The sequence below is a fragment of the Rhamphochromis sp. 'chilingali' genome (assembly GCF_963969265.1).
Source record: "Rhamphochromis sp. 'chilingali' genome assembly, chromosome: 7".
Taxonomy (NCBI): domain Eukaryota; kingdom Metazoa; phylum Chordata; class Actinopteri; order Cichliformes; family Cichlidae; genus Rhamphochromis; species Rhamphochromis sp. 'chilingali'.
In genome coordinates this window covers 36,373,983-36,518,161 of record NC_137934.1, presented here as the reverse complement: position 1 = coordinate 36,518,161, position 144,179 = coordinate 36,373,983, and the positions used below count along the sequence as shown (strand labels likewise).

General features: G+C 40.1%; 5 protein-coding genes and 3 long non-coding RNA genes across 12 annotated transcripts in view; 3 read left to right on the top strand and 5 right to left on the bottom strand.

Annotated features, from left to right (window-relative positions):
- The window catches only part of LOC308399611, an 8,241-nt gene extending 4,195 nt beyond the window's left edge, over positions 1-4,046 (bottom strand). Inside the window, exons 1-4 of one of the 3 annotated variants that reach the window (XR_013972215.1) lie at positions 3,677-4,046; positions 3,113-3,253; positions 2,810-2,891; positions 2,109-2,282 (exon numbers count right to left, since the gene is read on the bottom strand). This is a non-coding gene — a long non-coding RNA (uncharacterized lncRNA). Of the gene's footprint in view, positions 1-2,107; positions 2,283-2,809; positions 2,892-3,112; positions 3,292-3,676 lie in introns of those variants that run through there. The other 2 variants (XR_013972216.1, XR_013972217.1) reach the window with 2 other exon arrangements.
- LOC308399612 lies at positions 51-1,973 on the top strand. The gene is made up of 2 exons (XR_013972218.1): positions 51-583; positions 1,376-1,973. It is a non-coding gene; the product is annotated as an uncharacterized lncRNA (long non-coding RNA).
- A 2,335-nt stretch (positions 4,047-6,381) lies between the features above and the next one.
- Positions 6,382-10,170, bottom strand: LOC308399664 (amphoterin-induced protein 2-like). 2 transcript variants are annotated; one of them, XM_080887025.1, is made up of 2 exons: positions 10,031-10,170; positions 6,382-8,629 (listed from the first exon to the last, which is right to left on the bottom strand). In XM_080887025.1, the coding sequence occupies exon 2, from the start codon at positions 8,544-8,546 to the stop codon at positions 7,032-7,034; it is 1,515 nt and encodes a 504-aa protein (XP_080743151.1). In that variant the 5' UTR covers positions 8,547-8,629; positions 10,031-10,170; the 3' UTR covers positions 6,382-7,031. The 2 variants fall into 2 exon arrangements, with proteins under 2 accessions (XP_080743151.1, XP_080743152.1); XM_080887026.1 differs by having other exon boundaries at positions 6,382-8,623; positions 10,031-10,073.
- A 22,307-nt stretch (positions 10,171-32,477) lies between these two features.
- Positions 32,478-86,030, bottom strand: LOC308399519 (anoctamin-4-like; the record flags this gene model as incomplete). The annotated part of the gene is made up of 29 exons (XM_080886834.1): positions 32,478-32,950; positions 35,244-35,447; positions 37,704-37,809; positions 38,766-38,885; positions 38,971-39,118; positions 39,205-39,357; positions 40,516-40,658; positions 41,505-41,602; positions 42,252-42,309; positions 43,894-44,005; positions 44,099-44,135; positions 44,395-44,559; positions 44,758-44,898; positions 46,020-46,102; positions 53,747-53,807; positions 54,260-54,356; positions 55,408-55,542; positions 55,757-55,878; positions 56,014-56,069; positions 56,765-56,871; positions 57,092-57,223; positions 57,301-57,345; positions 57,984-58,084; positions 59,166-59,315; positions 59,479-59,627; positions 60,324-60,524; positions 72,532-72,756; positions 82,952-83,026; positions 85,805-86,030. 28 exons carry the CDS (start codon positions 86,028-86,030, stop codon positions 35,256-35,258), a joined length of 3,438 nt encoding a protein of 1,145 aa, XP_080742960.1. The 3' UTR covers positions 32,478-32,950; positions 35,244-35,255.
- Positions 48,703-53,571, top strand: LOC308399521. The gene is made up of 4 exons (XR_013972192.1): positions 48,703-48,956; positions 51,998-52,115; positions 52,507-52,650; positions 52,905-53,571. It is a non-coding gene; the product is annotated as an uncharacterized lncRNA (long non-coding RNA).
- A 5,649-nt stretch (positions 86,031-91,679) lies between the features above and the next one.
- Positions 91,680-100,288, top strand: LOC308400323 (NXPE family member 3-like; the record flags this gene model as incomplete). Its single annotated transcript, XM_080887963.1, has 6 exons — positions 91,680-91,836; positions 93,034-93,486; positions 97,227-97,519; positions 97,785-97,855; positions 99,438-99,644; positions 99,732-100,288. Exons 1-6 carry the CDS (start codon positions 91,723-91,725, stop codon positions 100,286-100,288), a joined length of 1,695 nt encoding a protein of 564 aa, XP_080744089.1. The 5' UTR covers positions 91,680-91,722.
- An 8,503-nt stretch (positions 100,289-108,791) lies between these two features.
- LOC308400258 (plexin-C1-like) lies at positions 108,792-121,659 on the bottom strand. Its single transcript, XM_080887843.1, has 16 exons — positions 117,994-121,659; positions 117,588-117,710; positions 116,228-116,362; positions 116,053-116,153; positions 115,868-115,973; positions 115,626-115,788; positions 115,376-115,478; positions 115,112-115,187; positions 114,683-114,724; positions 114,437-114,570; positions 113,743-113,922; positions 112,909-113,017; positions 110,578-110,757; positions 110,327-110,494; positions 109,618-109,714; positions 108,792-109,012 (listed from the first exon to the last, which is right to left on the bottom strand). The coding sequence occupies exons 1-16, from the start codon at positions 118,996-118,998 to the stop codon at positions 108,927-108,929; spliced, it is 2,808 nt and encodes a 935-aa protein (XP_080743969.1). The 5' UTR covers positions 118,999-121,659; the 3' UTR covers positions 108,792-108,926.
- A 702-nt stretch (positions 121,660-122,361) lies between these two features.
- LOC308400259 (plexin-C1-like) lies at positions 122,362-133,837 on the bottom strand. 2 transcript variants are annotated; one of them, XM_080887844.1, is made up of 15 exons: positions 132,690-133,837; positions 132,029-132,151; positions 131,006-131,140; positions 130,831-130,931; positions 130,651-130,756; positions 130,407-130,572; positions 130,069-130,171; positions 129,113-129,218; positions 128,725-128,766; positions 128,487-128,620; positions 127,790-127,969; positions 126,786-126,894; positions 123,554-123,733; positions 123,299-123,466; positions 122,362-122,902 (listed from the first exon to the last, which is right to left on the bottom strand). In XM_080887844.1, exons 1-15 carry the CDS (start codon positions 133,692-133,694, stop codon positions 122,792-122,794), a joined length of 2,769 nt encoding a protein of 922 aa, XP_080743970.1. In that variant the 5' UTR covers positions 133,695-133,837; the 3' UTR covers positions 122,362-122,791. The 2 variants fall into 2 exon arrangements, with proteins under 2 accessions (XP_080743970.1, XP_080743971.1); XM_080887845.1 differs by having other exon boundaries at positions 122,363-122,902; positions 129,143-129,218; positions 132,690-133,836.
- Between the last annotated feature and the right edge of the window lie 10,342 nt (positions 133,838-144,179).

The window sequence follows — 144,179 nt, the reverse complement described above, 5'->3', positions numbered from 1 at the left end:
GTCAGTCTTTATTTCAAAACCCCGTTTTTCCCGATGGTCTATTTATTTCATAATGCGACTTTTCAGCAGAATGACTTTGTCTGTCAATCAATGTAAGTGGGCTGGACCTTTGCACCTATTGGCTTATCGTTTACCATCGACTAGTTTTCCTGGATACCGGCTCCGCGGACGGCTACTGCAGCTAGCAACAGCGTGCTAGGTCAAAAGTCACGGAGGATGGCGGACTGGTGTGAACTTCAGCCAGTTCTGCTCATTTAAGCAAATCAGTTAGAGAGGGATCATTTACCTGTAGATACTGTTTTGAGTCGTTTAGATGTTTCTGAAATGCTTGGGATGATAATTGCTCTTCAAGATGTTCGCATCGATGACAGCATTGTCAAAGGTTTAAGATCAATTCAGCACCGTGTTCGTTTGGAATACGCCGAGGAAGAACAGTCTTCAAATGTTGGCCGTCCACGTCTAGAAATCCCGGTGCAGCACTCAGGACTTTAGTGCTGTCCGGGATAACCATCGGGGTAATTGCCGATACATTTTCTGTGTCTCCGAGCACAATTAGGAGGAAAATGACGGAGGAAGGTCTAAGGTAAGTTTATGCTGTAATTGAGCACCTGTGTGATTCTGTACACAGCATTGTTTAGGTGTTGACCTTAATTATGACGTTTGACAATGAATTATTATCGCTTACTTTTTTTTGTTACTGTCTAAACTAAGTGGGGCAGCTACGGCTAAAGCTATCGGCGCCATCTCGGCGTTGAGACACGTTTAGCAGTGTTAGCTGTTAGTGTGTTAACTCGGAGACTGGGGTCAGTGGAGCCTGTAGGAACCTTTTACACAGAGAGTAGACCCACCAGCTTTCCACAGTCTACTTACTTATCACATCTTGTTAGACAGCAGGGTCATTAGTGCTTTAAATAGTACATAGTTGAATGTTTCATTGCTGTTTGCAGTTGATTGTTCTCTGATAACGCATAACAAGGTTGATGTTAAATAGCGAGTTTATTGAAATGGTTTTGTCTATTTCAGCAGCATTATAGATATATTTTCTCTGGTGTCTTCGGTAAAGCTAAAACAAGAATACATTTACATCCTTGGTTCTTTCAGCATTAATTGGAAAACTTGAGATTTGCTGTGCGCCTCCCAAGCCATTCTCTTTTATCCCACCTGTCAGGTATAGATGGCAATACTTTAAACAAAGTTAAATTTGTTATACCTGAAGAGAACCAATCCTGACCTAGAATGGGTGAATGAATAATTAGTTGGTAGCCAATGCCTAAGCAACTCACATAGGCCCTGGCAGACTCAATAAGTCCATCTAGGAACAGCTGCAGGAAACACCTCTTCAGTTTAGATTTAAAACATGTGCATGCTCTTTCAGGTTGATGAGGATTATGGTGTGGACTGGACAGGACAACATAATCGCTGCCCATCAAATGAGATCACCATTCCTGAGATTCAGCTCCCAGATGCACTGAATGAACAAGACCCTGCTGTGCTACCAATACTTCAAAATCACTTGTAGAAAGACATTATTACATTTAATCAGTTTCTATGTCAGGAGGATTTTTTTTTTTAAATTTCTACAGCTTTGTAGCTAATACTGACTCAAAACAGCATAACCAATTTCATTTTCAACAAAACAGTGAGTGGCTATAAAACAGGATTTGTTTTATACAGCTGTCACTTTAATGATATTCATTTCTTGGTTGGATATACAGTACATGTCAACTCTGAGCAGATTTAATACAATGAACACAGTACAGTAGTGTAACATCTTAATTCAAATAATTTTTTCTAGAAATTTTTTTTGTATCAGTAGCAAGTATAAACAAAACATATTGTGTAATTTATAATGTACAGTGAACAACTGATTTTGATATCTGAACTCTTCATCAGTTTATATTAAAAAAGCCATAAATGCACACCTGTACTCTGTATTTTTCACTGTCAAGTGTATTAAAAAGAACTAGAACTCACTAGATTGTCCGTTTCTTTGAACACCGAGTACAGTAATGTGATGCAAGAAAGAAGAAATGGTCTAATTTTACCATGTGGTTATGGAATCAATCGTAAACCAGACCAAAACCTGAGTCAGTAGAGTTGAGACACACCTGAATATCCATTAGAAATGACTCATAGGTACAGTAGTGTGCAGGAAGACGTAGTACTTCAAAACCGGTGGAAGACTTTGGAAGACTGCTGTTGACCACTTCCACAGTCATTTCTCGGCAAGACTTCCCATCCTGTCCAAAACTTGATGAGGGCTTTTTGTTGTGCACAAGATGCTGCAACAGAAGATTGTTTTAAACTATAATGACATCCTATATTCATTATTTTGAATCTTTTATGGAGAAATACCATAAAGATGACCACTTACATACAGGGCACCAGACATTTTTGCCCCACTCAAATTGCTGTTGTAGCTTTTATAGATATTTTTATGTTAACAAAGCTAAAAGTAGTCTACATACAATTCTAGTGCAACTGATAATGCCACCACTCTTATGTATTGCATGGAGCAAATAACAAAACAAAATTATACTATAGCGTAGAGCTGGGCGATAGAACGATAACGATATGTATTGCGAAATAACTTTTTCTCAATAGAAAAATTAAACTATTGCGATAGACCTCACCGCTCTTGTCCTTTTTATAAAAATAAAAATAAATATCGTGATATGAAAAAATCTCATATCGCCCAGCTCTACTATAGTGTACTTTGTTAATGACCCAAGATCACTGGACTGTATGTAATTTTCCAAAGTATAATCAGAGAAAACCAATGGCAAAATACCTATCGCAGCAGACTTACCATTTTCAATGAAGGACCGAAGGTAACCTGCCACTCTGCATTTATCCTCGAGAGCATTCCTCTTCTTCCTCATCTTCATCTTCTGTGGCAGGCCACAGTCATTTTATAGCTTTACTTATCTTGTAGTCTTAAGAGCATCAGCAACATTAGGTGTATTTTTATTAAATGTAACCCAGCTGTTCAACTAACCCACGCATACAAAACAGTATATTGGTGTTTTGTGTCAACAATTAATGTTCATCCTTCATAAATTAACCAAATAGCTTTACTATTCAGATGTTAAAAGATGTGACCTGACCTTACCTCACAACAGGGAGCAGTCTCTGATTCCCTTGGTAAGAAAGGAGGAATGATGTCTGATCTTTCTGTCAGAAGCGGCCATACCATGGTTTCCTTAAGCCCTTTCCTCAGCTGCTTGACTTGACGACTTGTTTGTGTTATGACCTACAACGGTGAGACCAAACCAAAACTGAAGTTGGAGTCTGTAAAGTGACACACACTTTAAATGTTAAATATTTAAAGAACATCCACTGTACTAGTAAAAGCATTTTCAAATTATACCCACTTACAAAATCACTACGTTGAACTAAAATTGCTTTCTTTTCTTTCACATAGATTACTTGTCTTCCATATTAGCACAGAAGATAAGCCACTTTAAAACAGTCATGAATAACTATTACCTACAACAATGTAAATAGTAATACAGACATTAACCCAGAAGACAATTATTTTCTCTTACCTAATTTATAGAATTCTTTGCTATGATAAAAAACAGTATTAAAAAAAATCTGTGACTAAACTGATTAAAAAGCTCATTTTTGCCAGACAGACAGACTAACCAAGCAATAATAACATATCGTTACTTACCCTGAACAGCGTTTCGTGGAGTGGAGCTAGCTGTGATAGCGTTAGCATTTGCTAACGTTAACACTGTGCGGTTGTGATGAGAACTTGGACCAGGGACCACTTCATCTCCAGTACACTGCTGCAATACGCAGACTGAGGTGAAGACGTTCAATCTAAGCGGTTAGCAAGTTCTCTGAGTAACTCAGAAACGGACTTGTTTCCTGCAGCCATGCCCTTCACAAGAATTGATACACCTGTAACGTTATTCGCGCCCAGTGTTTTGCATTTGTCGGTGCCTTAAGTTTATTTTGAGCTGCATACTGCCGCCAGCTGCATAGGAGACGCATTGCACCATTAAACCTAAATCGACAATTCATGTGCTATTACTTATGTCTGAGTAAAGGAGCAACCAATCACACAACCGGCTCCGCCCTGTCTTTCTTGATTGACAGACAAAGTCATTCTGCTGAAAAGTCGCATTATGAAATAAATAGACCATCGGGAAAAACGGGATTTTGAAATAAAGACTGACTTTGAAAAAAGGTCATTTTGGAATATAAACGGCTGGAAATAAATAAAATGCCTCAGGAATAATCTCTGTTATTGTGAAAAATAATGACCATGAAATAATATTTCACAATAATAAGAAAATTTATATAGCAGAATGTAATATGTTTCACAATAATGAGCATTGTTTTCAAAATGTGTTCCATTATTTCACAATATCATTCTCACATTACATATCTGTGTCTTATTTATTCACATAGTTATTTATTTCATCTTGACCTATTTATTTATTTAATTTTGAACACTTTGGAGTTCCATAATTTTGTCCACATCATCCTCTTCATGCATGTTGTCTTACTCCAAGCTGTATAGGCTCGAAAGCCTACTACCAATTAAGCATATTAGGTGGTGTGCATAATTATTAGGCAACTTCCTTTCCTTTGGCAAAATGGGTCAAAAGAAGGACTTGACAGGCTCAGAAAAGTCAAAAATGCTGCAGAGGGATGCAGCAGTCTCAAAATTGCAAAGCTTCTGAAGCGTGATCATCGAACAATCAAGCGTTTCATTCAAAATAGTCAACAGGGTCGCAAGAAGCGTGTGGAAAAACCAAGGCGCAAAATAACTGCCCATGAACTGAGAAAAGTCAAGCGTGCAGCTGCCAAGATGCCACCTGCCACCAGTTTGGCCATATTTCAGAGCAGCAACATCACTGGAGTGCCCAAAAGCACAAGGTGTGCAATACTCAGAGACATGGCCAAGGTAAGAAAGGCTGAAAGACGACCACCACTGAACAAGACACACAAGCTGAAACGTCAAGACTGGGCCAAGAAATATCTCAAGACTGGTTTTTCTAAGGTTTTATGGACTGATGAAATGAGAGTGAGTCTTGATGGGCCAGATGGATGGGCCCGTGGCTGGATTGGTAAAGGGCAGAGAGCTCCAGTCCGACTCAGATGCCAGCAAGGTGGAGGTGGAGTACTGGTTTAGGCTGGTATCATCAAAGATGAGCTTGTGGGGCCTTTTCGGGTTGAGGATGGAGTCAAGCTCAACTCCCAGTCCTACTGCCAGTTTCTGGAAGACACCTTCTTCAAGCAGTGGTACAGGAAGAAGTCTGCATCCTTCAAGAAAAACATGATGTTCATGCAGGACAATGCTCCATCACACGCGTCCAAGTACTCCACAGCATGGCTGGCAAGAAAGGATATAAAAGAAGAAAAACTAATGACATGGCCACCTTGTTCACCTGATCTGAACCCCATTGAGAACCTGTGGTCCATCATCAAATGTGAGATTTACAAGGAGGGAAAACAGTACACCTCTCTGAACAGTGTCTGGGAGGCTGTGGTTGCTGCTGCACGCAATGTTGATGGTGAACAGATCAAAACACTGACAGAATCCATGGATGGCAGGCTTTTGAGTGTCCTTGCAAAGAAAGGTGGCTATATTGGTCACTGATTTGTTTTTGTTTTGTTTTTGAATGTCAGAAATGTATATTTGTGAATGTGGAGATGTTATATTGGTTTCACTGGTAAAAAAAAAAAATTGAAATGGGTATATATTTGCTTTTTGTTAAGTTGCCTAATAATTATGCACAGTAATAGTCACCTGCACACACAGATATCCCCCTAAAATAGCTAAAACTAAAAACAAACTAAAAACTACTTCCAAAAACATTCAGCTTTGATATTAATGAGTTTTTTGGGTTCATTGAGAACATGGTTGTTGTTCAATAATAAAATTATTCCTCAAAAATACAACTTGCCTAATAATTCTGCACTCCCTGTAATGCAGAGTCAGTTTGCTTTCAGTCTTCAATTGAATGGAGTCAAGTTGGAAATTATAGAATTATATGTTGGATGTTTTTTTGGTTGAACGGATTTATTGTAAGTTTGTTCGGCTAATTTTGTCTTGGGATGGTGGTGAAGGACACGAGCCCTCTTGTTGGTAGAGTAGTATTCCCAGAACATTTTAATATATTCATTATTTATTGATTTTCATTCGAAATGTCAATATTTGGTGTCCCTATATCAGTACATACACGTGATTCTGTGCCGTATAGATTTTTTTCCCCCACCCCAAAATGGCAGACCACAAATCTACGGATGACATACTTTTAGCTACATCCATCATTTATTTACAAAAGCCATGACAATAACAACAATATATCATCATGGTGTATTTTGGAAATGTGTTCTTCTTGAAGTAAACCACCCCTGTAACAGTTCATCAAGTGTTTTTTTTCTGCAACAATAGCAAAACAATGGGTTTTGTGTGTATTTTAGTCTAAGAAGAAATTTTTACAGATTCATATAGATTTTAAAGGTGAATGGCAGACATAGTTTCATCTGCACAACATTGTTAAACAACATTAAGATAAATTCACAAGTACGACTGGCATGTTTCAAAGACACTATGCCCCACGGTACAAGACAGATGCTAAAAGAATGGTCATGATGCATTGAAAATGCAAGCACAATACCCAACAGCCGCCACTGCCTCTAACAGCTCATCACATCAGGTGTGAATATTTCTCTCGGCCCAATATAAAAAACCCACCCACATTTCTATCTTTGTGATCTTTGCTGTAACAATTTCCTGCGGTAACACTGAAATTTCCATATGAACTCTTAATATTAAAAAAACAGACACCACTTACAGTCGAGACATAATTGAAATTCTGCCCACAAAAGGATTGCATTTTCTGCTTTAGACCAAACACCCAAACCCCACAGTGCATAACTACTTCACAAGAATCACTGTGCAGTACTCACATCAAATGGATTTTTTCATGATGTACTGAAAGAAGACAGTGAGAAAAAAAAACTTGGGTTCATGCTGTACAGAAATGTGCAAAAGGTTCTTTTTCTTGCTATGCCATGTGAGTGGGGTCTGTGAGGGGCTGTCCCACTGTCCTACTTCCATTTTTAAGAATGCCCTCGGAAGTGACATGACTCAAGTTAACTGCTGCAATTTTGGTGCAGCTAGTGTCAGAGTCTTCGGTCTGAGGCTCTAAGAAAACCACCTTCTTCCCATTTGACCGCTGCTGTGTTGTCTCCACATCTCTGGGGTCTGAACACAGGATGATGGCTCGTCCGCCGCAGCCTCTCGAGTCCCCGCCGCGGCCATCCCGACACCGACAGGGGGTGAGGTAGAGGTAGAGGAGCACCAATATGATGCTGACCACGCAAGAAGCCAGTGTGGTAAATGCAGTGTTGAAATTTTCTGCACTATTGCGATGTGCTGAACCGCTGGCGGAGGTAATGCTTAAATTTCCAACTACCACTGTGACCTCCAGAGAGTGACTGGGATTGTAGTTATGTCCGCGGGGTATGACACACCCATATGTTCCAGAATCTTCCGTCAGCGCTTCTCGAACTTCAAGGGTGCCATTGGGAAGAACTGCGAGGCGGGCACTTAGATCACTGTTTGAGGAATTCAGTACCGTTGTAGGGGTGACCCAAAACACCACAAGCCCCTCCTGAGCAGGCAAAGTCAACCCTGGGCATGGCACTCTTAACCACTGACCAAGCTCTACTTGGTAGATCTGTGTCTCAAGGGGCATAGCTGACATTTCATGCTCCTTACAATGAACTCCTGACTTTGCTCCTTTTTTACATGGGTAGTCACCTCTGAAATCCAGTAGAGGGGGATACTGTTTCCACATCCAATACTCCAGCAAGGCAAGCAACGCACAGTCACAGACTAAAGGGTTTTCCTGCAAATAAATTCCTCTTTGGCGAGTGAGGGACAGGAGGCTTTGGACAGGCACCTTAGTCAGTCTGTTATATGACAAGTCTAGAAATGTCAGATTTAGAGGTCCCTCGGGTTCTTCATAAATGACTAGGGGGAAGACTGACAGCCTGTTTGTAGAGAGGTAGAGCCTCTGTAGGTTGCAGAGGTCCTTGAAGGCGCCTGGATCGATTTGAATAATCTGGTTGTCAAACAGCAGCAACTCCTTCAGTTCTTTCAACCCACTGAAGATGGATGAGTTCAGCACTGTCAGCTGATTGGACGAGAGGTCCAGGTGGAGGAGATGTGGTGTCATATTGAAGGTGTTCACGTCAATGCTTCTTATGAAATTTTTGCCGAGAATCAGCGTAACGAGCCGTTGCAGCGGTTGGGAAATCCAGCCCACATGCAGGGCAGTGAGTCTGTTGTGGCTAAGGTCCAACCGTGTGGCATAACCTGGTAGATCAAAGGGCACCACAGACAGATTGCATCCGCTGCAGGAAATTATATCACTGGCACAAAGGCAGGAAGGTGGGCAAGCGGCCATAGAGGGAGGGAAGCCAAGACACAGCAGGAACAGCACTCCTGCAGCAGAGGGATTGCAGCAACCCCTGACATTGGTCTTGCCTAAAAGTTCCAAGGTAATGGAATGCATCCTGGTTTTTCCTCAGGATGGACCTCAGGTTACCGTCTCATTAGGTGTACACATGTCAGGTTTATATAATCCTCAGTCTACAGCTTGAAGAGACAAAACAAGAAAAGTGAAAGAGAAAGACAATGGAAATTAATGCATTATACTACCTGAGAATAAAAATACACATAGTAGATGACGATATCAGAATAAAAGTGTTTTCTATTTAAAGTTTTTTTTTAAAGGCACCGAGATGACAAGAGGAACACACAGTAAGACTGTTTAAGGAAATGGATAAAATAGGTAAAGGCATGACATGCATGCAACTCTAAAAATAATTTATAATCCACATTTGAATACAACAATGATTGCTGCTGGCATCACCCATACATGACAACTGGAAGTAAAGACTGGAACAAGTGTAACCTGATATGTGCACAGCAGTAACACTCCTCCCCTATTCCCCACCAATACAAATACAGTCTGCTTACTTCACTGCTCACAAGACCACATCTTTTGTAATAATGCATCTGTTTACAGGTTAGTATCACATTGTACACATAAAGAAAACAGATTAGCATATGTTTTTTTCCAATTGCTACTTTCTACTTGCCCCCTCAATTTTAACAAATGCATCAGTAAATCTATGTAGACCTTTTCATCCATTCAGAAAACAAGGTACCAGATAATATAAACACCAAGAATAAGTCAGAACTATTATTAATTATTATGTTAATCAAGAGTCATTGAATAATTCGGATACACAACTCTTCAAATCACCATAAGCAGCTGTTTTCCCTGATAAATTTCTCTCATAATGGTAATTTAAAGAAATGAGCAGTAACGCAAGAGCGGATTAATACCAGAGAGGCACGGGAGAAAAAAAAATGAAGTCAATTCAGAAAGGAGACAGCCAAGCAATCACTAAACAACTGACAGAAATTAATGTGATAATCAACAAACATTTAAATAATTTCTTACGCTGCAGTGCCAATCATTCTGTGTTTACAGGCTCTTGTGCCACCTTTTGCAAACCTAATTTCAATTTGAAAACCCAGACATGTTTTAACTCAGAAATAAACAAGTGAACAAAATAATCCCGTTCACTTGTATTTTTGTATTTATTATTTGTTACAGAAATGTATTTAGCTACTTTGGATATACGTTTAAATGCATATCCATAATCAAGCCTTACAAATATGTATTCTAAATAAGATTTTCTTTTACTTAAACAAAACCTGATTTTTAGTTACAAATCTTAAAGAATTACTGCAAAAACTATATTAAATGCACAGAAAACTTGAAAAAGATAGTTTAAAAATATAGAAACGTGACCGTGGGTCTACATTATTGCCATACTTATTCATCTACAATGCTCGCCTGAGTTAATCAGTTATTTGTCCTTCCTGCTCTTTCCCCCACACACGGCTCAGCAGAACAATATTAACCGGCTTTTTTGCGACTTTGAAGGAACCAAAACGCAGACGCACAGCATAAACCCAGCTCACCTTTACATCCACATCGCTGCCCGTTCAAATCGTCGTGCCGTTATCCAGACCCGCTCTTTTGGGGGGCGACCGGGTCATGTTTCACGAGTCTTTCAAAAGCAACTTGGAGCTTTTCGCAGCAAAGCGCATCGTTTTCAACCCTCTGAGCAATCCACGGAGAGGTGCCGGAGCAGAATTGTTCACCTGAAGCTCGGGTTACATGTCACCGTGGGAGGGGTCGTCCTGCGAGTAAACACGAAACACAAAACAGCAGCCAATACAGCGACGATGCGAGAGTGGATGATGCCAAGAGGAGGAGACAGGGCACCCTGCAAGGAGAAGGAGAGGGAGAAGGTGCGGCAGAGGCAGAGAGGACAGCATCAGCACCACACACTCTGCAAATCCACTGCTTTATAGCCTAATTTATCAGAAGGTGAGTGCAGCTCAATAAGTCAATCATAACAATAACAATAATAATAAAAGTAGACTAGTATTTTAGATTTTATTGTTTCAGTTAAAAGGCGATCAGACGATCATCAAAGTATTTCCAGGATTTTCCATTAATACTTCCCGTTATTTCCCGTTTTCCCGTTTATCCATTTGCAATAATATTTTAAACATGGCTCAAATTGCATGTGTATTGTGAAAAGTGACAAAATGTAGCTCAATATTTGGGTTTTACAGAATTTGGAAAGTAGTATTAGAAATGTAATAGGTAAGTTTTAAAGCCCTCTTCAGGACTATTTAGGGTTGGATCAGGTGACCCTGAACCCTCCCAGAGGTACGCTTCAATAGGCCCAGGCTGCTAGGGGCTTCCTTTAACGGACTGATCACTTCTTTTTCACTCACCTCTTTATGTGTTTATACATTATTTTGCATTTTATCATTAGTTGTAATTAATCTCTGCCTTTCTTTCACAGCATGTCTTTTGTCCTGTCTTCTTCCCGTGAGCAGATGGCTCCATGAGTTTGGTTCTGCTGGAGGTTTCTTCGTGATAAAAGGGAGTTTTTCCTTTCTACTGTTGCCAACTACTTGCTCATAGGAGGCCATCTGATTGTTGGGGTTTGTCTGTATTATTGTAGGAGCTTTACCTTACAATACAATACATTACCTTGAGATGACTGTTGTTGTGATTTGTCACCATATAAATACTACTCCGAATAGCTCCCTGTTGGTTAACCTCATAAGTTTTTCCATTCCCAAATGATATGTTGAACCCATCACATGTCAATTGTTTCTGTGAGCTGTTAAATGCAAGCAAGTGCCAAAACCTAAGAGAAATAATAATAGAAAAGCTGTGGACCTTCTGTACACCACCTGCCCAGCATTTAACAGCTGATACCCAGGTTAACAATGTAGGAGACATGGCACTCAAAGAATTCTGAGGGCTATGGGAGATTCCTGTAATAGCAGATATGGTGTCACCCTGCCCCTACTCCCAAAAAGTCATGTTGTTGGGCACATGTGCACAGAAGAGGTTCACAGGACTTTTCAGTGAGTTTTAACTGACTGGTGATAATCTATTTGTTATCACAGAAAATATGTCAATTTTAAAATAAATTGTTTACCATCTTCTGGGCTAAACTAAATCTGTTTACATAATTTTTAATTCAGCTGCATGTCCTAATGATCACTAAAATTAATATGAGTTGTTCTTCCCCATTCCCCCATAAAACAAATAAAAAAAATAAAAGAACCCAAAAGAACCTACTTCAAGAAAGACTTATGGAAATTGTAGTTAAAGCAATGCTGATTCGATATGGGAAACAATCTCCTTTATCTGCACTTGCCCAGTGTTTTGTCAACTCGTCCATCCACCCTGACCTCCTCTCTTTAAAAGTGGCTCCCATTTTTTTATCACAGCCAGTAGAAGGTAAAACTGGATAAGACATCCCTGTTGTGCTTTCAGCTTTGGCTGCTGCACATAAACAGTGATATTTGGTGATTTTTGTGAAATCAGTTGTTATAAAACTAGGGGTGGCACAGTTGCCTCACAGCAAGAATGCCTGGTTTCTAATCCACCAACCAGCTGGGACATTTGTGTGTGAAGTTTACATGTTCTCCCAGCAATTGAGTGGGTTTACTCCAGGTCCTCCAGCTTCCCTCCACATCCAAAGAAATGCATGTTAGGTTAATTAATGATTCTAAACTGGCTGTAGCTGTGAATGTGAGTGTGAATGGATTTATCGTTCAAGACTATTTTGAATTTTGACCTGTGTAACACTATACACTGTGAGAAGTATAGCTATTGTTTATTCAGTAATCGTTAACCAATTAATCAGTGTGTTTACTGGCATATGTTTATGTCACAGTTATACCAAAGTAAACCAGGATGGTTAAGAATATTCACATTTATGACAAGTTTATTAGTGGTTTTACTAATAAATACTGAAATATCATAACAGATTAGCACTACATGACACTTTATGTTAGTTCTTATATAATGCATTACCTATTTTGCAAGTAATGTATTCCTCTCACAACAAACAGGGTGATCATGGTAGAAGTGATCTATACAATACCTGAGTATTGACGTGAGTTGTGTCCATGTTTGATTGTGTTTCTACTCTACCGCACACAGACCAGGAGAGCTTTTCTTGTTGCGTATGCTCTTTTGAGTTTGTCTTTTTACTGTCACAGGGTGTAAACGGACTCATGTGCAGACCAGAGATCCTTGCAAGGAAGACAGTGAATTTATTTACAAAAAGACAACACCAGGTGATAATATGTACATGTGCAAGTGGGGGGAAGGGAGGAGGTCCAGGGTTCCAGGGTGCGTGAGGGAAAAGGAGGGGGATTGAACAGACTCCAAACGTTTCCAAATTTCTCTCCTCTCTTCCACCACAAGGTCGTACACGCCACACACTGGCTCGCAGGCGGGTCCAGGAAAGATCTGTACACAGAAACTCCAGTTAGAAACAGACTGACAGAAAGAAACTCACAGATTCTAATTTTCTGACTGCAGGGGGACTGACACTGATAGCTCAACGATCCAGCGACGAGTAGCACCGTGCTCAGGATTACGAAGATAGGCAGCAGGTGTGGAGATGGCAGGTGCGTGGGCCAGGGGCGGGAGCCCATAATGAGAACCGCCCCGGCAGGAGAGAGAGAGAGAGAAAGAGCAAAAACAACAAAAATACATGTTGCCTAATACGGGATCAGCTGATGAGGCACAGGGACCATGACATTTATATAAACCATCCTGCAACTGAAGTTGGATAGTAAGCGGTAACTTGCTGTCCAACTTTTTATAACTTTTGACTACAGATAGAAATCATTTGAAAGTATAGTTCAGAGAGTAAATCAGGCCTTCCTTGCATTGTTTGCCCACAACAGAAAACTTCAGTTTGCCTAAGAAGCAAAAGTAAAATCAGTATCTTCTAATAACTTCAAAGAGTGTGTTTTAGACCCAAATTCTATGCTTCAGTGGTGCCCAACACTCATTCTTCATCAGTTACCTGCAGTGTTGGGTAAGTTACTTTAAATTAGTAACTTAGTTACATTACTAGTTACTTCTATCAAAAGTAACTCAGTTACTTCAAGATACCCGTTACTTTCAAAGTAACTAGTTACTAGGGAAAGTAACTTTGGTTTTACTCAGAATTCTCTTGTTAATGTGTTGCTTCCGTAACTGGATACCCAGCGAGATTGCCAGTCTTCTAGCTTGCTTACTTGCCACAAGTGCACTGTGCCACCTACCAATAGAAAGGAAAAAATAATATGCATATTTCCACAAGAGAAATCCCACGCCTGGACCGTCGTTGATCGTCGACATGATTCTAGCCTACGTCACAGCATCATGTGCGCTTTTTACATCCAACACAAAAACTGCAGTCGTGGTGCTTTTCGATTGTACTCAGAACTCGGAAATTCTGCCTTCTGAATAGGAAGATGTAGGTAACACCAGACTGCAGACGAGCTGCTTACAGGGCTGGACTGGGACAAAAAATCAGCCCGGGCGTTTTGACTGACCGGCCCGCCATTATAGGAAAAATCCTAAAGCCTTTGAATAAAAACAAACGCTGTTGTGACAGTGATGTACACTGTCTTGATGGTATATATGTATCAATCTATCAATCGTTTGTTGTAAGATTCAGATAAATATTTATTAAAAGCTCGATATTTTAAATGAGAATAAGAAAGAAAAGTACTTCTTTGTGCCCCCCTTTCCCTGTCAATGCCCTACCTGGCCCCCCTGGCAACACTTTGCTAGACCCGCCCTTGCACAGCTGCCAGCTACGTAAAAAAAGGATCCTGGTGTTATTTCTCAGAAACAGTTCATAACTTCCTTTCAACTCATTCATGTCATCTAAAAGGTAAACCTGTTTCTCCATCACAGCTCTGATGATTCAGTAAGGACATCTCCTGGTTTCATCTTCATGTTTCCCTCTCACCACATATCCAAACCGACATCATGACCAGCAGCTTTTACAGCTGTGGCTCCAGCAAACGTCAGCTGATACCAGAAATTAATATTAAATAAATTCTAACAACAGCTGATCAAGCTTAAACGTGCTGCTGTTGTTTAACACAACCACAGCTGGTTTCTTCTTTCTGGCGCAAAGTGGGCGATAAACAAACAGAAGAGAGAGAGAAAAGCCGATCAGCTGATCATTGATCAGTTTCATGATTGAAGTAGCAACAGGAGACGGAGGGGGAGAATGAGAGAAGAAGAGGCAGCTGCAGAGTAAAGAAACGGAATAACTCCAGCTTTGTCTGTTTTTCATTCTAGCTGAAGTTCGGGACAAACTGCGTTCCTTTTCACCTCAATACCAAACGCGTGATATTTTCTCTGAATACCGAACGATTCCATTTTTTACGGGATGGTTGGCAACTCTAATAATTAACCTTATGAACAAAATAAAGTTCACTAACATCATAGCACCCACCCAGCTGTATAGAAACCCCATCATGCTAGCTAGTACGCGGTACGAAAAAGTCAGCACAACGAAAGTAAACTCCACCTAAACTTGGTTTATATCTGACCCAGATAGACTGCAGGTCATAAATTCTTACCTGAAGTTCAGTTCACCTGACACTCGGGTCTCTCCTCCTCCTGCCTCCCCTTTCCCTCATCCACCTGCTGGCCTCCACCACTTGCTAATGTTACTGAATCTGTGGAAGCTCCGCCACCACACGAAGTAACGAATAACGAGCCTATCTAAATCCCAGTAACAATTAACGCGTTCCTGATTTTGGTATAATAACTAGTTACCGTGCTCGTTACCACAATAATAACGTAGTTACTGTAACTAACGCCTTAGTCCCAACACTGGTCACCTATCATGGAAAGAAATGGAAATCTGCACCACAAAATGAATTCCTCAAATAACTCCTAGGTCACATTAACCCAAGAAATCTGAGATCTCTAACAGTGAGAGTGACTGATACCCTCAAATCTTTTAAGGCCCATGCCTGGTAAAGGTTCCCCTGCGTATACAGCAATTTGGAAACTTTGCTTTTGTTCTTGGAAGCTTAAGGATTATAACGCCTGCTGAGATTTCTGAGCTGGCCCCATGGCAGCAGAGCTGTCGTAGCATTATGCCGTTAATGGCAGCTTGCCAAGGACAATTTGGTTCATTAGCGATAACATCATTGTAATTAAACATCTGTGACCTTAAAGATGCCTGTGGCGTTTTCTCCAACGGAGCCTCTGCTTCATTGCTGCTCAGTCGCATTGCACAGCAAAAATGTGCGCCAGAGAAAGTGCACTGAGTTGTGGAAATATGTAAACAAGCAGCTGCAGCTCACAATAACTCCCCTAGGCTTCTTTTTTATTTTAAAAGAAGAGCAGCATTTTAGGATTTGCTTGTTGAGGCAGAATATTTCAGATGGCGTTAAGCTGAGCAAAGGGTTTACATAATCCCCTCTCTTTTAAAACTCCGTTTATCTGTAAAGTGTTGGAATAAAAAAATGAAAAAACCGTATGAATCCCCTGCCTTATTTATAAGTGAATAAATAATGCAGGGGATTCACATTTGGTCTGCTCCATTCTGATGGGGCTCAATCTTCTGAAATTTCTTTCTCTGCCTATGCAGTTTACCACAGCGTGTGTGTGTGTGTGTGTGTGTGTGTGTGTGTGTGTGTGTGTGTGTGTGTGTGTGTGTGTGTGCGTGTGTGTGTGTTTGTGGTTGTGTTGTGTGTGTGTGTGTGTGTGTGTGTGTGTGTGTGCGTGTGTGTGTGTTTGTGGTTGTGTTGTGTGTGCTTTAGTTTGACACTAGCAGATGGAGTCTTTCATGCCACACAGAAATATTCTTTACTGTATCCGTTTGTCAAGGTTGTAAACTCTAAGCTTGAAGCTCTGACAGCATTTGTGTTTTTTTCCCTCTTGAGTTCTTGTTCAGTTTCCTGAATGAAGATGTAGACGTCCAGCTCAATAACTGGCAACATGAAAGAGGAAAAGAAATCAATGGAAATCTCATTTCTGAAGATGAGTCAATTCGATTAGGTGAAAGAGAAGTGAGAGTGAGGGATCTTATAATCCCAACTTCAGTCTAATCACAATGCACTGGTAATTATGAGCTTTCCACCCAGGACTCAGTGGGAGATAAATCACTGTATGTTTCCATGGTGCCGATCATCAAAGGGGATGGCTTCTGGGGATTTTGCCAAAGTGTCCATCTTTGCTCTGCGATCACTTACGTAGGTTGTTGATATGCATGGGACGGATGGTCCAACAGTTTTCCAATTACTTATTCATGTCCAGATAACTTGCTGTTAAAGATGCACAGGATATGAAGCATATTCATCATAAATCTCTTTTGGTTTTTTGTCTAATCAGAAACAGGTGGTTTGTAGCTTTAACCATTCGATCCGTTTATTAAACAGTATTAAAGCGAGCCAGGAACTGCATCCTACTCCTTTTCGAACATGTAGATTGTGTGTGGTTTTTTTCTGTTTACAACAAATTTTGTTTGTTTTTACTTATATATAAATGTTTGAAATCAATCAAACACTCAGCCAATGCCTGCAGGTGTTTAATCTCGCCTGGCTGTTAAATATTTGTCATTGGATCCATTTTGCATCCTTGATGTAAATTAGCCTCTGATTACACGGTTAGAACCAACACCAGCTGGGTTCTGACTGCTGGCTGAAGCCAAGCTTTGAAGAGTACTGGTCTAGATGGGTTTTAGTTTAGCTAGAGTTCAACAGGCCATCTGTCCACTCAGGGCTCTAACCACTTATTACTCTCAAGGGTGATGAGAAGAACATGGCACACTTCCAGTGGGCACTGAGAATAAGTCAGTTTCTGATGTTCTGCAGGTTACAGGACGTGTCTTATAAAAGGGTTTTTAATCATTTTGGAAAATATGTAGAATGCAGAATCTATGTTTCAATCTAATCTAGCTAATCTATTAGCTAACACTGCTGAGAGGACCAGTCGCTGGCTATGGTTAAAAAGGGCTGACATCACTTGGGCAGCTACGGCTGTCAGCTAACCGCGAGAGAAAAGAAAATGTTCTGCTCTTCTCCCCTCTGCTCTTCTTCCCTTTTCTGGGAGGCAGTGGGGAGGTAGAGTGCACAGCCCGATCCGGCGGGGAGGTGTGGGAAGCCAGATCAGGCACCCCCCTTCTGGCTCTCCTCTCTGCTCTCTCCTATCTTGTCCCTTTAGTCTTACTTCTCTCTATCACCTTATCTATCCCTTTGAAGAAGTGAGGCTCCATAAATGCAAAAGAGCTAAGTATTATTTCTCAGTTGCAGTGAATAGATAGGAGAAAATAAACTGTAGCAAACTAAACAGAAGAAGAGAAATAACAATTTAACATAAACCAGTGACTCTGGGGCCTGATCAACCCTGGCAGGGCCTCCTTGGATGAGGGTGTCTAGTAATAATGGCCGAAACACCCGTTGAATCCAAGGTCCACTACTGATGATGTGTCCCAAATTTTAATATGATAATCTAGATCAGATCTCTAATCCCCAAAAATGGCAGATTAGCTTGGGTAAATAGATGAGGCACACAACGACGTGTGCTTCCTCATAATGGCCATCCCTCAAAATTTTCTCCATTTAAAGCAATGCAATATCAGGGACTATAACATCTAGTCCTTTTACTGAATTTACTGAATCAGGAAATATGGGAAGACTCTTGCTTAAGATAGGCTGGAGGCAGGCAGGTTTGTTTAGCATTGCATTTAGTTTTTTGTATGACTTAAAAGCAGTACCTTATCAGACCACTGTCGTAAGTCCAAGTAGGAATGCCAAAAAATGTATTTTTCTAAAAGGTTTACGGGATGTTACAGAGATTGTGCTGTTATCAGTAATGTGGTTATTTATGACAGTCGTGATTTTATGAGCTGTAATCACATGACCATGTGTTTCTTGTGTCTGCAGGTATGTAGTGTAGTGAGCATCAGCCAAAAAAAGGGAAGCAACTTCAGCAACTCCTGAATGTAATGCAAGTTGTTACTGAGAGACCAACTTATATACTTCAGTGCTGTTATACTGCATATTTAATATTTATATGATTAACCACCTTAGATGGTGGTGGTGAAGAGTTTGCATATCTGCAACTGTTAAACACTTGAAACAGTCTCTAGAAACAGTTACCTGGAGAGGGGCTGGACTTTTTTCCAATTTGGAATGGTGAGTATGATTGTATCCCACAGGCTCAGAGCCATACCTGTGAGTTTCCCCAAGTGGGCCAGATGATTGGGTCCCTGTGCATTTGGGTTGGGGACTGTGGTTTGCACACATTTTCCAGGCATCTGACTAAGATTCCTCCTAGTTACCTTGTAGGTAGGTGAGATGTTTCAGGCATGTGGACACTCAGGACACACTGAAGAAATCATGGGCCTTGTAATTACAGAGGATAAAGTTTTCAATACTGCAGCTTCGATTTATTATAAGCATTATACATGCTGTTCATTGTGAAGATCAGGACCAAAGTGTAATGAAATAAGGTGTCTTATCTATGACAGAAAAAAAGAGACTGTTGGGTGAGCTATGTTGACTTATATCAACAGAGAGAGAGTAGAGCTATTGTACAACCAATAGAGCTGACTCTACTGGTTGCACAACAGCAACTCAGCCATCAAGCCATGTCAAATCAAAGAAAGGTTGCCAACTTTCTGGAGTCAATCACAACAGATCTCCAAACTTGTGGACTTCAGATTAGCGGGACTCGGTTTCCATGCATCCAAGCCTTACATCATCAAGTGCAATGCAAAGCATCGGATGCAGTGGTGTGAAGCACACCGCCACTGGACTCTAGAGCAGTGGCAATGTGATTGCTGAAGTGACGAATCGTGTTTCTCCATTTAGCAATTCGATGGACGAGTCTGAGTTTGGTGATTTCCAGGGGAACGATACTTGTCTGACTGCACTGTGCCAAGTTTAAAGTCTGGTGAAGGGGAGATTATGATGTGGGGTTGTTTTTCAGGAGCTGGGCTTAGCCCCTTAGTTCTGGTGAACTGACTTTGTGGGAACAATTTGGGAATGGCCCCTTCCTGTTCCAACAAGACTATGCATGACTGCACAAAGCAAGATCCATAAATACACAAAGCAAATTAGGTGTGGAAGAACGAGACTGGGCTGCAGGTTCCTGACCGCAACCCAACAGAACACCTTTGGGATGAATTAGTGCAGAGACTGTGAGCCAGGCCTTTTCATCCAACATCAGTGTTTGACCTGACAAATGCTCTTCTCCTACACTCCTACTATCTTGTGGAAAGCCTTCCTAGAGGAGCTGAAGTGATTATGGCTGCAAAGTGTGGGTCAACATCATATTAAACCTATAGATTAAGAATGTGATGTCATCAAATTCATATGCTGGTGAAGACAGCATAGCGTTTGCTCAATGAAATACTTGTACTTAACATTATAGTCAAAAGGATTTTTGTATTTCCGTATAATGTTGGAGGATCATGCTTGCTATGAGCCAGTCATTTGTTGACCAGAGTTGACTGGTATTGCACACTCCTATGCTGCAAGCAACTCAATAAGCAAGTGTCTCCAGGTTGGACAGAAATGTCAAATGCGCAAATTTTGCATTTCAAGTAACTGTTGTAGATCGTAGCCGTCAGGTATCATTAATGGTCTCCATTTGCGGCACTCAAACTTCAAGGACTGAGTATCCAAACCTGAACTGTGGTTTTAAACACCAGGTGAGAATGAATAAATGCACAAATTAAAATTTATTCATCATGCAAAACCGGAGCTCCGGATTTAAAACCACTGAAAGGATCAGGTTGTGTCATTTCCCTGACATAAGACATCAAACAGAGGGATATAAATAGTGTCTTAATACCATGTATTAAAATTTCCCTGGCCTTCAGTGATTCATCTTAAACATCATCATCTACTCTAGCTGCTCTATGTACTGCTGTTAATGCCCCTCAGACACTGAAACCTGACTTTCAGAGTGTAGTTTAAATGAGGGACCTGTCATACTTGATTGAGTACACATGCACCCTAAATGATGGTGCAAACATCTACTATATCATATAGCAAATAGATTGTGTGAGAATGTGACTTTTATGTTCTGGATGTGTGTGTCCTTAGCACTTGCAAAAGCACTCTCCCACATAGAAATGCTAGGAAACGTTATCCTGTGTGTTAGGGTAAAATTCAAAGGCAGACTTGAAGACAACAGGCTGGTGGATGTAAAAAGGTGACTTTAACAAAACAGGTTGAGCTGGATAGTCAACAAGCCCAGAGTCTAACAGAAAGCCCAGCTAACAACTAGGACCAGAAAAGAAAGCATAAACTCAGAGGGATTAACATGGAGACAAGAGGGATACTGGGCCGTCACATGACAGGCGGACAGCAAACGCACACTGACAACTGACAAAGGACTATGAGGGCAAGGCACACAATCACAAGGAAGGAGGCAAAGCAGCTCCCCCCCCCACACACACACATTACTACTAAAATAAAACTGGACGTGACTATAAAGCAGCTAACACAGACAAATGGGATAGCAAATGGAAAGGCTAGAATTAAATGTCACAGAACAAAAAAGAGCCATCAATAATTCATGTGCATTACATGACAGTCACCAAAGTTTCCTTCAGAATTAATGACAATGGCAGTGCAACATATACATTAGCAAGAGTGGGGGTAAAGGGTGCATGGATGTCTTTTAATGCTTGCTTACAGGGGCAATAGATAACACAGTTATGTCAAATGTTTGCACCATTCTAATATAAAGAAATATAAACGTAAAATATTTGCTCACTTTAAAGTTAATGATAGTAACACGTCTCAAAAAAATTGGCCATGTAACATCCCTTCTTCAATACACAAATTGGGACTGATGACATCATTTGCTGGACTGTTTGGGAGAAGAATGTTGTCCCTTTCCTGTCTCATACAGGATTCCAGCTGCTTAACAGTCCAGCTGTGGGCTTCTGTGTTGTATTTTTAGTTTCACTATACTCCAAATGTTTTTGGTCTGGACTTCAGGCAGGCCTGTTGAGGTTTCTAATGTGCATGAAAATAAAGCAATGAGAGCACACTAAGCATTAAAATATTTCATTAAAATGAAAATGTAAATTTTACCGCTATGTGCGCTAAAGCCCAAGAATAACAGTTTTTGTGCAGCATCAATTTCATGTCTTATTTCAATGTTCTGGTAATATATATATATATATATATATTTTTATTTTTTTTATTTTTTTATTTATTAAGGGTTGCACCGATATTGAACCATTCGATAAAGTGCTTTCGGTTCGGTACGCATATGAACAATACAAATTTTTTAATTTATATTATCAACTTTTCTTCTGACAATGCTGTCTGTGTTGAGAGCTCAGTGGATCTGCGTTTGACTACTCCACCTAGGCTGCACTGTCGAGCGCAGATCCACTGAGCGCAGCGCAAGCTAGCAAGACAGAAGCTTAGCTCGTTGCAACATGGCAAATTGAACCTCCCCCACCCTCATTCAGATCTGGCCTGTGGAACTATTTTGGTCTTCATGTGACGTATGACCCTGAAGGTAAGCGTGTCATGGGCAAAAGTAAAACAGTATGTCGGATGTGCCACGCAATGCTCAATTACATGGGTGGGAACTACTGTGTAGTTTGCTCGTTAAGGTGTTGACACAGTCCAGCCCCACGCACGGGGCGATCCGCGGTAACTCGATAACGGAGATTTGCCTGTTGTGGCGTTAACGTCATTTCAGATTAACACTGACAGCACTAGTGGGAACAAAATGAATATGACTGCACATTTACTCCGATATCATTTGTTGTATAGGATGCTTTAAGTGCTCTATACACTCTCTGCTTTATGAATATGTTTCATATAAGCAGCCAATATTTAGTCATATAGTAATAAAACTACTAAGTGTCGCTCAACTGTGAAGTTACACCAATTCTAACTGTGCATTGTCACTGGAAATCACACACACTGAAAATGTGACACAGAAAATGTATAACACAAGTAAATGATTCTTGATCCTCATGAATATGAAGCAATAAATGTGAATAAAATACAAATGAAATATAGAAAATCAAGGGCTTATATATTCAAATAGTTAATCATTAAGAAAAATATGGCCAATATAAACTGAACATTTACTAATCAAGTAAATTTTATTTCCATTAAAATGTAACCAATTAATTTTACTGATACATTCTAATGGTTTTTTTAATAGATCTTGAACATGTTGCACTGTCAATGGTGCTGCTATGGAGAAGGTACGCAGCACCAAGTTCCTGGGTGTGCACATCTCAGAAGATCTCTCCTAGTCAAAAAACACATCATTGCTGGTCAGTAAAGCCCAACAGTGACTCTACTTTCTCCACAAACTGGGAAGAGCAAGAGCCTCAACCCCAACTATGAGCACCGTTGAGAGTATTTTGCCATAGTTACAATGGGTAGTAAGAGCAGCGGACAGGATCGTAGGTACCTCTCTTTCCTCTCTCCAGTACATCTACTGCACCCAACTCATCCAGAAAGCCCTCTGCATTACAGGTAACTCCACTCATCCGTCTAACAGCTTCTTCAGTTTGCTCAGGAAGGAGACTGAAGAGCCTCTTGGCCAGAACCAGCAGACTGAGAGACAGCTTCGACCATCAGGCTGTCAGGATGCTGAATTCACTCCCTGCTCTCACACACGAACTGCAGACCTGCGTTCACTTCTTCCCTGTGAAACATACAAAACTCTGACCTGCCACCATTGCCTTTTCACTGACTGCCCCACCCCACTCCCACACAAACTTGCCCACAATCACTATAATTGTGTTGGACACTGCTGTTTAAATAAGATTGTATAGTATTGTGTTGCACATAAGGCTCCCATTTTATTTTTATCTTTTTATCTTTATATTGTTTTAGTGTACACTGAGGGCCATGCGAGCATTGCAGTTTCAAATTCCTGTGTGTGATTGTAAATATGGTCTTTGACAATAAGGCTAACTTTGACTTTGACTTTGATAATGTCTCTGATTTGAGTAGGTGGTGTTCAGCTGAATCTCCCCAAACAAATCAAATGACGTACAAATGCTTTCTTTTATGTCAACATGCACAAAGCCTGAAGCAAAGCCTTCAAAACTGTTTTATATATTTTTATGCAGATGACACAGTTTTATATGCCAGTGGCTCTTCCTTTGATCTGGCTATTGCAAATGTACAACCTGCTTTTTTTTAACGTTGTTTTTCTTAATTTTTGATTGTGTGGAATACGTAATTTTATTTTATATGGTAATAGCTGTCTATCTTGAGAAAGAGATGTCAAACCCAGTGACAATACCTGTTTAAATAAAGTATTTAATAAGAATTTGTTTTTGTATCTGATGCCATTGAGACCTACTGTATGGGTTGTATTTTATGCTACAGAAAGTGCTCTCTGCCACCTCCATAAAGCCAAACACTTTGGGTGGTAGCTGCTCCTCTTTTGCTGTTGTCCGCTTAAATGTCTGTTATATTACATCTGTATGTGCAATCTGAGGTTTCAACTTGGCTCACATATTCTCCTGGGCTAGCGCATTGCCCTTCAAAAGGCAATTACTCGTTCTAAGACAGCCAGTTTGAGGTGCAGCATGCGATGAGACAGTAAGAGACTGTAGAGACTCAATCGAGGGGCCACTGATACAGCAGATGAAGCTGACCCAGATTCTGTGGGAAGAAGGCAAGAAGAGAGTCTCATCTACAAAGTAATTTCCTCTGTGAGAAAAACACTGGCTGCTTTGCCCTTAAAATTGTCTGATCAAATATTTCAGTCTGAATGTAGGGTCGGTGTCTGGAGAAGATGTGATCTGCTAAGGCATGTTATTAATCCTCATTATCTGTCCAGTGGTGCACACTGCAGATGTGCGAGTGTCTCTGTTACTAAAGACTATCACAGCCAAATGGCTTCACAAGAGTAAAATAAATGAGATGTTCTCAGCTTGAAGAACTTTTAAAGGATTTTTAAAAATTAACTACATTTTTTTTAGTATCAGAAACTTCTCTGGGATTCTTCCTAGGTCTGTATACTATAAGTTCTGCTGTACTTGTACTTGCTTTAGTTTTCTCAGTCTCTGTCCCTATTTGCCCATCTCTTCGGTTCTGGCTGCCAACCAATCACAATATAAAGAGACAGACCTGGGCTTAATCACAATATTTATATGTAAAAGTGTCTTATTTCACCTGACCAAAGTCAAAGTTAAAGCATTTTTTGTCACAGTCCTCTCCTCTTGTGACGTTCTCTCTCTCCAACTCATTTGTATGTAGATGTGTGTTTAGCAAAAGCAGGACTCTCCTTTTGCCTCCAAACACCTGGTTTAATCACAGACCTGTTCCTGATGTCCTGTTCAGTCCTCACTGGATCATTGTCTTGCATCAGTTAGTGCAGCCAGGCTCCAAGCCTTAAGTTAATGTTTCCACTTACCTGTGAAAGAGCTGTTTCCCTGTGCTCAGGTCTGCCTGGGGACGGGAGAGTGGTGAGCAGTCTTTGTTTGGATTTGAGAGAGTTTGGACACTGTGGAGTGTCCTAGTGGAGTCTGGGACCATCACAACTGTTGTACTTTGACTAGGAGCTCTACCTGTGCCCAGATCTCGACATTTAGCGGGAAAACGATAATAAATATTTTTATATCAAGGCAATTATCATGGTCTCCATGTCCTCCATTGCAGACCTGCTTTCAGTCTCCCTTTCCTCCTCTTTTGATCTCCTTTTCTCTCTCCCATCAGTTTGCATCCCAGGCAGGTGCACCTGTTTACCATTCAGTGGTACCATTTCAGTCAGGCTTTCACCAGAACGTTACTCATGCGTCGCTTTTGCTGTTTTCAGTTCTACTTTTTGATGGACTTGCCTGCTTGTCTCCACCTCCTCTTCCCATTAGCTGTGCCTGCTGGATGTTCTTACCTGACTCTGTCTCTCATGTGTTTTCTGGAAAAGAAACCCTGTCTTGGAAATCTGGATTGTAGGAGCTGACCCATGTTTAAGAAAGGAAGACAGAAAGCAGAGAAATAACAGGAAAGACTCTTCTAACAATCACAGACATGACTTACTGACCTGAGATTCTGCTTTTGACCTTTAGAGAACTCTTGGTATTGTGAAATAATCTAAAGTTTTTTCATTAAGCCACTCAGTTGTGTCATGTGTTTGAGCTCTCTTAACTGATTTTATTACTACAATGATGTTATTTTCCATCCAGATCATTTTAACACCTGCTGAGTCACAAACAGCTTCTCACATCAGTGATGTGATCTTACACTATTTTTGAAAAGGGTAGTCCTGTTTTTCTCTTTCTTTCACATGGCAGTGAAAGAGTAAGAGCGCTTTAATGTGGAAAATGGGAAACTGCTTGCTCACCTGAAAATGATCCAGTGCTTGTTGAATTGTTTCTAACAGGCACATTGGTAAGGCCATTTCACATTTGTCCCATTCCTACAGTCATGTGAAAGTTTTCACAGCACTCTGTTGAGGCCGGGGAAGCTCATTCACTCAGTATCTTATAGAACCACCTTCAGCAGCAATAACTTGAGGAATGTCAGCATACTGTTCTTTATGACTTTCAGTTAATTAAGGGTATGTACAGTTTTGTCAAGATCTTGCTAAAGAATTTCAATCAGGTTTAAGGTCTGGACTTTGACTTTGATAGCAACGCCTTCATTCTTTTCTTTTTCTGCTCATTCTTTAGTGAATTTTCTGTTTTATTTGGGAATTTTGTCTGTTGCGTGAGCCAGTTTCAGCCAAACTTTAGCTGTCACACCAAACTTGCCTGACTCTTATGAACTCCCATCCTCCTCACTGCCCTCTCTGCTCTCTAATCATTAGTACACCTAAAGGGCCCTGGGCTAACCCCAGAGACAACAATCCAAAAAGCCAGGAAGCATTCAGCCGTCTCAGTCAGGCGAGAAAACAAGCTGAGAAAACAAAGGTGTCTTCAGTTTACATCAGCATTTCACTTTGTCAGTTTTGAACTGCAGTCAATGTCAGTGGGCATGAACAGTTCATTTTTGATAGTTTTCATTTTTCAAGCGCTGCTATGTCTTTCCTGTAACGACCCACCTTTCAACTGATCGTGTTATAATAATTCCTTCACTGCTAACAATTTTTGTGAAGCCTTCAAAGCCTCTCTCCACCCATTTGAAGCCCTTTTGTGTAATATTTGACTCTGGCTTTAAGTTCGACGAGTAAATTGACTCAGTGGTTAAAAACTGTTTTTCTATTCAATCCATCCATCCATTCGCTACCGCTTATCCTTTTCAGGGTCACGGGGGGCGCTGGAGCCTATCCCAGCTGTCATAGGGCGAGAGGCGGGGTACACCCTGGACAGGTCGCCAGTCTGTCGCAGGGCTAACACATAGGGACAGACAACCATTCACACTCAGATTCACTCGCACATTCACACCTAGTGGCAATTTGAATTATCCAATTAACCTATCCCCACAAGCTGCATGTCTTTGGACGGTGGGAGGAAGCCGGAGTACCCAGAGAGAACCCACGCAAACACGGGGAGAACATGCAAACTCCACACAGAAAGACCCCGGCCTGATGGTGGAATTGAACTCAGGACCTTCTTGCTGTGCGGCAACAGTGCTAACCACCGTGCCACCGTGCTGCCCTATTCAATTCAATTCAATTTTATTTATATGGCACCAAATCACAACAATAGTCACCTCAAAGTGCTTTATATTGTAAGGTAGACCCTACAATAATACATACAGAGAAAAACCCAACAATATGACCCCCTAATGAGCAAGCACTTTGGTGACAGTGGGAAGGAAAAACTCCCTTTTAACAGGAAGAAGCCTCCAGCAGAATCAGGCTCAGGGAGGGGCGGGGCCATCTGCTGCGACCGGTTGGGGTCAGAGAAGGAAGACATGATAAAAGACATGCTGTGGAAGAGAGACAGAGATTAATAACAGGTATGATTCAGTGCAGAGAGGTCTACCAACATGTTTGAGTAAGAAAGGTGACTAAAGAATAAATACTCAATGCATCATCTCTACTTCATATCAAAAATTAAGCATTTCCTTTCTGTGAGAGATTGTGAAATTGTTATTCATGCTCTAATGTCCTCCTGCTTGAGATACTGCACTTCACTTTACAATAGTCTCAGTCAGTCTTCTATTTCCTGTCTCCAGCTTGCCTGAAATGCTGCTGTTAGTTGAAACTGAAGTGACATTCACACTGATTTTGCACTGTTACCAGCATGGCCCAAACCAAAAGGAAGATGGTTGACTGAAATGCCTCGGACATGTGCCCGTGTTTTCAAAGAGAAATAAAAGCTCTACTTTCAGTGTTTTACTATGTAGTCAGTAGTAGACTCCAAGAATATGAGAACGTGAGTTTGTGTGTGGAGGAGAAACAGCGTGAAGAATAGTAGATGGAGGAAAATAGAGATGGACATGTCAGCTGTGTCGCTGTGGCAACCACACCGCAAAGCAGCAGGAGTGAGGAGTGTTCAGTTACCTTTTCTTTTTTTTGGTTTCCTGGTATTTGCTGTGATGATCTGGGATGTCACTTCAGGGACTTGCTGTCTAAGGCTTGAGTGTGTGCAAACAGTCTGCCAGGCAGCTTCCAAGAGGTGCTCGTTAACTGTGTACAGAGTAAGCAGCTGGAGCCTTGACATTTAAAGAAGGCGGGTTTCTGGCACACGGCGAGATTTGTCTACATTATGAGGGGGAGAAAACATGTGCTGCCAGCCACCTGGCCTTCTGCTTAAGCCACTGATCGATGCAAATATTACACATGAGAAAGAATTTGTAAAGGAATCTGTACCTGAAGCCATGATGAAGCTGTGAGCTTTATTTTGTATGTGCATTTGATTTCATCCCGCAAGTTTCATAATAAGAAGAATAAGAAATATGTTATTTATCCCATATTTCAAAAATTATTTTGTAACAACAACAACAATTAGCTGTATAAATGAACTTTTATAAAGTTTTATAAAAGATTTAAAAAATATTTATTATTAATAATACTAATGTATTACATATTTTATATAATACTTTCTCATTATTAATTCATTAATTAGGTGTTCTCGCCTGTAAATGGTGCACAGGGTGGTCAGGACGATCCATGAGGGATAACAGTTCAGGGACCTCTCTACCAAGAATCAAAAATATTGAATTTCAGTCTTTAGTCTTTAGTGTCACTACGTCCAATGCTGCTCCCCCTGGCAGACCACAGCAAAGCACACTTTACTCACCAGCACTAGTGATAGAAAATCTCCATCACTGCAGACACTGAAGCATCTCAGTTTACTTAAGAAACAGAACCCAGACATGGACAGTGTAGACATCATCCTTTTCCTTCTGAAGTTGATTTCTTCCAGACCACTACACAAAATCCTCTACTAGTGCCCTGCACTCGTCCTCCTGTCCATCACTCAGTAATTCAACCAGGTGAACAGGAATGGAGTAAGCACAGTTCCCTGAAGAGCTTCTCTACAACACATAGCCAGCCTGTCTGTCTGGTAGTCAATGATCCATGGGATGGTGGGCATGTTCCTTGACATTTCCTGTTGCTTCTCTCTCTCTCCGCAGCAGCAGCTGAATTGTATTAAATGCACTTAAGAAATCAAAGAAGGCCATCCTCAACGTGCAGCTGTTCCTTCGGGATCTCTGCAGATAATCAAATGTTTGCATCATATGTGATGTGAAGGCAACCGCCTGATACTTATGGTGTCAACTTTGGTACAGGATCCAGGCAAGATATTTTCCACCACACAGCAATGGCTTCATGCTGACTCGGGTTGTAAATGTGACGACTTAGGATCACAGACTCCTGGCTAGCTGCAGGTCCTCAGAAGAGAGAGCGAGAGAATTCATTTTGGGGGGAAGAAGTCAAAATCACTGAAGCAGTGAGGATATGTGGAGAACAGGGTGTGTAGTGGAGGAGGTAGCAGGGGGGCTGTGAACTAGATGTAGCAATGTTTCAGCAGGCTGCCCACCGGTTGTGGTTACACACCACAGTGCTTAAATGGAACAGGGAACTGACTAGCCATTATAACAAATGACTGTCTTTTCCTCTTCCTCTAAATTTGTATGTAAATCACTGTGCAAGTCCACCAAATTAGAGCCAGCAGTAAAATAAAATTATCCACAAAAGTTTAGGTGCTGATGCAGCTACTCACAGAAGCTGGCATGATGCCACAATAATGAATGCATTAATTTCAAAGTCTGGCTTTCCTAATTGTTGATTTACTTTAATGCTAGGGGGAATACAACTCCTAGCATTTAATGTCTGAAGTCAGCTCTCTGTGAGATGCTTAAAGAAAGTTTGCAATGTTCTGTATTTTTTTTTTATCAGCCAAGCTACCTTGACTAATAATACAGCCCAGGGACTCTTGTTAAAGCAGCTATGAGGAGACTAAGACCTTCACGTTACCAACAATTAAATTCATCACACACAACAATCACAGTATTGACAAGCATTTATGTTTCTGTCTGCTTGCAAGTAAGTAGAATACTTTTTGGAGATGGGGTCCGGGAGCCACCGCCAGCCCCCTTCAAGGCCTTCGCCAATTCATGTTTAAGCCATGCACCTCTATCTACTAAAACGCTGTCAAACCTCAAATGAGGACGTGGGCCCAGTGAGTGAACTCTCCTTTTATCTTTGTTTTGGTCTCCTCCACCACCTTTGCAGACAAAAATCTGGCTGTTTTGCCACAGAGACCTCCTCTCAGGGGGTTTATTGGCTAAAAAAAACAGCAAAACAGCAGCATTCTGCATTTAAAAATGGCACTTAAATGAACAGGAGTGAATGGAACTTTAGGGTTTCAACCAACTTTCTGTGGTTTCACTAAACAATAAGCAGTACCTTTCATGTTAGACTTAGTCATTTGATCCATTTGAGATCCAGAGAATACAGAGCTTTATAACAACATAACCTGAAAACCACAGAGATTCTTTTAAATGTTGTCAGTAAGAGGAGAAAATGCTGAGGTTAGCTCTTTCTGCCCTGCGATGCATTCTAATTTCCACATATGCCTTGTTACTTTTTCACTGCATGCGTACCTTTCAACTATAGTGATTTCACAGAGTGCTGAACTGCCAAAATACAGGATATGAGGAAATGTCAGATGTTATCCTCTGACAGCCTTATGTAACTCCTGAGCGTGTGTCAGGGGTAATCCTCTTACAGGGGAGAAAAGTCCCCTTAATAGGAAACAAAACAGTTTGCCTCCTCTGTCCCCTGCTTTTAATAATCAAATTGCAGCTTGCGCAAAGGCCACCACACCAAAGTAATCCATGCTGGAGGACAATCCTCTGCTCTTTAATCTATGATTATTTGCATGTTCAAAATGACCAGATAGTGACAGACCATTGACAAACAGATGTGTTTGGGCTTAGGAAAACATCTTATTGATGATAGCAATGATTCCTTCATTTTTGTGTATGATCTACAAAAGAGTGCAAATCTAGAGGCTGTCGTGGAATTTATAGGAATTCATTAATTTGCTTTGAGCTATGGCTCTGTCTTCATCGGGGTATTATTAATATTGCAAGAGGTTGCACAGTTAACAAAATGTGAACTGCAAATTAAGGCTCTGACTCCCTCTGTTGGTGTGGGATGATAAATGCTGGCGTTACTCAGGATTAGAGTATTTCAAATGCACAACAATTCACACCTCTGAACTCAATACCTGGTGGTGTCACGAAAGATTTGAGCAGTGAAAGTGATGTTAAAAAACAGCAATACAACCCTACAAAACAGAGTCCATTACAGATAAAGTTGCTCTTCTTAATACAAGAAAGAATGAATAAAAAAGAAGACTCTGTGTTAAATTTACTTGGATCTGGCACCATTTTAACGATATCTGGTTGAGATGGCAGACTTTGGAAAAGTCAGTGACAGTTTTGTAAAGAGTAACCAATCAAAAAAGTTACAGCCATTGGTTTCACTTTTAGCAAAACATGTTAGAATGATTATTTTCTTCGTTCCCTGGTTACCAAGACTCAGGAGAACGATTCAAATAAAACCAAAAATTACATTTTCTGATTGTGTACTGTTAGTAGAAAAGTACTGGTTTTTACACTTGCCTGGAAAGTGAAATGTTACTTCATTTCTAGCCGGGGACAATAATCCCCTTTGGTGATGCATCAGGAAGTGTGAAACTGTCAAAACAAACATGTGGAGCTACCTGTGGTGGTGACCCCGTATGGCAGGGGAGCAGCCAGAAGTGGCTCTCAGTGATGACTTCGACCTCAGTTCGTTAATGTGACCCAGTGGTGAGTGCTTTTCCACATGGGAAGAGAGTCCTGGGTCAAAATCAGAGTTGTGAACCTCATGTTGTTTGTCTTGGCTCAGAGCACTCTCGAAAAGAGACTCTTAATTTCAAGAGTTCTACTTCCTGTTAAAATAAAAAAAGTAACTTGAAGTCTGATATCTTCCTCTCAAATGCGGGGTAATAAAAGTACTCTATGAAGTAGCAGAAAATAGTTACTTTACCATGTTCACTTTTATTTTAACCTTTTCATTGGGAAATATATTTTAAGAAAATAATGAACCAATTGTAGAAGAAGTATGAGAGTAAATACTCATTAATAAAGTTATTATCCATTTGATTATTGCTGACTGTTTTTATCCCATTGGTTCGTATTGGTTTGCACCTCTAAAGAAAGTTGACATTTTTGCCTCTGTGGTTTTACTGTGGAATTAATTAACTAGAAATATATATGAGTCTGTTTCCTTGAAGTAGGAACTCAATTAAATAAATACACCTTTTTCACTTTTTAGTGAGTGCTGACTCACCTGCTATGAAAAAAAAGTAAAAATACGTTAAAAAAAAAAAGCTGGATGCAGTGAAAGAATTTTCCATATTCAATTTTTACAGTTGTCTCCCTGTACTTTTAAACCATGCATTAAACTTACCATGACATTTTTTTTTCAGTGTTAATGACAATAATGTCTAAATAAAAAACATCTACTGACTCAAGATATAATCAAGAAAGGGAAAGTCAAATGTCTTTACAATAAATAATATTTATTACTGCAGTTATCAATCTAAATTCAAGTGGAAAGCATTTCCAATATAGGCAAACTGTGGACAGCGCCATAGCCTTGATAGAATAGGTCTTTACATTACTTAATTTTTCTTGCACTACACTATAGCAGAGCATATAAGCCTGACATTCATTTAAATACATTTATTTACAGTGAAGCAAAATGTGAACTCCCTTAGCAAGAAGAAATGTAAACAGGGTTTGTTACCTAGTAAGCTCAGGAGAGTAGGTCCTCTCATCTAAAACAGAAAATGTGGAAAAGTTTCATCTTGCTTAAAATCTACATTCAGGATCTGAAGATGTACCCTGCTGAGAGTCCAAACTGGAAGGGAAAAAGTAGCAAATCCCACTGCCAAATGTTCCAGAGCACTTCTCTTAGTTTTGCAGACATGGGCTCCAAAGTCACTGTTACGGTGAGCTAGATGCAGTTCAGAAACTGTCCAACAGGAGGGGCTGGTCTGACATAGCAGGAGGAAGGGATGAGAGTCCAGTACATGCAGGAAACCCGGCACTCTCCCTCTGCTGTGCTGTGAAAACCAAAGACCTGCTGACTACCTGGAAATAAGAGACACTCGTGTAAAGCTTGCAAACACCGAGAAACATTTCAAACAAACAGCTTTATTTACATTTTTTTGGATCGCAGTTTGAATACACTTTGTACTGAATATACACGGCATTCATCCATGGCAGCAGAAAACTGCTTTTAATGTCATCTTTTGAGCAATAACTTGAACTGTAGCTTAGTAACTTTACTCTGTAATGAATTTAAATGTCTGGGTTTTAGTCCAGTAACAGAAAATGCCAACTAAAAGTGACTATAACACTTATTAAACACAAGAACTTTCATTTCCTGGTCATACAACTGTACATTTATTAAGTCGATATTAGATGGGCTTTTGAATTTCTGTGGATAGACTGGATATAGATAAAAAACATAAACCAGGCTTTCAATCAGTTCACATTTTCAGTCAGAACTAAACGTTAGCACAATTTGCTAGTTAGCTAGAGTAAATACAAGACTGCAACAGCTGTTCTGGTGGACTGAAATTTGTAGTCCCCATAAGAAGATGCTAGTTGTGAGTAAATGGCAACTACCAGAGCTGAAAACGGAAGCTAATGCATTAATGCCAAATACTGCATTTCCTCAAGACTGTCTCCAAAGACCCCCTTGGTAAAACATCATAGCGGAAACAGGGACGCTTACAGCCTTATACAAAAAAGGCTTTTGGTCTCTATAGCTGAGTCACACCGCTAAGTATTTAATAACTCGGACTTTTTAAACTTTTAAAACTTAGCGGTAAAAATCTTTAAAAGGTAGTAAAGCCAGAACATTCTCATTCCCAACGCGCAACATACTGACAATTTCTCACAGCCCGAGGAGTCTCATAGTGACGCGAGAGGTACCCTTCTGCGTCCTTATGAGATGCTCCAGATTCTCAATTGAATCCAACAGAATGCCGCTCGTGGTGGGAACACACGCTTCGAGCAGAGGCTCCAGCCCTCGCTTCCAGCCTGAACCAGAACCTTAACCATAAGCTTAAACCTATCACGTAGTGTTTTCCAGAGTGATTCATGATCAGAACATAAAACACATTTACATGTATAGATTCATTCCTTTCGGCTCTCATGCCTCAGAATGCGTAACATACCGACGATCTGTCACATGCGCCGGTATGTTATGCGTTGGGATGAGAACGTGGTGAGTAAAGCGGTAAATGCCACTACAAATCAAACCTCTCTGTGTGACTTAGCAGACACTTATGTCTGCATATGTCGCCCATCCACTTTATGGTATTCTAATTTTAGGCACTAAATACCGGCTAAAAGAACAGCAGTGGTCAAATTAATAACTTTAAACCATCAACATGGGTCTTCACCAGTGTACTGGTGTAACGCATTACAAAGTAAACATTACACCAGTAACTAATACAACGCATGCAAAGTAATATGATTCATCACATTACATGTGTCCATAATACTGTAATGTAATATGTTAATATGATACTAAATTCAGCAATTATATTGCAGTTACAATTATCTCTTTACGTCTGTTACAAAGGTTCTTCAGTTATCAGCAGCAGAAATGAAAAAAAACCCACCCCACATCGAACACTTTTTTTTTGTCTTGTGTACTTGCACTACAATCAACTGAATTTGGGTGGAGTAAAATGGTGGAGCGGCATCAGCTTTGAGGAGTTATGTGCATCACTTTTATTTTAATTTCACAAAATTAACACAAGCCCACAAGCCACATTTTACTGATAAAGCAACTTTATTTTTTGCACATGTCTGCACAGACAGCATGCTAAGGCAAAGCTAGCCAAAAACCCAGAGTATATGCCGACCCCAACCCAGCAACCAAACGCTGATCTTTAATAGGCTTGATCTTCACTTAGTTAAATGATGAGTCATCAGACTTGAAGCCTCTGTTTCCACCTGTTCATGCCACTTAAGTAGAATCACTGCAGCAGCCCCTTTGAGGTTTCTTTGCTTTGTGTTCATATGCAACTACTAAAAGAAAGATTGTAGGCCTGTCCTCACTAGGATAGGGATTTGGGCTGATGTGTGGGACTGTAGCCTCAGGTTTGTTAAATAGTAATTACATGACACTGTGTTTCAGGTCATTTTACAGAGTAACTGGAAAGTAATGTAACGAGTAGTGTAAAAATTTTTTACTCTTTCTGGTGAGTAATTCAGTAACATACTTACATTTAATAAAAGTAATAAAGCAATACTTTTCCTAAATAACAACCCCAACGCTGGTCTTCACAAACAAATAAATGACATCGTGGTAGCCATTTTTGATATACAGCCTTAATAGAGCTGAAGAAAATCTCTCTACATGTACCTGTTGGTGTGTTCAGGGCCATTCCTTATGGTGGACCCTGTCTTTCTTCTTCTTCTCGTTTTTTTCCTTTTGCAGTCTCTCCAACTCAGCCTCATACATCATCTCCTGGATCAAGTATTTCTCCCTGCGCATTCTGTCTCGCAGGTCCTTGGGAAGGTCGGGGATCAGGTATGCGATCAGAGTCTTGATGGCAAAGACCATATGCTACAAAAACACAGAACTTTATCAGAAATCCCAGAGCTATACCTCCACTATGCTAAGAACTTTGAAGTGATAAGATGCAGTAATGCTTTTCTTCTTTGATTGTTATGTCCTAATAGGAAAGACTGGCTCTTTATCAGTTAAATGCTTCACAAAGCATAACAAATGATTTGAAAGATGGTAAAAAATTTCCGAGTGACACGTTTATTTGAGCCTCTTCTCTGATAAATACACTGTACCCGAGCAGCTCTAATCTGGATTTATAAAATGCTTTTTTTACACCTCCTAAATCTGGATTAGTTGCAATGTTACTTAGAGCGTGTGAGCTAAAATAGAAGAGTGCACTCCTCCAGCCGCTGAAAGCTGGAACAGGTCGCTCAGAATGCCAAACACAGGAAGCAGAACATGTTTTTTTTAAATTGCATGACTCTATTTTGGTCACAGCAACGTTAGAACATGACTGGGCTTCTGTGGCTGCACTTTTCTGCAATTCATCAAATCTTTAGTCTCTAAATGATTTGAGTTGATGGGTCATGGTTAAAAATATTCACTAGAGCCATGTCTCTATTAGGCTTTTTTAGATTTGAGAAAAATATTGAGAAAAATACAGTTCTATGAAAATATATTTAACCCCTTCATGATTTCTTACTTTTTTGCATATTTGTAACACTTGCATGTTTCAGATCATTGAACACCAGTAAATGCAAAATGCAATTTTAAATTATTTTTAAGGGGAAAACAATCCATCTAAACATAACTGGTTGTGCCGCCCAAGAACTGCAATCAAGTGTGCCAACTGGCAATGAGTCTTTCACTTCATTGTGGAGAAATTGAGGCATTCTCTTTGCAAAACTGTTTTAATTTAGCAACACTGGAGGGTTTTCAGACATGAACGGCCTTTTAAGGTCAAAGATTTAAGTTCAGACTTTGACTAGTCACTCCAAAACCTGAAGTTTCGTTATTTTTAGCCATTCAGAGGTGGACTATCTGGTGTATTTGGGATCATCGTCCTGCTGCAGAAGTGAGCTTGCGCTTCAGGGCATGAACTGATGGCCTGACATTCTCCTTCAGGATTTTCTGGTAGAGAGCATAATTCATGGCTCCACCAATTACAGCAAGTTGTCCAAATCCTGAAGCAGCAAGGTAGGCCCAGATCACCACACTGTTACAACCATGTCTGCCTGCTTGTATGATGTTGTGTTAGTTTTATGGCAGATGTTTTTCTTCTCTCGCCCCAACCGGTTGCAGCAGATGGCCCCGCCCCTCCCTGAGCCTGGTTCTGCCGGAGGTTTCTTCCTGTTAAAAGGGAGTTTTTCCTTCCCACTGTCGCCAAAGTGCTTGCTCATAGGGGGTCATATGATTGTTGGGTTTTTCTCTGTATCTATGAAGCGCCTTGAGGCAACTTTTGTTGTGATTTGGCGTTATATAAATAAAATTGAATTGAATTGAATAGAATAGATGTAAGATAGTTTCTGGCAATTGTGAAACGAGCCTTTATGTTCTTTTTGGTCAGCTGTGGCTGTCTCCACCAACTCTCCCCTGGTGCCATTGTTGCCCAGTGTCTTTCTTATTTTTGAGCCATGACCTTTGACCTTTAGGGACAATTTACGTCTGCAGTTCTCTTGTAACCTCCTTGATAAGTTGCTGATGCACTCATAGAGAAATTTTGGAAGGGTGGACTTTCCTGTGAATGCTCCAAGTTTTCTCCATTTGTGAATAACGACCTCCCTCAGCCTTAGAAATGCCTTTGTAACCCTTCCACCCCGGTGTCGATGACTTTGTCTCTCATCTGTTCTCTCAGATCTTCTTGAGTTTCTTTAGATCGTGTCATGATGTTCCTCCTTTATGAGATCTCTTAGACCTCTTCAGCTTCTCAGACAGGTTCTATTTAAGTGAATTCTTGATTCAACAGGTCTTCCTGGGTGTGGCTCGTAATCTAAAACAAATTTTTCTAAAAAAAAATATGGTTCACAACAACTAATTCACCTAGACTAAGGTCGAGGTAAGATAGCTTTTTTGATCAATGAAATCATAATTTAAAAACTGAAATTTGCATTTACTCTTTTTATCTTTCTATAAAATTAGAATTAGTTTGAAGGGGGAAAGAAGGGAGTCAAGTACTTTTTCACAGCACTGCTGGTTGGTCCTGATAAATAAGAGAGAAAGGTGAAAACCTGTTGACAAAATAATAAGAAGGAATCCAATTCCAAAGGCAGCCTGCAGCCTGCTGTCATTTGTCAGTGACTACAAAAGACTGACCTCAAAAACAATGATGAAGGCCAGCCGGGCTGCCAGGACGTGCCAGAACTGCAGAGTGTAAGAGTAAGGCTCTGCAGAATCTGGAGGCTCCCTGTAGTCACGATACCTAAAAGGGGAGGGGAAAAAAGAGAAAGGTCAAAGTTCATCCTACAGAAACACTGATGACTCATTTACCGTATTTCCCGGACTACAAAGCGCACCTGAATATTAGCCGCACAAGCTAAAATCCGGGGAAAATCATGTTTTGTACATACATTAGCCGCACCTGACTAAAAGCCGCAGGTGTTTCAATGTTGACTTATCATATGTAAGAGAATATGCACAAAGGGAATTGTCAGGAAAGAGATGGCTGTTTGGAGAGATCACTTTTATTAATATTTTGAAAAACAAGTTATGGGTACATATTTGCACATGTAGTACATAACAGTAGCCTACAGCACACCAGAAAAATAGATTCGGACTACCTTTTAGGCTCAGGTGCAGTAACACGGCTTTAACAAGAAGAAAAGTCAGTCATTCACCATCTTTCTCGTAGCGTACCGCTACTTTGAAGTTTGTTTTTCGCGTTACTTCGTACGGCACTACGTTGCCTGGCGGACGGACATGTGACTAACATACCACTCTTGAACCCCGATCCTTCCGCCAGGCAACGTAGTGCCGTACAACAGCGGAACACACAAAACAAATCGTCTTACGATATGACAAAAATCATGGACAATCCATAGAAAAGCCGCACCTGACTAAAAGCCGCAGGGTTCAAAGCTTGTGCAAAAAGTAGCGGCTTATAGCCCGACAATTACGGTACTCATATTAGTGAGCAGGAAAATTGGGATACTGGCAGAAAATGGGGCGTTTCCAAAATGATGTTCTGTAACTTCAGTTCAATGTGGATCTCAGTAAGATCACTCAGTTACCAGAATTGTGAATAAAGTAGTGGATTATCTTATAGTTGACCCTGTGCTTTTAGCTGAAGCCTTTTTAAAATAAACAAACTTCTCTTCCCACAGTGTTTCTGTTTTCTACAGCTGCCTCAAAATAACAGCTTTTCACTTCTCACACCACCTGCAGTACTTCACGGCTTCTCCAAACAGCTCCGAGCCATTCGTCCTGGGGTGCGACCTCCTCTCAAAATCTGACACCCGGAAAACTGAGAGACTGGCGTTGACATAACCCATCATGCACCTGCGGCACATACGGGAAATGATTTTACCAACTGCAGCATGCAGCAACACAGAATTAAAGCAAAAACTGTGAAATCATCCCTCACCCCTCCCCTGCTCGGCCCTGACCAGCGCAGGGTCCGTACTTGTAGGCGTAAACAAGGCGGGGGATGAAGTCCGAGGTAACGGCGATCACAAAGGCGTTGGTGATGACGGACAAGATGCCGATGCCCTCCAAAATGCCATACCAGATCCCTGCCAATAAAGAATGATTTCAAAGACACCCCACAAACAGGAAAGTGTTTCTGTAATAAAGGAACGTACTGCATTTTACTCTTTACCTATGTCTTTGGCTTGTGATGGCAGAGGGCGTCGCCACTGTGTGACAAACTTGTAAGCGTCTAAACGGATCTCGATGATGTTGTTGATCAGCGCCAAGAGAGGGGCCAGAGGGAAAGCTGCCACGAAGATGGTGGTAAAGCCAAACTGTAAAACTGAAACAAACAGTGCAAGACTTCAGAGGCCTGCACTACAGCCGGCCACGGCAGATGCCTGGTTCTGTTTGAGGTTTCTTCCTGTTAAAGGGGAGGTTTTCCTTCCCACTGTCGCCAAGTGCTTGCTCATAGAGGGCTGTCTGATTGACGGGGTTTTGCCTGCATTAATGTTGGGTCTTTATCTAACAATAAGAAGCACCTTGAGGCGACCGTTGTTGTGATTTCTACTCAATTTAATTACAAGCAGGATTTGTGGTTGCCATGGTAAATCCAGACATTTATGCTGCACAGTAGCCTGCTACCCTGAGCAAGCTACATTTATAAAATCTCTGTCTATTGACCACTCAAAGCTCGAGCAGGCCTCAGTGCACAGATATTAAAAAAGGCTCTGTTTGTTTACTACTCGCTGTAAGTTTTTGGCTGTTTGACATCACCATGGCTGGATCATAAAGATCATTAAGAATAGGGATACATTTAAGGGATTTACAATCATATCTACTCATGCACAAATATGAAGGAATGATACTGTTGACCCTAACCTTTATTTATCGAGTTGAAAACCAGTGTTGTGAGAAGGTTTCGCCTGATTGTGGTTATTAGGTTTAATGAAGCCAGACTGTATAAAGGTAAACTAGCTACCTTGAACATCAGGCATGTAACAAAAACATGCCTGATGTCCAACATCTCCTTTAGATGTTCATCATGCTTTCAAACAGTTTTTTTTTAGACTGGAATTTAAGAATTTAGAGTCATGTTATTGGCTGCTGCATGAATGTAAGGCAGTAGTTTCTGTCCTGTTCAGCTCTTTATGACTTGAAGAAAGCGTATAGTGGATTTATTTGAGCGATTTCAAATCTGGGAATGGGTGAACTTAAAAACTGTAGGATGAAAATCCAAAACAATGATCAAAAACATCAAATGCACCTTAAAGCTCCTTAAAGCACGTGGAAAAGCTTCTAGCTCTAATTCAATATAGTGCAGTGTCAGAATTACATAACATGGATTGAAGCTGCTGGGACCAAGATAAAAAAATTGTTTAGATAAATTCTGAAGATTAAACTGTAGAGTGCATTTTAGGATAGCCTTAAAATACAGAACTGATATCAAAGGTTACCAGCAAAGCGTATTTCATTCATATTGTGCTTGCATCCAACATACTCATCTCCAGGTATTCATCAAACAGTCCATAGGCATTCATTGGCTGTAGGTTAAAATCCCTCTCCCACTGTGGAAAGCCAGCCTTTGCATTTTGGCCGTGTTCTCTCCTCAGCCTCCGCCGCGTCCACCAGTTCTGCATCAGTCTGAGTAAAAAACAAAAAAAAACTGGGCATGATCTTCTTGTGCAACTACACTAAGTCCAGGTGTTTCGGAACACGAGAGACTGCTGTTTTCAAGTTTAAAAGCTCTCCGGATCTGTTCTTAAACACAGTACATGTAACCATATGGTAACTGGAGCTGCACACAAGCACAGTTGAGTAATATGGGAATGTTATTAGCTAGGTAAATGACCATAAGTAAGTACTGGTCAAATGATTGATTTAAAAATAAATAAATAAATAAATTTATAAAAAGCACGAAAGAGAAAAACACTTTATCAAACAACAAAAAACAAAATGGGAGTGAGACCAGTTTTGCAGTAGATGATGAATCACAAGGTTAGAAAAGCAGGATTCATTGCCTGGGGATCATGAATGTTTACCATGGCAATAGATTCAGATACGTTCAGCACCTTTTCAATCTGACACTACGTTTCTCGACCAACATAGACTGTATATAAACGACGGATGTATCCACTGTGATGTACCCAGCTGTGAACAACAGTTTGACAATTTTGCCATAACTGTGTTTTTTTTTGGTTTGTTTTTTTCAAATTTTCAGATGACGTAGAGTTACAGAGTTGCCAGCTAATGCTAGCACTGGCTAGCTAGCTTGGATAGCAAGATGCATTTGCAATTCAGCATTAAATAAAATGGGCTAGTAATGGGCTAGAATTATATATTTTTGTAGTTACTCCATATACATACACGTAAGAGGTTGCCATAGTAACTAGCTCCATATATTTTATTTTTTACACCAGATGCTGCTTTTTGTCTAAACACATAACAGGTTTATATTATTTTAAGGTTACAGCGGCAAATGGAACTCACGGGTAGCCGAGCTCCATAAAGTTGTTCCACGTCTGTTTTAGCACCATGATGATTCCCATCTGCATACAGAGGTCAATGAGACAGCCACTAGGATGGCACTGAGGAGACAAGAAAGAGATAGCATGAAATCAAACTTTAGCCTTTGCCAACATGGTGTTTTAAAGTGTAAACAAAAGAGTTTCATTTTCAAGAAGGAATCCAGGATCGCTAGAACTAGTCACTGTTATAAGCATGAGTCTAACAGGATTTGCAAGCATCACTTGCTGGAAAACACCCACTGCAGCAATGCAAGTGCAGTTTATTTTGGAAAGGCTATAGTCACAACCTGTAATTATTTTTCATACACTTACGATTATGATTTATGCCTGCAACCTTTAACAGCTTTTTAAATGTGCAGCCGAGGCAGTAATGTCTTTAAGGACAATAATGGTTCTGCATGGGAATGAAAGGCTGACTGAGGCTACACTTGTACTGTACATGTCACATTATAGAGACTTTTTCCATTTCTGCTGCTGAGGGAAAACATTAGCTCAGCACCTAAAAGCGTCGGCTCAGGCCTTTTGTCCCCTTAGACCACTCCACTGTATTATTTCCCTGCATGTTCCCAGAAGTACCACTTACTAATGATGGGGGTTAAATGCCTGGTGGTTAGCCATACAGTAATAGCTTAATGCCCAAGTTAGAAATATGTCAATCCATAATGCCTTGCGATTATTCCCCACTGGGAAAAGGAAAGTCATTACTCACTTCTTCCAGTTTCCAGCGATTTATGAGACGCAGATATGAACCAGGTCGACCTGTGAATCTGTAGGCCAAGGGTCGAAAAAAAACAACAGGAGTAAGGAGTTAATAAAAGAGCACACAATTAGAGCTACATGTTTAGCGTCACTATAAGCTACGTTAAGCCCAGAGACGGCTTTGCTCAAAGTCTGTAAAATGTATCAAAATGGACCCGATGGTTAAAATTATAGATGTCACTGAAAAATAAAAACTCTTCTAGATTTGAAAGCCTTGGTAATGCAAAATGCCAGTTTTCTGGTACTGAAAGACCTGAGACATCTTTGTATCCCTTTGGTTGTCCTTTTAAGAGAGATTAAACAATTTTCCTGTGACACTTTATTACTCTTGGATAATTACAAGATCCAGAAAACCTTAAACTTATTCCTAACTGTACTTAACAGGACAATTTTGATGGCTTTAAAGGCATTTTATTTCGTGTAACAAATAAAAGCTGGAAGATTAATCTAAATCAGGGGTGGGCAACTCCAGGCCTCGAGGGCCGGTCTCCCTGCAGGTTTTAGATGTGTCCTTGAACCAACACAGCTGATTTAAATGGCTAAATTAGCTCCTCAACATGTCCTGAAGTTCTCCAGAGGCCTGGTAACGAACTAATCATGTGATTCAGGTGTGTTGACCCAAGGTGAGATCTAAAACCTGCAGGACACCGGCCCTCGGGGCCTGGAATTGCCCACCCCTGATCTAAGTGCTCACAATAATGTGTGTAAAGAAACAGGCTTCGAGAACAGAAGTACACAAAATATACAATGCTGTTATAGATTCAATGAGATACACTGCGCTGCATTAGGTTACATTTTGTAAGCTACATTTTACATTTTTTACCTAACCAACAACCAACCAGCATTTGAACGTCAGCTGTATAATTTACACATACAGTACTATCATTGACCGTCAGGAAAATTCCAATTTGTCCCTAATTACACAAAAGGTGAACTCTTCAAAGGGTATCAGGATAACTATCCCCAAGCAGCAAGGCTGAAAGATGAAGCATATGATCATGCACCAAAAACTGCAGTTCCTCGAACGGCCACTTGAAGCTGGCTAAAAAAAAATGAGGCAATCTCCACAGACTTCTATTTTCAAAAGTTTACAAATGCTCTTCCTGTTTAAAGTAATATAAAACTTAATCTCTGTCAATGGGTTATTCACAACTATACAAGCAATTCAAGCAACCCCCCCCCCCCAAAAAAAAAACATCTCTTTAAAATGTATTAAGGCTATTCTGATTTAAATAATAATAATGGATTGCATTTATATAGCGCCTTTCTAGACACTCAAAGGGCTTTACAATTCCACTATTCATTCACTCTCACATTCACACACTGGTGGAGGCAAACCATGACAGGTGATTGCTTTCTTATAGGTCAGCTGTACTAAAGGATTCAGTATATTTTGTTTAAGACTTTTGGATATTCCCTAATGACTTTAATATCACAGTAAAATATACAGGCCCCTTTGCTAAACAAGGCAACTAGCCAGTGTAAGAATAAGTAATAGGAACTCAGCTACGTATATTTGTGTGAAACTGGTTACATGATTCAACTAATACTGGTCCTGTCCTGTATTTGTAAATTGCCTGTGACTTACTCACCTTCCCAAAAAGAAGGCGATGTAGAAAGTTGAACTGTTAAGATTGACAAACTGAAAAAGAAACATCTTGAAAGTAAAGCTGTTCTCCCACTCAGACTCTGTCCTCGGTTGCTCTGTGGTTAAACAGAAAGAAGGAGTTCATTTTAAGAATATCGTAACATTATTCATACAAAAAGAAATTGCAAAATTGTCTGTCACCAGCTTACCTAAATTGGTAAGAAGCAGAGCAACTTTTTCATAAAGCTGTAAAAAAGGGTGAAATTAAATGTATTTCTCAAGGTATTTCTCTAAATTTATTGTCTAAAAATGCTGTTAAAAGCGTTAGAAAGCTATCAAAATAATGATAATGATAATCTTATATGTATCCGTGTAACTATTCATACAATGCATGAATTAGCCGTTACATTTAAAACAGTATTTATCACACCTGAAATAAATGCATTAACTATTTCGTCATTGCTCTACTTCTGCACAGTGCAGTCGAAAAATAGCAGAAACTTACCACGTTAAGGAGCATGATGATGCAAAAGTTGATGCATACTGCCGTGCCCGTGGTCGCCACCTGAGAGTTGTTCCTGATGAGAGCCCAGCCGAAGGCAGCGAAGGTACTGACAGTGATAACTCGGTAAATGACGATGCCAAACACGGCAGCAATCACCACCAATATCTGTGACGTGACAAGAAAAAGAGAACATTTCAACTGTAAACACTTATGAATGTATATATGATAACTGAATTTTTCAGTCTATAAACTGAGAGGTCTAGTTTTAGATGGAACAATGGAAATTGTAATTGCAGACAAAAAGCAGTTGACACATTTAGTAACACATCTTTTACTTAATGCTCACTTGCTCCAGAAACTCACCATAAAGAATATTCCAGATGTGGAAACGATGAGGCGACTGTATTTGTCAGAGAAGGCCTGGTAAGGTTCAGGTTTTCCAGATATAGGGTTCATCCTCTCCTTCTTTGAGTATTTGGCCTCAAACTGCGGGCGTATTTCTTCCTGAAAGATAACAGACTACACATATGAGCATAAACTGCAGTAAGAAAGCACACATTTAGTTACTAGTTAGCAGCCATTTCTGCTGAGAAGTTTTTCACAGGATTGCATAATTGAGGGTGCAAGTCACAGGCAGTATGAGGTATGTATTAACACAATCTTCACAGAAGTGGAAAGCGTAAGGACTCAACAGACTTCAGTTAGTGGGATAAATGACATGACATGTCAATGCAATTAGAAAAAGACTGAACAAGTACTACTTTTTTTAAAAGGGTTACCACGGAGAAAGCTTCTTCTTCAGGGTATCAGCACAAATATTTAATACGAACTGTGTAAAGCACAGATCATGGGTATCATGGGATGTACCACCAACAGATAGAGGAAGTCTCTGACGTCAAGAAATCCTACCAGCGGCTAGAAAAGGCCACAGAGGTTCTGATTATGGCAGCACAAGAACCGGCCCTAAGCACCAGATCTATTTGGGCAAGAGTCTAGCACAGCCAACAGGACTCAAACTGCAGGCTGTGTCCAAAGGTGCCTGACACATAGCAACAGGATATAATAGCCAAGCTGGGACAGTGTAGAGGCACAACCAAGTGGCTGCAAACCACCCTTATATCCTCAAGCTCTGACCAAAAGCCTGTCTTCTCACGTTACGTACAAAGCAGATTGAAATTCTGAATCACATTTACATCGAAAGAAGAGCAGCCTTCAAAGAACACATTCACTATCTATTATGTGATTGACAGATGATGGTTGGAGGTTGATACACAAGACAGGAGAGAACATAAAAACCCACAGAAATTACATTATGACAGCTGTGTGGGTCTTTAGTTTGTTCGTGCTTTAATTGTAGAGCTGCAGATTTTCAGTGACTCATAAAATGAACTGAGACAGACTTGACACAGGCTCTTAGTACACCATCTCCACCTTTTTAAATATATGCTTTGAGATTGACATGGACTGAAAAGGGTATGAGTAGGCCAACATTTCTTCAGGGAAGAAGTGCTTGTTCAAGAAAAAAAGAAATAACTAGAAATATAATTGACTATCTTTTCCCTCCTAATTTCTTTTCATACTATTTATTTATGTTAAAGGGAGCAGATAAGCTACAGGACTTTTACCTCCTCTTCTTCCCAGTCAATGAGGTCCCAGTCATATGCGAGGACAGCTCTGCGTCTCTTCCAGAACTCCAGGAAGACCGTTGCTGGAAGACATGAACAAAAAAAGTTTGCATTGCGTCCTAAACAGTCCCCAGGATGGGATTATATGGCTCCTACCAAGCACTAATCAACTTTCTATTAAATTTCTTCTGTTAGATGATTCTTCTGTCATTGTGTAAACAATACATTATTGATGAGCCCGTCATGTTTTTGCAGATAACATGCTTCAAATTTAGACGTACAAGTCTTAATAATGAAGAAATCGTCACAATCTTTAAATATTTGGCCTGATATTAATCAACAAGACAGATACTTGTAATAAAAAGCAAAGTGCATGGGTCAGAAAGCTAAGTCAAGCTTAAAGTCTGAGTTTTCTGTTAAACACATAACCCAGGCTTTGTAGTATGAAGCAAGTTCAGTATACTGAGGGCAGTTTTCCTGTATCTGGATTCACTTACCCTAAAATTGATGATCAGAAAAACTTTAGACCCTCCTACCATCCGTGCTTAGAAGACCAACAGGATTAGTAGTGTTATTTTCCAGAGAACTGATTGTTCAGTTGGTGCTGATTTCATATCTGCACATATTATTCCAATAATATGCTCCATATGTGGTTATTGTCTGGACCCCAGTTTCTTGTATGCGTACACATACTTGGCCAGTAAAGCACCACTTTCAAGACACAGAGATGGCTCAACCCATTATTGTAGTACACCCCTCAGATTCATCTTGTAGTTTTGGACTGCAACAACTTCGCTTGCTTAAAGCATGCTAGCAAGAATTGTGTCATGTTTCTGACCTGGCGTTTTGAGTTTATTCTGTATTTTTGAGTTTCTTATGTAAAGTTTGTGATTATAAGTTATTGTGTTAGTCTTATTTGGGGTCTAGTGGAGTTTTAGTTTAGCCATTACTATCATCTGTCTCCTTGGCTTTTGTGTCTTGTTTCTTGTCTAGTCTGTCATGTCATTGTCAAGCTTGTGTTGTCCTGTCTCTCCATGTTTCCTGTTTTATTTTGAAAGTCTTGTGTTTCTATATTCAGTGAGGTTTAAGTTTACTTTTCCCTCTGATGTCATTATGTTCTTTCTAATCAGCTGTTTCCCCATGTGTTTCCACTTCCCCTGCGCACTTCCTGTGTGCATTTAGTCTGTGTGTTTTCATTCATTTCTTTGGGTCGTTTGCTATGTTCATGCTATGTCATGTTTCTAGGTTTGTTTTTATGTTTTAATCTTAGGTCACCAAGTTTAGGTTATTGTTTAGTTTCGCCTTTGCCTCTTGTAATGTTTTCCGGCCTTGAATAAACGGCTTGTTCTTAGATAGATTAAAGATTTGTTTTGCATGTTTGTACTCGGGTCCTCCTCCTCACTCCACACAGTCAGCTTCTCAGCTAGACTGTGACAAACTGTAGAAGGACGCAAGAGCAAAAGCTGTTCTTGCTGGCTGTTGCAAAGAACCAGGTTGATAAAAGTAAACCAAAACAACAAACCTGACCAATTAGCCTAAAGATGCTCAAACTCGTAATAGAAAAATAAGAAAGTGCAGGTAAGTCTGCATTAGGGTAGCTTCTACAAATTATGCCTTTTTACAATACAGTGGTCCCTCGTTTATCGCGGGGGTTATGTTCTAAAAATAACCCGCGATAGGTGAAATCCGCGAAGTAGCCAACTTAATTTTTTTACAACTATTATAGATGTTTTCAGGCTGTAAACCTCCTCATGGCACACTTTATACACTTTTCTCAGACATGCATAAACATTTTCACACCTTTCTCTCTCTTTTAAACACTCTCAGAGCTCAAGCCTTCAAATAAGTCCAGTACTATACTGTAGAATGACACCAAAGGCACCCGCGGTTGCAAAACGTTTCATCGACATTGTTGTGTTTGTTGGGGAGAAAACCTACAAACATACAGAGCAGCACTTCAGAGTCACACTGCTAGTGAAAGATTTATGTAAATTTAACAAGCTGAACACATTCTGTACTGTACAGGAGACACGGCATGAGATTGATTGACAATGGTCTACAGCCAATCAGGATCTAAAAAAACAAAACTAAAAAAACTAAACTAGCAAACAAAAAAAACATGGAATATTGCACAAAAAAATCCGCAAAACAGCAAGGCCACAAAAGGTGAACTGCGTTATAGCGAGGGACCACTGTATATATGTAATTTGACCAACTCTTTATATAAAATAGGCACAAAAGATGAAACATTTCAGCTTTTATTTGTTTAAATTTTAAAACATCACTAAATAAAAATAACGTGCATCACTCTCCGGGTAAGAGAATAGTGTTTTGGCCATTATTTTCTACACCACAGATCACAATGAAGTTTAAATTACTGACACAAACTGCCAACACTGGTTAATGAGTTAATCTTTACTATTGCTTCCGAGTTGATCTTGCACTGTGTAGGGAAATGCCTACTGGTCTTCTGGATCTTTATATATGCACTATTAAGTTAATCCTAACTGCAGAGTGGTAAATAGTGAGAGGTTGATATGATGCCCGTGTTATCCAACTGTGTTGAAAATGGCACGTGTCAAAGTGCTTTCTGATCCAGTGTTTACAATGCACGACAACTCAGAAAGAGTGCTGAGCCATGGAAGTTAGATCCTGCTGAACAAAGTCCTCCGGATGGCTTACTTATTGCAGACGCTGCTCAGATCAGAGGCCTTCATCCTCAGTGTTTCAAACACAAGCTTTTCATTTATTTTCTCTGTCATGCCGTCTGAAGCTGCATAAGAGAAAGGTATTTTCAGAGCGAACACTCAGCTGTATGAGCAAACAGCAGGGGAGAGAACTTCTGAGGAACCTTAATGAGGGGATTTCAGTGGATTCTGTGCTGCAGTGAAACCCAAAAATTAATTCGGACAAGCGGCGAGAAGCAGTGGATGTAAGGTCAGTACATTAATGCGCTTTCTTTTTGACTTTTCTTTTAATAAAAATAGAAAACTGGTAATGTTTTTGCTGTATTTGCAGACTTCAAACAGTGCTCTGAGATGCCAGCGCAGCTGTGAAAACAGCTTTAGTATTCTACACTGGTTGTTAAACTTGGCAAGTGTTTTTATATGTGTAGTTCAATGTCTAATAAATGCAACTATGTGTATTCAGGAATTATCAATTATTATACAGAAATAAAAAAACTATTTTGTGGAGTTTAACTTTGTACTATTTAGAGCTCAGTTGGGTGCTTATTTGTTAATTACATAAGAGCTGGTTAACTTTGTTAGTTGATAAGATAAGGGACTAGGATTGCAGATTTCATTGTAGAGTAAAAATGTTGTAGCTCCCTATCAAGATCCCAGTGTCCTGTACAACACCATATTACTAACAGTTTTAGTTTTAGTAGGTTGTTTATAGAGGTTGTTTGCAGAACTATATTAAACGTAAACATCTTTAGTAGCAGGGAATGCCCTCTATCGATCTATCCATGCTAACTGGGTGACTGTTATTATGTCCTCTACTGAAAAGTGAATTATTTAAAGTGCCGCAGTTTTTACATTTTTTGCCTGTGCGAAGCTACACAATCAAAGCTGCCCCTTTCTTCCCGCAGCACAGATTAAATATACAAATTAAAGCAGCCAAAAGATAATCAGCAGTGATGTTTAGCACCTTGCTGTCAAGACTGTCGCTGCCTGTACTGTACCATATAATCTTCAGCAACACTTTAACATGTTAAAGTAAGACTTTAAACCTCATTTTTAACCGCTGTGTTGGACTATCACATTATTACTTCTGTGATAGGTGCATCCTAGGTGCACCTTCAGCAGCATTAGAAGGTGCACCTAGGATCATAGTCAGAATCTTAAACAGATAAAAACATGCCACATACATATGTCATCAGGCATTTTGTTTTCCCAGAGAGGAGCATTTGATTTACAGGCTTATTTATAGACAGCACAGCCCCACCAGCTGTGGGCTGCTCAGTTTAAATATCCATAGTATTGATACCAATGTTGGTATTGTTATCGGCTCGATACTAGCGAGACAGGATCAATGCTTTCGTTTGATTTTCTCCTCTAGGTTCATTAATTTGCTCAATCATGAATGAAAATGTCTGAATACAAGGATACTTTTGTGTTGACTCTCAGGTCAAGTCGTTACATTGTAGGTCTGTGAAAGTGCCAGTTGTAAAATTTGTGTAAAAACTGTGAAAGCTGTGTTTGGTTTTATTAAGTAACACAACAAAACACTCTAATAGTGGAATTAAAATTCAAAGACATGTAGGTGTATTCAGAAGAAGCATATTGAGGATAGATACTTCAAAACTTATAACAAATAAGCCGCTGTTATCCCAAAAAGTTGATTCAGTTTATCTGGACGTTGCGTTTTCAGTGGGAGAAACGTTTGATGTCTCAGGAGTATCGGAACAGTTGAGACGAATTTTCTCGAAAACACAGCGTCTCTGAAGCTTTTAAACCCCAAATCGCGCTGCGCTGCGATCCTTGGGGTGGACCAAAAATTGGTCCACCCCAAGGATCGGGTCCCCCAACACAAACAGAGTAACATAGTGTACGCTGTTAAGTGCCAGGATTATTGCCAGGATTTATACATCGGGGAAACCAAAGAACCTCTGACTAAGCGGATGGCACAACACAGAAGAGCTACCTCGTCAGGCCGGGACTCTACTATCTACTCACACCTACAGGCCAGTGGACTCTCATTTAATCCTGGACAGGGATTTAGGACTGGTCTGATGTGGGGAGTCAAGAAGGAGGGGGCCTAAGGGTACATCTGTCACCATCTTACAATGCTGTGACTGCAGCCATTTCCCAATTCTCTGTGAATGGTACTCATGGCCACTGATCAATGACCAATGGTCTTTGATCAGTGGTTATTGATCAATGGTCATGACAATTTGCATATTTATGATCAAGGAAATGACCTCACAGCCCATTGTTCCTTCAGTGGGCTGGTTTCAGTCATTGAAGGGCAAATGTACTGTTTATAAGATTGGGGAAACCTGCAGTCAGCTGAGACTGAAGCAGTCACTTGGATGAGTGACGAAATGTTTCTCCCTCTGAAAACACTAAACATCTGTGATAATGGTCCTGTAATTACGTGGTAATGGATCAATACCAAATTTTGCAGTATTGCATACCACTAAACCAAACTGTGCTCATCTGAAGCAACGCTCAAATTGTGTTTGCTTCAAACCTAACTAACTAGTAACTAACTGCTAGACCTACAACAAATCATTATCAGATTATCAAACATTGACTGAACCATGATGAGCTCTTTTACATGCCTCAGTGGCTCTCTATGAGGGTAAATGATCTTAGTAAATAACATCTGAATTCCTAATAAAAGCAAAAAAGACATTCCTACATAAAAACAGACTAGCCCAATGACGTCAGACACGACATCATCAGCACTATAAAATTCAGGAAATGGTTGATCGATAGACAATAAGTTTTTTCACTGAAGTTGTAGTTTACTAGGATGTCTTTGCATAAGAACTCCATGTGCTCAGGTTGTTTCTTAACTTTTTTTTTTTTGTTTCATCATGCAGAGTAGACAATAGACAATGCCATGAGCCAGTTGGTACCAAAGTATGCAAATGACATCTACAAAAACTGGAAAAATCTGTATTAAAGAAAATCAAAGGAATCATTTTTGATCACATCGTGCCTTCCCAAGCAAGTTTTAAATTGCATTTTGAAAAGTTAAAAAGCCAGCGATTAGTTGAAAGGACGTGGTAGCTTGCTGTAACGCTGGTCTGAGCTTTTACAAGCTGTAGAGTATTTGTTTTCTTCTGGCAAATTTAACTTCTATATGAATGGATACTGAGCTTTCCTTTATTTAGTTATACACAGCTCACAAACACAAGTAACTCGTCCACCGGAGCTTTTAATTTAACTTCTTTTCAATGACAAGCTGGAATAAAATTCCAAGCCCAGCTGATCAAAATCCAAATGCCCGTTGTTTTGCCTTCACAGCAAATCTCCTGGAGCAATAAGATCTACCTGATGGGGCTCCTCCAGAACCAGAACCAGTCTCTGGTCTTTTCTCAACCAGAGGTCATCCACTTGGAGTCCACAGCACAACAATCAGCTGGTACTATAATATTTCCAATGCAAAAGAGTCCTGATTCTGTACAACTACTACAACTTCAGAAAACAAATAGAAAAATGAGATTTTGTTTGCACTGTTTTATTCAACAGTTCATTTGTACTCTTAGGCCCACCCTAGAAAACTATGAAAGTATCAATAATGACTTTGTGCCTCTTTGAACACTAAATGTAGGCATTATCTTTTATCTTATCCAATAATTAGTTCACGTTGAATGAAGCTACGCCTCATTTGTCTGTACATTGTATTTATGAAAGTAATCAATGGTAATTCATAATAATTATAAAGAAACAAAGGTCCAAGTTTTATTCCTGTTCTGTCAGTCTGATTTGTTAAAGCCTTTTTGTACCTCTTCCCTCCTTTTTACCCTCAACAGTAAACAACATTGTCATCGTGCTGTGTGTGTTGATCTTCATCCTCCAGCTGTGTTTAGCTCTGTTCTTCATGCTGAGATGTTTTAGATATGACAACAGAATACGAGAGGCTCTCAAACAGCCGACCGATGTTAAAAAAATCCTTGGTGAGCATCTGTTGCTACTCTATTTTTTGTTCTTCCTTTACATAGGTACTCAAATTAAACACAGTTCAACAACATTTCTGATTATATATGTGAAGATCAATGTGCAGGAACACCTGTTAAAGATGGTAGTTATTTTTAAACATCAACATTGTTTTGATATGTATCATTTTGAGTTTAAGCTGTTAGAAATGTGACTTTTGAGTAATTTTTCTTTATTTTGTGCATTTTTTGTGCTCCATTTTTCTGTCACTAAGGCATTTCTAAAGAGTCCAGGGATCACCTTTATGATGCTGCTGGTTCTTCATCACCTGCCGTGTCAGCAGTGGAGGAAAGTTATGAACAGCCCACAGGTTCCTTAAGTGCACCGCACATATACTGGGACCTTGTTCAGTAGTCACGTGTCTAACAGTTCAACCAGGCTTTTAAACAGTGTTAATGAAACTGTAAATGTCTGTTTAATCTTTTAAATATATAAAATTCGGAAATGTTTTGTTTTTAGAGTATTAATACTAATTGAAAAAGAAATACAAACGACTGATGTTACTGTGTAATGTGAAAATCTTTGATAATATATAAAATAGCTGAAATAGCTCTGTGTTGAAATGTTTTAGTGTCTTCAGCTATTGGCTGCTGCTTCATTCATTTTCAGTCCATTCCTTGTACGTGATGATTTTTAGGGGAATTAACTGGGGTTTTTTTTTGTTTCTGTTGTTGTTTTTCAGTTAATTTTTATCATGTAAACAATATACAGAGAGTCATTTAGGAAAAAAAAAAATTAAAGCAGAAATCTATCCACCTATTTTGATCTGCTTTACATATCAAACAGGAGTGGGAACAAACAAGTGCACGTTTATTTAATCCTGAGGCTGAATGGAACAAAAGACAGCCAACCTGAATATAGTTAAAGAAGCCTAATTTCCATGTTCCCTGCAAAATACAAATAAATGAGGGATGGCTCAAGGCTTTTGCACAGTAATCTCTATCTTTTAGAAAACACCAGAAGAGGTTATCAGACAGTGCAGCAGCACAGCACTGTACGAACCTCATTGTTATGTGTTTCCCTGCTGCATTTTTCCAAAGTTCAATGTTAACTTACCCCACACAGCCATGAACACAGCAAAGAAAACAGTGGCCCCGTTGTCGAATAGATGGGTGACCTTAAAACGAAGACAAGATCACACATTTTTATGTCAAAAAGCAAATTTAGGAAAAATCTACACACCTGATTCAATGAGATGCATAAATGTCAAAGATTTTAGTGCCGGTTTATGTGCAGTTAGTATGTTCCTAAGAATACTTTTGGATGATAAAAATGTCATTTTCATCACAGTGTTTCCAAGTAGGATGAGATGATTGAAGGGTGAGAAACTGAGGACACTGCACATTCATTCATAAACTGGTAGCTTGTGAATCAAAACATAGGGCTACCCCAAAGCATACCCTCATTAATCTCTTTTTGATGATACTTCAAATATACAAATATTTCAATCCTACTGGACTCATTTAGTGATAGACAGCTTCTTAACACATATTTATTTAACTAACACTGAGATCGGCTACTATCACAAGTATCAGCTGCTGGGAACATTTCGTCCCCCTTTTCATGTACCTTGGCGTAGATGCAGCTGTCTGACAGTCTCAGGTAGGGGCAGTACTGGTCACAGATGGGGCACATGATGATGTCGTTGGCCTGGCAGATTTCTTTGCTGGACGACGACAAACAAACGACCAAAGCATTCAAGTAGGACAAGAATTATAACATCCAGCAAGAGACAAAGTCACAGAAAAACCCAGACAAACGCAAGTCTGAGTTCTCTTAAAAAATACAAGTGCAAAACGTAAGTGTGTGTGATCTCTGTTCAGGTAAATGAAATTATGTTCTTAAGAAAAGTCATTACAGAGAACATTTGCTTCTGTGTGAGATTTTTCAGCCAAAGAAGCCTGCGCACGTTTGATTTTCTGTTTCAGTTAAGCAGCATCCAGTATAATCACGTACAGAGGACAATTTCACACTCTGTTGCCTCATCTCAAATTGCAAATTACAGTTAGCTCCATAATCTGTTGGACAAACACACATTTTTTGTAGTTTTGCCTCCGTATTATCACTGCAGTGAATTTTAAATCAAACAGCCAGGATATGATTGAAGTTTTTGTAAACATAAACGTATATATAGTTTAAACGAAGAGGCTCCAAATTCATTTTAGTACTGACTGAGAGAGACAGCAAATACCTTAGGAGCAGTGTTGGTCAAGCTACTTGAAAAAAGCAATTAGTTGTTAATTACTGATTACTTCTCCAAGAAAGAAATCCTGTTACTTTACTGATGACTTATTTTCAAAAGTAATTAGTTACTTATTACTTATTTACATGCTACACAACAGACAACAGACCTTTCCACAATAAAGCAACAGACCTTTCAGCCCAATTCTATTTTTTCTGCATAATCATCACATAAAATTGAATGAAATGAAAAAGTCTCTTTTTAAAACTTGTTAGTTTTAATCTTCATGCATCAAGCAAACATTAAATTATATGCAACAGTCTTTGACTGAAATAGAAACATTTTCAACACATTATAGATCTAAATGTATCCAAATGTATGTAAAAATAATTTAACGTTTAGTCTGCTCTGCACACGAGGATTCGTGGAAAGATGCAGCAGTTTGAAGAAAATAATGCGTCTTCTTCTGTAGACGCTCAGAGTAAAGAATAGCAGGACACACATGTTTATCACTACAGAGAGGAGGTGTCTTTACCTGACCTGGCAGTGCTCCAGAGTGAAAAGCCCGTACAGAAATACCAGTAGGCCAACTAGAGCTGCAGGAAACAGCATCCCCGTGTACCAGCCGAGCCAGGCGAAGTACAGTCCGATCTTCTCTCCAAAATACCTCCTGGAACAACAGCCGAGCACAAGCGGAATGAGAAAAAACAAGTTTGTTCCCTCAGAATGGCCTCAAAACTACACCTGTATGTGGTAAAAGCTACACAACACATCATGATGTCTTAACTAAATTTTATGTAAAGATATTTCAGCTATCGCTACCTGATGATGATGATGTTCTCATTTCAATATACTTTCAGATCTAATTGTGTGCATGTAGTTACCTGACTAGATCCAGCGGCTGGTACTTGTACCAAACCCCCCACCAAGCCCAGCACTCATACAAGAGGTGCCGATGGTTGTCTGCTCCGTGCGTTCTGATGGAGTTTTTGCTGTGGTAGCTCCCCTGTTAAAGCATGCATATATATGTTTATGTACACATAGACATGATCTCTGTGTGTGATATAATATCACAGCAAAGAACTACTTCAAAACAGGTGGTGGAAATGAATGAGTGAAAGGTTTCTAGCAGCCAAATTACCTCATGAAGGGGGAAAGCTGCCTCGTATGAATTATTGCTCAAAAGACGATTAAGCCCTGCAAAAAAATTAATAAATAAATAAAAGAAAGAAAGAGAATCATTAAAGGAGTGAAGTCAGGTGGAGCCATACCGTTTCCGTGTTCACATTTAGAATTTACCGTGTGAATGCATAATCAAATCAAGCCTTGCATGAGAAGACGGGGTTTCATGCAAACACATTCATTAAAAACCTCATAAAAATTGAGTCAAAATTTTGCAGCTGGGGGTGTTTTACAGATATCGGCTGAAATTCTGGTCCCTGCAGAAACACCGTTTGAGCTAAAGAGGATTTTTTCATTGTTGTTGATGTAATGCCACAACTAACCACTGGGATAAAATCAGGAGAAATGCCTGTAAGTCTGTCATAAAAGGATTTTGAGAATTCATCCGGAGTTTTTGAGACAGCATGAGCTGCCATTTTTTATGGGCCTTGGATTAATATGGATCAGATAGGACTGTCTGGTGTTTTTTTTTTTTTATAAAAAGGCATTGATAAACAGGAAATAGTAATATTAAAATGTTATAAAACCATATTTAAAGTCTGAAAACTTACACATAAGCTTAAAGTGTAAAAAAGAATGGAAACCAAATGGATTTCTTAGTCAAATATACGGTGCTTATATACAATAATATTCTGGTGCATTTTGTGCATTGATATGTATTTTTTTTTTTTTTTTTTTTGGTAATTTTCATTAATTCTACAGAATCTTACCCATCTTAGTTTTCCCCTCCTCATATTTGACCCGCTGCAGGATGTGGTGAACGATGCGACTTCTGGTGGCGTTGTTGAAAAATGTATCTTTGTTGTGGATGATGAAACTGGAGTGAAACAAACTGGTTAGAACAAGTCTGTCTGCCCTGACTGATAGGTTTTTTGTATATACGTGCACATATGTAAGTGCAAAAGTGTGTTTTACACTGTGCACCAATTTGCATATAAGAGGCTAAAGTACAAAAGAGGGAATGGAAATGCACCAGCTGGCGGTGTAAGATTAAGTTCAAAAAGTCTCTCGGGGTGGAGCATTCCTCAACAACTCACTGATGGATCCTCGATCGACTGAAGGGGGCGGTAAAGCTCTCGTTCTCCTCCAGGTCGGGCAGCCTGTCATTGTCGAACTTCATGGGCTTGCGGGGAAGCCAGCCGCGGAATTTGTTGATGCGCTTCTCCATCCTGCAAGAGAAGCTTCTGTTGAAGCTGCAGCAGTGGGGGTTTGCTTAGTCCACTTACACGTTGCCATGGACACTCACCTGCTCATAAACTTGTGCCGTCGGTGCATGTAGAAGATTTTCCTCCTGGAAAACGGAATGTTGATGAGAAGAGAAGAAGAAATTCATTCAGGATGCTATCACTTGATAATTAATTCATTAAATAAATAAATACAACCTTACAACCAATTTGGGCTTCCATCTATTCAACAGTGCAATAAATTCCACAGAGCTTAAAATTACTGTGTGCACTGGGTTTTAAGATATTTTTATAGAAATAAGCTACAACTTTCAGCTAATGGATCTCATTAAGTGTTAAGTGTTGTTTTAATGGTGATTTTATATTACCGTGTTAAAACAGTGGGGCATCATCTAGACAGAAATGGAACAGGGCAGCCAACATAAAACGAAGAGCTTTTTTGCTTTTTATACTGTATCTTCATGTATGTTTGAATAGTAATTATTAAATATTATATTTATAGAGTGCACAGTCACCTCAGGGTGCTTTATATTGTAGAGTAAAGACCCTAAATGAGGGAGCACTTGGTGAAACTGGGAAGGAAAAACTCAATTTTTACAGGAAGAAACCCCTGGAAGAATCAGGCTCAGTGATCTGTTGGGGTTACATTACACTACATGCAAATAACTTCTGTTTGTGTACAAGAAAATTCGACAGGGCAGCTTTAATTATTTTCACATTAGCATCATTAGAAGTTTTGTCTAACCTGAAAGGCATGCGAATGTTCATGAGCTCTGCATAGCGACAGAGAACATCCCATGGTGCATGAAGCTTCAAGAAGATCACATCACTGTTTGTTAACGAGGCCTGTAATGAAGTCAAACACACATAAATATACTATACCGTTTTATAATATGTATATATATATAAAGCAGAATTTATTTTTTAAAGGGAAGAGCTACAAAATATCTCACTGCAGGCTGTTGAGCATCTGCTCTTTTCCTCACCTGTTTGTACTTCCTGACTGTGTAGGAGTCTGTCTAAGGGTACATGAATCAGAAGCTAACTGCAGAGACCTAAAAATAACTAAATGACTCCATGCAAGAAATACACACAAGTGGGCTGAAGGTTGAAGGAGACAACAACCGTCGCCTTCCGCTGCGCACTCTAGATAATGACGACCTTGGCGGTACAGCATCAGCAAACAGAGCTGAGGTTAACACACAGCATCACAACATCCACCTTCTCCATTCTATCAAGTGACACTTTTGCTCAGTGAGAAGCAGCAGCAGGGAAAATTGCGATCGGCACATTTGATTTTGCTCTACGAGTGCTGAACGTCTCGACAGCCCCCAGCTGTCAGACCTGGCACAAAGGCTTTGAGCATTTTAAAATTCAACACTTCGGCCATTTAGATTACATGCATAATAGGGCTGTGCATTAAATAACTTCCTCACATAAAATGGTATCGCTGTTGAGCGAGACTCACAATAAATGCAATTGCAGGTTGGCTGAAGAAGCTGGTTCTCTGTCAGCACCGGAAACTATCGAGCTTCTCGTTTACTTTGGAGTCATCGCTTTTTAAAGAACTGGACTACGTTTGCTTTGTTAATGTCCTGTGATTATAAGAATTGCTCTTGAGCAATAGATATATGGCCGAAGAATGAATTGAGTGCTACATTGCTGACCTCCAAAACAAATTTAAAAATACGGTATATCATAAATGATTTATAATCCAAAGTTTGCCTCATTCATTGACTGGGTCTATTGTTTGGATTTTGCAAACCACAAGGAGATGCTTCAGAATAATTTAGGTCACATTGCTTTTATTGTTGCTGTCAAAAAAAGAAAAGGAAAAGGTCTTAGAAACTGTTTTACCTGCAAAGCGCAAAATACTAGAAAGGATTAGTGAATGGTTAACAAACACTGTGCAAGCCAGCTATTTTACCTCCTTTTCCATGTGCAGGCCCTCTGCACGGATGTTCCGTTCAAATACTTCCCTTTTCTCTGACTGTGAACTGGATTTCCTGTAGACCAGGATGTAATCGATGCGGCTCTTTCCATCACTGAAGCAAAGGCCACTGGACTTACTCCTCCCCTGAGGCCACGCAGATAAAGAGAGTCAGCAAAGAATAGCAAGTAGCCATTTAGAGGAACCGTTATCTCTGCTGTTTTGACTCAGTTATTGTCTATTATTGACGATGGATGGATGAATAAGCAAACATTTGGCTGTCGGTGATTTGTTTATTTTCACCGCTGACCTCTGGGAGACCTGCACTGGACTTTGTGTTGTCATCAAGGATGCTGCTGTGGGTGCCCTGGTTCTGCAGAGTGGAGTCGTCGTCTCTGGACGGGCTGCTGATGCCACCTGACCTTTCTCGTTCAAGAAGCACGTTAACATCCTTCACAACTGGAGAGTAAATGGAAACGAGAATAGAATCCAAGCTGACTAACTTTTAATCCAGTAAAAATGCTGACTCTTCTTCTGTTCTTATTCAATAACTGAGCAATCATAAGACAGCTAAAGAAAACCTTTTCATCCCTTATTATTTTTTAGCTATAAAAATCCAAAACAATGAGCTAAAAAGCTCAAAAACATCAACACGATCGTAGTGTTAGAAGTTTTTCTCCGGGATAGAATCAGCTCTGCTTCAAATTCTACTTTTAAGAACTATAGAAACCACAAGTGGCATCTTCAGACACAACAGGAGCTGATTATTCAAGAGCTTGTATGAGAGGAAAGGGACTTTAAATTAAATTCCAATTCAAATGGCTTTTGATTCTTTCACGATGCTCTGTACTGTATCTAACTCCTTTAATTAATCTGTGTTGTCGCAAAAAGCAAGTATGTTGGCAGAGAGCAGAGAGGACTATCGTATTTTACTATTTTTATATCAGGTAAAGGGGAACAACTCTAAATACAGTAATTGAAAATGCCAACAACCTGCACGCAAGTCTGAAAAAGTTTCTCTGAGCAGTGATGGCCTTTTATTAGCTGATGTAAAGGTATTCATTAGAAAGACCACAATGCTGTCAGCTAAACTTGCTGGGAGAAAATAAGCTGAGTGAAGTCGACATAAATGTAGTTGCTGCTGGTGGTGCTCACCCAGTGGAGGCACATCATCTTGAGTGCTGGAATCTGGGGCTGTGGCCAAAGATTCCTCCATGATGTCTTCTTCCCCACAGGAGGGGAAGGTGAGAGGTCTGTCTGCTGCCCGGTAGCCAGAGGCCGAGGGCTGCAGCTGGACTCTGTGTCGGCGGAGGCTCTGGTGCTGGAGCTCAGACCCATGTAGAGATAAACTTGCACCTGTAAGGATACACAGCACGTTACTGTCGTTTTTTGCTTCCTTTTAAGAGATAGCAATTAATCTTTTAGTGCTTATTGTTATCTTTTTCCATTTACTTGCTCTCGCTTAAGACACAACAGAAAGTCTAGTAATAAACTTGCGAGCAACTGGTCGAGTATTGACCGTGTCATCTGGACTTGGAACTATTGTGACAGTGAACATGAGAAGACTTTCTGTCAGAACGTCCCCCAGGTAAAGCTTTCTCACTAACTACACGGTAATGGCCATCCATGCAAGAAGAATACATCAAGACCAAAGACCCGAAGCTAAACGTGAGTCATCCCAAGGAATAAATCAACAAAAATAATCAGGGCCAGGCAGGCAAAACTTGCAAACTTGCAATTACTCTGCACACACACACACACACGCACGCACGCACGCACGCACGCACGCACGCACGCACGCACGCACGCACGCACGCACGCACACACACACACACACACACACACACACACACACAAAAGTCACAAGGGCCCCTCCAGCCAGCATCATCTGACAGCCTTGCAAAAACACAGTTAAAGTTATTCTAGAAATGCCAGAGACCATGTTGACTTCACTAACAATGCCCAACTTGACTGGTTATAAAATGTTAACTATTAACTCCTAAGCTAACAAGTCAACTGCTGGTGTCCCAACTGTGACTTCTGCCTGTGCGCACTTGACTTGTTCACATCATGGCCAGTAGAGCTCGACACACACAAGGCTGCTCAGCTAGCTAAGTTAACTAATGTTGAACTTCAAACAAATTAAATGTTTCTACGTATATTTCACTCGCAGTTAAGGCTAGATTACTTGACTCAAACTCAACTTAATGTATTTATAAAGCACATTTTTAACACATTGTTAACAACCGGCACCAAAACCCTGTTCAAAAGACAAAATAGATTTAAAAAAACAAACAAACAAAAGCAAAAAGCACAAAAGGGAATAGATACGAAATGACTTAAATACATTTTAGTAGGTGCTTAATACATGAAGCTGAAAAAGTGAGTGAAGACACAATGAGCAAGTCCGATTCAAATGCCAGTGAGTAAAAATGAGTTTTAAGTCCAGTCCAGGCTGGATGGAGCAGATTTGACTGGGAGGGGAATGCTGTTCCACAGTTTGGAGAATGCTCTCTGAGTTTCAATTTAAAGTGGAAAACAGTCAGAAGCATCTGATCAGCTAACCGGACGAACAGACAAAGAGTTTTCGTTAGAGAAAATTACCTTTTCTTTTCCTTTACTGTAGATGTAGAGCAGGTTAATCTCACTCACATATGCTAGAAAGTTTTCCAAGTGGTCACTCTGGGTATTCCAAAAACAACAACAACAAACCCCCTCTGCAAATAAAATAAATAAAACTTTGTTGTAAAAGAAATATTTTTAAAACTACAGCTTCACAGGCAATCAAGACTGTATTTTCTAAATCTTTAATCCATGGAGGTTTTGACATCTACAAAGGTAGCTAGAGTTTAGTGTAGAGTGGAAAGGAACAGTCCCTAAGAGGAAATGCTGATGAACAGCCGTGCTGCACATCATACAAGGTGTAAGCCAATGGGTAGAATGCAATAAATGCTGAAGACGTAGACAGAGATTCCCACTATACAAACACTTTCCTTGAGTTTTTGCTGAAGCGTAACAGCAAAATTTAAAAGGAAGACAAAAACAGCAGGAACAGATGTACAGCAACAGATAATATGGCAGAGGAAGCTGTGTGAAAATTAGAGGGAAAAAAAGAAAAAGCACAGCTCTCTAACTTCTATCTCCTTAGCAAAGATTAACCTTGAAAGACCCTCCAAAGATAGACACTCTACATGGCAACACATATGCTAATAGAGCTATTGGTCAACTAGACTGTGCCCGTCTGGGAGGGAGAAATTATTCCAAGCTTAGCATAAAACGAACAATCTAAACAGGTCTGTGTCTCTTACTTTCAGTCCTCTGGAGAGTGAGAAGACTTCGAGAGAGGGGGTTGGCTGTCTTGAAGGTCTGCATGGTGAATTTACGTTTGTGATAGCAAAGGTGACTCAGCTAAATTTTTCTGCTGAGCGGTGGTAAGAGGGACAGAGATATAGAGGTTGGGGAGTCGTCCCAGCCTTTAATCAGCCGTTGATGCTTTGGAACATTGGACTCCATGGACGAGGCTAATAGAAAGATGATCAATCTGATACTAGTGGAAAACAGGGTGACCAACTCAACCTGCAACCTTCAGAGAGGGCACACTGAAAAAACACTTTATTTATTCAAAGAAGATGAATAAAGTTTAATCTCAAGATTTGAGATTAAAAGTTCTTCTATGGAAACTCATTTCTGCCAGTAAGTGAAAAAAGATCAAATTAATCACGAACTTTAAAGAGTGTATGAATATTTACGACCTTTTACGCTTCATTTAAATTGAAAAACTGAAATAAAGTCCTAATTTTACTATTCTTTTCCTTTGATGTCATACGTATATTGTACTGTGCCTGGGTGTCTTTGGAGGAGTCGGACTCAAGCACACATAATCTGTATTCAGGAGGGCGTGCATAAAAATTAAGTGAAACAGTCGCAACATATGGATTGTGCTTTGCTCACAACAAAATTTAAAGTTTGTTCAATACCTGAACGTATTCCAGTTTTGTATCAGTTTAAATTGGTGTACTTTTCTACTGTGTAACATGCACAGTTAAAAAAAAAACAATTATAGTTTTTAATGGAAAAATTATTATTATTATTGTTGTGTTACTGGTGGAAATTAGCTTCCATAGTTCTGACATGAGAAGCTTTTTTAGCATGTTATTTTCAACTCTTAAACCCAGGCAGTATGTGATGACCTCGTACACTTCCCGACCCCGTTTCCTCAGCACCCTCAGCACTCCAACGCTGCTCTCGTTAATGGAAAGGAGAATTGCTTACTATAAATATTGGCTCTCGGAGGACTGAGACACCAGATATTAGCCTACATCGTGCTGTCTTGCCAGGCAGTGGCCAGTCAAACAATGTATTCATCAATCTTTAACAACCTTATGGTGCTTCTGTAACCCAAGCCACAACTGAGGTCACATGGTACTAAAGCTTTGGGTGTACACACATCTGTTTTTCTTAAACTCAATAAAGCCACACTTCAGCAGTGGCACTGTAGATTATTTCCTTTTCCTCTTTAATTTTGAACATCCAAGAAAAATGCATCTTAAATTTTTTCAATTACCAGATGAAGAATTTGTTAATTGTATTTTAAGATTTTATATAACATGCCATTACATGCAGCCTAGTCTTGCAAGTTGTTGCTTTATTATTTATTTTATTCTCACTAGTTTTGTATGCATAATGCAGTTTTTTTGTATTAGAAAAAATATATGTTGTGTCAGGTTTTCTCATAAAGTATTACCTGTGCCACATGTGCTCACTTACTATAAACTATATTCATACTCTTAATGTAGTTTTAATACTTGTCAACTCGTAGTAGTTGTATCAGGAAAATCACTGGGGTTGGATGTGGCAGAAAACCATACACACACCACATGTATGCTATTGTTCCTTTTTGTGGTTTAACCTGTGAAGGACAAAAATGTAAAGAAAATTCTGCATCAAGCCTTGCAGTCATATTGTTTCTGAATGACATTACGGTGGTTACCATTGCTGCCTCACAGCAAGGTCCTGAGTTCAAATCCACCAACTGTGTGGAGATTGCATGTTCTCCCTGTGGGTTCACTCTGGGTACTCTGTCTTCCTCCCACATAACAAACATGTGCTTAGTGGGGTTAGGTTAATTGATTTTTCTAAATTGTCCAAGCTGTGTTAGACTTGTCCAGCTTATACCTTGCCCTATAACACCTGGGATAGACTCCAGCCCCCTTCGCCCCCCTGTGAGCCTGATAAGGACAAGTGGCTGGAGTGACAGCTACAGTATGTACATTTTGTTATAAAAGCAATGTCTACACACGTTTTATGTTAATCAGACTCTAGACTCTAGACACTCCAAGAAATAACTCTTTAAATGAACTTTAAAATAATCACAGAAAGGTATTTTGACATTTATAAATGGCTTTCTCTTAGCATTAAGTACTTTTGCAGGACTACTCTAATTTGGAAAGGTTGGATTAACTCAATTTAATTAAATTGGACTCAACTGCAGTATATAAGTTGATTCACAATTAATGAATTAAGTTGGTTCAACTCAAGTACATTAAGTTGGAACAACAGAATTGCATAATTCTAAAATAAAGCAATTTAAGCACGTGTAAATCCTTTCCTTTGGATAAGAAATGACTAAAATACATACTTGCCTCTATCAGTGCGCCCCAGGGTGGCTGTGGTTACAATGTAGCTTGCCATCACCAGTGTGTGAATGTGTGTGTGAATGGGTGGATGACTGGTTGTGTAAAGCGCTTTGGGGTCCTTAGGGACCTTAGGGACCCCAAAGCGCTTTACACAACCAGTCATCCACGCTATACAAATACAGGCCATTTACCATTTACATTTTAATAGGTGCTAAACACATGAAGCTGAAAAAGTGAGTGAAGACACAATGAGCAAGTCCGATTCAAATGCCAGTGAGTAAAAATGAGTTTTAAGTCCAGTCCAGGCTGGATGGAGCAGATTTGACTGAGGGGAATGCTGTTCCACAGTTTGGAGAATGCTCTCTGAGTTTCAATTTAAAGCAGAAAACAGTCAGAAGCATCTGATCAGCTAACTGGACTAACAGAACAAGAGTTTTTGTTAGATATTTCCGTTTTTATTCCTTTACTGTAGATGTAGAGCAGGTTAATCTCACTCACATGTGCTAAAAAAGTTTTCCAAGTGGTCACTCTGGTTATTGCTAGTTAGCGCTTGTGGAGAAATTATATATTGTGGAGGTAAACACAGACGACACGAGAGCTCTCGATAAACACTGCTCGTTTATTACTCATCACCACAGAACTGAATACTTTCCCTCCAAAACACAGCAACAACACTTCCTGAGAACTGGGTGTGAGTGGAGCCCTCCAGTGGTCCACGGGTGGGCCAGCAGGGCGGCGTTTGCCAGCGCGGTCTTGGCCCCAGAAAATGCCTGGATGCGTTCAGGGGGCCAATCAATCGTGTCCTTAGCTGTTTTACCCTTCAAGGCAGCATAGAGAGGCTGCAGCAGGTGCGCAGCTCTGGGGAGAAAGCGGTTGTAGAAATTGACCATCCCCAAGAACTCCTGCAGTGCTTTAACGGACGCAGGATGCGGAAAAGCCGAAACGGCCCGGACCTTGTCTGGCAACGGAACCACACCGTCAGCGGAAATGCGGTGGCCCAAGAAACCCAGAACCGGCAAGCCGAACTGGCACTTGGAGGGGTTGTGTGTGCCGGCAAGCACTGGAAAACCTGATGCAGATGGGACGCGTGCTGACTCTCAGAGCAGCTGGCCACCAATATATCGTCAAGGTACACGAAGACGAAAGGCAGCCCGCGCAAAACAGAGTCCATCAACCGCTGAAAAGTCTGGGCCGCGCCTTTCAGGCCGAACGGCATGCGCAGAAATTCAGACAGTTCGAAAGGGGTAATAACGGCAGTTTTGGGGACGTCTTCGGTGCGCACGGGAACCTGGTGTTACCCCTGCACCAAGTCAATTTTAGAAAAAATCGAGGTGCCGGCGAGGTGGGCGGAAAAATCCTGGATGTGGGGAATGGGGTAACGGTCGTTCTCCGTGACATTATTCAAACGGCAAAAATCCCCACACGGCCGCCACCGACCGTCTGACTTGAGCACCATGTGTAGCGGAGAAGCCCAGGCACTATTTGAGCGCTGCACTATGCCGAGGCGCTCCATTGCGGCAAACTCTTCCCGAGCGACGAGAGTTTCGCGGGGTCGAGGCGCGTGCGAACACTGGGGGACTGACCGTCAGAATATAATGTTCAACCCCGTGCTTCATTGCCGTGTTTGAGAAATTAGGAACAGTCAGTGAAGGGAACTCCAAGAGCAAATGCTGAAAAATAATGAAGATGGCGCCGGTGAGGTCGGCTGCCGTCACGACTGCTCCGACCACTTTTTCTTTGTCTTTGTTTTTTAAGTTAGTTTTCAGCGTTTCTAAATCGGCAAAATCATCACCATTGGGTACATTAGGTATGACAGTGACACTCTTGTTTCTATTGGTATACAATGTACTCACAATTCGAAGTTTTTAACTCCGGATCCGAGCTGGCCGAGTGAGATCTCGAGGGAGAACAAAGGGAAGCGGCGGCGGCCTAGAGGGAAGCGAGCCGGCGTCAGGAACAGGCTGAGAGCTCGTGCACACCGCACACCTCTGCCTAGCATCCTGCTCGCCAACGTCCAGTCACTGGAGAACAAGCTTGACGACCTCAGGGCCAGGATAAAGTTCCAGAGAGACATTCGGGACTGCAATCTCCTCTGCTTCACCGAGACATGGCTGAACCCAGCGGTGCCGGACCACGCCATCCAGCCGGCCGAGTTCTTCTCGGTTCACCGCATGGACAGGACACGGGACTCGGGGAAGTCAAGGGGAGGCGGCGTGTGTTTAATGGTGAACAACAACTGGTGCAACAGTGCGAACGTTGTTCCTCTCACACGCTCCTGCACACCAAATCTGGAACTACTGTCCATCATGTGTCGTCCTTTTTATCTACCTCGGGAATTTACATCGGTCATTGTAAGTGCCGTTTATATTCCACCACAAGCGGACACGGTCACATATCGTACTGTGTATGACTGTGTACGTGACAAATAAAATTTGAATTTGAATTTGAATTTTGAATTTGAAAACATTCCCTGAAGTCACTACATTAGCCCGATTCAGGGGATCGATGGCACGAGTGAAACAGGGTATTGAAGAAAAAGACAGTGCATCGATTAAGCGTCTGTTAGCGACATCGACCAGCAGTCCGTGGGCACAAAGAAAATCGGCGCCCAAAATAGGTACAGAGCTAGCGGCAACAACAAAGGTCCATTGGAAATCCCGACCATGAAAACAAACAGTCACGAACCTTTCCCCGAACGTTGCGATGGGAGAGCCATTAGCCGCAACAAGCTGCGGTCCGCAGCCCGCTGCTAAACTGTCGGCTCCAGACGGGGGAAGGAGGCTCTTCTGGAAGCCAGAGTCGACCAGGAAACGTCTCCCAGAGGGCGAATCTTCTATGAAGAGCAGTTTTTCTTTGTCGCCAGCGGTTGCGGCCGCTACAGCGCGCTGGCGGGGTCCATGTCCCAGGGTCGGAAAAGCGCAAGGCGGCAGGCAGCGGCGCGCTCCGGCGCCAAAACGCCGATGGTAGAAACAGAGGTCCCGTCCGTGGTGTCGCTGTGCCGTGATCTTTGCCGTCAGCGAAGGATCGGGTACGTCGTGGCAGGTCAGCGGGGAAGTGGAAGGCGCCGCCGGCGAGGCTGGAACTAGGTCGTGATCGTGGAAAGTGCGGGTAGCCAGGAGAATACGATCCGCGTCCTCAGCCAGGGAGCGATAATCCTTCGTGCCCAGAAGCGGAGAGTTGGCGAGGCCGGCTCTCACGGCCGCCGCCGGCTGTCGGAGGAAGATGTGGGTGAAGAGGAATCCCCCGTCGTCCGGTCCAAGCCCGTACTTCCCTCAGGTGGGTGGGTCCCGGAGGAGAGTCAACGCACGACGGGTGGCTAGCGGGTTGAGAGAAGCCATCACATGGTGATATTTAGTGTCGTCAGCCGAGATGCCACGAAGGGCGAACTGAGCCTCCACGTGCACGAACCACGACGGGGGGTCGTGAAGCCAAAAGTCCGGCAGCTCGAGCGCCACAGCAAACGTAGCTGCAGCTGGAGGCAGAGGGCTGGCGGCTGTTGATGCATCCAGAGCGGAGTCGGTGCCACCATCGGACTGCAGCATGTTCGAGTCAGGGGTCACCAATGTGGAGGTAAACACAGACGACACGAGAGCTCTCGATAAACACTGCTCGTTTATTACTCATCACCACAGAACTGAATACTTTCCCTCCAAAACACAGCAACAACACTTTCTGAGAACTGGGTGTGAGTGGAGCCCTCCAGTGGTCCACCACAATATCTTCTATAGCCTGGAAATACCTTAATGTCCACCAAGAAGAACTGAAATGTAACAATCTTTATTTGTCCGACTCAGCTTTGGTGCAGCACCTCAGTTCATCCTGAACCATGCTGCTTTAGCTCCACTTCCTTTAAGGCCTCCTTCACTTCAAGCCAGCTTTCTTTCAATTGGTTGCCGTAGCAAACAAAAGGTTTAAGCATCAGGTTGGAGGGGCTTCGGTGCTCACTGCCAGAGCTGAAGCTAGTTTGGTTCATTTTAGGTTACTTGTACATACACTGACCTGATTATATGAAACTTTAGCCATGTTTAGTACGACCAGCCACCATTGTAACAAAACGAATAGTTTCATGCTAATGCAGGTCATTTTTCCGAACTGATTGCTACTTTCCAACCACACAAGCTTGAACTAAAAATAGCTGATCACAGTTATGTTAAAGTTACCTTGCTGTGACTTTTTCACTGCGATATGCTGAGGGTCATTAAATGCTTCATGATGACATAATGACAGTTTGAACAAAAGCTGAAAAAAAGACACCAGCAGTGGAATGGTGCAAAACATTAAGCGAGAAATTGTCTGCGTCTGAAGAAAATTCATTAAACTGTGTAAACTGATGTAACACTGGAGCTTCACGTGGTCACTCAAACAGGTCTTTATTGATTTTGAAGATGCAAAAGTGACACATAAATCTGGATAGCCTGTTTGAATAACTTCAAACAACCTCGGTTTGATTATGTATTTTATTTTCTGCATTTTTAGTGTGGTGAGCCTTCTCTGTTAACATAATATCATTCCACTGTGTCAGTTTGAGCAGCCCAAATACTTTTTTCATTTACAGGATGTCGTATCAATAATTTAAACTTGTCTGCTAAATAGTTTGGAGTCAAGATCTCTGGTATTTGAAGCAAGTAAGTCATCAAAATTAATGTGAGGAGAAGTAGGCCATGCTTGTTATTTCAGTGTTTTATGGTCACATCTGTGGACACACCACGAGATTTAAGCGTCCATGTTTTTTTGCCATTGTGTTTAGATTACTGTTGTGACCCGTTCACTGGCTTTGATAATCTCTTTCAGACTTACACCAAGACTTCTAATGTCTTTTAGTAAGCAAACTCACCTTATTCTTACTTTATGTGCCTGACCTTGAGTCCCAGTTGATTAGAGAATTAGTTTTGAAATGTTACATGCAGAGGAGTAAATGGACACAATTTATCTTAACTTGGTCTTAAATACACTGGAAAACGCAGTGTGTTTAGAACCTATTGAAGACTGGGGTGGTGGTCATATTAAAAAAGAGCATAACATTACTATTACACAAGAATATTTAAAGATTTTTTCTCCAGTGAAAAAGGAATTCTTCTTCTCTTCTAGTTGCTTAAAACACTCAACAGTGCGGCTCCATTTATAACACAACACAACATGGAGATGACAGCTCACGCTGATAGGAGAAGAAAGGTGTGTGTGTGTATGAATGTGTGTGTGTGTGTGTGTGTGTGGGGGGGGGGGTTAATGGGAAATGGGAGGGAGGGAGGGGGTGTGTGTGTTGTCAAGGGGGATTAGGTGTCAGTCACCAGTTAGGAGGGATTGTTTGTTCTAGCTGGATGCGCGAATCATACCCAGGGGCGCATTTTCTCCCTAGCAGCCAAGGGATGGAAATTTTTGCACCTGCCGAGCTGCTACTGGTGCCCAGTCACCACAGTCACAGCAAACACACACTCATACACGGACATTGCTCACAGAGACATGACTAGTTTCCGTGCGTTACAGCTGATGAATCACAGCAAAAGAGCTGGTGGAGCATGTGGGAAAAAACAAGTAGAATTACAATCAAGAGAAAGGGGATTATGAGGAGCTGGAAGAAAGAGTGTGTGTGTGCATATGAAGGTCAAATGCTTACACTGTTCAGGGAACTGCGGGTGAAAGATGAAGCAGTGTAAGGGCGGGGAGAAGGACACGGTAACAAATGAGTGAGAGCACTGCAGAAAAAAAAGAAGAGAATCCATTCTGGAGATCAAGCTGCCTTTGCTTCAAGACAACTTGAGGACACTCACCATGTGAAGGTGGGCAGAGGCAGAGAGGCAGCTTCGCTCCTCAGAAGGCAGGAGGAGGAGGAGGAGGGGGGGAGAGGCTTCACAGCTGAGCCGCAGCAAATGCCAAAACAGCCCGATGACTCCTCTACATACACACACTGACATATGCACACACCATCCTCCACCTCCAGCCCCTCGCTGAGGGCGACAAACAAGTGCGATGTCCCACGAGAGCAACCAGCATCCCCACTTTATTTTTTTTTACTCCTTATTCCTCACATCCCTGCATCAGTCGGTCCAGAATCACTGTAACATTCACACACATGCGGATCGGATCTGTCATAGTGAAAGATGCTCAAATCTGGCAGCAGGAAAGCTGCAAAAGCTGTCACAGATCCTCACTGAAGGAAAAAAAACACAAGCATGAGCAGGATGTTTACAGTGTCAGAGAGAGAGAGAGCGAGAGAGAAAGGAGAGCTACTCATCGGCATTCTTAATCGGGCTTCTCTGGCAGCCAATCGGGGGTCAAGCTGCTCTGACAGCGGCCAATCAGAAAAAAGGGCCGGCTAGTCAGTGTTGCTGCAGCCCAAAACAATGACAGTTGGCACTGATGACAGTGTCAGCATGGTCCTCTGATGGAGACTCAAGGGCACACACGCTTACATACAAATACATGCACGCACACATAGACACACACACCTGGGAATAAATATATCCATTAATCTATCTAACCTATTAACAGATATTGCAGGTTTATCATGTCATAATAAAAACCCTATAAGAACGATTGATTTCAATATAGAGATCTGCAGTTTGTTAAGCGAAACAAGTAAGTGGAGCAGAAACAGCTGCGCGGGGGGGATGGGGGCAAATCTGGGTGAAGGACAGCCATATTGAAAAGGTGACACTGGTGAAGAAGTGATAGTGTACTACACCACGTCATAGAGGTGTAGCAGATGTGCTGCCCAAGCTCTTCTGCAGATGTGTACAGACATAAGAACAGACGACTGGAAAACCTGCAGCGTGGTAAAGTGAGGTGAACACAGGTTGAAGGGCCAGAACACTCTGACCAATATTTAGGAATGAAGTCCCCGATATAAACATTATCTCAGCCTCATCTTCTCTAGTCTAAAACAAGTTTTTAAGTAGTTGCATCTATGGTATCAGTTTGAAACTCCTACGTTGCTGAGTTATTGCATTAAAGAGGCTATTTTCTCAAACAAAAGGCTCAAGGGTGACCGGATATCGATACTGGTACTAGCCAAAGACAAAAGAGGGCAGAAGAGTAAATCATGTCCATATGTGTGTTGACTCAGCATTGATTATACTGAATGGGAAAACCTGATGGTGTTCAAATAAAACAAAACCCGCACTTATGGATGACAGGATAAGCTGACTCCACTTTAAAACTGCCATTAGCTGAGAATTCACGAACACCGGAGGGTCCCTGGTCTGAAGCCAAGCTTGAGCAGTGAGGGTGCTCCCATAACATTTGAATCACTTGTCGACAAAGGGCAGTTTATTTAATCCAGGGCCAGAGAGCACAGCAGATGAATGTCAACAGGAAACAGAAATGCATGGTGGAGGAAACTTGGAGGTTGAGACCACGTTTCTCCTTATTTAGCTTCAGATGTGAGCAGAGTTTCCTTTGTGCTAAAAAAGTACAGACACCATGCAGTTTATCTGGTTATAAATTGATTCTGCAGCATGACAATCAGCTCATATGTACAACCAAAGACATTAAGAACTGCCTTCAGCTCAAAGAGTAAACAGTTGTTGTGTGGCCCACAGAGTGCCAGTTTCAGCATTATGGAGATTGCGTAGAGGGTCAATCATAACTCTGATATCAACACAGCTACAGGATGTTACCATCTGACCTGTTGTAATCAGTGTTTTACTAACTGAAATGTAGATTTGCTGTAAAAAAAAAAAAAAGTTATCATAATTGAAAAGAATGTACTGTCACAGCTCTCAGCGTACTCGTGCTGCTGTCACACAGCGTCTCCTGGCTGGCACTGTATGTGGGGAGCGGGGTGACGGACAGCGACGCCGGGCAGGACACTGGCTCAAGATGCTCGCTGATGGGCGGGACAGCGGAGGCCTCGGAGTGAACACAGTCTGGACTCGGGAGGTTCTGGCTGCTCTCTGGAAAAGGACTGTTCCAGTGTGAGAACTCGATGGCCACTTGACCCCCGAGATCAAACCCTGTTGAGTGACAACAATTGAGGCAGATAATGAGATTCTAAACAAAAAGGGAAGAGGACACTGAAAACTTTAACATTCATCTTGTGGGAGCATTGCTACATGTACAATTTGGGACTGTGTATGCTGAACATAACAGCAAACAGTTGTTGCAATGTTGCCCCCTAGTGGTGGAAACTTTCAACTTCAATAAAACATTGAATTTTCATTGTTGCCAGGTATGTCCTCAGCAGCAACCACACAAAAGATGATTCTCAGTGTATGAGATTCTAGTTCAGCAAAGTAATTATGATAAAATTCATGACAATGTAATACAGCCACACAGACAAATAGACATAAAAGCATATAGTTAAAAGATAGATTATTAAGCATAATTTTGCAATTTCCTCCAATAGCTAAAAGTTGCAAAACAACAAGTTAATACACAGGAATACTTCAAACACCTCTGACTTATATTAAATGAAAATATAATAATAATGAGAATGGCCACGAAGAACCTCCACATCTTTCTGTCAGTTTTTGCTGCTCTCCAGAGTTCCTGAGGACCAGCCCTCTGCTGAACCAGCTCGGCACGCTTCCGGCCTTCGATTTCTCCTCAGCAGGCTTCCCTCCCTGTTTCAGCTCAGCTCTGACAAGTGACTGAGCTGGATGGTCCAGATGTAGCTGCCCCCCACCTCCCCAAATCTATAATTCTTCAGTAGGGCATTATAGATGCAGCAGATCTGATTGTACATAGCTATCTTATAAGCTGCTGCTGACCCCATTATTGAATTATCAAGTGCAGTTTGGCCATGCTGACCTTCAGAATGCTGCAGTCAATTGAAATGCTTTATGCTTGTCTTCCAGGTCATGGTGCCCTACTTTACCCTTCAATTAAGACCACAATGTACATTCTTGTACCTGCTGTTAGAACACTTGATCTATGTTGGCTTAAACTTTGGAATCAGAGATCCAATAGATCCAGATGCAGTAGATGAGCTCTGTTGTAAATAATCTGTGTTCTTTTCAATTTACTATTTAATTGTGTTCAATTTATTAAGCCTTTTTGATTACTTTGTTGTTTTGCTTTTTTTTTTATTAACCTTGACTTTATTCTATGCCTTATTCTAAAGAAATCTCTGATATGTCAATGCCATAATGCCAATGTTACGTATGTTTTTTACTCTACACAAAATAACGGGCAAATAAATGTCCTATTTTCCAAAATAAGTCTCGTTAAGGAAGGAAAAATGATAAAACTATTTCTTTACACTTCACAAACCAAACCTTAATTTTTTTTTATTTCATTTTAAAAACAAATTATTAATTAAATCACAATATTATTTTTCAATAGCAGCATCACTACCTGTTTTGCATTTTTAATCTGAACTGATATGTTGCGTTTGCTTACATGAGTGGACTGATTCTGCTGGAGGTTTCTTCCTATTAAAAGAGAGTTTTTCCTTCCCACTGTTGACAAAGTGCTTGCTCATATGACCCTCATAGGGTCATATGATTGTTGGGTTTTTCTCTGTAGGGCCCAATTTACAAAATAAAGTGCCTTGAGGTGACTGTTGTTGTGATTTGGCGCTGTATAAATAAAATTGAACTGAACTGAATAGATGAGACACATAGTACCAAATATAAAGAGCAGCAAAGTGTGTTTTTAATATTTTGTATATTTAATATTTCTGGTATCTTTCACTGGCAGGTGGGATAAGGGAACACCTCCACCCATGCCACCTCCTGGTTTCCTGTAAAACACAAAGCCCAGCGGATTTCAGATGTACATCAGCAATGAACAAACGCAGCCCCAATCAATAGCAGAAAAGTGGAACGCCTCACAGTCTCCAGGCCCTCTGGCTCGCTCCTTGCAATGCACATTCAGCTGGAGGATAAACTGCGATGAGGAGTGACGAGATAAATCTAAGCCATACTTTATATTTCATCGAATCTTTTACACCCTCCAGTTTTCAGAGAGAATGAAAGGAGGGATTTCACAAATGAAGTGTAAGAGTGTAAGGCTGGGCATCCCCCAAAATGATGTGCTCAAGTCAGCACTTTCAAAAACTGTGAGTAGGACTTTATTCACCCCGGGGGAGAAAACTGTAAGTGCATTACCTCTGGAAAGACAAATCTAACTCCCGTCTTTGGTGGGTGAAAATTTGACATAGTGAGATATTAATTAGGATGTAGAGCAAATACTGGAACCCATTTATAATATAGTGATGATTTATAGTTGATTTCGTAGGTGTGGAATTATAATTTTTTTTAAAAAGACAGCCTGTAATAATGATGAAAACTTGATTTTTTTCAACTCTTTTAAAGCACAGATACCTTGTTAAAATACATTGTGTTTGTTAACTCATTACAAACATTACTGCAGTGTAACAGACATGCCCTCACACTATAGGGATTTGTTACCCTTGATCTTATTTCAGTGTATGATTTGAAATATGGACCAGTAAAGATATGAAACAATGTGTCATGTGCAGCTCATATTACTGAAGGTGATGAAAATAGCAGGGATGGATGGATAAATTACACTGCAGTCTCTGAGATGTATCCGTTACTGATGTACAGTGTGAGGTGGACACAGGCATATGCGCACTGCAGGGCAGTGAGAATGACCCTAAGACATAGGGAGGCTATTTTATATATGTTATTTGGGCTTATATCTATGTATACTAAATCTGTTGTTTCTTGTAGGGACTTAATAAATAATATCAAGCATGTTTGTTCTAATTTTCTAAGATATTCCAGAGCAGCCCGTCTACTCGATGGCCACAAACAGAAAGAGCACCTCAGCAGTTTATATGCATAGTTTTGTTTTAAACATTAGAAGTGGATTAGCCTGTAAGATGGGTGTTAAATGTAAATTTTACTTTACGAACTGCTACTAGTATAATTTTGCCAACTTACATTTTTTCAAAAATCTTGTAGCTTATACCGTTTGTCTAGTTGATGCCTTCAAGCCTTAAAAAGGAATCTATTGATTTATGCAGGGAGGTATGGCTCCATTAATGCCTTTTAGAATTTGTTTACAGGCACACAGTGTTCTTTGAAGTTTTTGTATCCTGTACCTGCTTACATCTCTGCTGAATGATTTATGTGGTCAATCTACAGTGCTCCATAACCTGTAAGTGGCTCCTGGATTTTAAACTGTATTAACAAGTGCTTTGAGCCATCAATGCCATCATCTCATAAAAGTCACCCACAACGATGGGAAGGGTGGAGTGGGTGCTGTAATCTACACCTGGCGTGTATCCGAACGACCTCCAAAACTTATGTTGCCCGGGCATAGTGTGTTCTAAGCATTATCTATGTCGCAGTCATCAGAAAAAAGTGCCCCTGTGGCTCTCTGAGGAGAGAGAGCCCTAGATACACCCCCCCCCCCCCCCCCCCCCCTCACTTCCTGATGCCCTCAGAGGTAAGAAAACAAATGCAGGTGCATTTATCTGGGCCACATGCGGCACAATGCATTAACACGTTTGAGCTTGGAGTTTACAGGAAACTACTGGTGCTTTAATTTGAACAGTGAATGGGCATGTGTCTGAAACTGCAGCAACACAGCCTAAGAAGTGCTGCACAGTTGAAGTTATACATTATATTAAATACTGTATGAATGGTTTTTATCATTTTAGGGACAATACTAAGTAAAAGGTTGGAAACACAGTTGTAGCTTTGCAAATCTATGTACAGTATTATTCTTGATAACAATAGCTGTCTTTTTCCATCAGAGTAAAAATCTTCATACAGTAAAAAATATCCATACATTCAATTCAGGGTAAAACACAATGAATGAAAATGTTCATTCTTTGCTTTTTACACTATTTCAATGTAACAACCTTACGGAAGTTAAATAAAATAAACATTAACATATGTTGAAGCATTAAGTTGAGTTCCTTGCATTGGAACTGAGGGGCCACGCCCAACTCCTGAAAAATAGCCCCACACCATAATCTCCATCCACTAAACTTGACACTTGGAGACACAATGGTGTCAGACAGGTACCGTTGACAACTGCCAAAGCCAGACTTGTCCATCAAAGCATAATTCATCACTCCAGAGAAAACATCTCCACTGCCCTAGAGTCCAGTGGTGGCGTAGTTTCAACCGGATGCTTTCCATAGCACTTGGCTGCAGCTGTTCAGCCATTGCAACCCATTCAATGAAGCTCTATAGTCCTATACACTCTATATGTTACTGAGCTAATCTGAAGGCCACATTCAATTCAATTCAATTCAATTCAATTTTATTTATATAGCGCCAAATCACAACAACAGGTGCCTCAAGGTGGTTTATATTGTGAGGTAGATCGTATAATAATGGATACAGAGAAAAACCCAACAATCATATGACCCCCTATGAGCAAGTACTTTGGCAACAGTGGGAAGGAAAAACTCCCTTTTAACAGGAAGAAACCTCCGGCAGAACCAGGCTCAGGGAGGGGCGGGGCCATCTTCTGTGACCGGTTGGGGTGAGAGAATGAAAACAGGATAAAGACATGCTGTGGAAGAGAGACAGAGATTAATAACAGATATGATTCAATGCAGAGAGGTCTGTTAATACATAGTGAGTGAGAAAGGTGACTGGAGAGGAAAAACTCAATGCATCATGGGAATCCCCCGGCAGCCTACGTCTATTGCAGCATAACTAAGGGAGGATTCAGGGTCACCTTGTCATGGTCCTGGGCCATGTGGGCCCAGTATTCTTAGTTTCTTGTATTTTTGTATTTCGTTCCTTATTTAGGTCATGTTTCCTGAGTTGTCCTGTTATGTTGTTCCTTATTTGACTTCCCCTTGTCACTCTTATCCCCTGTGTGCCCCTCTATGTATCTGTGAGCCCTCATCTCCCCTCCTTGTGTTTCATTCCATGTTTCCCCAGCCCACTATGCCCGTGCTCTCTCTCTCCTCCTGTTTGCACCTCTGTGTACTTCCTGTTTTACTTTGACAGTCTCCCGTCAGTGTTGTTTACTCCTGCCTTGTCTTGTTATGTTTATCTGTGTCAGCTGTGTTCCCATGTGTGGCCACTTCCCCTGATCATCCCTCTTGTGTATTTAGTCTCTGTGTTTCATGTAGTCTGTGTCGCGTCGTCTGTGTTACCACCCCCTGTGTTCCGTATCTCCAGCCATAGCTTTTCCTTAGTTTATGTCCAGTTTAGGTTTCTGTTTAACTATTACTCTTATGCTGCCCTCACTCTGTTTTGTTCCTTTCATCAGCCAGAATAAAAGGCTCGCTTGTGTTCGCTCCTGGGTCCACCACACACATTTCCGCACGGTCTGCCTCCGCAGACCGTGACACACCTGGTCCAGCCCTAACTATATGCTTTAGCAAAAAGGAAAGTTTTAAGCCTAATCTTAAAAGTAGAGATAGTGTCTGTCTCCTGAATCCAAACTGGAAGCTGGTTCCACAGAAGAGGGGCCTGAAAACTGAAGGCTCTGCCTCCCATTCTACTTTTAAATACTGTAGGAACAACAAGTAGGCCTGCAGAGCGAGAGCAAAGTGCTCTAATAGGGTGATATGGTACTACAAGGTCATTAAGATAAGATGGGGCCTGATTATTTAAGACCTTGTATGTGAGGAGCAGGATTTTGAATTCAATTCTGGACTTAACAGGAAGCCAATGAAGGGAAGCCAAAACAGGAGAAATATGCTCTCTCTTTCGAGTCCCTGTCAGCACTCTTGCTGCAGCATTTTGGATTAGCTGAAGGCTTTTCAGCGGGTTTTTTGGACATCCTGATAATAATGAATTACAGTCATCCAGCCTGGAAGTAATAAATGCATGAACTAGTTTTTCAGCGTCACTCTGAGACAGGATATTTCTAACTTTAGAGGTGTTGCGCAAATGGAAGAACGCAGTCTTACATATTTGTTTAATATGTACATTGAAGGACATGTCCTGGTCAAAAATGACTCCAAGGTTCCTCACAGTGTTACTGGAGGCCAAGGTAATGCCATCCAGAGTAAGAATCTGGTTAGATACCATATTTCTAAGATTTTCAGGGCTGAGTACAATAACCTCAGTTTTATCTGAATTAAGAAGCAAAAGGTTAGAGGCCATCCAGGTCTTTATGTCTTTAAGACATTCCTGCAGTTTAACTAATTGGTGTGTGTTATCTGGCTTCATGGACAGATAGAGTTGGGTGTCATCTGCATAGCAGTGAAAATGTATGCTATGTCTTCTAATGATGCTGCCAAGGGGAAGCATGTATAATGTAAACAGAACTGGTCCTAGCACTGAACCCTGTGGAACTCCATAATTAACCTCAGTGTGTGAAGAGGACTCTTCATGTATATGCACAAATTGGAGTCTGTTAGATAGATATGATACAAACCACTGCAGTGCAGTACCTGCAATGCCTACATCGTGCTCTAATTGCGCTAATAGGATATTATGGTCAACAGTATCGAACACTGCACTGAGGTCTAGCAGGACAAGCACAGAGATGAGTCCACTGTCAGAGGCCATAAGAAGATCATTTGTAACCTTCACTAAAGGTTTGAACACATAAATTCTGACTCTGCAGAAAGTTGGTGACCTGAGACTTTTGGCAATACAGTGGTCCCTCGCTATAACCCGGCTCAGCTTTCACAGCATCGCTGTTTCGCGTATTTTTTGTATGCAATTTTGCATGATTTGTCAACTTATCAAATTTACATAATTTACATAAATCTTTGATTGCTAGCAGTGTGACTCTAAAGCGCTGTACTGTATGTTTGTAAGTTTTCTCCCAAACAAACACAACAATGTCGACGAAATGTTTTGCACCGTCAAAGGCATCTGCGGTAGCACCCAAAAGGCAGACGAAGATGCTAACCGTCATTCAAAAAGTTGGACTTCTGGACATGCTAAAGGAAGGTAGAAGTTACCATATTTTCTGGATTATTAGGCGCATTAAGCGAAACAAAACAGTTAGATAAGTAAAACTTTACTCAACTCATTCTTCTTGCTTCCTCCACTTCTGTACCATTGATTCATTATTGTTGAATTATCTGGCAGCTGCTCTATTGCCATGTTCTGGACCTGAAAACAGGGTTTGATGTTTGGTTTCGTTCTATAATACTGGACTTATTTTTCTACGAAGGTTTGAACTTTGAGAGTGTTTAAACAGGAGAGAAAAGTATGAAAATGTTCATGTCTGTCTGAGAAAAGTGCATAAAGTGTGTAGTGAAGGGTTTTACAGCCTTAAAACATCTATAATAGTTGTAAAAAATAAAGCTAACTACTTCGCGGATTTCACCTATTGCGGCTTAATTTTAGAACGTAACTCCCAAGATAAATGAGGGACCACTGTACTGTAATTTCATAAGTTTTCTCCCCAACAAACACAACAATGTCGACGAAATGTTTTGGACTTCTGGACATACTAAAGGAAGGCGGAAGTAACCGTATTTTCGGGATTATTAGGTGCATTAAGTGAAACAAAAGAGTCAGACAAGTGAAACTTTACTCGACTCATTCTTCCTGCTTCCTTTGTGAACCCCAACCCTGTTTCTTTACCCAAACCTAAATTGTTTATTTAGAACAAACCATAACACCCTTTCTTCTCTTTACTCACTTTCTAGCTCACTTGATCACCATCGCTCCCTGTCCCTCCGACTGCACTGTCTCTGTTCATCTTGCTTTCTCTGACAATAAACATCTTCACTGGTCAAAACATTGGACTTCATTGGTGGTATAAAAACATACCTGTGCCTTCTCATCAATCCATCCATTTATTTATTTTTTTGTTCTGTTGTCCTTTATCTGGCTTCTTGTAGGCTGCTGGGTTTTAAAAATGCCACTTTATGTGGTTCTCTTCTCAGATTTTATTCAGTGCCAACAAAGACGTTTTTGGGGCCACTTACTGTATATGCTTTATATCAGCTTAATTCTTGCAAGTGAAAAGTGCTCTTAGCTGTGTCACACTGCTTAGTTGAAGTCAGGGTGAAAAGCGATCAGTTATACAGAGGGCTGAGATGGGATGAATGGCAGAGCTGGGGATCTTTCCTCAAAGTACTGAATTTGAATTTTGTGATGACCTGATATTTTTACAAAACACCATGAATCCTCTCGGACGGCAAAATCTCACACTTCAAACTGTAAAAAAAAAAAAGGATAACTTGTGTTTTTGGTTCTGGCCAGTGCAGAGCCAACCTCAGTGCAGTAGTGCTCTAAAATTTCCAGCATGACGCATTTAATGTTTTATTTCATCCTTCACTGAATCCCTACCTCAGGGTGAATATTAGCTCTGTCTATAAGCTGCACTATCCCAGTAGATTCCTACAACAATAAAGGAGGGTGGAATTGATGTGAGATTATAATCGATTAGAACTTTTAAGAACCTACGGTGATGCTGACTTGTATTTTCCTCTCAAGCAAAGGCCGGGGCTTTAAAATCACAGGCAGCACAGTAAATCTTTTTGATGTCAGAGTGTGGGACGAGACTATAGATCTTTCTTTTGTGAAAACCAACAGAGTGAGTCTCAGCGGTCCAAAGCTCCCCCTCAGCAGTTCATTAGTTAGTTGGGTTTTTTTTTTTAATTTAGCTTCTAGAGAAGAGAGGAACACCTGCATGCAGCAGCAGCACAGTCTGAATCCCCTTGCTGTCAACAACCTTACAGGCTAACCACACACTGTGTTAATATTCATTGAAAAAATGTCGAAAGCCAAGGCCTCAATATTCCAAATGGCAGGCAGTTGCAGTTTTGTGACAGACAGGAAAATTATGTTGAACAGCTTTGTCACCATTGTACAATTTTCCATCAAGAACCTTGGACATACAAACAAACTTCCACGTCAGCGGAAATCTTTAATTTTCTTACTGCTTAGCAAATCCCAAGTTAAATTTCCCCTAACCCCTCTGCTGTCAGAACTCTAACAATTCATACGGGACTAAACTGCACTGATACATAATAAAAATAAAATATAACACCCATTATATTGCTAAAACATTTAAAGTAAATATACTCATTCTGTCTTCCTTTTTTTATTTATGATGATAAAAAATTTTCCCCATGTCGATTTTGCCTTTTAAAAAAAATTATTATCAAAATTGTTCTAGTGTGAGATGCAGAGAAGATGGCAGAAATTGCATGATAGATCTTGATAGGCCTGTACGTGTGTTTAATGCAGCGCCACCTGAGGACATGAACATCACAGCATTCAGTGTTCATCTCTTTTGCACAGCACTTTCAGGATCTTTTTAGCGTTTGATGGTATAGATTATGAAACAGACAATGAATTTTATACTTAAAAACGCTGAATTTGTTCCACAATCTGTGAACAGCTCTTGTTTTTTGCAGATAAGTGAAACTCTGCCTGTCTAAGATGCTCTTTTTTATCCAAGCATGCTATTGATCTGTTGGCAATTAACCTAATTATTACCAAAATGTTCCTGCAGCTTTTTCTTTTTAGGGCTTACTTTTCCAGCCTTTTGTTGCCCCAACTTTTAAGAGACATGTTGCTGTCATCAAATTCAGAATGAGATCATATTTTTCATGAAAAAGTAAAATGTCTCAGTTTAAACATTTGATATGTTTTTTTAAGTTCTATTAATAAAATACTAGTTTTGGGGTATTTGTAAATCAATCTTTGCATTCTTTTATATTTACTTTTTTGGAATTCAGGTTGTATGAATGTATTCGGTCAGTGGCCCTTAAGTCCAAAATGTTCGAGCTTGAAATAAACATTTGTGTTTGATTAAGGAGAGTGTTGTGTTGGCCTTTTCCCAGTTAAATAAAATCCAGTGATGTTTTGCAGAGTTTGGAAATGAACTTCCCTTTAGTGTAAAGCCAGTGCTTAGATTAAATAGCTCTGTGGATGGGTTTTGCCCGGGGTGCTTACAGTTTGCTTACAGTTTTCTGAAAATGTTAGGTACAAACATAAAACTGTCCACATGGACGCTTCACTTTTTTTACTACTCAGACTCAGACAATAAGAAGGAATCAAGGTAGAGAGTACACACCTGGGGAACACGTTAGAAAAGTAAAACTGAGAGGCAGAGACATAAAAACTTGACATAGATGAAAGGGAAAGTAAACATGGAGACACAACTGAGAGAGAAAAATGAGAAACTACAGAAAAAGGGCACAGAGGCACTGCACAGACATGGGGACATGACTGGTGAGACAGAATGTAAACAAACAAGACTAACTACATGCAGGAGATACCAAATCTCCTGACCAAATCCTCACGCTGAAGGAACCATGACACAACTCTAAAGCAGTGCACTCACCGATGGTGATCTGACTGACACAACTGTAGAAGGTTCCTGAGGAGACATTGTAGCTGCTACTGCTGGGTTCGCGATCTGTGAATGGAGAAGACATCACGTATAAGGTGAAGGCAAATATTCAGTGTAACTAAGGTAGGGTTTTTTTTGTTAGCACAGGTGACCATCAGTACCATGGAGTCCCAGAGAAACATGTATCTTGCAATTTCAAATGTGCCCACTAAGCTTTTGAGCTTCTCTTTTTCCTGGGGGCTTGTGAAAATCCATGACCCAGCAGCGTTACAGGAATCAAACCCGTAATCCTGCAATGTTAGTGCCCTGATCCACATTGAGCTACACAAGGGGAGGAAACTCTTGACCTTGGCAGAGGTAGGGGAATAAAATGCATGAGTCTGGCAGCTTTATTGCCTTTGTCTACCAATTTATATAGAGGGAATAAAAGCTTTCACTGTGGTAGAACTCTGTGGATTACAGGGAGAAAACCTCCCCAAGACCCTGATAATGTTTAAGAAATAATGCCTCGAATACCGCAAGTGATTTTCACCTTCTTTCCCTGCAGGGCAGACTGGACAAAACAAAGAGAAAATAATTAAACCCATACGAGACTGAATGGAGTAAGATTTAACTGTGAAGCATTTTGCAGTACTTTTTGCAGTCTTTGTGACACTGACCAAAAAGATTAATGATTAACAACTTTTACATTAATTTAACTTCATTTTCTTTTTGAACTGCAACTGCTATAATAGTACAAGTTTTACCCAAGTGGCACATCTGAAACAATATTATTAATATTTAATACAATTAAAGCCACATATATAATGGAAAGCCTGTTAAATGCTATCTAGGGATGCACTAAATGTGAAAGCTTCTGTTGATACCCATAATAATAATAATCAAGAGTTTACGATTCATTTGATTCTCTCTTTCATTCATCCTATTATTCCAAGGAAAAAAAACATTTTCAGTATGGAAAAAACAGAATTGTTTTTAAGTCCTTTAGCTATTCATTAATTAACTAAATAGAAAGCACAAATCACCATATGAGCTACTTACACTGCTAAATACTATTTTATTTGACAATATACAATATAAGTAAACAAGAATAAAATTATTGGCTAAGTTATGTATCTATTTACAAAAGGTTGGGGTGCTATGTAACAATAAGATAAGATATGATAAGATGAAAAGGACTTTATTGATCCCAAATGTTGTGAAATTACTGCATTATAGCATACAAAACAGGTAAAACGATGAGTTCAATACGATAAATAAAATATTGGATCAGTTGAGTCAAAAAGGTAACAAAACAATAGACTAAAGAGGACATTCAGTTAAACAGAAAATACAAAAGCACTCAGTACATCAAGTGTTGATTCAAACTGGATCCAAACAGCAACGACAATGACAAATTCCCAGAGGGCAGCTATCTAGCCAACAGCTAGCTGTTCAGTGTTTACCACAGAAATGTTCTTTTGAAGTAAGTTTTCCTACTGTTTTGTTCTTGCAGCCAAATTACATAATGGCAAAATGAACACCATGAGTTTAATGTATATGTTCTGTGTGACTGAGCATCATGTGACCAGTAACATGATTTAAGACATGGCTTCAATGTGCATTATTATTTGATGAAAAGTAGGTGTACACTTAATGTTACAGTTTTGGTTGTAATAAAAAGGCAAACCTAACCCAACCACTCCTGCAGGTTATAGATGTGCTCATATTTTCTATTTTTTAGCACTCTCTTCATACCATCACTGACAATAAGCAACTCAACAATAATTCAGTCCAGTAGAGTACAGTGTAACTGTCAGAACTGTTATAAGACAGAGACAATTTGCACTCACAGAATCAGTCATTTAAATCTATGGGAGAACTCTGCAATAGCAAAACTGGCGATAGTGGGAAAAAAGAAAAGAAAAAAAAAGTTAAGCAACCTTATCTGCGCCTTTATTTGGATTAGCGCAGTTTGAAAAACTTCTGGAAGGAGGTTTTGAGGGGCTTTGTTAACCGAGGCTCCAATTAATAAGATAAACCTGACAGTGGAAACTGAAGGCCTGATGTGGAACACCAACTTTCCTCTGGGAGACAGAGGTTAAGTCATTAATCTGCCTCAGCAGAGCAGAAGACTTTCTCTGGCACTGCAGTCACCTCCTGAAAGATACCACCCAACATTTTTGCCTGGGACTGATAAATGAACACCTGAACTGCTTTTTCTCATTTAAGCACTAAGACAACTTTAAAAAAAACAAACTCTAATTTCCTTTATTTTCCTATCTAACACCTACAGATGCATCAAAAAAGAGCAAATGCAGCACAGTGTAGACATTTATCACCGACTGAGAATATTTTTAAGCACACACATTCCCGTCCCGGTGTAGAGATAAAGCTGCAGGTATCATTTATTTCCAAAGCTATGGGCTTTGGAGTGAGCACACCGCTGAACAAACCATATCAGCCTCTGAGCAGCTTCCAGCCACATCATTAATTTAACATCAGATGAATGAATTACACCACAGCAAAATGTTCACTGAAAAATAGCACCCGTACTCTGAGGCAGTGTATATCTTGTACAACATGCAATTATATTTAAAATAAAAAAGGACTAGTATGTGTTGTGGTAGTGCAGCTCTCGCTGTCTACTCTGTGAGAATCCGTGAGGTGTTCCACTACTGTTTGTGTGCCTTGGGTCGTCCCGTGGACTCACTTTGAGCACAGTGGATCACCACACCCACATTTCAGCTTGAAATCGAAGTAATTGACGATATGAACGGAAGAAACAGTGTTATTAACGCTTGCAGCTGACAGCATGCGTCGCGCTTTCTTTTTAACCTCGTGTGCTGCATTGCTTGCCCTTACCTGCGGATCCGGATGAGAGGCGCGTCGCGATAGCGCGGCGAGGACTGCGCGGACTCCCCGGGCAAACCCGCATCACCTCATCTTGACATTGCAAACAGATGACCTGGTTGTCCTGGTTGTCTTCCACCTTGCTGCAGCCCATGTGCTCACCCCCGGCGTGGATCTTCATGCCTGTGTTGATCTTACGGACCAGTCGCATGTCGGCTCCAGCCTCATGATCCAGCATCCTCCTCACCGGCGACGATCGCACTTATTACGCATGGGTTCGGCATGAGGAGGCATCAACTTGTCCTGTACCTCAAACATCATTAACCCCACCTACTCTAACCTGTCCTCCGCACTCACCTCGGCTCCATCGTGTCAGCCTCTTTCGGCTCGTGTAAGCGGTTAGTGTTGCAGTCTTTACGCACAACTGCAGGCGTGGCTGTTTCACGTGGTTAATGAGGTCGCAGTGTCAAGTTCTTAGGGGTTATAACAGTGATACTAAAATAAATACTTAATTAAAGTCCCACAATCGATCATAGGATCAATTTAGATCCCCCCCCGTAACACTGTCAGTATCTTGGACTTAGAGAATCAAAGCAGAGACCGACACCAGAACTAAACTTTTAAATGTCCAGCCAGTATCTATTAGCAGGGTGCTTGGGTTTTTATAGAGAGACAATTTGAGCTGTGACTGGTCGATCAATCGGAGGAGGACAGTGAGGATAATGTTTTGTAGGAATGACCACACAGCAGCTCAGCATGCAGAAATGAAAACTAAATAAAAAGATGAGTAATGCATGACTTTAGGTTAATCAACACACATTAATTTCAGATCTGAACCCAGAGGATGAGGCTTTGTTATATACCTCAGCCCTAAGATGTTCTAATACCAGTTGCAGCAGATGGCCCTGCCCCTCCCTGAGTCTGGTTATGCCGGAGGATTCTTCCTCTTAAAAGGGAGTTTTTCCTTCCCACTATCTACAAAGTGCTTGCCCATAGGGGGTCATATGACTTTTGGGTTTTCCTCTTTATTTATTATTGTAGGATCTACCTTACAATATAAAGCGCCTTGAGGCGACTGTTGTTGTGATTTGGTGCTGTATAAAAAAATTGAATTGAATTGGTGGGCCATGGTTTCATGTGTGAACAACAGCAATAAAGTTAATAAAAAGATCATGTTTCATCAGGACTGAGAACTGACAGACTTTGATATCGGCCAACATGTGATGGTAAAACTAGTTCAAAAAAGGAAAAGCACTGAGCTGTAACATTGGCCAAAGGATCATTGATATGCATGGGGAGCAGAGCCTGTTAGGAAGCACACATTCCTAAAAATGATATCACATCAATACATCAACATCAAAATTTCAGAAAAGTTGAGAGAGTATGTCAAATGTCAGTGTAGGCTAAATGCTGTTTTTTTTCCCCTAATGTCTTAATTTTAAATTCATTTTTAATCGATCCACCTCATTTGGCTTTCTGGACTTTATACTTTTTTGGCTGTATGCTTATTTGTTAAATAAACTGACATTTACGGTTCATAAATTCATTTCATTTATATCTTTTTTTTTACATATAACTCAAATGTTTTATTATTTGGGCTAATTTTAATAAGAAAGTCAGTCTATATGAAACATGAATATACTTACTGCACTTTATATATTTTAACCATATATAGTACATATTAAAGAATGTGTATAGAAATTGCTTGTATTTTGCTACTCCATCTGATTTTCATGATGCCCTAAAAATTTTCTCTAGATCTGCCCCCTGCTCTGGACTAAAAAGGAGACCAACCATCTAGCTCATTATCAGTACTCAGTTCAAAAGCCTGCATCTCTGGTAGTATGGGAGTGCATTAGTGCCTATGGAAGTGGCAGCTTGCACATCTGAAAAGGCACCATCACTACTGAAAGCTTATACACAAGTTTTAGCAACCTCCTCTTCAAGGAAGGCCTTTCATATTTCAGCAACACAATGCTAAACTGCATACTGCAGCATGTCATCACAGTAGAAGAATCTGCAGTGCAAACCTCTCATTGAAAGAAGAGGGGATGCTGCACAGTGGTAAACACTGGCCAAACCTGTCCTCTTTTTTGCTCTCATCAAATTCAAAACTAACATTTGACATGTTTTCTGTGTTCTGTTGTGAATAAAACATGGACTTATGAGAGTTGCAAAATAATTGCACAAGTGCAAAATCTGATCCAGACTGGATGTTAAAGCTAAAATCAGTACAAACTTGTGTAATCATAATGGCAATTAAATTTAATAAACAAAAAATGGATTCCAGTGTAAACTGATGAGCCTTTGAGGTAGAAAACACTTCACTTGAGGAAGTCCATTTGGCTCAAGGGAAACAGCCCAGATCTGTCGGATAATAACTTAACTACTGCAGAGATCCTTTATGCTGTTCCACATTCACAAGCAGAGTGTGGCCCAGACTCAGCTGAGCAAGGTCCAATCTGCTGCTCTGTAATAAAGCAGCATGTCAGCTTTGGTGTGTTTAGCCTTAAATCATTTCAAGTTTTATATCTAACCTTGTCATCATGTCTAACAGCAATGATTCAAGAGAGTTTTTTGGGGTAGTACACATGATTTCTGTGTGTGTGTGTGTGTGTGTGTGTGAGAGAGAGAGAGTTTAAGAAAACACACTAACCAGCAAATAGCTATAGCAACAAAGAGTGTTTAAAATCTTTTGTCCATCCCCTGTATTCTGTACAACCCAACGATAAATGGGTTAAAGATGAAAGCAATGCAAACTTACTATAGATTTAGTTTGAATTAGATTGGAATGTAATAGTTCATCTTTTGGGGGGCATTTAGCTCTGTTTCGATATTTGGAGGAGCAAATCATCCTACGAACTGACCTGATGGCATTTTACCTAATTAACAGCAAAACCCCCGCTGGTTTTCAGTACCATTTATTTTTCCAGTCTTTTTGTTTCCTTCATTTCAACATTATTGTGATGTGTTGCTGCCATCAAATTCAAAATAGTCTAACATTTTTCATTACATAGTAAATGTTTCAGTTGAAAAATTTAATATTCCTCATGATTTGTTTTATTGTGTATATGGATTTGTGAGATCCTCAGATCATTGCATTCTGCTTTTATTTATATTTTACACAATGTTCAAATCTGCTGTCAGTGCAAACACTGTGAAACTATCTGCTGTTTGAACTACCTTAAATTCCATCGATCTATCGATTTTTTAAAATCCAAACATTCAAATTTAACAGCTGCAATTTTTAAAAACAGCAACAAAAAAAGAAAAAAAAACTACAATTTTAAAATGAACTATGCAATTAATTTAAACTGTGATGTCAGCATTGACTCATGGCCCAACAAATGGCTCAGTGGACTGGCTGAACAACATTCACATGAACTAGGTCTAAACAGGCAGCTATCGTAAAAATGCAGCTGGTTAAATTAGGGCAGAAAAGTTTTACCATCAGCAGAGAGACATGTGCCCTGAGACTGAAAACACTTATGTGCTCTTTTTAAGGGTAACTGTGGTGCCAGACAGTGGAGTCAAAATCTATTCAAATATTGACATTATGTTAGAAAAGGTCCAAACTCTTGTTGGGGCCTCAGTTAATAGCTGATCTATTTCAGAGAATTTCTTAGTGGACCGAATTTCTGTTATACCTACTCAAAGACTTGTCGGTTTGTTTATGTCACTTAAATAATTTTCGCTTTGTTTTTTTTTTCCCCTCCTTTTACTCAACCACAAAAATCAACCAGAGATGAGGACTGATTGGATACAGTAAGGGTCAGACCTCTGCCCTTTGTAGGCACACTTGTACTTGCCTGTCATTCAATAATATGATGAAGGATAACCAAACTATTATTTTTTATAAGTGTCTGGCTCTTTTTGCAGCACACAACTGACAAATGTACATTCGCTCTCGTGGTTTATGGACTGACTCCATATCCTTCTCTCTGTAATCACTGACAGAATATTCTTGAGTCTGATCACATCCTGCGCTGACAGTTTCAGCAGCATGACGATGAGCTGCTCTTGCACTTTTTCTTTTTTGGGGATGTTGCAATTTCCAATGTGGTTACTGGGATCTTTTCTAAGAATCTGTATGACAGCACTTTAGCCACCGTTTCCGATGAAACACCAGTCAGCTGTGCTTGCTCATTTGTAATACATGCCACTTTGCATGAGAAGATCGTGCAATGACGTGCACCTGTGTTAAAACACCTGGCTTGTTGGTTCTCCAGTAACCAGTCTCTGCAGAGACCACTAGGTGGCACAGGTCCTCAGCTCAGCACTCTACCATCAGGCAGTGGTTTGAACACCTTAAAGCAGAACTACCTTGAAATCTTTCTAACACCAATTAGATTTTTATTCACACACTGCAGCTTAACCTTTTCCCTCTTGTCCCGAATTCTTTGATGTTGGGCTGAGAACAAACAACCAATACTCAGAGCAGGTCCAGTCAATCAACAATCATTTATTAAGCACATGCATGTGGAGATGTACACAATACTACCTTCCGTGTCGATCTAAAAGAGGAAGCACTTAGATACACAGTTTTATATGTTCACGGCCCTTCATGCGTAGGCAGATAACATAACATGCATGAGTTACAGTTAGTGACAGTTAGATGTAATTCTTTTTTCGGCAACCTAAGAAAGCTATCTCAACTGTCTCTCACTATGATGTAGCACATCCTGAGTACATCCTGCTGCAGAGGATCCACAGGGCGATGGTGCAGCTGCTATCCACAGCTCCAAACACACTGGTAGTCATTCGGACTGTAAACCACAAAGCTTTGATGAGGCAATTACTAACTGTGACTAAATGTCCATCTGGTGGACGCCTGGCAGATGAGCTTGGCCCACAGCATCCGCCCACCACCACCCACTATTAAGAACAGGATTAATGAACTCTTTTCCTACATATTCAATTAAAACCATGACAAGATGTGCGCGCACCAACACAGAGATTTTTACCAGAAACATTTGAGTGAGGAGAAAGAATCAGAGCAGGATTGAGCACAACTGCAGTGCTGTGAAAGAGTATGACTTCACTCTGATTTTTTTTGTTTATGTTATAAATTTACAAAGTGTAAGGTTAGTATAAACATCATACTTCAGTAAATTTAACAGGGTGGGCCAAGAAAAAGACTACCAGGGACTCAGGGGAAGATTTGCATTTTCCCCTTTGCATTAATTTGCAGTGGACAGAGTACAGTCGCTCTTGGATAATAATTAACTTTTGGTATGTCTTTGATTCATTGTGTCACAACTGGGAAAACAGCAAATCAATGCAATGAGCTTCAGCGCTGGTTCTCACTAAAAGAATCTTCTCCGTCGAGGTAAGATGTGCTATAGACTTGAGAAGTAAATGTAAAAATGAGATTCGTTTAGCATTACAATACATTATTAATGTACTTGTGTGCTTTGTAGAGGATTTTGTGCGATTTTACGCTGTGTGACATTTTTCTACAGAAAAATATTGCCGTTTTCACTTCTGCTTGTGTCTTACTCATTTGTTCCTTAAACTGTAGACGTGTACATCTTTGACACACATCTGAACCGAGGACATGTATTAGGGAGAATTTATTTCTACGATCTCTACCAGACTTTTCTTTTCCACTTGTTTGATAAATCAAAAAATGTTTCTGTCTTTACAACTCTTTACACATTAACTGCTACTTACATCAAGATTTTCGTCCTCCACAGCTGCATATTCTGATGAGTCAATAAAAAATAATAATAGTGTCAGTTTAACAGAATATATTGGTTTCAGTAATTAAACAGTTTGTAATTGAGAGAGGATTTGCAACTGCATTTTGTTTTGTTTTTTAACATATACTTTGTTATTGTTTTTGTTTTAATTTCATTCATAAAATCTAGTATCTGGTGAACTGGTCATAGTGCAACACTGCAGCCGGAGATGTGGACTGTTTACCAATCATGAAGTTCCAAGTTTGTAAACGACAGGCCTTTACTAGACTCCCAAAATGTGCCTGGATTTTCCTTTTCTTCACTCTTTTTTTCCTGGTGTTATTTATCACGAACACCCTGGAGGTAAGAACTTGTGTTTTTCTAATTAGTGACTACAGTTTTTTGTGTTGAAAAAAAGATTAAATTAATAATGTAGGTATGATGTGTCAGATGTCCATATGAAGAGCCAGATGCAATTCTCAGGTCATACAGTGCTTTCACATGACTTTCATCTGCTATATAGGTTTTAGATTAAATAGGTAAATGTGACAATGAGCGATCCGATGACCACAGCATTGTAGTTTTTAAAGATTTTAAAGATCCTTTATTTTCCCGTTTTAAAGTAGCACACACCACTCTCCCAGAAACATCCTTAAAAGGGGAGACATGATTAGATGATGAGGTCAGGTGTGTGAATCAGCCTCCATCTTTCACCACACCCTGAAAACCCACTGCTCTACCCCTCCCCTGCAGCGGAGCCACAAACCACTCCCCACAATAGTCATGTTTTTGGATGTAGCCCTTCGACAATCATCTTGTTGGTGGTGCAAAAATACTAAATATACTAATATTTAATCTGCAACACGAGATAACTTTTTTTACTTTTTAAACTTACTTTTTTATTTACTTCTATTTAATTTTTTTTTTTTAGTCCTTTAGTTCTTGTTAGGAAGAATGTGTCACCCTGACCTGGCAACCCTGTTGTAAGCTAGTAATTAATGTAGCCTTGTATGTGAGGTTTATGGTAAAATCAACTCATTGGAGAGTGCTGATTAGTCCCTCCAAATTTAAATCAATTTTGTATCTCACATTATAAACATTGGTATTATAAGATTCAAATCCTGGTGATTTTCTGAAAGGCAACATTTCTGCCAGTAACCACATTTTGCATTTGATACAACTGCATTTAGTTTGCCTTATCATAGAGAGCTGAGTGTAATCTGTATCTGTATATTTCTTGGCTTAGTTAAATTGGTAATGCATATATTTTAAGGATTTTGATTTATTCATTTATGTACAAAGAAAAGCTTTGTTGTCTTATCACATGAGAAGAATTTTTAACAGTTTTCAACTATGTTTAGTATTTACCTCTTTTTAAAATTTACCATGGCAACTAAGCAGCTTCAAAATCTGCAACTTTTGCTTTGTATGAAATGTTTTTGTTTCCAACTCTCAGAGCCCTATTCAGATTTCATTGTCTTAAACTGGATAATGGAACATGTTGATTCTTAGGTGTACTGAATTGTATTGCATGTTTTAATTCAATGATTAATATTGCAGTTTCAGAATAAAATGAAGACCATCAGCATATTCTCAAGGCCTGCCGCTGTTACCCTGTCTACTGACATGCATTATGACTTCTGCAAGTTAAAACCGCTGTCCCCTAAGGAGGCTCAAGAAGAAGACCTCCTGCTAGAGTCTATTACTTGGCCTGAAACGCCACCTTTATCATTTCCTCTTTCCCTGGAAAAGACCAGTGATCCAGACCACAGCACCTTCACCATTCTTCCAAAGAGGGGAGGGGGCCAGTGGCGAATAGGAGATAAGCTGGAGGTTATGATTAACATGAAGGACTTTCAGGGCCGTCCAAAAAAGTTTGGAGGAGACGTTTTACTTGCCCGGCTGCACAGCCCAACTATCGGTGCGGGTGTTGCAGGAGAAGTGGTGGATCATCTCAATGGCTCCTACACAGCTGTATTCTTTTTACTCTGGAAAGGAAGTGCACAAGTCCAGGTGATTAAGAAAATGTATCATTTTACATGTGGTTGAAGGCATTGGAAATGTCAACATCCCATCTTTCTTTTTTTTCAGTCACTGGAATGTTTAGAAAAATACATCTTCCCATTTCTCTAGACAAAGACTTAATAGTAAAGTAATGTTTCAAGCTGATGTAAAATGTTAGCTTCCTGTTGCCGTTGGCATAAAGAAACCTACTTCTCAAATTTGCACATAAAGTCTGTTACCCCTACTTTTAGCTACTGACATTAGGACAAATGCTAAGACCAAACAGTCACTTCATTCTTATGCAATACTGAGCAGCAATCTGGGGGTGAAAAAAGAAACTAATGAGGAGGTGCCGCAAAAATGTGTTCCCCAAAAGGAACTGAGACTGACTTCCAAAGTTCTCATAGATTGTGATGTTTATATTGCTTATTTTTGTGTTAATGGAAACTGTAATGGAGGGGGAATGTGGTTCCGGGTTATACTTCAAGATCGTGTTCAGTTTCTGCAGTAGGAGAAAACTATTAGCACTAAAGTTAGCATGTTTGTAGTAAGCCCATGTAATGAATGCAAAGTATGGTGCTCCTTGCTAACTAGCAAGGTATGGTCATGACCTCAATGCCATTAGCTGAAGCTTTAAAAACAAATTATTTCCTCCAGAGTCTCCACCAGCTTGGGTTTGAGCTGGATGACAAAATATGCTTTAACAGAAACAAGAATTCTATCTGTTACAAAACAAATTATTTTGCTGCTTCCCCAACAGACCTTTGCTGCAAATATTTAATGATCATAGCTTGCTTATGAAATAGAGCCAACTCATCTTTTCCACTGAACCATAGCTGTTAGACAATTCTAACAGCAGATGGGTTAAATTCCAACCCAAGGCCGTTTGCTCCCATATGGAAAAGAAATAGTAAAAACTTATATGTGATTACTCATGAAAGTGGCCACTTTCATGAGTAAATCATATAAGGCTTACATGATTTACTCATGAAAGTGGCCACTTTCTCATTACTTTCATACATTGTTTTAGTAAGTATCCAAAACATACAAGTTTCATTATATAATTTTTCAAGGGATCTTATATCTGTTTTCACTCTTATATGCTTTTCATACAAGTTTCACACAAGACAGATACAAACTTTATAAGATTTATATATATCTTTTCCATATGGGCTGTGTATCTCCATCCATCCATCCATCCATCCATCCATCTTCATCCGCTTTGTCCGGGGCCGGGTCGCGGGGGCAGCAGCCTAAGCAAAGAGGCCCAGACCTCCCTCTCCCCAGCCACCTCCTCCAGCTTATCCGGGGGAATACCAAGGCGTTCCCAGGCCAGCCGAGAGATATAATCTCTCCAGCGTGTCCTGGGTCTGCCCCGGGGCCTCCTCCCGGTGGGACATGCCTGGAACACCTCACCCAGGAGGCGCCCAGGGGGCATCCTTGTCAGATGCCCGAACCACCTCAGCTGGCTCCTTTCGATGTGGAGCAGCAGCTGCTCTACTCTGAGCCCCTCCCAGATGGCCAAACTTCTCACCCTATCTCTAAGGGAGAGGCCAGCCACCCTTCGGAGGAAGCTCATTTCTGCCGCTTGTATCCGCGATCTCGTTCTTTCGGTCACTACCCACAGCTCGTGGCCATAGGTGAGGGTAGGGACGTAGATCGACCGGTAAATTGAGAGCTTCGCTTTTACACTCAGCTCCCTCTTCACCACGACGGACCGGTGCAGCGTCCGCATTACTGCAGCTGCAGCCCCAATCCGTCTGTCGATCTCCGGCTCCCTTCTCCCATCACTCGCGAACAAGACCCCGAGATACTTGAACTCCTCCACTTGGGGCAGGAACTCATCCCCGACCCGGAGTGGGCACTCCACCCTTTTCCGGCTGAGAACCATGGCCTCAGATTTGGAGGTGCTGATCCTCATTCCCGCTGCTTCACACTCGGCTGCGAACCGCTCCAGTGCGAGCTGGAGGCCCTCACCCGATGAAGCCAACAGAACCACATCATCTGCAAAAATCAGAGATGAGATTCTGAGGCCACCAAAGCGAAAGCCCTCCGCCACTTGGCTGCGCCTAGAAATCCTGTCCATAAAAATTATGAACAGAACCGGAGACAAAGGGCAGCCCTGGCGGAGCCCATCACCCACCGGGAACGAGTCCGACTTATTGCCGGCAATGCGAACCAAGCTCTTGCAACGGTTGTATAGGGATCGAATGGCCCGTAGCAATGGGCCAGACACCCCATATTCCCGCAACACCTCCCACAGGACACCCCGAGGGACACGGTCGAATGCCTTCTCCAAGTCCACAAAACACATGTAGACTGGTTGGGCAAACTCCCATGCACCCTCAAGTATCCTGGAGAGGATAAAGAGCTGGTCCAGTGTTCCGCGACCAGGACGAAAACCGCATTGTTCCTCCTGTATCCGAGGTTCGACTAACGGACGAACTCTCCTTTCCAGCACCCTGGCATAGACTTTCCCAGGGAGGCTGAGGAGTGTTATCCCCCTGTAGTTGGAACACACCCTCCGGTCCCCTTTCTTGAAGATGGGGACCACCACCCCGGTCTGCCAGTCCACAGGTACTGCCCCTGATCTCCACGCAACATTGCAGAGGCGTGTCAACCAGGACAGCCCTACAACGTCCAGAGCCTTCAGGAACTCGGGGCGGACCTCATCAACACCAGGGGCTCTGCCACCAAGGAGTTGTTTAACTGCCTCAGTGACCTCGCCCCCGGAAATTGGCGGGTCATTCCCCTCATCCCCAGACTCTGCTTCCTCCTCGGAAGACGTGTCAGTGGGATTAAGGAGGTCCTCGAAGTATTCCTTCCACCGCCTGACAATTTTCTCAGTCGACGTCAGCAGCGCTCCGCCAGCACTATACACAGTGCAGGTAGAGCACCGCTTTCCCCTCCTGAGACGTCTGACGGTTTGCCAGAATCTCTTCGAGGCAGTCCGAAAGTCTTTTTCCATGGCCTCTCCGAACTCCTCCCACACCCGAGTTTTTGCTTCAGCCACTGCCCGAGCCGCATTCCGCTTGGCCTGTCGATACCTGTCGGCTGCCTCCGGAGTCCCACAGGCTAACCAAGCCCGATAGGACTCCTTCTTCAGCCTGGTGGTTCCCTTCACCTCTGGTGTCCACCATTTGGTTCGGGGATTACCACCACGGCAGGCACCAACCGCCTTGCGGCCGCAGCTCATTGCAGCAGCTTCGGCATACACAGATGCCTAAGATTACGTAGGCATCTGTGTATCTCCACCCACTGTAAATAGCCCTTACTAAACAGTTAGTCTTTAATGCTACTTGAACCAGGGGAATGGAATGCTGACCATGACAAAAGGTAACGTTTTCTTTCCATTGGCACTGTTTCTTTTTGCCAACATATAATCTGAATGAATTACTTACCACCAACCAGAAATGCAAATTCCCCAAAAGTTGATTCCATTTATCTGTATGTAGTTTTTTCAGTGGGAGAAATGTTTCGTCACTCACCCAAGTGACTTCTTCAGTTTCATGGAGATGCTCTTTTTATAAGGTTGGGGAAACCTGCAGTCAGCTGAGACTGAAAAAGTCACTTGGGTGAGTGACGAAACATTTCTCCCACTGAAAACATCCAGATGAACAGAATCAACTTTCTGGGATTTCCTTACTGGGATGATTGAGCATGAATCAAGATGCTGTATTCAAAGGTTGTAGTAATTATAGGTATTTATCTGAAAACTGGTTGCAAAACTCTGAGTCTGTTTTCTACAGGTGACACTGGTTCACCCCAGTGAGGCAGTCATGGAGCTGCGCAGGCTGAACAGAGAACACCCTGACAGGATTTTCTTTAAGAGCGTCTTCCAGTCAGGCTCAGTCACTGAAACTACCACCTGTAACATATGTTTGCGTCCAACCCAGAAGTCTCTGTGCAACTACACTGACCTCCATACAGGCGAGCCCTGGTTCTGCTACAAGCCAGATAACCTGAGTTGTGATGCCAGAATGAATTACTTCAATGGAGGATATCAACAAAGCATCACAACCATGGAGAAGCTTTTTAAGAGGTGAAGATTTCGTTTATGTCCTTAGTGTAAAAGTATAAAAGTCAATCTTTTTCTTTGTTTTACTCTCCACAGCAAAAAGAGGGAACTATCTTTTTCTCCACCTGGAAAATGCTTCATTGTTGTGTGTTAGCCAGTTTCCCTGTCAACTATTTAATGTTTAATATGATTTAATCTGTTTTTGCTGCCTGCCGTCTCTAATAAATTTCTAGTTTAAAAAACTTTTAAACTTTTCTTAAGAACTTTTATTGTGTGTGCTTTGCCTCAGTGGCGTCAACTTGAAAGTCTCCATTCGAGCTTCAGGACCTGCAGGTGTCACCATTTTTCCAAGAATGAAAGGTAAAGCCACATGTTAACACCTATATTAAATAAACATTTGTAGAACATTTAATAGTTTATGGATTTTGAATTAACTACTAACAGTGTAACTTTTCCTCTGTATGGATAGTTCATAACATGTGGATGAAATGAACTTCAACAGTTCTTATTCCCAGAATAAAGAGGTTTATTATAAGAATGTGAGGTATGATCAGAAAGTTCTGGGAACTGACCTCAACTGATTTATATTAGGCTGATCCGTCTTCTTGAGTGTTGTCTTTTTGTGCATCTTAAGCCCATTTTCAAAAATGTAATTAGTTATAGATTGCTCCCTGGATGTCCCATTCTGTTCCCTTGCACTTATTTTGGGTCAGATATGTCTGTGTAGTTAAAAAATAGTAACAGTAACAGTTATATAGTAACTGTTAAGTCTAATATACCCTAGTAAGCTATACTACTTTTTCCTTTGGGAAGATACCATCTGTGCAGTGTGCAATTCTGTTGAAGAAAGATGTTGAATCTATTTAATTATTCTTGAAAAATAATTTATTTCTGTGCATTTTCCCCCCTGCATCAAATTAAATTTGATTATATCGATTAAGCATCATGAGGTGGAGGGTGGCTCCCTATTTTTTTTGCTGGGAGTTTGCAACCCTATTAGTTAGGTTGCTTAATATTTCTGCTAAGTACTCTTTAAAATACCAGAATAGGGAGGATGGAGTAGGTTTAAGTTTATTAGATTGATTGGTTTTGCTGAACTATGAAATATTTTGGGCGCAGTGTATTTTTTACATACAGGTATAACAGAATAGCTTTAGTGTTGTTATTTATTTAAACTTGAGTATAAACTTATACAAAATGCAGCAAGATATTAAAAAAACGTTTTGTTGATTAAAAAACACTATATCGGATTCATATCGGTATCGGCAGATATCCAAATTTATGATATCGGTATCGGTATCGGACATAAAAAAGTGGTATCGTGCCATCTCTAATTTTTAGGCAATCCTGATATTAATGAATCTCAGTAGTCCAGTCTAGAATTAATAAATGCATTAACTAATTCTTCCATATCAGTCTGAGACAGGATTTCTCATTTTTGAGATACTGCACTAATGCAAGAAAACAGTCATACATATTTGTTTAATATGTGCATTGAGGGACATGACTCCAAGTTTCCTTACAGTGTCACTGGAGGTCAAAATAAAGCCATCCAGAATGGTTTGACGCCACGTTTCTAAGATTGCACATGAAAGGGATGGGACTTCCAGGAAGTGATCTAATAACAGCAGCAGTAGTCATAGTGGTGCATAAATGCATGATAAGATGATCTTCAACAGTGGATGGTAAACATTTAAATTAGGTAATCACCAGTGTACTGCACTTATATTTTTTGGGACTAAAAAAGTCATAAACAAACTAACTGTACTTCAACTTGAGTGAGGTTAGAAAACTACAGCAAACTAGCTGTCTTATAAAATTAAAATTATAAGTAATATTAGATTTCATTCACTCATACAGGTAAAGGAAAGATTTTGTTTGGGTCTTTTCTTGTTAATAACTCAAAAATAGTCATATAGCGTGTCTGTTGACTTGTTCTCAGGACAGTCAGAGGAGAAGAGCAGCAGTGAGGAGTCTGGACCCTCGGGCTATTACTACCAAGATGTTTGGCGAGGACTAGGTGGCACAAAAATTCGTCAGTTCAACACTTCCTCGGCCATCACTCAGTGCCTGAAAGGCAAGGTGGTTCATATGTATGGAGACTCCACCATTAGGCAGTGGTTTGAACACCTTACAGCAACACTACCAGGTAACTACCCCACAACCCTTTCAGGCACCCCTCTGATTTTCTTTAGACACCTTATCACACGCATTATTTCCTCTGTAATACTTTCAGATCTCAAGGAGTTTGACCTGAATAGTGAGAAACAAGCTGGACCTTTCATGGCCCTGAACTTTACACACAACATCATGGTGAAGTACCGCTGCCACGGTCCTCCTCTCCGGAGCACTACTGTCCCAGCCATTGAGATGCATTATATTGCCAACGAGTTAGACAACATGGTTGGAGGCAGCAAAACCGTTGTAGTACTTGGAATCTGGGCACACTTTGCCACTTTTCCCTTGGAGTTCTACATCCGGCGGATGTTGTCCATCCGCAGGGCAGTGGTGCGGCTGCTGTCCAGGGCTCCAGACACACTGGTGGTTATTCGGACCGGAAACCCCAAATCTTTAACATGTTTCCTTCACTCATCCACTAACAGTGACTGGTACACGCTGCAGCAACTCAAAGTGCTCAAGGCCATATTCAAAGGACTGAATGTCCATCTGGTGAATGCCTGGGAGATGGTCATTGCCCACCACCTGCCCCAAGAACTCCACCCACAACCTCCCATTATTAAGAACATGATTAATGTTCTCCTGTCGTACATATGCCCTGAAAAGGATGGTTAGATGTGTGCGTGTGTGTGTGTGTGTGTGTGTGTGTGTGTGTGTGTGTGGGGGGGGGGGGGGGGGGGGGGGGGTTAGCAGTCTATGCACACACATTTATTTACCATCTATTTGAATTAAATTAACTACAGTAAACAGCAAAAGTAACTATTATAAATGTTCATAGTAGCCCCAGAGAAAGCTTGTAACCATCTTAATCAGCCTCATTGGTTCCACTCTCTGCATACAGTACATTTAATCCATTTTTCATTTTTAATAATAGTCCCTATTTGATTTGTTAAATAATGTTGTTTCCCACTGCATCACCTAAGAAACCAAAGCTGATTTGTACTTTAAACATGGTCAGCATAAACACAGGAAGTTAAAGGGACAAAAACAAAGGTTAGCACAAAATTTCACTCCCAGCGTGAAATGCCTTTCAGGTTTCATCTGAATCTGTAAATACTGTATTTAGGGGCAGTTATGTTTTGGGACATGTTTACATGCATCTGTGTTATTCTGTCTGTAAACATGGTTTTGAATTAATTCTGATAAAACTACGTAGGCGTGTAGGATTGGGATTGTGTTAACAATCCATTAGAATTTGGTTTATACATATTTAAGGTGAACTCGAGATGTGTTACTGTATATCTTCACAGAAAGAGAATGAGCCGCCTAGTTAGCAGTGGTAAATGGTAAAGAGCCTGTATTTATATAGCACTTTACTAGTCCCTAAGGACCCCAAACCCCTTTACACATCCAGTCATCCACCCATTCACACACTGGTGATGGCAGCTGCATTGTAGCCACAGCCACCCTGGGACGCACTGACAGAGGCGAGGCTGCCGGACACTGGCGCCACCGGGCCCTCTGACCAGTAGGCAATGGGTGAAGTGTCTTGCCCAAGGACACAACGACCGAGATTGTCCAAGCCGGGGCTCAAACTGGCAACCTTCCGATTACAAGGCGAACTCCCAACTCTTGAGCCACGATCGCCTCAATAACGGTGTTACTAACGTTACTTTTTCCAGTAACAAGTAATCTAACTAATTACTATTTCTATCGTTACAATGCTGTTAACTAGAAAATGTGGTGCGGTCGCTTTACTATTTTTCAACAAACAGATGGTTGAAGCTGTCTTCAGCCTACCGCACCTTATATCAAGCCAATCACATGACCACATGAACATTGTGTTGATAGGCTACGTAAGACCAGAGTCATGATAAACATTATGTATGCATGTTTTTTCCTGAATAGTTTTGTCACATTAACTGTGATTAACAGTAACTGATTTACAAACGGTAACTGATTTAAACCAAGCAGAAGACTAGAGAGTTGTCTGTGGCTCTATAGTGTAGGTGTAGGGGTTTACACACTTGCCTAATAAACAAAAGGTCCTTGGTTTCATTCTGAGAGTAGACACAAATGGGGCTTCAAATGGCATAAAAACTAATAAAATCTGTCTCACTAACCACTTTGGAAACTTGTGACACGTGAATGTAGCTTTAAAAACATCTATGTAACATGTTAGACAGCCCAGTTTGAAAGGACTGATAGCTTGTGCCAAGGAGGTTAATTATCATTTGTATAGCTCTTTTGTTTAGGACTTTTAACAAGCAGTTAAGGACAATTAACCATGTATCGGACACACTTAACTGGCTATGCAAAATAAACCATTGAAAGGCCATTGTTCCTCTGGAGCCTGATTCCCTAAAAGGAATCTATAGCTAACAGCTAAACGAACTATAACTCTAGCATTAGTGTCGGCTCTACAAAGTATTTCTGGTACAATGCAATACAATGTTTTCAGTGACACTGAAACTAAGAAAAAAAATCCTAGTCATAAAATAAAAAGCTGATGTATCAAAATCACGTACCAGCAATAACACAGGGTATCAACAGCAAAAGCAGCAATAGAAGGTGTGATGAAGGCTTACTGAGGCTTACGGTCCTGCTACCATACTTTATCTAGAAAACATTAAGGAAAGTCTCAATAGAGCAGCAGGTCAGAGATTTTCAAAATATTATTCATACAGTAAATATCATGATGTGAAACAGGCTGTAAATAATGTTGTGGAGCTCTTATCACAATGATCCAGTCTTTAATTGATGACGTATGAACCCTGCTTCCTGGTCCAAACCTCTCCATGTTAATTAAGGCTGTTGTGTTTTTAAAGTGTTTTAATGCTTTGTATCTTCTTAATCTGAACAATGAAAGAATTTAGACAGTTTTTAACTCTCAGTGATGCCGCAGTGTTTGTTTGACTTTGGGACCTGAAGTGGAGTTTGGACCCAGAAATGGCTATTGATGTCAGACTTAAAGACTGGATAGGTATGTTTGTCTGTCCATAAACAGTGCCTCGTGTTAGTATGAAAGAAAGATTTACCAACAACAGCTGAAATTCAACGTCGGGTGGGTTTTTAACCTCACAAGTGAAAGAGTGAGTCTCATCACTGGTTTTGTTTGTTTCCATGGCGCAGCGGTATTCCTTACTGTCTTGAACGCCCCACACTGATAACTCTGCTGTTGTCATTTCCAGTTTATCTGCCTTTTTCTATAACAACAACACAAGCAAAGACTGATGTTCTACGAGCTGATGTCACATGTTTGTGAATGTGCGATTTAAAACATGCATTACCCGTATAGTGATGTGAACACTGTTTCTTGTCCTTGTGGCTGTGAAGCTGATAAACTCAGGGTCTGGATAGTAGGACATGTTTGTGGAGCAGGCCAAGGTTTGATTAGCTACTTTCAAAAACACAGTGCTGCTAGAAATCCCAGGACTGTTTTCAGCTGAAGGTGAGTCATAGGTGAGACTCTGCAATGAATTACATTTTTATATAAATCATAGACTCTTTATATAGCTAGCATGGTATGGTCATGATGGTGACATGATAAACCTAATGTCAATCACAGAATCAGAAGCGCCTCAACATCTATATTTCTAATGATTCAGCTTCTCTCCACAACTTGTTTTGTGCCAAATAATCTTACCGGTTACCCTCAATCTTCAACAAGGTGTTTATTTTAATCTTGCTTTTTTATTTTAATTTGACTCCCAATAAAATGTAAGTGATTACTGCATTTTTGTAATGGTGAGAATATGAAGTTACTTAATCTGTGTATGAAAAATCCTCCTCGTTTATGTCAAGACCAGTAAAGCTGACATTGGAGAGTAGTAGCAACAAAATAGAACCAACAGTCAATCAACACGTATGATATGTATGAAGTCAGACACTCTGATGTCGGTGGACTGCGTAGGGACTTGCTCAGCAAATGCAGGCGGCATAAATAAAACAAATACATAAATAAAGATTTAATCAAAGGTAGCTGTGGAGGCTTACCTTGGTGAGAAAAGGTTTACTGTTCAGCAAATTGGACAAAGAAATCAGCCCTTGCTCAACCGTCTGCCTACAACTTTCTGAAACATCCAGAGCTTGTCCCAGTTGGGACTCCTGGTGCCCCGGGAAGAAAATGCGCTCAGCATATGTTTGGTAATCCAGGAAAGCAATCCCAGAGCCCAGCAAAGCATTGAACATGTCCATCATCTCTGTCATCCAGTCTAAAAAGAGGAATTAAGGTTTCGTCTTACTTTCACAAGATGTAAAAGTCCAATCCAACTTTATTTATAGAGCACTTTAAAAACAACATAGTTGACCAAAGTGCTTTCCAATAATAAAAAACAGAGATAACAGTTAAAAACCATACATTAAGCAGACAAAGAAAAATATCTAAATAACAATAAAATAAATACATAAATGAAAAAAGAAGATAAAAAATAAATCAGTATATATCAAATAATAAAACATGAGTAAAATAGACATTAAAATATACAATGAATAAAATTAACAAAAAAAGATTAAGAGTGACCATCTACTGACTAAAACTGACTACAAGCTGACTCTGGTGCTTCTCCTAAAAAGCCTTTGGAAAAAAAGGTGTTTTTAAAAGTGATTTGAACATTTCAAGTCTTGGGGCCAGCCTAATATGGATGGACAGCTTATTCCATAATCTGGGGGCCACAACAGCGAAAGCTCGGTTCAGAAGAAAAAGAGGAAGTTACCTGTGAACTCCTTCTTACAGCGGTCTCAAACACTCGTCTCCAGGTTCTCCAGCTGGATCTGAACTTTCTGATAGTCCCTCATGGCCTGTTTGCTTTCTCCTGACCCACAAGCCATGATGAAGAGGCAATATTGAGATCAAAACCAATGATGCTCCGTGAATTGAACATGTTTACCTGTATATGAGCACTTTGATGAGAACACCAAAGAAAAATACACTGACACCTCTGATCTGCTTGAAAAGCTTAGATTCATTTAAAAGAATTAAATTAAAACATCAATATACTGGCAACTGTACAAGGGGTAAAAAAAGTCATCGTAAAAACATTCATGCTTAGGCAAACATTTAAAAGCAAATAATAGTTTCATAGGTTATAACTAGGCTTTATATAGGCTGAGGTTTGGTGTCAGAAGGTGTGGATGTACAAGAACAATGACAGAGGTACAAACTGTCTCACAGGCCTGTCACCTTGACCTTGCTAAGGTCCAGTGTGGCTGCCACGACAACACTGAAAGGGCTCTTGGGAATGTGATCTCCACCGTAGGTCACGCAACTCCCAGGGGACCCTGTCATGGGAAAGGGAAGCGATCCACATCCTCCCATTTAATATGATGTATAACAGCCAGAAGAACACTTCTTTGTCTTATAACAACCCACATAATACAAAGTAACTACAAAGTAACTACAATCCACGCCCGCATGTGTGAGCATTACTTTTCTCGCCTGTTGCACAGGTGTATATTTAACAGTGTGTGTGTTGTTGTGGTTGTTGATGATTTCAAAGTCTTTCACAGCCTGCTGCTACTACTGCTTTGACTGGTACACAGTTCAAATGACAGCTCAAAAGGACCTGTTTACATTAGCATACAGCTGTGTGAAGGACCAAAAAGCTCTCCAGAGAGTGATCCGTACAGCAGAACGCTGCTGCAGGATTGCTCTCCCCCCGCTTCAGGACACCTACACCAGGAGATGCCGGACTAGAGCAGCGCAGATACTGAAGGACCCGTCCCATCCTGGCAACAAACTGTTCCAACTTCTGCAATCTGGTCGAAGGCTCCGCATCTTCCGGGCAAGGACAGAGAGACTCAAGAGGAGCTTCTATCCCCAAGCCATCCGTGACCTAAACACACACACCCGCCCTCTCACATCATCTATAATTGACTGAGTCAGGACTCTTCCAGACACTAAACCAAGGCACAATGTACATTTCAATTCCTTTAATTTTAAATATGTTTATATTGTGTATCCTGTAAAATAGTCAGATGTCTATTCATATTAATGTACAGAATTCACCTGCTTGCTGCTACTACTGCACATTCACCCAATGTATATACTACACACACACACACACACATATATATATATATATATATATATATATATATATATATATATATATATATATATATATATATATTTATATTTATATATATATATATATATATATATATATATATATATATATATATATATATATATATATATATATTTATATTTATATTTATATATATACAATGTTTTTCCTCTACACCCCCCCCCCCCCCCAATTTTTATTTTTTTTATTTTTTCTTTTTTGCACATGTCGAGGAGCGTGTCAGGCTACGTTTCACTGTGTGTTATACTTGTATAACTATGCATGTGACAAATAAAGAACCTTGAACCTTGAACCATACCAACTATAACCCTGTTTATTCATGTTTATTCTTCTTTTTAAATCCGTGCGATTGTGATTTTAATTTTGATCTTGTCAATTTCATCAAACATTTTCATAAAAGTGTTATGAAGCGTTGTTCCATGTAGTATGACGGAAAACATTCCGACCGTATTATAGACCAACAAACTAAACAAACTCAACAGACTTGTTTTTGTTAGTACTCTCTGACTTTGTGAGGCAGTACAGGTATTCTTACCACTGCGGCTGAGTCTTGGTCCCTCTGCCTTGAGAAGGATCCACTTTGACCCTGAAGGGTGTCATTGTTATAGTCTAAACGCAAACAGCCTTTGTCCTGATGGCAGAGGACAAAGGCTGTGTTAGCATGTTACCTTTGCAGGTAATGCTCTTCAGTCATTTTTAGCCTCAAACAGCAGGTGGGTTAAATACGGTTCCCTGTAATATCTGTTTATAAACATGTTTGGAATATTTCTTTGACATGATCATATGTTTGCGATCTTTACTCTTACACACACAGTTTTATGGAGCTTTACCTTGACCAGACTCTGAGCAGTCAACAGTGAAGTATGTTGTCTCGAAGGCTTTGAGGCCCGTCTTTGCCACTCCAGGGTCAGAGACCTTCACCTTGTTTGGATGACAGCCCGCTCCGATATTCAGCTCCGATATTCATCTGTGGGCACAAACACCAAAACTCAAGAGACTTCTCAGTGAGAAGAAAAGACAATCCCTGCATGCCAGAGTGAAAGTGAGAGCGTGTGTGAGTGCATACTCACCCTGAACGGACTCTCGGGGATGTGAACGTCTCCCCAGGAGACCATCACAGTGTGCTTCACAGGCTTACGTGGGGTGTAGGTGCAGGCGTATGTGCTGTTGCCATTATCCTTAACCTGGACATGCACAGAATTAGCTTCACCATCCTGTGCAGAAGACAAGGGATTAGTTCAATCAGATTTAACACACCGTATTTTTTGGACCATAAGGCACACCGGATTATAAAATGCATTAAGCGAAACAAAACAGTCAGATAAGTCAAACTTTACTTAACTCTTTCTTCTTGCTTCTTCCTGTTAGGTTTTGTATTGTTGATTGTCATTTATGCTTAGAAATATCTACTTCTATAGGCTTAGAGTTTTATAATTAGTTGTAGATTGGTAGAGGTTTGATCCTTAATAGTCTGCAAACTTTGTGTGCATTCCAGAGCACTCTGGGAGCATGGGAGAGGTCGTACCTTGTCTTATTGTTTTATGGTATCATAAACGTACAGTATGCGTACCGAACCGAAAGCACTGTATCGAACGGTTCAATATCGATACGAGTATTGTTGCACCCCTAATATCTATGTAGGCAGGGAAATCACATCTGAGCAAGATGAGTAAATCCAGCCCATTTCAAAGATGGTTGGACGACAACAGTCACAACAGACTCCTTTGCCATCTATTAGGCCAAAAATGCAAAATTTGAGGCCCGCCTCGCCAGTGTCAGAATCTACGAAACTGCCAGGCCTTTTCGCATGATTCGTGCCCCAGAAAGGCAAACCAACCTACTCCAGCCCTACCAGCTGTAATTACACAACGTGGTCTTGTCCCTCTGCCGCCCAGTTGTAAAAAAGTTGAATATACATCCCAACCTCCTTTAAGAACTCCAAAGAAACCAAATGTAACACGCACCAATCAATTGCATCTGATCTCACTTTCACCCATTTCCATCAACAAGCTGTAATGCTGTACCTTAAGAGTTGTTTTTTTCCCAACTCACCCCAACTGGTAAATGGCCTGTATTTGTGTAGCGCTTTACTTAGCGGACCCTAAAGCGCTTTACACTGCATTCAGTCATCCACCCATTCCCACACACATTCACACACTGGTGATGGCAAGCTACATTGTAGCCACAGCTGTCCTGACAGGGCGCGCTGACCACCACCACTAGGCAACGGGTGAAGTGTCGTGCCCAAGGACACAACAACCGAGACTATCGGAGCCGGGGCTGGAACCGGCAACCTTCAGATTACAAAACGAACTGACAACTCATGAGCCACGATCGCCCCGTGGATTATGGTTTATTTTTTATGCTTCATTTAGTTAGTCCCGAGTTTATTCCATGTTACTTTCTTGCACATTTGGGTTCCCCTTGTGTCTTTGTCCTGTGTGTCCCTCTCTGTGTGTTTGGTGTATATGTGTGTGTCCTTGTGTCAAAATACTCCATGTTTCAGATTCTGAATTTAGTGTAAATAACATGAAAGCATCCATCCATCCTGCCTTGTATCAGTGGTTTGGGATGGTGGAGACAGTGTAATGGTGTTGGGAATATTTCTTTGGCAAACTTTAAACCTGGGCATTGTTTAAAAACCTTTAAACACAGTATTCATGCTGACCATGTCCAACCCTTCTCCACTGCAGTAACCTTGCAATGATATCATGGAGCAAAATCTGAGAGAAATGTTTCCAGCATCTTGTTGAATCTGTATCATGAAGAATTAAAGCAGTTCTGAGGCCAAAAGGGAGCCTAATCCAGTACTCCATCTATCTCCAAATAGACAGATAGCATGTAGTAAGGCTTTATATGGCTTTAGAGCCAAAAAGTACATATGTGACTTTCACTTAAGAGAAAGAGAAGTAACATACTATCTATTACAATAACTCTTATTGTTCTAAACATGCAAAAGGTTTAACATACAATGTAAAAGTCTAAGACATGTAATTTTGTCTGAAATATACAATTCCAACAATTGGTTCAGTCAGAGAACTATCACAAAAGCAGATATCAGAAAAATCTTTAATAGGATAGTGCTTGAACAAAATAATTCAACATTTCAAGAAAAGCCTTAATTAGTTTTATGTTTATATGACTCATGAAAAATATATGAAAATACAAAAAATATATAACAACTGGAAAAATCAACTTTTAGTACAGCAACTCCGTGAAGACTGTCAGTCAGCCAGCAGAGACAGGAAAGAAACTTTAAACGTTATTTCTGTGGCACGTCTCTTCCTCCACAGATACATAAACACCAGCACTGAAAGACAAACGGTAACTGATTTAAATCAAGCAGAAAACTAGAGAGTTGTGGAGTAGAAAAGGTTTTCATGTGGCTCTATAGTGTAGGTCTAGGGGTTTACACACTTGCCTAATAAACAAAAGGTCCTTGGTTTCATTCTGAGAGTAGACACAAGTGGGGCTTCAAATGGCATAAAACCAAATAAAATTTGTCTCACTAACCACTTTGGAAACTTGTGACACGTGAATGTAGCTTTAAAAACATCTATATAGCATGTTAGACAGCCCAGTTTGAAAGGACTGATAGCTTGTGCCAAGGAGGTTAATTATCATTTGTATAGCTCTTTTGTTTAGGACTTTTAACAAGCAGTTAAGGACAACTAACCATGTATCAGACACACTTAACTGACTATGACAAAATAAACCATTGAAAGGCCATTGTTCCTTTGGAGCCTGATTCCCTAAAAGGAATCTATAGCTAACAGCTAAACGAACTATAACGCTAGCATTAGTGTCGGCTCTGCAAAGTATTTCTGTTACAATGCAATGCGAACAGTGACACTGAAACTAAGAAAAAAAAATCCTAGTCATAAAATAAAAAGCTGATGTATCAAAATCACTTACCAGCAATAACACAGGGTATCAACAGCAAAAGCAGCAATAGAAGGTGTGATGAAGGCCGAGGCTTACTGAGGCTTACGGTCCTGCTACCATACTTTATCTAGAAAACATTAAGGAAAGTCTCAATAGAGCAGCAGGTCAGAGATTTTCAAAATATTATTCATACAGTAAAAATCATAATGTCAAACAGGCTGTAAATAATGTTGTACAAGGATAGTTGACGTTATGTTAAAAGCAAAGAGCAGTTACATCATGCATCCATTCTGATTGATTGTGCTCCGCGTGAAGCTCAGTGAATAAGAATATTTATAGCACTATTTGTCTTTGAACCTAATCACTTGATATTATATCTGAAAGATATCATTTCAGTGCCTAAACCATTAGCAGAGTACTGCACCGTGGAGCTCTTATCACAATGATCCAGTCTTTAAGTGATGACGTATGAACCCTGCTTCCGGGTCCAAACCTCTCCATGTTAATTAAGGCTGTTGTGTTTTTAAAGTGTTTTAATGCTTTGTATCTTCTTAATCTGAACAATGAAAGAATTTAGACAGTTTTTAACTCTCAGTGATGCCGCAGTGTTTGTTTGACTTTGGGACCTGAAGTGGAGTTTGGACCCAGAAATGGCTATTGATGTCAGTCTTAAAGACTGGATAGGTATGTTTGTCTGTCCATAAACAGTGCCTCGTGTTAGTATGAAAGAAAGATTTACCAACAACAGCTGAAATTCAACGTCAGGTGGGTTTTTAACCTCACAAGTGAAAGAGTGAGTCTCATCACTGGTTTTGTTTGTTTCCATGACGCAGCAGTATTCCTTACTGTCTTGAACGCCCCACACTGATAACTCTGCTGTTGTCATTTCCAGTTTATCGACCTTTTTCTAAAACAACAACACAAGCAAAGACTGATGTTCTACGAGCTGATGTCACATGTTTGTGAATGTGCGATTTAAACATGCATTACCCGTATAGTGATGTGAACACTGTTTCCTGTCCTTGTGGCTGTGAAGCTGATAAACTCAGGGTCTGGATAGTAGGACATGTTTGTGGAGCAGGCCAAGGTTTGATTAGCTACTTTCAAAAACACAGTGCTGCTAGAAATCCCAGGACTGTTTTCAGCTGAAGGTGAGTCATAGGTGAGACTCTGCAATGAATTACATTTTTATATAAATCATAGACTCTTTATATAGCTAGCATGGTATGGTCATGATGGTGACATGATAAACAATGTCAATCACAGAATCAGAAGCGCCTCAACATCTATATTTCTAATGATTCAGCTTCTCTCCATAACTTGTTTTGTGCCAAATAATCTTACCGGTTACCCTCAATCTTCAACAAGGTGTTTATTTTAACCTTGCCTTTTTATTTTAATTTGACTCCCAATAAAATGTAAGTGATTTTTCTGATTACTGCATTTTTGTAATATCGTTGTTTTCTGAAACAATTCAACTTGATACACTACAGGAAAACTACAATATGTTTATTGTTTTGTTTTTTTCATTTGATTTTTAGACAGTACATGCTACACTGTTCCAAAAAATAGTAATGTCAAATTATTTTACTGTGTATTTTACAGTTGTGTACTGTTTTTCTAGAATATCATTACATTTACATAAGTAGACTGTGATCTGACACGTCAAATGTAAAATAACATAACATCACTGTAAATGTAATAAAACACAATTTACTTGTTTGTTAAATATATTTTGTTGTACATATGCATATCTAGATCGTAAAAATACATCCAGAAATGTCTCCCATCATGCCTTGGGACATGTGCTGCTGTTTAGATGTTCTTGTTTTATTGTTTATGGTTACGTTACTTTAAACTGTTATCTTGAATGTTGTGTTTACGCTGTGGTGCAGCGTTACTGACAGTTGTTGTTTTGTAGAGAGAGTGCTGTACCATGAGTGACTTCTGTTGTGCTGTTGTTGAACCTTGAGGCACATTGTTGCATCGGCAAATGTTTTAATAAGGAGCTCCCCTACCAGCTTGGGGTTAAATAACAAGCTCAATCTCTCTCTGTGAGCTTCTTTGTTAAGATTTCTCTGCATGCCACAGTGTAAAACATTGCACGGACACGCGTTGCTAATTATATATTTTGAAAAAGAAATGTAGAGGTAGGAATTGCAATTAATATAAATAACATGATGCTAAGCATCGGCCAATGAATGTGAACTAACCAGGTCGCGGGTAACGCTGCGACCGTAGGAAAAAAAACCCTAATATGAAGGTATTCTACTGTGCATTTTACAGTAATGTTCTGTTCTTCTAGAATATCATTAAAGTTACGTAAATAGACTTTGACTTCTCATTTTGAATGTAAATTAACGTTAAATCACTGTAATGTAATACAACATAATTTTCTTGATTATTAAATGTATCTGTCTGTACATATGCATATTTAGATTGTTAAAATACATTCACAAATGTATCATGATTTCACAAATATCTGTCCGTTATTTGAAAGATTGAACTGTTGAATTCAAATGTAATGCTATGGAAAAGTATATAACATGATTCCTATAAGCTTGTGTTACATCACATAAGTATTATTATCTTTGCTATTTAGGGCGTTTGTAGCTCAAGAGTTGGCAGCTCGCCTTGTGATCAGAAGATTGCCGGTTCGCGCCCCGGCTCAGACACTCTCAGCCGTTGTGCCCGTGGTCAAGACTCTTCACCTCCCGCCTATTAGTGATGGCCAAAGGGGCCAATGGTGCGATATGGCACCCTCGCCTCTGTCCCAGGGCATGCAATCCATTATTATTTAAACCAACTGTTAACTGTATATTTCTGTACATTTACGTATTATGATTCATATTTCCACATTCATTGACCTTGTTTATAGGTAATTTCATTGTTTGATCGCGTAAAAATGTTCCTAATTTAATGTCTAAAAGCACTTGGAAAAGGCAGAATCCCATGTCAAATTAGCGCAAGATTATTTTCATTACTGAAAATAACCGTATTTTTATGGGAAAGTTATTTTATGTTATTTTACGGTCGTATTTTGGCGCCCCAGCTGCCGGAATATTACCGTTTTTTTAAGATGTTTTTTTTAACAGTGTAACACAGCATAGAGTGTGGGGTTCAGAGCTGTTTTGGTGGCACAAAAAGAGGATGGTACTTTTATTGTTGTGTTATGGGTTAAGGGTAAGCTTCAAGCTGCAAGTCTGTGCATATGTACAGATGACATACTGTAAGAAGATTACTCAAGAGCTTTGGCATGCAGTGAGAGGGTGTATGTCATGTATAATAACTGTACTGGACACTGTGTGTGTACAGACCCACCTGGTAGCTGCTGTTTTTGGGAAGTGCAACTTCCTGCATGGCATGGCTGTGTACAATGCCTTCAACAAACTTCAGGTGGGACCCCCTGACTGTGATCTTCCTGTTCCCACTGCAGGACACAGAGAGCATAATTTTAGTCACAGCAGAGAACCTTTCAAAAGAATTTTGATTACAGTGACTCTAATTTGACAGCAAAACAATAGTTGACCACTGCTACTTAAGACACTGGTTACTCTTATATGTATTTGAGTATATATAAGAACAACCTGAGGATAATGAGGATAATCAGATATGATGCTGCAGACCAAAGTGTCTGATGGACTGAAACAAAGCATTAATGGATCACAGTAGTATTATTGGAGAGTTTAAGTACCAAACCAACGTGGTGGATCATTTCTTAATGGAAGAAGAAAATGCAAGATAAAAAAAGAAGACTTCCTATGCAATACCAGTATGTGCGACCTCTGTAGAACGAGAAGGTTTAGTGTTTGTGAAAAATGCTGAGAAAAAAGAGCAGATTTTAGATCCATTTTCTTTAGCACAGTGGTATATTTGTGATAAACAAGCAAGTTCTAGTTTCAGAAGACAATATGTTACAGGCAGTGCACTGCTTGTGTCACTTTAGGTGTGCTGCAGCTTCTGTGAAAGTTTCAGTTCCTCTGCCTCAGAGTTTGGTACTAATAACTAAAGTGAACTTGGGTATTTTTTCAGGTGACCTGTTCCCCAAAAACACAAGTTCAACACGAGTTCCTCTTAATCATTCAAAGAAATTAACATTATCTGTTTTCATAACATCTCGGCTTTGTTGGGTGGTTTCAGTTAAATTAAGTGTACCTTATCCAGCTGCTGCTTGGAGTAGCGTTTGTACAGGATGGTGATGACAAGTATGTGATGTTAGCTTCGCCGTGGCAACTACCATCTGGGAGGAGAACACATACATTGACCACACCTTTGATATCTGTGCTGGGAATGTGGAACGTCACACTGACACCAGAGTTGTCCCAAACAGGAGACCTGACCAGAACACACACACAGAGCGAGAAAAGTCATCACTAAGATCATCATATTATGCAGAAAATCTGAACACAGACAAAAACTGATCAGTAAAATCTTCCACAGTATAATTAAGGATTTGTTTGTATGAAGAAATGTGTTTTCCAAACTTAACGCATCTACTGTGATTATAAAATATCCTGAGGAATCCTTTTAACACAGCAACTGACAGCGATGGACTTCTTCAAAGCAAAAGCACAGGAAGCACGGCGGAGTTTCATTTTTCCACTCTGATACCAAACAGTCTCTCTGAGCACCGACACTGAGAGGCAAATAGTGCATCACTCGTACCTGTACTTTCTGCAGCCTCTTCCAAAGCTAAAAGCTGTAAAGCTAAAGTTTTTTTTTTCAATTGTCAAAATTAAATTGTAGAATATTCAGTTTTAAATATGTCTCCCTGTTTGGAATTGTTTCTACACTTTAATAAATTCTTTCTAGTCCAGGAATCATCTTAGTTATCTGTAAAGTGACTCACTCTTTTGGAGCACAGTCAGTGTGCGTCTGGATCCTCACTCCTGACACGTCACCAAGGTTATGACCTAATAACACAGCATGGTTTGTGCCATACAACGACACCACATTGGGAGTGATGGAGAAGATCTCTGGGATCTGAAGGTGAAACAAAAAAATAATCAGATTAAAATAATTTCCTTCTTCTGCCATTAAAACCTCTACTGGATCAGTATCAGAAGAACAATAAAAAAAAGAGCATTACACTCACAGAAAAGTTCTTCCCAGACTCCAACGTTTGGCAAACACTTTCCTGTAGCAGAGAATGAATTTATCCTTGAATCACAACACTGTGCAGATGCTATTAGAGCTGATCTCAGACATGTTGTAGCTAACATTAGCTTTGTTCAAAACGTTTAAATGGTAGGAAACAACTAACCTGAGTATTTCCATTTAGAAACTGAAGTGAATCCTTTTACAATGAGGGAAATCTAAACTCTATTCATCAACTAGTCTAGCCTCATGACCTACTGCAAATGACACTGAAGAAAATCTGAATTTTTAAGCAGAGTTTATGTCTCACTTTCTACACATTTACGCAATATTGTTGGATTGGAAATGTTCCATACAACAAATGCACAACATGAAATGTGAAAAACTGCTACAGAAATCCATAAAAATACGATAGTTTCATTATTACATCAGTCTCTCCTTGGTTAGCCCAGGAACAGCTGTTTCTGCTCCAACCACAACCAGCCTTGATACACTGCTGACACCTGAACAGAAAACAATCATATAGGATCAGAGGACTTTGAATGTGCCTCATAGAACTACTCATAAGATTCACTTATTTTATTTCATCATATTTATTTTGTATGACTAGGACATGGTTATTTTATAAGTCATGGGAATGATTATTTCAGTCTATGATTATTTGTTATCTTTATAATCTGACTGGACTTACAAGATAGAAGTTGGAGGTCCATGGATGTCAGAGCAGTTGGTTAATTTCATTTGTTCTGACAGGAGTATTTTTCCAAGCCTAAACTTTACTGTGACATGCAGGCCTGTAAAATAAATATATATATATATTAAATGATGAATTTCAAATGAGTTGGACCAATATATAATAATAAACAACAAAAGATTCAACTCAATTTGTCAAATGTTTCAAATCAATACATTCCTGGGATTATTTATCAAAAGTGACAAACCATCAGGAGGAAGTGTGTGATCAGACAGGTAGCAGGTGCACTGGGGGAACCGTGGAGGGTTATTCCCAATACAAAGGTGGCCAGAAATTGCAGAGAACTGGCAGGTGAAGTCAGACGATACTTTCTGGCCCAAAGTCAGGTGTGTGTGGATTTTCAGTGAGATCTAAAATCGGAAGGACATAACTGAACAATAAATGAAAACCAGAAATGATCACAGTCCTGAGTGTGTTTGTAAGCTGTACCTGTCCGTTTGTGTCCTTTTCAACTTTGTGGGAAATCATTTTGTGTTGGGACTCATCAGGAATGAACAGCCAGTCTGAATCTGTGCAGTCATCTTCAAATGTGCAGCTGGGAGAAGAAGAAGAAGAAATGATCACCAAGTTCAAAATTGTTTGAAGACGTCAGCTGCAGATATTGTTTCTCTCACCTGCTTTTAGAGCCACACCAACCACAGTATGGATCCTGTGCAGACCAACACTCCTGCACATTTGTGTACGTGCTGCACTTTGACACAGGAACTCGCTTCACCTAGAACAACAAACACTTTAAAATGCAGCACAGGTACATGTGACGTTAAGACAATCAGTAAATAATATAAGTACCTGGTTTGTAAATGGCACATACACATGTTTATGACCCACTGGATCCAGATGCAATTTGAAAAACACTTTGTGGTCATCACTGGTCCTGTAGAGCACCGTGGGACAGGCAGCGTGATACTTCCTGTCCACAGACAGCTGACAACAAGAAGGTGATTATTTCTGAGACACTGTACTATTGTTTCTGTACTCAATGTTTTTTCTTCATTTATTTAAAATAAAATGCTTTGTTTATTGGTTTGTTTTTCTCAAATCAGAAGTATCAGAAGAGTGATTAATCTGTTTATACCTTGTTTCATGGGACAGTAAGCAGAATTTAAATCATCTGCAAATTGGATATACAGTATTGAGCAATATTTAATCAAAAAATCATGCAGAGACAATGTATCAAATGTTAAATGTTACAACTTGCATTCAGAAAAACCATACAGCTTCTACATCCCCATCATCATCAAGTTAATCTTTGTTTCATCTTTCCAAAGAATATTTTCCAGGTCAAAGCCAACTGTTTGAGGTCTCGTGTCCTTCCTGTCAATAAGTGCAAAATTATTTTTTGTATTTACATTCTTGAAGGCATCTCTTGATTTTAGAGTTTGATAAAGAGAGGTTCAAGACAGGTTAGTTCAAGACTAACCAATGAAACAATGCAGAGATTATCCACTGTAATGACCTTCTTCACTTGCACTTACATCTCTTTGGAGACCAAATGCTGAGTTCCAGTAAACAGGTTATAATATATTCCACTAAATAGCTAAATAAAGAACAAAGAATTCCCCACTCACTATTCTCATACTGTTTCCCTGCCTCTGAGAGTACACCTTTAATGGTTCAGGACTGGCTTCTATCTCTCTGGTATACGTTATTCAAGTGGCTGGCCAAAGCTGTGAGTCTTTGCGTGGAACACTCAGGTATGGACAGCTTGCTGCACTTATTAGCCATCTTGTTCTTCAACTCATCTTTTTGCATCTCCAGTAGTTGGCTAACTTCCCTCTGTGCTGACTTAGCCTCTATATTTGTGTTCTGCCTCATCAGTCTCTAGTTTTTATAGCAGTTGCTTCTTCCAGATGTTGGAACACTGAGCAACAAGTTGCTTTGTCATTAGTATAGATGTCGTGTGCCAAAGAATCCTCAAGTCCCACATCCTCTTCATGTAACCTCTTCTGCTGTGATTACTTGCTTAGTAGCATTCCAACTGCTCGCTATTCTCAGCAGTTATCGACATTTGCCTTTGTATTCCAGTTGCAAACACACTCATCAGTGTGTCCTGGTTCCTCAACACCTGATGCAGGCCTTGTTTATCAGAATGACTTTTGAGACCGTATGGTATTCAATTTCATATATAAAAAATTCCTTAATTCCTTACCTTAATGAGCAGCCCATCTTCTGTCCAAATATAGAAAACCATCCAGGCATTCTGCCTCACTGCCAGCACTGAGGTCATGTAGCTTTGCCTGAAGAGGACTGCCTTTGGTTTCAGGATCTTTGGCTGACGCAAACAAAACATGAGAAACCAGAAGACATGAACACTACTACTACTGAAAGCCTTATTGAAGCATCTTGCTGCGTTATTATCAAACTGACCCAAGTTTATTGATGTTATCTTTTGATAGAAGAATGTATGTGTGTGAGAGTGAAAGAATGAATTTTGGCTTGTACGGCCCCTCATATTAATGTTTTACTTGCATCACTGACCAGAGAAGATACTGGAGCAGCAGGTGAGAACAATATCAACAGTACAACCATTAAATCAGAGTTTAAAAAGCTCTCACCGTCACTTCTGATGGCACAGAGGTGTAGAAGTCTGGATCTCTGTCAGTGTTCCTGCTATAATCAGGGCTGATGTCAAACACCATTAGCTGGGTGTCGGTATCTCCTCCATCCACACTGAAAACGCCGCTCCAAAGCACCGGCTGCTCCCCCGGGATGACCGAGGAGGCCACAAGTCTGCTGCTTTGACTGTCAGAGACACTGAGAGTCGCGCCCCGCAGAGACTTGAGCGTATCAGCTTTGCTCTTTTCGCCTTCGAGCCAAATGAGACGGACTCTGTTTGTTTGAGCTGAGAGCGCGTTGGAGAACAAATAGATGGTTGAATTGATCTGAAACCCGTCAACAAACTCCACATCACCTTTACTTTTGATCCCAGGTGTGCCTGAAGCTCCATCAGTTAGAGAAAATATACCTCCACCCTGTTTGTCATCTGCATCCTGAAGATTGACAGTCTGCCGATTAATACCACACTTGTTGTTTTCGGGCTTTTCTCTGTTTTGTTGGATCGCGGTCAGAATGTAAGTGTCAGCCTGAGTTTTCTTCTTCACATCCACCAGAAAGCTGACTGACCTGCTGCTGCGCTTCAGAGGTCCCACCTGGATGTGTTCTCTGTGCAGAAGCTTGGAGATGTTCTTCAGGTCCAGAATCTCGCAGTGGCCGCAGTCATCGTCAGTCACACCGCAGCTGATCAGCGAGTCATTCTTTGTGAAAGGCAACAACACGTTGATGCTGAAAGTTGCGTTCCACTCAGCTGTGTCAGAAACCCGGTAAAACTGCACATCATCCTGCTGGTTTCCGGTCTTTAAGATTCCTCTCTGGGTCAGACTGTTGATCAAAGTCAAGTCGTGGCTCAGCTGGTACAGCCTCTCCTCTGTGGCGATGTAAAGCATGTTGGGGGTCACGACAAATTGGCGGATGTCTCCATCAAAGGTGAAGCCTTCATCCTCCTTCTGGCACAGACCCAGTTCTCCAGAGAGAACAGAAAGCAGAGCGAGCAGCAGGATCATCTTATAATAACGATAATTCTACCCGGGACATGCTCACACAGCGATGCTCTGCGTGGCACTCTGCTCTCTGACACTGTGTCTCTATACTTGTGCGTAAAGCTCAGAGCGCACAGCTGAAAAGAGAACTGCTGGAAGGAGGAGGGCTGGAGCGTGCCAAGCGAAAGTGAAAATATTTGAACATTTTCACTCAGCAGCTTTCGTCTCATTTCCACCCCGTACCTCTGTACAGGCCAAAGGAACCCAGATGTGTCCCATAGTCAGTTACTTTCTGCAGCAAGTTTGCTCACTACGGTTTACTTCTTACTGTTCCAAACATATTTAGTTTTAGTTTCAGTCTTAGTTTTGGTAATTTTTTAGTTATTATTGTATGGAGGTCTTATGTTAGAGGCAACAATCAGCAAAATCAGTACAGTATTACAATAAAAGCACACACTGTTGAAATAGTTGTGTAGAAATCTCAAAAAATATGTGCATCAAAGCCTCATAAAGCAAGTTCAGATTCAAATGTACCAAACTAACAAACACTAAGTGCATATTTTCACATGTTCATTTTAGTTTGTTAGTTTTCTAGCATCGTAAGATTGTTTCAGTTAGTTTTCAGTTTGGTCTAGTTTTATTTTAGTTAACTAAAATGTTTTTGTTTTTTTTAATCACATTTTAGTTTTTAGTTTAGCTTTAGTTAACTATAACAACCTTGCAAGTTATACGATGATATCCATCTCAACAAGAATCAGAGTCCAGAGTGGATGGAAGCATTTCAGTTATAATCATTTCTCAACTGAATTCCCAGTCCATGTCATGTAGTATGGGTACTATTCAATCAAAAATCATGAAGCAATTCACTAATCGATAACATGTTTGTTACAATCTGTTTAATGCTGTACTTATTAACATCTGTCTGTCAGTTAATGTCAAATAAAAACAAACAGCGAAACTGAGTTTGATGTATTTTAACAAATAAGGAAATTGAACTGTGGACATAATAAGAGGCGATTTGGTGTTAGTGTAAAGCCAGATTTGACCTAAATCAATGGAAATATATGAACTGAGAAATAATTCAGACACAAAAGCCATTCAGTCCTGAGTTTAGGAATGTAATGGAAACTCTCAGCTAAGGACACACTTAGAGGAGCTGAGACGTTAGGACAGGCAGAATTCTGATATGCGTTGTGTCTGGATCTAATGTGATGATCTTTCCATTGAACAAATGATGTGTCCACTGATTAACATGAGCAGAAGAAACCTCAGCCAACTTTTAAAAAATGTAATATAAAAACTTCCTACACGTTTTAACTTGAGAACAGCAACAGCGACATCTAGTGTCAGTGTTGGGAAGTACTTTTCTCTTATTTTCTGGCATGTGACGTTTTTCATTTGCAAAACCTGACCAAACAGATGGTGTGCCTTCTGACAAACATATGTATTTATTTTAAATACACAGTTCCAGCTATAATAAAAAAAACATCACACTATACACTATGCAAAATAATTAAACACTAGGGAGCAGTGTTGGTCAAGTTACTTGAAAAAAGTAGTCAGTAACTAATTACCGATTACTCCCCCCAAAAAGTAATCCCGTTACTTTACTGATTACTTATTTTCAAAAGTAATTAATTACTTAGTTACTTGGTGATAAAGCGATAGATCTTTCAGCCCAATTCTACTTTTTCTACATAATCCATCATACAAAATGTAATCAAATGGAAAAGTTTCTTTTTAAAACTTGTTTTATTAGTTTTAACCTTTTAACTTTATGCATCAAGCAAAAATTTAATTATATGCAACATTCTCTGACTGGAAGAAATTTGTTAAACTTATTTTCTGCACATTCCAGCACATAAAATATTTTTTTTTGTGTGTGTGTTTACACTCACTCTTTCAAATAGATGCAAGTAAAACACAGCAGAAAATAAATGACATCAAAGACTAGCGGTCCTGTTGCTCTATTTTCACCTGTAAAGCAGGAATAGGGTAGGCGGAGGTTTACCCTGGTGCAGGTGTGCCGCAGCGGTCAGTGGAAGAATCCGCGAGTTTCTCTGTGAATTTCCCATTACGTCATAGCGCACTCAGTGCTTGCTCGGAAGTTTAGGGGTGTTTTTTTCCGTGTAAAAAGAAGTTTTCTTCCCACGCACAACGGACACTAATGTTTTTGTCACTTTTTATGGAATCAAACTCCAAATAAGGTCAGTACTTCCACGCTTTAAACACTGCACGCTCATACTCTCTCCCGCACTCGATATATGATGCACTGTTGATCTGCACACAGCTGTTGTCACGAACGTCGCACTCGCTTGTCACTGTCATGAGACATTCTTGCAAAAAAATCACGGTTTTAGTAACGCAGCGTTCCTACGGGAAAGTAACAGTAATCTAATTACCGTTTTTGCAATAGTAATCCCTTACTTTACTCGTTACCTGAAAAAAGTAATCAGATTACAGTAACACGTTACAAGTAACATCTCTGCTAGGGAGAACCCTTTATTTGCATTGTGGAAGGAATTTACATCAATGCCTGCTTCCAAAACATATGAAAAAGAAATTACATGAAACAACTAAAATGCATATTTATACTATCACAAGGGCAACAGCCTGAAGTTATGCCTGAATTGTGAGGTTACCGATTAACCAAAATATGGGAAGGAAAAAATAACTCCTTGGTGACCTGGCACATGAATCCAAAGTATGTAAGTTTCTTCCAACTTCACTTGTGTTTAAGGTACAGTAGCTCATTTTTAGGATATTTAATAGAAATAAAGAATGCTGTACTCGTGTATATATATATATATATATATATATATATATATATATATATATATATATATATATATATATATAAACAAAAAACACCCAGCACGCCCCTGCGGGCGGTTTATCCTTCAAGCTCGGGTCCTCTACCAGAGGCCTGGGAGCTTGAGGGTCCTGCGCAGTATCTTAGCTGTTCCCAGGACTGCGCTCTTCTGGACGGAGATCTCCGATGTTATTCCCGGGATCTGCTGGAGCCACTCGCCTAGCTTGGGAGTCACCGCACCTAGTGCTCCGATTACCACGGGGACCACCGTTACCTTCACCCTCCACATCCTCTCGAGCTCTTCTCTGAGCCCTTGGTATTTCTCCAGCTTCTCGTGTTCCTTCTTCCTGATATTGCTGTCATTCGGAACCGCTACATCGATCACTACAGCCGTCTTCTTCTGTTTGTCTACCACCACTATGTCCGGTTGGTTAGCCACCACCATTTATATATATATATATATATATATATATATATATATATATATACCAATACCAATCATATATATATATGATTGGTATTTAATTATGTCTTCCCAGAAAATTCTCTTGAAATTTTAGTTATTTGTGGGATGTTGTGCACAAGCATACTCCAAAGCTATAATGAGATTCTGGTGTATATTATTATATTTGGTGTTTTGTTTTTGTTTTTTATAATTTTTATTAATAAAAGACATCAAGAGGTCATAAACAGAGGGAGAACACACCATGGCACATTTTTAAACAAGGAAGATTTATTCATCAAAGTGATTTATTAATCAAACAGACATAACATGAAAACACTTGAACAGAGAGAGGGGCATCATTGGTCAAAATCCATTCATCTCCCTGGGCGTCTCCTCCACCATAGACAGATAGCCACCAATACAAAAAGCCAAACAGTAACCAATTTAACCTGAGCAGAAAAACTAGAACGCTGTCAAGATGGAGTAGAAAAGGTCTCCAGAAATTGTACTACATAATTGAAATTGAAATTTGTTCAGGGTTTATAGAAAAAGCCAATATGTCAACACAACTTACTGGCAATATGTCCAATTATCAGCAGGGAAAGCAGTATTGGAGAGACATGGTGTGATGAAGAATCACTGAGGCTTATTGTCTTGTCACCATACTTTATCTAGAAAATACAAAAAAGCATTTCACAGGGTGAAGTCTCACCAGAGCAGCAGAACTAGTCTTAAGGAAATATCACAATTTGAACATAACTGTTTAAAAAATGATGTTTTAATAGATGTTTTTGGACTTGATACAAGTTTAAAGATTCTACTCAAAACTTTTGCTATTCTCACCACAGACTCATTTGATCAGTTTTGTTTTGTTTTATGTTGATTGTGTATTGAAGTTCAATATCACGTATTTATAGAATTATTTTAGAAAACAGTCATTTAAAATGATATCAGAAATATATTTTGTGTACTTTGTATGGTAACACGATTGCTATAATGTTGGACCTACTGTCACAACAAATGTATCTCTATGAAAGTGTTGCCTATAGCTTAAAAGAAAGATTTACCTTTAACTTTTGGAATCGTGTGTTGGGTAGCCCTTTAATCTCACAGCTGAAGGAGTCAGTCTCTTTACTGGTTTCTTTGGCCACCAGGATACAGCCGTATTCCTGTGTGTCTTGAACGCCCCACACTGATAACTCGTCTTTTGACATCTCCAGTTTGTCTGACTTTTTCTAAAATAACAGAAACAAAGTTTGACCTTTAATGAACTCCTGTTTGTACATGCGATAAAAAAAAAAAAGCAAAAGTAACAATGTTACCTTTAAGGTGATGCGGACATTGTTTCCTGTCCTTATGGCTGTGAAGCTGGTAAACTCAGGCTCTGGATGGTAGGTGATGTTTAAAGAGCAGGCTAAAGTTTCATTGGCTGCTTTTAGAAACACAGTGCTGCTAGAAATCATCAAAGTGCTTTCAGCTTCAGGTGTGTCATAGCTGAGACTCTGCAAGGAGTTTAAATACATTCTGTGTTATAAAGTCAATGTCTGGATGAGATGCTTAAGTGATGTTATTTTTTAAATATAGTTGAGCACTAATTCTTTAGCACAGGAGCTACCATGACCTGAAAAGCACACACACACACACACACACACACACACACACACACACACACACACACACACACACACACACGACCTAAATTCAACAGAACGTTCAAAACTTCCTTTTAACAGGGAGAAAATTCTAGCAGAACCAAGCTCAGGGAGGGGCAGCCATCTGACATGTTGGTCTGGTTGGGGGTGAGAGAAGGAAGACAGGACACAGACACACTGTGGAAGAGGGCATGAGACTAATAATAACTAATGATTAAATGCAGAGTGGTTTATAAACATATATAGAGTGAAAATGCAAACACTCACAGTGAATCATGGGAATCCCCCAGCAGCCTGTGCCTATTACAGCATAACTAAAGAAGGATTTGGGGTCACCTCATCCAGCCCTAACTATACAGGGAGTGCAGAATTATTAGGCAAATGAGTATTTTGTCCACATCATCCTCTTCATGCATGTTGTCTTACTCCAAGCTGTATAGGCTCGAAAGCCTACTACCAATTAAGCATATTAGGTGATGTGCATCTCTGTAATGAGAAGGGGTGTGGTCTAATGACATCAACACCCTATATCAGGTGTGCATAATTATTAGGCAACGTCCTTTCCTTTGGCAAAATGGGTCAAAAGAAGGACTTGACAGGCTCAGAATAGTCAAAAATGGTGAGATATCTTACAGAGGGATGCAGCAGTCTCAAAATTGCAAAGCTTCTGAAGCGTGATCATCGAACAATCAAGCGTTTCATTCAAAATAGTCAACAGGGTCGCAAGAAGCGTGTGGAAAAACCAAGGCGCAAAATAACTGCCCATGAACTGAGAAAAGTCAAGCGTGCAGCTGCCAAGATGCCACTTGCCACCAGTTTGGCCATATTTCAGAGCTGCAACATCACTGGAGTGCCCAAAAGCACAAGGTGTGCAATACTCAGAGACATGGCCAAGGTAAGAAAGGCTGAAAGACGACCACCACTGAACAAGACACACAAGCTGAAACGTCAAGACTGGGCCAAGAAATATCTCAAGACTGGTTTTTCTAAGGTTTTATGGACTGATGAAATGAGAGTGAGTCTTGATGGGCCAGATGGATGGGCCTGTGGCTGGATTGGTAAAGGGCAGAGAGCTCCAGTCCGACTCAGACGCCAGCAAGGTGGAGGTGGAGTACTGGTTTGGGCTGGTATCATCAAAGATGAGCTTGTGGGGCCTTTTCGGGTTGAGGATGGAGTCAAGCTCAACTCCCAGTCCTACTGCCAGTTTCTGGAAGACACCTTCTTCAAGCAGTGGTACAGGAAGAAGTCTGCATCCTTCAAGAAAAACATGATTTTCATGCAGGACAATGCTCCATCACACGCGTCCAAGTACTCCACAGCGTGGCTGGCAAGAAAGGGTATAAAAGAAGAAAAACTAATGACATGGCCACCTTGTTCACCTGATCTGAACCCCATTGAGAACCTGTGGTCCATCATCAAATGTGAGATTTACAAGGAGGGGAAACAGTACACCTCTCTGAACAGTGTCTGGGAGGCTGTGGTTGCTGCTGCATGCAATGTTGATGGTGAACAGATCAAAACACTGACAGAATCCATGGATGGCAGGCTTTTGAGTGTCCTTGCAAAGAAAGGTGGCTATATTGGTCACTGATTTGTTTTTGTTTTGTTTTTGAATGTCAGAAATGTATATTTGTGAATGTGGAGATGTTATATTGGTTTCACTGGTAAAAATAAATAATTGAAATGGGTATATATTTGTTTTTTGAGTTGCCTAATAATTATGCACAGTAATAGTCACCTGCACACACAGATATCCCCCTAAAATAGCTAAAACTAAAAACAAACTAAAAACTACTTCCAAAAACATTCAGCTTTGATATTAATGACTCTTTTGGGTTCATTGAGAACATGGTTGTTGTTCAATAATAAAATTATTCCTCAAAAATACAACTTGCCTAATAATTCTGCACTCCCTGTAAGCTTCATCAAAAAGGAAAGATTTAAGCCTAATCATAAAAATAGAGAGGGTGTCTGTCTCCTGAATACAAACTTCGAGCTGGTTCTACAGAGAAGGAGCTGAAAGCTGAAGGCTCTGCTTCCCATTCTACTTTTAAATACCCAATGAATCAATAGTCTGAGCGCAAAGTGCTCTATTGGGGTGATATGATACGATGCTGTCTTTAAGATAAGATGGGGTCTAATTATTTCCATTAAAAAATCTGTGGGATGAGCAGAAGATGCCTGTGCACATGCTCTCACATTTTACACATTTGGTGCAAGTAAGAATAGGCAGGTCAGATATGCCATGCTGAGAGACCCAATCCTCTGATTAATCAAAAGGCACTTCCACAAAGTATTGGGCTAACTAAGTTTGTGCACACGTATGCAACCAACTAATTGGATGTTTTATTATTATTTTTAAATATATTTAAAAAAATATAATTTTTAAAAACATAGTTGGTTAGTTGGTTTTGAAATTATATTGTACAGGTTAGAGTTAAAGATGAGAACAGTTTTGAAATTATTTGATCTCATTTTTTAAGTTGACTAAAACCCGGGTGTGCACACGTTTCATACACATGCACAATGAATAGAAAACCTGGTAGTGGAGCAGATTAATTTGTCTTCTCAAACACTGAAGCTTGCTTTAATGTTAGTTCATTGTTTATTTGTTTGTTCATTTAACATGAGTGCTTTTGTAATCATCGTTCACTAGTGTTCATCCTATTATCTTTTAAAATGATGAACAAACGTTTGTTTGAACGGCATTTAAGAACACATCTAGTCTGAATGTGTTCTGCTTTCATGTTGAAATCAGCCAACATTTTGAACATTTTAAAATTTGAAAGTTTGAACCATGACATCTTTACCTCTGTAAATCAACCAGAGAAAGACATATTATGTAAAATGATATATTTGATGTGTAACAACAATCCCATTTACACTGTGTGTGTCTGCAGACCTGATAGCTGCTGTCGATGGGAAGCTTGACGTCGTGCTTGGCGTGGCTGTGTACGACCCCTTCAACAAGGTCCAGGTGAGACCCCATGAGTGTGAGCTTCCTCTTCCCACTACCAAACACAGAGCAGCATTTATGCAGAGCAGAGAGTATGAAAGACTCTTGATCACAGAGAATAATTCTTATAATGACACCTCAATGTAATGGTAAAACTGTACTGCAGTGGCTCCCATTGCAGGTTTAAGAGATTTCTATACACTAGAGTATAATGAGTCATCATCTGAGGATGACCTAGTTGTTATGTTCTGATGCAGACCAAAGTGTCTGATGGACTAAAACAACAAATTTAGCTTTGTAGCTATAAAGGCCAAAGCATGAAAGGATCACCGTGGGGTTCTTTAAGAGTTTACTTGAGAATAAAAATGATGCTGCATCACTTCTTAATGGAAGAAAGATCTACAGCATTATAGCAGAAAACCAGCAGAGCTCAATAAAGGTGTAACAATAAGCTTATTGCTTGATGGAGCAGAAAAAATCCATGTCTCTATTCTTTCCCACTAACATGTTATATTTGTAATAAATAAATAAGACTAAAGTAGTTTTAGATTTGGATCATTAACACCACCTTTACTATCGGCCTTTATTGCCTCAGGAAGACTCCCTGTTAAAATGAACTGCAGATGATTATTATTTTGATTTATCAGGTTTTTTTATTGCACTTCTCAGAAGATAATTTCTTAGAGACAGTGCTCTCCATATGTCACATTAAATGTGTTGCAGATATTGTATGGTTGTTAATTTGGTTCTATTTGATTTGATTTGTCTAAAAACTAAACTGAATTTAGTCAGAGGTGACCACCTCCTCAAAATCAGTTATCAGCACTAGTTCCTTTTAGTCATCCAGTTTAAAAGCTTCAGTTTAAACTCTTTCTGTGACATTAGCTGCTGGAAGTTCTGGATCCACCATCAGCAGCTGTCGCTAACGCTTTGTGCAAAACTAATCTTACCTCATCCAGCTGCTGCTTGGAGTAATGTTGCCACAGGATGGCGATGAGCGGTAAGTGATGTTAGCCTCACCATGGCAACTACCATCTGGGAGGAGAACGCAGACGCTGGCCACACCTTTAAGTTCTGTGGTGGGAATGTGGAACGTCAGACTGATACCAGTGTTGCCCCAAACAGGAGACCTGGGCAAAGACACACACTCAATGACATCACCACGATATGCAGAAAACCTGAAAACAGACAAAACTTGTTGTTTTATTTTTACTAATTTCTTCTTTTGCACCTTAATTTTGAATCCTTGTATTGTTTCTTTATTTAATATTTTATTGTTGTTTTGTGTGAAGGGTGACTCTTATTGTACATATTCTGGATTTGTTAGTATTTTATGAAACACACTGTTAACTATTTTAGAATTGACCTGTCAAAGTTAACCCTCTCAGGCTCAAATTAAACTTTTTGTTGCTAATGCACAACCAAGTCCTGCAGTGGTACTTCTGAGTAAAAAAAACTCATAAAATATGTATGTGGGGTAATCAGGTTGTTAGTTTTTAACTGTTGCAAATCGGCAACACCTGCTTTGAGAGGGTTAAATTATAGAATATGTAGGTTTGTAATATGGGTGGTGTTCCCCTGTATTAAAATCTGCTCTTTAATTTGTCATTTCCCAGCATCGTCTTAGTTATGTGTACAGTGGCTCACTCTTTTGGAGTACAGTCAGCGTGTGTCTGGATCCTCACTCGTTTCACATCACCAAGGTTACGACCTAATAACACTGCATGGTTTGTCCCATAGAAAGACACCACACTGGGAGTGATGGAGGAGATCTCTGGGATCTGACAGTGAAACAAACAAAAAAAACAGATAATTTAATTTCTTTCTGCTGACATTATACTGGATGTGGATTAGGTGTCAGAGGAACAATGAGGATCAGACTCACGGAGAAGTTCTTCCCAGACTCCAACTCTTGGCAAACTCTGTCCTGCAGGAGGGGATTCAGCACTTAGCATGTGCGTAGCACTGTAATCTATCAGAACTGATCTAGGACCTGTTGTGGCTAACATTATCTTAGTTCAAAAAGAGGAAAACTGCTAATAAAAGCATTTTTATTTTTTATAAACTAAACATGGAAATCATTGTATTGATGAAGCAATAAATACTTGAAAATGTCATCCTCAAAATAAGTTAATCAGTAGGAAATTTGCTCAGTAATTGTGTTTTTCTTAGCATGTCTGGCCTTTACTAAAAATGTTGTTTTCTACCATTAAGCCAACGTTTCTTGCTGAATGTTAAAAAGTGATGAATTTAAAATAATGTAGCACACAGACTGATAAATCCATAAAATCAGTCACTAGTACACCAGTCTCTCCTTGGTTAGCCCAGGAACAGCTGTTTTTGTTCCATCCACAACCAGCTTTGATACACTGCCGACACCTGAGCAGAAAACAGAGGAGTGAGATGAGCACAAAAAAGCACCATAGGGAAAAAAGGAGTGCATGAATGAGAGAAGGACAAAGCTGTTTTGTTTTTCCTACTCATAACCACCTGGACCTCCGAACACACACGCTGACCCCACCTGCCTGCTCTCCACCCACTTCCTGAGGAAAACTGCGTGTCGCCTCAGTCAATCCAATCTGCACTGAAGCAGTTCTTATTCCTCAGCCACAGTCGCTAAAGTTCTTTATGGTTCATTTATGTCTTAACTGACAGGATGTCTTATTTTGTTAAATATCTCTCTTCCTCATTTCCTCTGCTGCCACAGCTGGTAGGAGGGACCAAGATGCCGAGGAAAGGATTCAAGAAGAGGAATCAACTACGTGTACTTTTGGGAATGAAAAGAGACTGCCATACTTTTCATGCAGAAACAGAAACACCCAGTCCGCGTCATCCTGAATGAATAACAGGAAGAGAGCAGATGTTCAGCCAAGAAGTTCTACTGAACAAAGCTCAGCTGAAATGAGGACGCTGTATGAGTTTACTGCCGAGAACATTTAATAATGAAAATATGTTTTCAAGTACGCTCCGGGCCATGAGCAAGCTCATGGCTTTGCTGAAATAAACCAGTATAAAGACTTCCCACAACAAGACCACTCGTCTCTGGTCCATCCTGTCCGTACAGTTTCATTCAATTGTTCAACTTTTCCAGCTTTCATCAGTAAGGTTTCGTTCTCTTTGATTTCTAACTGCGACTTGATTGTCTGATCTTTCTGTTAATCACATCAGGACCACTTTAGTCTGTCCACAGTCTGAGTCGTTGAATCATTTCTAGTATTAATGGACTTACAACATGAAACTTGGTGGTCCACTCATGTTAGAGCAGTCGTTTAACCTCAGTTGTTCTGACAGCTGTGATGTCCCAAGTCTGAATTTTATTGTGACATGCAGACCTGTACATTAAAAAAAACAAAAAAACTTAAGTGTCAAAGTCTCTACTATTAGTAGTATATATGTTTGAGCTGTACCACTATAATAATAAACAGTTAGAATATTTCATCTGTCAGAGTAGCTCTGTCATTAATATTTCTGATTTAATTTTCTTATTTTGGCAAATACTACAAATCAATAAATAACTTTTGTTGTGAAGCATTTTATTCCTGGAATTATTTCTGAAAAGTCACTGACCATCAGCAGGAAGCGTACGATCAGACAGGATGCAGGTGCATTGTGGGAAATGTGGAGGAGGGTTATTCGAAGCACAAATCGAGCCGGACCTTCCAACGAACTGACAGGCAAAGTTAGACGGCCCTTCCTGGCCCACAGTCAGGTGTGTGTGGATTTTTAGTAAAATCTGAAAATGAAGAACATAAGTGAGAAACACCTGAAAGCCACAAATGATCACAGTCCCAAGTGTGTTTGTAAGCTGTACCTGTCCGTTTGTGTCCTTTTCAACTTTGTGGGAAATCATTTTGTGTTGGGACTCATCAGGAATGGACAGCCAGTCTGAATCTGTGCAGTCATCTTCAAATGTGCAGCTGGGAGAAGAAGGAGAAATGATCACCAAGTTCAGAATAGTTTGGAGACGTCAGCTGCATGTTGTTTCTCTCACCTGCTTTTAAAGCCACACCAACCACAGTATGGATCCTGTGCAGACCAACACTCCTGCACATTTGTGTACGTGCTGCACTTTGACACAGGAACTCGCTTCACCTAGAACAACAAACACTTTAAAATGCAGCACAGGTACATGTGACGTTAAGATAATCAGTAAATAATATAAGTACCTGGTTTGTAAATGGCACATACAGATGTTTACGACCCACTGGATCCAGATGTAATTTGGGAAACACTTTGCGGTCATCACTGGTCCTGTAGAGCACCGTGGGACAGGCAGCGTGATAGTTCTTGTCCACAGACAGCTGACAACAAGAAGGAGAGACTGTACTATTGTTTCTGTACTCAGTGGGGGGGTTTGTATTGTTTGGTTGTTTATGTCAAATCAGAAGCAGTGTGAGTGATTAATCTAGTTACAACCTTGCTTTGAAAAAAATGGGACTCTAGGAAGAATGTAAAAAATAAATAAAGCTGATAATCATATAATTAAGATCACAAGTGTTAATGTTAGAATTTACACTAAAAACAAAAGCTTTTACACTTTTCTTCCCCCCGTTAACCATCATCCAGTAAATCTTTGTTTCTGTCCAAATATTTATTTTTAGGCATCTTTGAGATGTTTTCAGCCAGGTCTAATCTGGTCTTCCTGTGCCCGAGTGTAAACAATGGTTTCCGTATATACATTCCTGAAGGTGTCTCTTTAACTCAAAGTTTGATAAAGGACGACAAAACTACTTCTCCAAGGGTTTTCTTGGGATTCCATGATGCTCTGTAGCTGTAAACTAATGAAACACTGCTGCAAACATCCACATCGGTTGTCTTCTGTACTTGTTCAGACTCGTTGGATGTTCTTGATCTGGAATGTTGATTTGGCTTCTCCTACAGGCTCTGCCGTCTGTCTGCTTTCTTTTGCTTGTTCAGCCTTGTTTACTTGCACTGACACTTCTTTGGGCCTAATACGTTGACTTCCAGCGAAATGTTGTGACATAACGAAATTAGGCCTCAACTGACTGTGAAAATGGCAGCCTGTGTATAAAAATGGCTGTAATTCCTAAACAGTTAATGCATTAAATTTGTTTAGTTAACAGTTTCTCAATAGACACCCTACTGCTACTAGATGGCCTCTGAAATACTGAACATTAGCTTTATTTCTTTCTGTTAATAATAACTGATATATGATAATTTATACAAACCTTAATGAGCTGTCCGTCTCCTGTCCCAATATAGAAAACCATCCAGCCTCTCTGCCTCACTGCCAGCACTGAGGTCATGTAGCTCTGCCTGAAAATCACTGCCTTCGGTTTGAGGATCTTTGGCTGAGAAACAGAAAAACATCAGAAATAACTGACCTGAAGAACTGAACATCAGAAGTACTGAAAGTCCTGAAGCCTCACTGAAGCATGTCTGTTGCTGCATTGTCACCAAAGTCAGTTGAATTTCTTGATTTTGTCATTTTAGTTTGAAATATGAGGTTCAGACATGAAGTGTGGCCATTAGGACATCCCACAGTTGGCTTAATAGTTAAACTGGTTCATAGATAACATTTTTTTTGTTATAGTATGTGTGGAGAAACAAATATATGGATTATTTTATCACCAATTGTACAAAAGTCTTAAACTGCTCTCTCATCTTTCTTCAGTCTATGATGCTCAAACATGACAAGATTTTTCCAGCAGCTGAAATGATATTACAAAAATAACTCTATTAAGACGCACAAAAGAACAAAACTTTCTTTTTGTTGTAGTTAAAATGTATAATTTAGTTATTTTATTCTTTTTTAAAGGGACATTTATCCAGAGGATACTGGAGCCATTAAATTAAGAACCATTAAATCAGAGTTTAAAAAGCTCTCACCGTCACTTCTGATGGCACAGAGGTGTAGAAGTCTGGATCTCTGTCGGCATCACTGCTGTAATCAGGGCTGATGTCAAACACCATTAGCTGAGTGTTGGTGTCTCCTCCATCCACACTGAACACGCCGCTCCAAAGCACCGGCTGCTCCCCCGGGATGACCGAGGAGGCCACGAGTCTGCTGCTTTGACTGTCAGAGACACTGAGAGTCGCGCCCCGCAGAGACTTGAGCGTATCAGTTTTGCTCTTTTCGCCTTCAAGCCAAATGAGACGGACTCTGTTTGTTTGAGCTGAGAGCGCGTTGGAGAACAGATAGATGGTTGAATTGATCTGAAACCCGTCAACAAACTCCACATCACCTTTACTTTTGATCCCAGGTGTGCCTGAAGCTCCATCAGTTAGAGAAAATATACCTCCACCCTGTTTGTTATCTGTATCTTGCAGGTTGACAGTCTGCCGATTAATACCACACTTGTTGTTTTCGGGCTTTTCTCTGTTTTGTTGGATCGCGGTCAGAATGTAAGTGTCAGCCTGAGTTTTCTTCTTCACATCCACCAGAAAGCTGACTGACCTGCTGCTGCTTTTCAGAGGTCCCACCTGGATGTGTTCTCTGTACAGAAGGTTGGAGATGTTCTTCAGGTCCAGAATCTCGCAGTGGCCGCAGTCATCGTCAGTCACACCGCAGCTGATCAGCGAGTCATTCTTTGTGAAAGGCAACAACACGTTGATGCTGAAAGTTGCGTTCCACTCAGCTGTGTCAGAAACCCGGTGAAACTGCACATCATCCTGCTGGTTTCCGGTCTTTATTATTCCCCTCTGGGTCAGACTGTTGATCAAAGTCAAGTCGTGGCTCAGCTGGTACAGCCTCTCCTCTGTGGCGATGTAAAGCATGTTGGGGGTCACGGCGAATTGGCGGATGTCTCCATCAAAGTTGAAGCCTTCATCCTCCTTCCGGCACAGACCCAGTTCTCCAGAGAGAACAGAAAGCAGAGCGAGCAGCAGGATCATCTTATAATAACGATAATTCTACCTGGGACATGCTCACACAGCGATGCTCTGCGTGGCTCTCTGCTCTCTGTGTCTCTAAAGTTGTGTGTGAAGCGCAGCGCGAGCAGCGCGCGCAGCTGAAAAGAGAACTGCTGGAAGGAGGAGGGCTGGAGCGTGCCAAGCGAAAGTGAAAATATTTGAACATTTTCACTCAGCAGCTTCCGTCTCATTTCCACCCCGTACCTCTGTACAGGTCAATGTTACAAAAAAAAAAAAAGCCGGATATAGTGCGTCCCTAAGCAAAATCACCGCAATTACAGCCCTCAGCTGTATTCTTTAAACCTTCCATAAATGTTAGTGTAAAGTCAGATTTGGCTTAAATCAATGGAAAGATATGACCTCAGAAATGATTCTGAAACAAAAGCCATTCACACCAGGTTCCCCCAATCTTATAAACAGTACATTTGCATAAGATTGGGGAAACCTGCAGTCAGCTGAGACTGAAGATGTCACTTGGATGAGTGACGAAACGTTTCTCCCACAAAACGCTACGTCCAGATGAACAGAATCAACTTTTGGAGATTTACTTTCCTGGATGATTGAGAAAGCATCATGACATCTTAAAAGGTGCTGTATAAATAAAATTTTACCTTTACTTTACTACTGTATGGAAGAAGGACAAAGAAAAGTCACTGTGCTTGACCCTGAAACCAGAACCACAGGTTATTCATTCTAAACAAAGACCTAAAGACAAATTAATGAAGTGCTATCATGTTTTTTTTTTTTAAACAATACCCCAAAATAAATATGCATAGTTAAGTTCAGCTTTGACTTAGAATTATCAGAATGACATTGCTCATGTTATCCAAAATGACTTCACTTCTTGTTGGGCCAGCAGGATCTAATGACTGACCATCCTTCAAGAAATATCTCTAACTGATGCAGAGTCACTTTAATAAATGCATTTCATACTTCCATCCATCTCACCAATGCCAGATCCCTCGGTAAACAAACCAGATGAGCTGCAATCAGAGATTTACTACAACTGCTTTTTCTGTGAGTGTTGTTTGTAGCTGAATCCTTCGTCCAAACATCCCCAATGCATCAGTCGAGGTACCGGGCCAGACATTACACTGCCATGACGGCAACAAAGACTCTAAGGGAAGGGGCCTAGAGCTCTGTGCTCATGTGCTTCAGGGTTGGTGCCATAACAGTAGAATTATAGACAGTCACTGCTCACCAGTCTTAGAGGCCAATGTGGAGGGCGTCCATATTGTTCCTGAGGACTTTAATCAGGTATGTTTGAAATCTGTACTCCCCAAATTCTACCAACATGGTAGTGTCCTACCAGAGGAAACAGGTCACTGGACCATTTGTACAGTAACATCAAGTATAGGCAAATTTGACGTTATCTCTTGCCCAGTTGGGCGACATCTCTCGCCCAACTGTGACAATTTGACCACCTCTCTCTGCTCCCCATTCTTCCTCCTCAGGAACCACACACTGTAAAATGTAATTCTAGATGTTTGTTATTGTAACATATTATTCTATATCAGTTTGATGATAGATGACTGAAGTTGTTGTTATAACATAGAATTACAAGTTAAAAATGTCCCAATTACATAAAAAAAAAGCTAACTTGAAAACTCATGTCCAGCTAAATCAGCAACTTATGTGAACTTGACAATGTGGGGAAGTTGAGCACAGCAGGATTCAAAACTGTCCCACGTGATTGCTATCAACAATATAATGGTGGACTCTGCAGATGCTTATCTCATGCAAGTCAGTAGTTTTTCCTTTGTTTTGCAATTGAGCAGAGTCAAACCAATGTTTCTGAAATATTCATATTATGAAATGTTTCAGAAGCAGGCAGCACTCATTTTCAGAGAAATTGGTTCTGTGGAATTTGTTGCAATTGTAATTGAAGACAAATACAAGAGTTTGATGTCTTAGTTGTTGTAAACTGATCTTTACTGTCACTTATCAAAGGTTTTGTACTATTTTAATATTTCAAGTTTTATGCGAACAGGTGTGACTGAGCACAATGAAGTTTAAAAATATTGCAAATGTAAAGAATAACTTTTCTAAAATGGCAAGTGTCCCATTGATACATTACATTAATGCAGACTTTATGTTGTTACTTTTAACACAGCAGTTTTTTATCTCATCCTGTTGAAAGTCTGATAAGCTCATGCCATGGTGAGGGTTCGGTTGACCAGCTGTCCGCAATTCACAAGAATCACTACTGCTCCTAAAGTATTGGTCAGAATTTAATCAAACTTGTGCAAAATAATCACCCAATCTGTCTTCACCCAAACTGGGCTCAAGACCCAGTTCAAATTTATTGCTTCACAGGGAGCAACCTATGAGTTTTGATGGATTGTGAGCCTGATGAGCTACGTCACAGATTTTTCTGTTTCTCAGATGACTAAGATGGCACAATAAATGGTGAATGTTGGGTGCTCATGAGTAATTGTCTTGTCATGTTCTTGAAACAAACTTTCTGCCTGCAATGATCAGATACACTTTAATGGAATCTGTGGGGTTTTATTTTTTTCTGTAAACAACAGAAAATTTATTTAAAGGAATGTAGATATTTAAACCTGAGATAAACCTAACAGGTAGTTTTGCTGAAATGGACGAAATTGGAAAGCTAAAAAAAAAATACTTAAGATGTTCAATACACATTTTCTTTACATCCAGTCAATCAACCCTGATAATTAAAATGAAACTGATTTATGAGTTCACACAGCTACCTTAAAGAGCTCAGTTAATTAATAAACTTAAATCAACTTAGCTAACAAATAATTTTAGTTAAGCTAAAATAGATTCCTAAGTTAAAAGAACTACTAAAGTATTTGAATTAACTAAAAAACCCAAGTCAACTGAACTATGACAAGAGTTTAAACAATAGATTATTTTAATTTAGCTGAAAGGGTTTTCCCAATTTTTCCCAACTTTAATGACAATTAAAGGAGTTGAACTGACTAACAAATCGCAGTCAACTAAACTAAGACAAAAGTTTAGACAACATGTGATTTTTCATCAACATAACCTTTAGTTGTGTTACAAGAACAAACTCTATTTCTTGAATTAACTTAAAATTTTAAGGCAGCCCTTTACATCATATTTTTAAGTTGAAACAACAAGTTATATTTTACAGTGCACCCTTTTCTTGTACTTTTTAGTTTTTCTTCTTTATTTTGTATAATTTTAAAAACCTTTTTATGTTTGGAATTACATACATCTATTGGCATGCATTTAAATTACGACATTATTATGTTCTTGTTTTTGCCTTGTTACTCTTCTATTACCGCTTTATTACCGAGCTGTAGTAGAAAGTGCTACCTCCAGTCAACAGTCAAAACTATTAAGTAGCTTATAAGATAAAACTACATCTATGTTAAACAATTCAGAAATTGCTCGCAGATGCAACAAAAGCCAAATTTTGAAAGAAATCCTAATATACCAGGGTTGTCCAACTCCAGGCCTCAAGGGCCTGTGTCATGCAGGTTTTAGATGTGTCCTTGATCCAACACAGCGGATTTAAATGGCTAAATTACCTCCTCAACATGTCTTGAAGTTCTCCAGAGGCCTGGTAATGAACTAATCATTTGATTCAGGTGTGTTGACCCAGGGTGACATATAAAACCTGCAGGACACTGGCCCTTGCGGCCTGGATCTCCCCACCCCTGTAATACATATTTTGAGACAAAGAGGGAACTTTTTCTTAGTCACCACCAGTCATACAGAAAATTCCCTGCTGACTTGGCCTCAGGATGTCTAGAGGAAAGAATCAAGCGCACCCAAAGGCAATGAGCTCATCAGTGGTCATGTGCGCAAGCTGAGGGAGAGAGACTGAAGGAGCAGCAGCAGAGCATCACAGTTGTAACACGGTTTTGTGTGATGACGTGTGTGTTAATGAACCTACATCCAAGCTCATATTCGCATATACTGTATCTTCTACAACTATAAGTTCATGTATGGCTGCACCACATTTGGATTACACATGGGAAGCTCTGATGTAACCAATTCTTCTGTGGAGCTTAATTAAAGACAGTGAACTCAACTCCTGGTAGTCTTTCTGCCTGAAGACTTAGGCCAGACTTGTATATCCAGCACTTCTAGTATTATAGGTTATAGTATTGAATATGCTATACATAATCTACTAGCCTGGTTATAGAATATAACCAGTCAGCAGCCAGAGCTTATTCATTTCACTTGTGAATGTCTTCTGCCAAACTAAGATAACCACCAACACTGAAAGACAAAGAGCAGCTTAAACACAGCAGAAAACTAAAACATCATCAGTAAAGTTGAGTAGAAAACATGAACTACACATCTGCTGCATTTAATTTTCTGAAAATAGCTGTTTGAAATGTAAGATTAATTTAAAACAACATTTTATTTGTTTCAGGTTTAGGGCACAAAATAAAAAGCAGACAGAATCAAATCACTTACCAACAATAACACAAGGCATCAGCAGGAAACGCTGTATTTGAAGGACCTTGTGTAAAGAAGACTGCGGCCCAAGTCTTATTGTCCTGCCACCATACTTTATCTAGAAAGAGGTTAAATGAATGTCATAGAGGCAGGTCTCACATTTACACCAGGACTTTGACTAAGTCACTCCAAAGTCTTCATTTTGGGGTGTCTGTAGCTCAGGTGGTAGAGCAGGTCACCTACCTACTCACCGGAAGGTTGGTTGTTCGATACCTTACTCCACGCTGCATGCCAAATATCCTTGGTCAAGATACAAACCCCATATTGGTCTCTGATGCAGCCATCGGACTGTGAATGTTAGATAGAAGGTGCTTAGAGCCTAGAAAAAGTGCTTGGGTGAATGAGGCAAGTTGTGTAAAGCGCTCAGAGTAGAAAGGCACTAATATAAAAACCAGTCCATTTACCATTTTGTTTTTCTTAAGTCATTCAGAGGTGGACTTTCTTGTGTGTTTTGGATCATTGGCATGCTACAGAACCGTGCTTCAGCTTGAGGTCATGAACAGATAGCCGGACATTCTCCTTCAGGAGATTTTGGTAGAAAGCAGAATTTATGGTTCCATTTACCACAGCAAGTCTTCCAGGTCCTGAGGAAAACAGACCCCGACCATCACACTACCACCACCCCATTATACAGTTTGTATGATGCTCCTTTTCTGTAATGCTGTGTTACTTTTACGCCAGATGAAACGGGACTCAAACCTTTCTAAGAGGTAAACCTTCGTCAGTCAACAGAGCATTTTCTCAAAAGTCTTGGTGATCAGGAAGATGTTTTCTGGCAAAACTGGCATGAGCCATCATGTTCCTTTTGCTCAGCAGTGGTTTTTGCCATGCACACCATTTTTGCCCAGTTTCTTTCTTTTCGTGGAGTTATGAACTCTGACCTTAACTGAGACATGGGAAGTCTGCATGCAGGTTTGGGTATATTTAGAAACTGCATTTTGTGTTTGCTTGTATTATCTAATATTTAAAATTTTGTTTATGTTTATGTTAAGCCTTAATTATAAAAGAGTCCCTTCTCCAACCTGTTCTGTTTTTAAGTTGTTAAATTTAAACATTATTTTGTGCTGATATTGCACGTCTTTTTCAGAACCAAAGAGTTTTTGAAATCTGCATAAAATTGCATTTTAAATTACTTTTGGAATATTACTTGAAATACTTTATTTGTTTTTTTTTTAAAGTTCATCTAAAAGTTTAAACTAAAAGATCAGAATTGCTGAACTGCAAATTATTTTGGGTGCAGTGCGTTTTTTGCATACAGGTGTAACAGAATAGCTTTAGTGTTTTGTTTCTATTTACATTTTCAAACAATAAAGGGATATCTTATGCCAGTTAAGGAAAACTGGACTTGAGAGTACAAGTAGATCTGAATCTATTTCAGATCTACTTGTACTTTCTTATCCTCTAATTCTTCTTCTTCAATCAGTAAGAAACTTGTACAGATGATCAAGATCATTTTCTGCAAGAAGTAATTCACACCAACACTAGATGGCGCACTCGAGCCATTAAAGATTCAAGATTCTTTATTTGTCAAATGCAAAACGCAGTGAAATGTATCCTGACTCGCTCTTCGACTGTGCAAAAGGGGAGAGAAGAGCATTATATACATTAACGAATATATACAAGGGGGACATTATGTGCAGCAAGTAGGTGAATTATGTACATTAAATGAATTAAATAAACAAATTAAATAAAATCCACTAAATGCATCATGTTGCCACGTGTCTTTTACGTATAAAATCAGTAATCACGATCATTATAGCTGTGAACGTATGTTGGACATTTTTTAAGGAATAAAATAATATATAAATAAATAATTATATTATTTACAAACATTTGCATTCATAGACCAGGGTAAAACCTTTATTATATCACAGTTCACTGTGTGAGCTGTTGAGTAAGTAAAGCATCAATAGGAGAGGAGACAAGGCTTAAATCCTCCAAGTATTAAAAACTTTCATACTTGGATGGAAACATAATATTTAAAATGATGTTTATCCAGTTACCTTTGAGTTCCATGAGTCAAAAGGGAAAAGAGAGAAGCCTGACAACAAAGCCACATATATTGACAAATACGTATGTGTGGCTGGAAAGCTCTAATGAGTGACTGGATCTCAGTTAATCTAATGAACATTCATTGTTTAGCGTTTGGTTTTGGAGAAATCCCTACCTGCCATCAAACCCAGACTACAGGTACTGCCAGACAAGTTCTTTATGTGTAATGTGTGAACTGGATTTTCTCTCTGCTGAAAGACTTTTTGATCACTATGACTTAAAAATTAATTTTATTGAATAATTATTTAAATGAGGATTTAAATGGAAACAGTTTGTACATACAAATGAGATAAAAAGGTGAAAAAATTTAGATGGAGCTCAAAATGGAGCTCAGTTTATGTGGGACAAGCCACAGATTTCCACAGCCACAGTTACTGTATGTTCTGTCTTTTTATGTAGTATAATCTGTGACTCTAAATGTTTGTCCAAGTATTAAAGTTAATAGTGTTAACGGTTGTTCTGGTGCTACTGGCTCTTCTCTGAATCCCCAAAGATTGCAGCTCAAAGGCTTCCCCAAATTTACACTGATGTCTTTTGATTAATGGCTGGATGTCATGTTGGCTTCCTCCCACACTCCAAATGCATGTTGGGTTAATTGGCAGCCGTGTAAATGTGAACAAGAATGTTTGTGTCTCTACGTTAGCCCCGACCTTTCCAGGGTCCACCTAAGCTTCGGTCCCTTTGTGTGCCTGAAATAGATACGCTATTACAAAAATGGATGGAAAAATAAATAAATAAAATACAATATTTTACATTTAAAAAATGCCCCTCAATTTAGTTCATCATCCTTGCACGACTCCAGTATCATGTTTATGACCTTTGATGAACTGGGTCATATTTCTTCTTTCAAAACAATTGAGCTAGCCTTTCACATGACAGCTAGATTATCCTCAGTTTTTAAAGGGGACACTTGCTGATATAAATATTTTTTATTATTTATTTTTTTTAGCTAATAACTCTTTCTTTATGTATGTCAAACTGTTATCTTTGGGATTTTTTTGTGTTGATTCAGCTAAAGAAACAAAAAGTAATCCCTCCCTCTGTGCTCTTTCATAATAGCTCTGAGGGAGGGATTTGAGAAAAAACTATATATTTGCCCAACATTTTCAAGACAGTGGGGGTGATAGATTCTGCCTCTAACTTTCTGTGCAGTCTGCAACACAAGAACAGCAGCAGCAACCATGAAGTTTCATGCTTTTGTTTTCATGCTGCTCTTCCTCTGCACGTACCTGAGTCTGGCACAAGGTAAGTGAAACAGAATTGTCTGGTTTCAAATCACTACTTTAACATTTCCACTTAAAAATGTATTTTTAAGAGAATTCACAAAAGTTTAACCATGCAGCTCTTCATGGTATCTCAAAAGCATTTTCTGGACAAAGAAAATTACTGAAAATATGCACCTGAGTGTCTCTTTTTATGACCTGTTCTGGTTTAACCACAGCTCCTGAAGCCACATCTCTTTGAAACTGTGAGGACAATTTTTCAGTGAATGAGATTCTGTTCAAAGCCATTTATCACAACTCGTTAAATGCACATGATCACTTGAATGTGGCAATCTGCAGAATTTTAAAAAGGACATAAGGACAGCTGTCACATGTACAGAGGACTTAAATAATAAATGAAGTTCTAAAAAAATTCTTAAACAATTGAATAATAAAAGAAAAGTAAAGTTGGACTAAAACAAAATCATTTTATTAAGTACTGTATGTTTATGTCTAAAATAATTGTTTCTTTGATGCAGCTGCAACATTCAAGGGAGGGACACAGACATTAATCATGAACCAGTAATGTGGGTATGATTTTGAAATGAGTACTACTTATCTGATTAAATACTATTGATACCTTTATACTGTAGTATTGCTACTTTGATTAAAGTAAAGATTCCTAAAGGATCCAAATACTTTTCATGTAAAACCAGCCCTTTCATGTTCAAGTGCTTTCACTTTTTTTCAGTGCATGCTGTGAAATTATTTGCAGCTGCTGCCAAGTGCAACAGGTCTACAGACATCGTATTTTCTCAGCATTTGTGCAAGCTGGCTTTGTTCAGAGGAATTCTCAATCAGCAGCATCAGTTCAGGCAGAGATGTTGAGGTTAAGGTAAAGTCAGCTAAAAATAACAATAAAACTAAGGAGAGGGGTGAGCGGTGAATTTGCTGAAATAGATCCTGAAAAAGATCCCCAAGTAAGGGGATGTGGGAATCTTCCTGGGCTGCTCTGGCAGACGTTCAGATCTGTTCAAATCATCAAAACGGTCAAATTCCAGTGGGCTGGTTTATTTGATCATAATTCTCTTTAACTTTCTCTCCAGGCTCGTATGCCAACTGCTGCCTCGGCTACGTTCGTGAGATAAAAAAGAAGAGAAACCTTGTCAGTTACACTATGCAGGAAACAGATGGGGACTGCAACATCAGAGCTGTTTTGTGAGTATCAACTGTGAAGTCCTTCACTTTTGGCACATTTTGTCAAATTCCATCATAATGACTTGGCACAGACCGAGGAAGTGACTGATCCCCATTTATCCACAGATTTTTAATAACGATACTCATATGTGTAGGTTTAAGTGGAAGAAGAGGGAACAACCCGTGTGTGCCAATCCAAATGATCACTGGGTGCAGAGGGAGATGAGGAGGCTGGATTTAATGCGTAAGAAGTTACACAACATGCTCTTAAAATGGCATACACTTTCACAGGTTATGCACATGAATCATCATAACTCCTGCCTCTTTACAGATGGCTAAGCGAGAAAAGGAAGATCAGAGAGGACAGCGGACGCTTCAACGAACTGTCAGACATCGTATATCATCCTTTGGTCATGTGCACAGTTCACCAATACAGAAAAATACTGTATCCTAATCCTTTTAAAGGCTGAACCATAAATAACTGTCAGAAAATTCTAATTATTTTTTGACACCCATGTATATATCAGATAAGATACATTTGGCATTAAGACGTTAATGTTAGAACGGTTGTGGGGAAAATGAATGTATATAAAACATATATGATATTGTACTATTCAGCTTTGAATCGTGAGTGAATACAAAGTGCATCTCTGAGAGAAACATACACTTTATTTTTTCATTATATACAACAGGTTTGCTAATTTTTGTATCAGCACTATAATTGTACTTTGTCTTTTTCTATTGCCAATAAAAAGCAAAACCATACAAAACCTCTGTTGTCCTACAAAAGTTTGTAATTAATCAGAAAAGCCAGGATCTGTTTTAAATATCTAATCCCTGTTCTGGTGTTTTCTAGAAGGCCCAGATGAGGTAAAGCAACCAGCCTTTGATTCAGTAATCTCTGATATATTCTTTTGGCAGCGATTTGAGCTGTTAATTGTCTATGTGCTACAACTGTAAAATACATTAAACAAGGTATTTGTTCTACTGTACACTTAATCCAACACTCAGAGTTGAGATAAAAGTGAATGCGTTGCCTTAACCAATCAATCCAGTCGGGATTAAAGGACAGATTCAACATATTTCACATCTGTCTTAAAGCAACAGTCACATGCACACATTAAAACTGGTTCTGTTAGCTGTCAGTGCTCCATTGTAAGTGTGTTTCCAACATTAGTCATGTCTCCATATTACTCACAGTACTCCCACGAAAATGTATTTATTACATTTTATATTACATTCCTACATACTTGGTACATTTTCCACATAATGCGGCATATGTATTTCAGAAACTTTTGACCTGTTGGGATTTTCCACACGATACAGAAAGTGAAAAACAGAAAATATCTGTTGATGTCAGAGGTCAGAGGAGAATGGCCAGACTTCTCCAAGCTCATGAAAGCAACTGTAGCTCATATAAACACTCACTACAACCAACTTGTGCAGAAAAGGCTTTCTACATGCACCAAATATGGAACTTTAAAGCAGATGAGCAACAGCAGCAAAAAACCACACTGTGTGCAGCTGGGTGTCCTGTCAGCTAAGAACAGAA

Excerpts from the sequence above, each read along its gene's own strand:
- LOC308399664 (XM_080887025.1), bottom strand. The coding sequence starts at position 8,546 with ATGCATTCCATTACCTTGGAACTTTTAGGCAAGACCAATGTCAGGGGT.
- LOC308400258 (XM_080887843.1), bottom strand. The coding sequence starts at position 118,998 with ATGATCCTGCTGCTCGCTCTGCTTTCTGTTCTCTCTGGAGAACTGGGT. Across the intron at positions 115,789-115,867 it reads AAAAGGACACAAACGGACAG|ATCTCACTGAAAATCCACAC; the intron begins GTACAGCTTACA and ends TTCCGATTTTAG. Across the intron at positions 115,479-115,625 it reads TCACACACTTCCTCCTGATG|GCCTGCATGTCACAGTAAAG; the intron begins GTTTGTCACTTT and ends TTTATTTTACAG.
- LOC308400259 (XM_080887844.1), bottom strand. The coding sequence starts at position 133,694 with ATGATCCTGCTGCTCGCTCTGCTTTCTGTTCTCTCTGGAGAACTGGGT. Across the intron at positions 131,141-132,028 it reads GAGACGGACAGCTCATTAAG|CTGTCTGTGGACAAGAACTA; the intron begins GTTTGTATAAAT and ends TCTTGTTGTCAG. Across the intron at positions 128,621-128,724 it reads AGTCTGGGAAGAACTTCTCC|ATCCCAGAGATCTCCTCCAT; the intron begins GTGAGTCTGATC and ends TTTCACTGTCAG.